Raw genomic sequence first — 137,956 nt, forward strand, 5'->3', positions numbered from 1 at the left:
AACGCACGTTCTAATGAACTCGCACACCGAATCAGCGTATTCGTCAATGTTGTTATCTGACGCAATACGAAACATCTCCCAGTCCACGTGATGGAAGCAGTCTTGGAGTGTGGAGTCAGCTTGGTCGGACCAGCGTTGGACAGACCTCAGCGTGGGAGCCTCTTGTTTTAGTTTCTGTCTGTAGGCAGGGATCAACAAAATGGAGTCGTGGTCAGCTTTTCCGAAAGGGGGGCGGGGCAGGGCCTTATATGCGTCGCGGAAGTTAGAGTAACAATGGTCCAAGGTCTTTCCTCCCCTGGTTGCGCAATCGATATGCTGATAAAATTTGGGGAGTCTTGTTTTCAGATTAGCCTTGTTAAAATCCCCAGCTACAATGAATGCAGCCTCCGGATAAATTGTTTCCAGTTTGCAGAGAGTTAAATAAAGTTCGTTCAGAGCCATCGATGTGTCTGCTTGGGGGGGGATATATACGGCTGTGATTATAATCGAAGAGAATTCTCTTGGTAGATAATGCGGTCTACATTTGATTGTGAGGAATTCTAAATCAGGTGAACAGAAGGATTTGAGTTCCTGTATGTTTCTTTCATCGCACCATGTCACGTTAGTCATAAGGCATACGCCCCCGCCCCTCTTTTTACCAGAAAGATGTTTTTTCCTGTCTGCGCGATGCGTGGAGAAACCTGTTGGCTGCACCGCTTCGGATTGCGTCTCTCCAGTAAGCCACGTTTCCGTGAAGCAAAGAACGTTACAGTCTCTGATGTCCCTCTGGAATGCTACCCTTGCTCGGATTTCATCAACCTTGTTGTCAAGAGACTGGACATTGGCAAGAAGAATGCTAGGGAGTGGTGTGCGCTGTGCCCGTCTCCGGAGTCTGACCAGAAGACCGCCTCGTTTCCCTCTCTTTCGGAGTCGTTTTTTTGGGTCGCTGCATAGGATCCACTCCGTTGTCCTGTTTGTAAGGCAGAACACAGGATCCGCGTCGCGAAAAACATATTCTTGGTCGTACTGATGGTGAGTTGATGCTGATCTTATATTCAGTAGTTCTTCTCGACTGTATGTAATGAAACCTAAGATGACCTGGGGTACTAATGTAAGAAATAACACGTAAAAAAACAAAAAACTGCATAGTTTCCTAGGAACGCGAAGCGAGGCGGCCATCTCTGTCGGCGCCGGAAGTGTGCTCTGACTCTGATGACAAAACACCCACTCCACAGGGCTCTGATGAGAAACACCCACTCCACAGGGCTCTGATGAGAAACATCCACTCCACAGGGCTCTGATGAGAAACACCCACTCCACAGTACTCTGATGACAAAACACCCACTCCACAGTACTCTGATGACAAAACACCCACTCCACAGGGCATGAAAAAACCCCACTCCACAGGGCTCTGATGAAAAACATCCACTCCACAGGGCTCTAATGAAACATTCCCACTCCACAGGGCTCTGATGAAAAACACCCACTCCACAGGGCTCTAATGAAACATACCCACTCCACAGGACTCTAATGAAACATACCCACTCCACAGTACTCTGATGTTAAACACCCACTCCACAGGGCTCTGATGAAAAACACCCACTCCACAGGGCTCTGATGAAAAACACCCACTCCACAGGGCTCTGATGAGAAACACCCACTCCACAGGGCTCTGATGAAAAACACCCACTCCACAGGGCTCTGATGAGAAACATACCCACTCCACAGGGCTCTAATGAAACATACCCACTCCACAGGGCTCTAATGAAACATACCCACTCCACAGGGCTCTAATGAAAAATACCCACTCCACAGGGCTCTAATGAAACATACCCACTCCACAGGGCTCTAATGAAACATACCCACTCCACAGGGCTCTAATGAAAAACACCCACTCCACAGGGCTCTGATGAAACACAGGAGTAGCTTCAGTAGCAGGTTCATCCTACCCAGATGTTCCACAGAGAGGTTTAGACGATCATATTTACCCATAGACAGGAGGCTTTTTAATGAGTGTAATTCATTAACTGTTTTATGAGATCTTTCTATTGGAAAATGTTGTTGCCTGTTTTCCTCAGAGTAGGATAGGAAAAAAAAACACTTGAATCAGACTAATATTTTTAGGGATACTGGGATATTTGTGTCAATGTGTTTAAAAAAATGTTTGTATCAGGTGTTGGTTGTTGCGTGTCCTGTCAGTGTAATAATTGATGATGCATGCTGGGATAAAACAATTTCCCAAGTTGGGATTAATAAAGTAATAGTCTACTCTCTATCCATCTTTACCAAATGAACCTTCCATAGTGGCCTCCAGGAAATGTCTACGTTTGACAAATAACAGCGTCCCTTGTTGAACAGCACTCCGACCAATTAAACTGTCCATACCACTTCCATGATAAACACAACGATTTTCCATTGATCAAAGTACTGGGGGAGCCTGGAGCCCACTGGAGTCCAGGGTGGAACTAACTACCTCACACTGGTCCTGATGAATAAGGGACCCACTTCCTCCCTCCCCAGGAACAGTGACGCCGGCTGTGCATTGGGATCGGATTAGTAATACCCTGGGATGGTGGTGTGTGATGTGTTTTTGACACGGCATGACAGAGCATGTGCACGAACACATACACACACACACACACGTCAAAAAAGTAATTTCCTACCAAATCTGAAAGAAGTTTTACATTAAGTTTACATGAAAAAACAGAATTGGAGCCATAAGCCTAAATACACAGCATCATGTCAGTCACTTTATATGAGCAGCATAGTTCTTGGCAGCTGCAGCAGGTATGGTATAAATATCCACCAGTCCTTGAACTTGGAAGTGTTTATTAGACCGAGCACTGAGGGGGAAGACACGTTGCCATGGGGAGGGGGACGACACATTGCTATGGGGAGGGGGAAGACACGTTGCAATGGGGAGGGGGGGGACACGTTGCCATGAAGAGGGGGAAGACACGTTGCAATGGGGAGGGGGAAGACACGTAGCCATGGGGAGGGGGAAGACACGTTGCCATGGAGAGGGGGAAGACACGTAGCCATGGGGAGGGGGAAGACACGTTGCCATGGAGAGGGAGAAGACACGTTGCCATGGAGAGGGAGAAGACACGTTGCCGTGGAGAGGGGGAAGACACATTGCCATGGGGAGGGGGAGGACACGTTGCCATGGGGAGGGGGAAGACACGTTGCCATGGGGAGGGGGATGACACGTTGCCATGGGGAGGGGGATGACACATTGTCATGGGGAGGGGGATGACACGTTGCCAGGGGGAGGGGGAAAACACATTGTCATGGGGAGGGGGATGACACGTTGCCATGGGGAGGGGGACGACACATTGCCATGGAGAGGGGGAAGACACATTGCCATGGAGAGGGGGAAGACACATTGCCATGAAGAGGGGGAAGACACGTTGCCATGGAGAGGGGGAAGACACGTTGCCATGGAGAGGGGGAAGACACATTGCCATGGAGAGGGGGAAGACACATTGCCATGAAGAGGGGGAAGACACGTTGCCATGGAGAGGGGGAAGACACGTTGCCATGGAGAGGGGGAAGACACATTGCCATGGAGAGGGGGAAGACACATTGCCATGAAGAGGCGGAAGACACGTTGCCATGGAGAGGGGGAAGACACGTTGCCATGAAGAGGGGGAAGACACGTTGCCATGAAGAGGGGGAAGATACGTAGCCATGGGGAGGGGGATGACATGTTGCCATGGGGAGGGGGAAGAGACGTTGCCATGGAGAGGGGGAAGACATGTTGCCATGGGGAGGGGGAAGACACATTGCCATGGGGAGGGGGAAGACACATTGCCATGGGGAGGGGGAAGAGACATTGCCATGGGGAGGGGGAAGAGACAGTGCCATGGAGAGGGGGAAGACACGTTGCCATGGAGAGGGGGAAGACACGTTGCCATGGAGAGGGGGAAGACACGTTGCCATGGAGAGGGGGAAGACATGTTGCCATGGGGAGGGGGAAGACATGTTGCCATGGGGAGGGGGCAGACACGTTGCCATGGGGAGGGGGCAGACACGTTGCCATGGGGAGGGGGCAGACACGTTGCCATGGGGAGCGGGCAGACACGTTGCCATGGGGAGGGGGAAGACACGTTGCCATGGGGAGGGGGATGACACGTTGCCAGGGGGAGGGGAAAGACACGTTGCCATGGGGTGGGGAAAGAGACATTGCCATGGGGAGGGGGAAGAGACATTGCCATGGAGAGGGGGAAGACATGTTGCCATGGGGAGGGGGAAGAGACATTGCCATGGGGAGGGGGAAGAGACATTGCCATGGGGAGGGGGAAGAGACATTGCCATGGGGAGGGGGAAGACACATTGCCATGGGGAGGGGGAAGACACGTTGCCATGGGGAGGGGGAAGACACATTGCCATGGGGAGGGGGAAGACACGTTGCCATGGGGAGGGGGAAGACACGTTGCCATGGGGAGGGAGTCTCAAACATATCACATGCAAATAATGGGATGAAGAGAGTAGAGTAAACAAACAGAGACGAGAGAGGATTTACACCACATTAATAAAGCCAGCCAGCCACCATGAAACACACAGACAGCTTCAGCTTCTTCTAAATAATATCAGGCCAGATGCACGTTCAGATGAAGTAACTGAAAAGAGCCATCAAGTGAAAGTACACAAACTGTGATGAGAGATGAAACAGACATTCCTGTCCAAGCATAAGAGCCTCTCTTTACACTAAACTAGTTCCAGCACACATTTGTTGTTGTTTTTGTTGTGTAAACCTCGTAGGACACTTCTACCACATACTGTACTCCCCTCTGATTGGTCTAGTGTAAAGTACGTGTCAAAATCAATCCACAGAGGGCCGAGCATCTGCGTGTTTTGGCTCCTCCCTTGTACTTGATTGATTAATTAAATTAAATCAATATCAAATTGTATTTGTCACATGCGCCGAATACAACATACCGTGAAATGCTTACTTATAAGTCTTTAACCAACAATGCAGTTCAGAAAATAGAGTTAAGAAAATATTTACTAAATGAACTAAAATAAGATTTAAAAAAAATAAGTAACACAATAAAATAACAATAGTGAGGCTATATAAAGGGGGTATTAGTACTGAGATAATGTAAAAACAAAGGGGGGGGGGGCTTAATGATGGTGTTGGAGTCGTGCTTGGCAACACAGTTCTGGGTGAACAAGGAGTACAGGAGGGGACTATGTATGCACCCCTGAGAGGCCCCCATGTTGAGGATCAGCATGGCAGATGTGTTGATGCTTACCCTTTCCACCTGGGGGCGGCCCATCAGGAAGTCCAGGATCCAGTTGCAGAGGGAGGTGTTTAATCCAAGGGTTCTTAGCTTAGTGATGAGCTTTGTGGGCACTATGGTGTTGAACACTAAGCTGTAGTCAATGAACAGCATTCTCACATAGGTTTTCCTTTTGTTCAGGTGGGAAAGGACAGTGTGGAGTGCGATTGCATTATCTGTGGATCTGTTGGGGCAGTATGCGAATTGGAGTGGGTCTAGGGTTTCCGGGATGATGGTGTTGATGTGAACCATGACCAGCCTTTCAAAGCACTTCATGGCTACCGACGTGAGTGCTACGGGGCGGTTGTCATTTAGGCAGGTTGGTCTTGGGTACAGGGACTATGGTGGTCTGCTTGAAACATGTTGGTATTACAGACTCAGACAGGGAGAGGTTAAAAAATGTCAGTGAAGACACTTGTCAGTTGGTCCGCTCTGAGTACACGTCCTGGTAATCCATCTGGCCCACGGCCTTGTGAATGTTGACCTGTTTAAAGGTTTTGCTCACATCGGCTACCAAGCGCGTGATCACACAGTTGTCTGGAACAGCTGGTGCTCTCATGCATGCTTCAGTTTTGCTTGCCTCGAAGCGAGCATAAAAGGCATTTAGACCATCTGGTTGGCTGGCTTCACTGGGCAGCTCGTGGCTGGGTTTCTCTTTGTAGTCCGTAATAGTTTTCAAGCCCTGCCACATCTGATGAGCGTCAGAGCCGGTGTAGTAGGATTCAATCTTAGTCCTGTATTGCTGGTTTTCCTGTTTAATGGTTAATCTAAGGGCATAGCGAGATTTCTGCCCCCCTGAATTTCCTTATTTTCTTCACTGGTACTTCCTGCTTTAGTTTTTGCTTGTAAACAGGAATCAGGAGGATAGAATTGTGGTCAGATTTGCCAAATGGAGGGTGAGGGAGAGCTTTGTACATGTCTCTGTGTGTGGAGTAAAGGTGGTCTAGAGTTTTTTACTCCTCTAGTTTAACATGCGACACGCTGGTAGAAATTAGGTAAAATAGATTTAACTTTGCCTGCATTAAAGTCCCCGGCCACTAGGAGCATAGCTTCTGGATGAGCATTTTCTTGTTTTCTTATGGCCTTATACAGCTCATTGAGCGCAGTCTTAGTGCAGGTTTGTGGTGGTAAATAGACAACTACGAATAATACACATGAGAATTCTCTTGGTAGATAGTGTGATCTACAGCTTATCATGAGGTATTCTACCTCGGGTGAGCAATACCTTGAAACGACCTTAATATTAGACATCGGCGCACCAGCCGTTATTGACAAGGAGACACACACCCCCACCCCTCGTCTTACCAGACGTAGATGTCCTGTCCTGCCGATGCACGGAAAACCCAGCCAACTGTATATTATCTGTGTCATCGTTCAGCCACGACTCGGTGAAACATAAGATATTACAGTTTTTAGTAGGATAGTCTTGAACGGAGCTCATCCAGTTTATTCTCCAGTGATTGCACGTTGGCCAACAGAATGGATGGTAGAGGCGGGTTACCCACTCGCCAACGAATTCTCATAATGCACCCTGATCTGCCCCCCTGAATTTCCTTATTTTCTTCATGCGAATGACGGGGATTTGGGCCTAGTCCGGGAGTAGCATTATATCCTTTGTGTCAAAGTCATTAGATAAAAAAATCTTTGTCCAGTTTGAGGTGAGTAATCGCTGTTCTGATATCCAGAAGCTCTTTTCGGTCATAAGAGACGGTAGCAGCAACATTAAGTACAAAATACGTTACAAACAATGTGAAAAAACACACAAAAACGGCAGCCATCCCTTCCGACACCATTCTCCACTGATTAGTAAAGAACACCCCTCACTTGGTTCTCTAGGTCTTAATTGAAAGGAAAAAAACAAAAACCAGCAGACGCTAGGTCATCCATGGAATGAGTTTGACACCCCTAGTTTAAAGACAATGGCTCTCTGACACCACATGCCCCCTGCAAGGACGACCTTAATTACACTAATACCGCTGGACAGCATTATTGTTGTTAGCCAAATGGAAAATTATAGGCTTTTCTTAAATGTCCCAACATTAGTGAATTGTTGCATTAATCAAGTATGCAATATTATGTGCAATATGGTTTAGATGAGAAGCTCCTGTATAGTTTGAAAAGCTTTTCTTATTTTGTTTGTGTGTATATACTATGGTATTTACGGTAAGATAATAGCTGTACACAGACAAAGCAGGAATGTGGCTTTGGCCACATCACATCCAAGGCTAATGGAGGACAGTGTAAAACAGAAAAGTTGCAAATCTGAATTATTTTTTTTTAACTAATGGAAAGATGCCCTTTCAGTTGAAGTGCATGTGAATGAAAAGAGTAACGCTTCAGTGAAGTACTTCATGTACTGTACTCACTGTCGTCTCTCTAGTGGAGGCAGAAGTGGCTCCTCTATCATAATGAGCCCCCTTTCTTCAATATAGCGCAATGATCCTTTTCTAAAGACACCATACATTCACTTAGGGTTAATGAAAAGGATGGGGATGGGGGGGGGGGGGGTCTTTGTAGAAGCAACTTTAGATTGTTTTATTTTCTGTTATACTTTTTGTAGTTTGGGGCAACAAAAATAAAAATCACCTGAACTTGCTAATTTAACTTGACAGAATTGACAGCGTAGGAACTATGTTTTGCATTCGTGTTTCTCAGGGGAAAGCTATTAGTGGTGACCAGGGGGAAATGTATAAACACACCATACAGAATAATAGAGGCCTCTAGTGGCCAAAAGGCCATTTAGCATGGGCAGCACCATTGAGGGCTACAACCATTTTAATGTAGTCAACCGGGTGGGACTTACAACTTCATTGGCTGATCCCTCCTGATCACCCTGTTGGAGTCATGTCCAACCAGGTCATCAGGAGGACTCAGCCTATCGTGATGAAGCAAATGGACTACTTCAAAATGGAGATTGCCTCAATGGTGCTAGCCATGCTTCACAGACGCTATAAAGGCGAGTCATCTATCTCTATGAAACACACCCACAAGGCATGTTGATAGAAACCAACGATTATGGATATACTGACAAGATACACATCTCTGCGCCCTAAAAATGGGAGTCATCCACAAAGCGGCACTGCGGTTTGTCTAGCTCCCGCCAATCCTTTCTTTTGATTGGTAGATACATCTCATTATTTTAATATTAGAAGACGGTTGTTGACATCAACCACCTGTATTCAATGGAGATGCTATGCTACTAGCCTCATGCTATGAATATGCATAGCCATCTCAAGACAACTACGATATGAAGTGTTTTTTTCTCAAAGATGTCCTACTTATATCAATACACTCCTAAAAACTTAAGCATTACGAAACTTCTATTCAATCAAATTAACATCAGATAGCAAATAAGACATTCATTTTTTTTTCCTGACAAAATTCGAGGCTCATTGACCTCCATACAAAAAACTCATTGCTTGGTGGGCGAAACAACGGGAAAAACTCCACCTGCTGGAGGGAGACAGATTTTCCACTGAGTCAGGCCTCTCTCTTCCTCTCCTCTATGTAGAGAGCTTCTGCCCACTGAAGAAAAGGTCCATCTCTAGTCTGTTCACCGTGCTGTAATGCAGGTTTGATGTGTGTTTAGGGCGACCATTTTATGCAGTCTGGTTGAAGATAAATATTTGGCGTGGTCAGAAAGAGAAGTAAGTGTATGGAGGGAGATCAGTATTGGGTGTTTTGTTTGATAATTGGAGTTTGTCACAGTTAGCTGGCACAGTCAGAGTGGTCGGCTTCTCTCAAGCTATACCGAGTACAATAGGATACAGGTGCTAACCAACCCTCAGTCATCACACACAATAACCCCCCCCCCCCCACCCCCCCCCCCCCCCACCCCACTTCAAAGTACAAAATGTTTGGAAGTCCGTAAAGCTACACAAACAAGTCGTGGTCTCTGGATGAAACAAGCACTCCAATGTCGATTTTTCCCGTGCCTCTTTCCCGGCAAAGATGTCACTGTCTGTTATCATTCGGTCCCTGTCCAGCGGTGCATTCAAAAGCACTGATTGATTGGTTAAAATGGGCAGTAGTGTGAAGGCTGATGTACAGGTGATTGGAGCAGAAACGAGGATCAAGTTATGTGGAGAAGGCTGGGCCTTTTTAACAATGTTTGACAAAATTCCAAATGTGTGTAAAGTTATGATCAACTACATGATCAACAGTATATGAACACCTGCTTGTCCAACATGTCAGTCCAAAATCACGGGCATTAATATGGAGTTGGTCCCCCCTTTGCTGCGCTAACAGCCTCCACTCTTCTGGGAAGGCTTTCCATCAGGTGTTGGAACATTGCTGCGGGGACTTGCTTCCATTCAGCCACAAAAGTCTTACACGAACCCAAACAGGCTGCGCGCATGTGCCATCGTGCGCCATCGTTTACCATCGTGCATAAATGTATTTTGTTCCCCCACACCAAACGCGATCACCACGCGCAAGTTAAAATTTCAAAACAAACTCTGAACCAATTACATTAGTTCGGGGACAGGTCAAAAAGCAATAAACATTTATGGCAATTTAGCTAGCTAGCTTGCACTTTCTAGCTAATTTGTCCTATTTAGCTAGCTTGCTGTTGCTAGCTAATTTGTCCTGGGATATAAACAAGTTATTTTACCTTAAATGCACAAGGTCCTCTACTCTGACAATTAATCCACACATAAAATAGTAAACCAAATCGTTTCTAGTCATCTCTCCTCCTTCCAGGCTTTTTCTTCTCTGGACTTTATATTGCGATTGGCAACTTACATAAATTAGGTGCCACCTAATTACTGCCACCAACCTCGTTCGTCTTTCAGTAACCCACGTGGGTATAACCAATGAGGACATGGGAGAGGCAGGACTTGCGGCGCAATCTGCGTCACAAATAGAACTAACTTCTATTTTAACCCTTGGCAACGCAGACACTCATTGTGAGCAGTGTAGCGGTGTAGTCAGGGTATTAGTGACATCGGGCGCTGATTAGGCCTGGTTCGAGGTCTGAGTTCCAATTCATCCCAAAGGTGTTCGATGGGGTTGAGGTCAGGGCTCTGTGCAGGCCAGTCAAATTATTACACACCGATCTCGACAAACTATTTCAGTATGGACCTCGCTTTGTGCACGGGGGCATTGTCATGTTGAAACAGGAAAGGGCCTTCCCCAAACTGTTGCCACAAAGTTGGAAGCACAGAATCATCTAGAATGTCATTATATGTAGCGTTAAGATTTCCTTTCACTGGAACAAAGGGGCCTAGCCCGAACAATGAAAAATAGCCTCAGACCATTACTCCTCCTCCACCAAACTTTACAGATGGCACTATGCATATGGGCAGGTGGCGTTTCCAGATTCGTCCGTCGGATTCATCACTCCAGAGAACGTATTTCCCCTGCTCCAGAGTCCAATGGGGGTGAGCTTTACACCATTCCAGCTGACACTTGGCATTGCGCATGGTGATCTTAGGCTTGTGTGCGGCTGCTCGGCCACGGAAACCCATTTCATGAAGCTCCCGACAAATAGTTATGGTGCTGACGTTGCTTCCAGGGGCAGTTTGGAGCTCGGTAGTGAGTGTTGCAACCGAGGACAGATGATTTTACCCTTTATTTGTTTTAGCTGAACTTACTATGCATAGTAATGAGGTTTTTCCATGGTAAATGTTGGCTTATTAAAGATGTTTGTTCTTTAACAAGAAAGTCTATTAAATAATGAGGGCCTAAACAAAATACTGTTTTACTATTGAGAGATTTATCATTGACTGTGTAGCCAGGTTCTCCAGTGTAACTCGTCTTTGTGAAAGCAGAATATTAAGCGCTAATTACAAATCTAAATGAAATAAGTGCACGTGGTTGATTGACTGTGTAGTGGAATTACCTTATCAAACCTGAAGAGAGACATTTGAATGTTTCTCCAGAATAATCACACAAGTCTCAGTTGAGCCTTTCAGTAATGTCCCATTATCCTCTCCTGTGACTTGAGGCAGCCTAGCATATGAAACGTTATGATGGGGGGGGTGATGAGAATAAATAAAAAACAATTGCCTAAAGATGTGGGCCTCCACTCACTACTCGGAGAGGGAATAGAATGTTAAGCTATTTAGTGGTTTTCAAAATGCTAAACTTAATTATGTGCCTTGCACCACAACATAGTAATTGTAGACCAGCCTGAGCACATTAAGTGCAACTGACCTTGGTTGTGTGTCAAATGTATTATCTCTGATTAATGATCTGACCTCTGACCTCTGGGATGTCATTTATCATCGCTCAGTCAGAACATCATAGATCATTCACAGTAGGATTTACAGGTGCACGCGTGTCCGAGTAATACTCAGGCTTAATACCACACTTCATGCTCAGTGTGTGTGTGTGTGGCTACCTTCCAATCAGGTCCTCGGGAGACGGCTCAGGTAGTGATTCATCTTTATCTTCCATGTAACACTCTCTGTTCTCCTCATTATAAAACACCAGATATGACCTTACCTAGTATATTTAATTTTTTTACCTTTATTTAACTAGGCAAGTCAGTTAAGAACAAATTCTTATCTTCAATGACGGCCTAGGAACAGTGGGTTAACTGCCTGTTCAGGGGCAGAACGACAGATTTGTACCTTGTTGGCTCGGGGATTTGAACTTGCAACCATTTCAGTTACTAGTCCAACGCTCTAACCACTAGGCTACCTGCCGCTCCTACACTCTAACCACTAGGCTACCTACCGCCCCTACACTCTAACCACTAGGCTACCTACCGCCCCTACACTCTAACCACTAGGCTACCTACCGCCCCTACACTCTAACCACTAGGCAACCTACCGCCCCTACACTCTAACCACTAGGCAACCCTGCCGCCCCTACACTCTAACCACTAGGCTACCTGCCCCCCCTACACTCTAACCACTAGGCTACCTGCCCCCCCTACACTCTAACCACTAGGCTACCTACCGCCCCTACACTCTAACCACTAGGCTACCCTGCCCCCCCCCCCCCCCCCCCCCCCCCCCCACACTCTAACCACTAGGCTACCTGCCGCCCCTACACTCTAACCACTAGGCTACCCTGCCGCCCCTACACTCTAACCACTAGGCTACCCTGCCGCCCCTACACTCTAACCACTAGGCTACCTGCCCCCCCTACACTCTAACCACTAGGCTACCTACCGCCTCTACACTCTAACCACTAGGCTACCTACCGCCTCTACACTCTAACCACTAGGCTACCCTGCCGCCCCTATATGGGTCCATTGGCTCTTCAAGTGACGAGTCACAGACATCTTCACCGATGGCAAAATGATACAATCCCTCCCTCTACTGGTAAGATTTAATTCAGGCACTATCACTTTGCCGTACACACGTAATATCGAAGAACCAAACTTATACTGAACAGATAGAGTACAGATCTTGTTCGTCTCCCCATGAAATGTTCTTTAAAACAACCAAACTCAACCAACCGCATTCAACATATAGTATTGCAAAAGGAAACAAACCTCTCTAAATAAATAAGATAAATAATCTTTATTTCCATGTATTTGTCACATATAAAATTGTGTCCACATTTAATATTAACAAGGCAATAAAGAAAATCCTTTATTTCTGAGTGGTGCGATTCAGGCTCCAGAGGCTTGTAAATGTTTCCTATTGGTTGACAGGGAGAATGGTCCAATGGGAGCAGAGCCAACTCTAGATTGGTGACTACCTGATTGATAATGCGCACATGGGGTGGCTAATTTATCAGAGCACAAGATGCCAACCGTTAGCCTGACGGTCGCAGATCTGTTTCTATGGTCAAGTCAACTGTTATGGTCGTTGTCAATTGGAAACTTTGCAAGACAGCACAAACAGATCTAGGACCAGGCTATCGAAGCGTACCATGGTTAGAAGAGGACCACCTTCCTAACTGTGACCCAAATGACTAACGGGGGGGGGGGGGTCTCTGGAGCCTGTAGTCACACCAAGCCTTTCAACGCACATAAAGCTTCATTACCCAAGATTCATCCCTGCTCATCACCCTGTGTAAAGACATAATTAATTTAGAAGTGCTCATCACCCTGTGTAAAGACATAATTAACTTAGAAGTGCTCATCAAACATTCTTAAACCAAATTACTATCATTGAAATTAATTATTTAATCATCAAAATTATTATTCTCATGGTCATTATGAAGATTATTTGTTTATTTTAGTAATTTTCTTCTCTCCTAGCAACCGTAAAAAAACAACAGAAATGATAAATAAAACCTTTTTCTAGTCGACAAGAAAATGGAGATCCTTAGATGCGCTGAAAGTAAAACTGAAATAGTTTCTTGCAGTTGGTTCTCTCTTGATGTCATGTAAGTTATCAGAAAAAGTCATAATATACAGTATAGGTTATTAATTACAGTAACAAAGTATCCATGCGATCGTTCTTTCTCGTTTTGCTGTACAAAGTTCAAGGATTCAGTAGTAAATAAACAACAAGATACTGTACAAACCCACATCACTGCTGGACAGCCTGAGTACTATCATGATCTGGGGCTGAGGACCAGCTAGGAAGCACACCAGCGGTCCTGAAGCCTTCTGCCACTGATAAGCCAATAGATACACTAGAAAGCGCTTCTGCATCACCTTGGTATACATTTCCTTGATGAAACCAAGCGTGTCTACAGTGTTCTAGATCTTGACTCTCTACACTAAGCTCAACGCTGTGTTGTGTGTAACGGGCTAACTGGCTAAAGAGTTAACTGGTTGTCGTTAACTGGTTGTCGTTAACTGGTTGTCGTTAACTGGTTGTCGTTAACTGGTTGTCGTTAACTGGTTGTCGTTAACTGGTTGTCGTTAACTGGCTAAAGAGTTAACTGGTTGTCGTTAACTGGTTGTCGTTAACTGGCTAAAGAGTTAACTGGTTGTCGTTAACTGGCTAAAGAGTTAACTGGTTGTCGTTAACTGGCTAAAGAGTTAACTGGTTGTCGTTAACTGGCTAAAAAGTTAACTGGTTGTCGTTAACTGGCTAAAGAGTTAACTGGTTGTCGTTAACTGGTTGTCGTTAACTGGCTAAATAGTTAACTGGTTGTCGTTAACTGGTTGTCGTTAACTGGCTAAAGAGTTAACTGGTTGTCGTTAACTGGCTAAAGAGTTAACTGGTTGTCGTTAACTGGTTGTCGTTAACTGGTTGTCGTTAACTGGTTGTCGTTAACTGGTTGTCGTTAACTGGCTAAAGAGTTAACTGGTTGTCGTTAACTGTCTAAAGAGTTAACTGGTTGTCGTTAACTGGCTAAAGAGTTAACTGGTTGTCGTTAACTGGCTAAAGAGTTAACTGGTTGTTGTTAACTGGTTGTCGTTAACTGGCTAAAGAGTTAACTGGTTGTCGTTAACTGGTTGTCGTTAACTGGTTGTCTCACCTTTAAGAGCCGGTCTTTCTTTGCAACTGTTACAACTGTAGGCTACGCTGTTCTTCGATGAAATCGAAACTGACGTGGTCAGAACTCGTCTGATCTGGAGTGATAGGACTGACCCAAGACCAGTCCATTGGTGCTCTAACCAAGGATGCCCTATAAAAAGGTGTCTCAGTATGGAGGCTCAGTATGGAGGCTTAGTATGGAGGCTTAGTATGGAGGCTTAGTATGGAGGCTCAGTATGGACGAGACACTGATTAGAGTCTTCTTCCCTCCAGCTATCCCACTGGCCTCAGCCCACACAACACGGTTCCACAGCGAACCCCCCCACCAAAAAAAACAAGAGCTAAAAACACAATCCAAAACCTCCTAGATTCATTCAGTCAAATACGCCATTATTACTGGTTTTAAAAACAATACACAAATAGATAACCTGTAAAAGCAAAAAGCATTGGCAGTAGCAGCACAAAGATCAGGCAGATGAGCTGGAGTCAACTTGTCTTACTGGACATTCTTTAAGGATACTGACGGGGTGTTATTCCTATTCATTAATATCAAAACTAAAAAGGGCTAGGATGGGGTTAACAGTGTAAACAAGTGTTTGATTATTTGACCTTAAGTGGAAGTACAGCATGTTGGGAGTGTTAAGAGTCTTGACATGATTGACATGTGTGCATGTTCTTATGTGTGGGAGACAAAGGTCTCTGATATACCTCTATGAAGGCTAGCCAATTCAGCTACCTTGCTTGTAAATTCTCCTCCTCACCCTCCTCTAAGCATCCTTTCCCCAAAGCAGAAGTATTTTTTTGTGCAGCTACAGCCGTACGAGTAGCACTCTACAGCTACAGCCGTACGAGTAGCACTCTACAGCTACAGCCGTACGAGTAGCACTCTACAGCTACAGCCGTACGAGTAGCACTCTACAGCTACAGCCGTACGAGTAGCACTCTACAGCTACAGCCGTACGAGTAGCACTCTACAGCTACAGCCGTACGAGTAGCACTCTACAGCTACAGCCGTACGAGTAGCACTCTACAGCTACAGCCGTACGAGTAGCACTCTACAGCTACAGCCGTACGAGTAGCACTCTTCAGCTACAGCCGTACGAGTAGCACTCTACAGCTACAGCCGTACGAGTAGCACTCTACAGCTACAGCCGTACGAGTAGCACTCTACAGCTACAGCCGTACGAGTAGCACTCTACAGCTACAGCCGTACGAGTAGCACTCTACAGCTACAGCCGTACGAGTAGCACTCTACAGCTACAGCCGTACGAGTAGCACTCTACAGCTACAGCCGTACGAGTAGCACTCTTCAGCTACAGCCGTACGAGTAGCACTCTTCAGCTACAGCCGTACGAGTAGCACTCTTCAGCTACAGCCGTACGAGTAGCACTCTACAGCTACAGCCGTACGAGTAGCACTCTACAGCTACAGCCGTACGAGTAGCACTCTACAGCTACAGCCGTACGAGTAGCACTCTACAGCTACAGTCGTACGAGTAGCACTCTACAGCTACAGCCGTACGAGTAGCACTCTACAGCTACAGTCGTACGAGTAGTACTCTACAGCTACAGCTGTGATTAAGGAACAGAGTTCTTCTGGAATGGACATGGGAAGAGGGCTGAAGGTTGGCTGTGAGGCTGGATGGGCTTGTCACAATAGTCTGGCCAGAGTGGGTTTGAACTCAGTGGGTGGAGAAATCATTTCACCTTGGTTGGCTTGTCTCTGGTCTGACCCCGGCTCCCCCAGTAGCAGCTAAGCAGCAGAAAGCTATTCACACATTCAGGAGATAGAGGCCTACACTACACTGCCCAAAGCTGAATGAGTCACAACTCAGGCCCAAAGATGCCTGCCTGCCTCTTCAACAGAGAGAAGGGAGAAAGGGAGAGAAGAGAGGGAAAGAAGAGAGGGAGAGCGATATAAGAGAGAGGAGAGGACAAAATCAGAGCCAAACAGCAGAAATCAGCTCAATATACAGCAAGCAGATGTCCATGTGAAGAGAAAGAGAGAAGGGAAAGAAAAGGAAGAAGATAAAGAGGGAGGGAAGGAAAAGGAGGAAGAGAAAGAGGGAGGGAAGGAAAAGGAGGAAGAGAAAGAGGGAGGGAAGGAAAAGGAGGAAGAGAAAGAGGGAGGGAAGGAAAAGGAGGAAGAGAAAGAGGGAGGGAAGGATGTAGAGGAAGGAAAAGGAGGAAGAGAAAGAGGGAGGGGAGGAAAATGAGGAAGAGAAAGAGGGAGGGAAGGATGTAGAAGAAGAGAAAGAGGGAGGGAAGGATGTAGAGGAAGAGAAAGGAGGAAGAGAAAGAGGGAGGGAAGGAAAAGGAGGAAGAGAAAGAGGGAGGGAAGGAAAAGGAGGAAGAGAAAGAGGGAGGGAAGGATGTAGAGGAAGGAAAATGAGGAAGAGAAAGAGGGAGGGGAGGAAAATGAGGAAGAGAAAGAGGGAGGGAAGGATGTAGAAGAAGAGAAAGAGGGAGGGAAGGATGTAGAGGAAGAGAAAGGAGGAAGAGAAAGAGGGAGGGAGGAAAAGGAGGAAGAGAAAGAGGGAGGGAAGGAAAAGGAGGAAGAGAAAGAGGGAGGGAAGGAAAAGGAGGAAGAGAAAGAGGGAGGGAAGGATGTAGAGGAAGAGAAAGAGGGAGGGAAGGATGTAGAGGAAGAGAAAGAGGGAGGGAAGGATGTAGAGGAAGAGAAAGAGGGAGGGAAGGATGTAGAGGAAGAGAAAGAGGGAGGAAATGATGTAGAGGAAGAGAAAGAGGGAGGAAAGGAAAAGAGAGTAGTTACAGTGTGATGGTCTGACTACCATGACCCTGGCAGAGCAGCACAGACCACTGATAATACTGTGGATCTGAATGACAGAAACCTTGGCAGACCGAGGGGTTTATATGGGGTGGGATGGACACATGAGTACTGGATACACCCAGAACAGTCTGCCACAGACATCTGGCATGGGGGGTGGGCCGACACCTCAGGCCGAGCAGCGTGGTTCATCTTGGTAGTATCTTCTCCTGCATGTCAGTCTCTGTCTGTTGTTGGTACCATCAAGTCTGTCTGTAGCCTCCAGGTTATGCCCCTCTCTCTCTCTCTCTCTCGGTGTGTAGACATCACAATTCCCCGCTCTCCTCCTACCCATCTCTCGCTCTCTCCATGGTCTACCTATTGCACCACTATGTTACTGTACAGAGTCAAAAGCGATGAGTGGAAAGGTTTTAAGTCCTGGGTGTGTTTTGTAGTTTTCATCACGCTTTCCTGGGCCTACGTGTGTGTGTGTGTGTGTGTGTGTGTGTGTGTGAGAGAGAGAGTCTTAATATTTTAGCTGCCTGTTCCTGTACTTCTTGTCGTCGTTGTCTGTTGGGGAGGAGAAACACAACATCAATAATAATACCACATGAACGTCTACAGTACATGGATGTGTCCATGCATAGTGCTTAACCCGGAGCCAGAAAAACTAATGGAAACTAACAAAAAATATATAGCTAAGTCCAAAACCTAGCAGGTTTTAGCTAAATATGTACATTCCGAGAGGTGGAAGGAGGAAGCAGAGGGGAAGAAAAGACTAAGGAAAGAATACATTTTCTAGAAGAAGAGAGGAGAGTGTTTAGGCTGAATAAAGAATGCAGAAAAAGAGGGGAAAGCAAGAAACCGTCACTTTGGGGAATTTTTCCAGTAAGCCCTAGAAGAGAAGCTATCCTTAACTCTGTTGTCTCACCAAAGCCCCGTTACAGTCTCTATGGAAACCAAACAATCACATTCCTCTACAGGAAGCTCATTTTAGACACTGTGAGTTGTACCGTCTAAGTGGTTGCGGGAGATGTACTTGAGGGCCTCGTCCAATAGGATGACAGGAAATGATATCTTTAGGACCACGATCCACTGGCACCAGGTCAGAGGGATCACCTGGAAGATCAGCTAGATAGAGAGAGGTCAGAGAGAGGGAGAGGTCAGAGAGAGGGAGAGGTCAGAGAGAGGGAGAGGTCATAGAGAGGGAGAGGTCATAGAGAGGGAGGGAGAGAGAGAGAGAGAGAGAGAGAGAGAGAGAGAGAGAGAGAGAGAGAGAGAGAGAGAGAGAGAGAGAGAGAGAGATCAGAGAGAGAGAGCAAGCGATCAGAGAGAGAGAGAGAGGTCAGAGAGAGAGAGAGAGAGAGAAAGAGAGCGACAGAAAGTGAGAGGTATACACAATAAATCATACTCTTGCCGACAGACAGAGACAGCCAACCCGATGGACAGAGACTGTATATATACACACACACACTGTACTCACAGGCAACGGCTCAACGTAGAGGATGAGGAAGTGGAGGGACATGGAGAGGAATATTGCTCCCAGCAGCCAGAAGTTGACCCACGGAGGCATCCTGATCATGGACTGGTTCTCTGACAGACTAGGGTCCAGAGGAGGAGGAGTCACATTACAACAACTACTGATCCCAGACCTGGGCAGCGAAACATGGTCTACAGGACAAAGATTACACTACAGAGGAGGAGGAGTCACATTACAACAACTACTGATCCCAGACCTGGGCAGCGAAACATGGTCTACAGGACAAAGATTACACTACAGAGGAGGAGGAGTCACATTACAACAACTACTGATCCCAGACCTGGGCAGCGAAACATGGTCTACAGGACAAAGATTACACTACAGAGGAGGAGGGGTCACATTACAACAACTACTGATCCCAGACCTGGGCAGCGAAACATGGTCTACAGGACAAAGATTACACTACAGAGGAGGAGGGGTCACATTACAACAACTACTGATCCCAGACCTGGCAAAACATGGTCTACAGGACACTACAGATGTACCAGGTCTGATATGCTGGTCCCGTGTGGCCCAGTTGGTCGAGCATGGCACTAGCAACACCAGGGTTCAATTCCAGGGATCACCCAGGTGTAAAAATGAACGCACTCATTAACTGTCACTTTGAGTAATAGTATCATTAACTGTCACTTTGAGTAATAGTATCATTAACTGTCACTTTGAGTAATAGTATCATTAACTGTCACTTTGAGTAATAGTATCATTAACTGTCACTTTGAGTAATAGTATCATTAACTGTCACTTTGAGTAATAGTATCATTAACTGTCACTGAGTAATAGTATCATTAACTGTCACTTTGAGTAATAGTATCATTAACTGTCACTTTGAGTAATAGTATCATTAACTGTCACTTTGAGTAATAGTATCATTAACTGTCACTTTGAGTAATAGTATCATTAACTGTCACGTTGAGTAATAGTATCATTAACTGTCACTTTGAGTAATAGTATCATTAACTGTCACTTTGAGTAATAGTATCATTAACTGTCACTTTGAGTAATAGTATCATTAACTGTCACTTTGAGTAATAGTATCATTAACTGTCACTTTGAGTAATAGTATCATTAACTGTCACTTTGAGTAATAGTATCATTAACTGTCACTTTGAGTAATAGTATCATTAACTGTCACTTTGAGTAATAGTATCATTAACTGTCACTTTGAGTAATAGTATCATTAACTGTCACTTTGAGTAATAGTATCATTAACTGTCACTTTGAGTAATAGTATCATTAACTGTCACTTTGAGTAATAGTATCTGCTAAATGGCAAATATTAAATAATATTACTGTATCTAGAACAGCAACACATGAATGGACTGACCGCTTAATATATTCCACTTTCAAATGTAAATAGTTATTCTGTACTTTAACCCAAACGTCTCTTCCATGAACGTGTTCCTTCCTCATCTGTTACTATGGTGATATTCATCGTACATCATATGGATGGAGTTCAGGCTTCCCGATCCAACGGCAACTTAATGTGCTCCATCGGTCAATTATACAGTGTCTCGTTTTGGAGAAATGAACCACTATTTACTTTTTTTTACTGACCCTAGAACTGTTAATAATAATATTTCCTTCCCAAAGAAATGTTTCCTACTCATGAGAGAGAGATAGAGAGAGATAGAGAGAGACAGAGAGAGAGAGACAGAGAGACAGAGAGACAGAGAGACAGAGAGACAGAGAGAGAGAGACAGAGAGACAGAGAGACAGAGAGAGAGACAGAGAGAGAGACAGAGAGAGAGACAGAGAGAGAGACAGAGAGAAAGGGAGAGAAAGGGAGAGACAGAGAGAGACAGAGACAGAGAGAGACAGAGAGAGAGAGAGAGAGAGAGAGAGAGAGAGAGAGAGAGAGAGAGAGAGATTAGGCCTATGGGTTTGTGGGTAGCTTCTGACAGGGCTACTCCATAGGAAACCCTGGCAGAGAGAGAGTCAGACTTTTCCCTACCTCCCTCCATCACAAAACACCACGATGATATCTCTCCATGTTCGAGATGTGGAAATAGGCCTGATGCCTTCCAACTACCCAGAAATAACATGCTGACGCTGTGGGAAAACAGTCATAACCATAGTAACATGGATGTGACTGTAGGCTATGCTATCATTAAAGCAAATAGAATACACTGTACTTATAAAAGGCTTATAAAGTTGTTGTCGGAAGTTTACCTACACTTGAGTTTGAAATTACTCCAACCTGTTTCTCAACCACTCCACAATTTTCTTGTTAAAAAACTATAGTTTTGGCAACAAACTAGTTTGTTAACAAGAAATTTGTGGAGTGGTTTAAAAACTAGTTTTAATGACTCCAGCCTAAGTGTAGGTAAACTTCCGACATCAACTGTACATACAATCATATAGCGATGTTCCCTCTAAGTAGTAGAGGCTGCTGATTGACCTGTTGAGGGAGTTGAACATCTCTATGGTGACCAGCACGGACAGGGCCATGGTGGTGGGGAAACGAGACTCGAACACCTCACAGTCGATGCCCTGGAACATGAGGTTGTCCTCCGAGCACTGCATAAAGTGCCTCTGTGTGGAGAGAGAGGACAAAGGTGAGCGGGCTTCACAGCATATAGACAACAGAAACATTACATGACAGCACAGTAGAATGGGCTTTGTGCTGCACCGTTCAACTTCATTCTCTTCAATTCTATATTTAAAAAAAATATATATTTTTACCTTTATTTAACTAGGCAAGTCAGTTAAGAAAAAATTCTTACTTTCAATGACGGCCTAGGAACAGTGGGTTAACTGCCTGTTCAGGAGCAGAACGACAGATTTGTGCCTTGTCAGGTAGGGAGGTTTGAACTTGCAACCTTCCGGTTACTAGTCCAACACTCTAACCACTAGGCTACCCTGCCGCCCCTACACTCTAACCACTAGGCTACCTGCCGCCCCTACACTCTAACCACTAGGCTACCCTGCCACCCCATATACAGTGCATTCGGATAGTATTCAGACCTCTTGATTTCCCCCCCACACATTTTGTCATCCTAAAATGGATTCAATTAAAACATGTTCCTCATCAATATCCCATAATGACAAAGCGAAAATTGTTTTTTTAGAAATTCTTGCAAATGTGTATATATATATATATATATATTTTTTTTTATATATATATATATAATATATATATATATATATATATATATATATATATATATATATATATATATATATATATATAAAAATATATATATATATATAAAATATATATATATATATATAAAATATATATATATATATATATATATATATATATATATATAAAATATATATATATAAAATATATATATATATATATAAAATATATATATATATATAATATATATATATATATATATATATATATATATATATATATATATATATATATATATATATAAAATATATATATATATATATATATATATATATATAAAATATATATATATATATATATATAAAATATATATATATATATATATATATAAAATATATATATATATATATATATATATATATATAAAATATATATATATATATATATATATATATAAAAAAAGCAGACATACCTTATTTACACAAGTATTCAGACCCTTTGCTATGAAACTCGAAATTGAGCTCGGGTGCATCCTGTTTCCACTGATCATCCTTGAGATGTTTCTACAACTCGGAGTCCTCCTGTGGTAAAATGTAATTGATTGGACATGATTTGGAAAGGCAACACACCTGTCTATACAAGGTCCCACAGTTGACAGTGCATGTCAGAGCAAAAACCAAGCCATGAGGTCGAAGGAATTGTCCGTAGAGCTCCGAGACAGGATTGTGTCGAGGCACAGATCTGGGGAAGCTGGCCTCCTGGCCAAACTGGCCAAGAATCTGATGGTCACTCAATGAGCGCTAGAGTACCTCAGTGGAGATGGGAGAACCTTCCAGAAGGACAACCATCTCTGCTGCATTCCACCAATTTAGGCCTTTATGGTAGAGTGGCCAGACAGAAGCCACTCCTCAGTAAAAGGCACATGACAGCCCACTTGGAGTTTGCCGAAAGGCACCTGAAGGACTCTCAGATTATGAGAAACAAGATTCTCAGGTCTGATGAAACCAAGATTGAAGTCTTTGGCCTGAATGCCAAAGTGTCACATCTGGAGGAAACCTGGCACCATCTCTACGGTGAAGCATGGTGGAGGCAGCATCATGCTGTGGGGATGCTTTTCAGTGGCAGAGACTGGGAGACTAGTCAGGATCGAGGGAAAGATGAATGGAGCAAAGTACAGCGAGATCTTTGATGAAAACCTGCTCCAGAGTGCTAAGGACCTCAGACTGGGGCAAAGGTTCACCTTTCAACAGGACAACGACCCTAAGCACACAGCCAAGACAACACAGGAGTGGCTTCTAGACAAGTATATGAATGTCTTTGAGTGGCCCATCTCAAGACATCATTCAGGAAGTTAAAGCTTGTTCGCAAATGGGTCTTCCAAATGGACAATGACCCCAAGCACACTTCTAAAGTTGTGGCAAAATGGCTTAAGGACAACAAAGTCCAGGTATTGGAGTGGTCATCACAAAGCCCTGACCTCAATCCTATAGAAAATGTCTGGGCAGAACTGATAAGGTGTGTGCAAGGAAGGACGTCTACAAACCTGACTCAGTTACACCAGAGCCCGGACTTGAACCCGATCGAACATCTCTGGAGAGACCTGAAAATAGCTGTGCAGCGACATTCTCCACCCAACCTGACAGAGCTTGAGAGGATCTGCAGAGAAGAATGGGATAAACTCCCCAAATACAGGTGTGCCAAGCTTGTAGCATCATACCCAAGAAGACTCGAGGCTGTAATCGCTGCCAAAGGTGCTTCAACAAAGTACTGAGTAAAGGGTCTGAATACTTATGTAAATGTGATATTTCCGCTGATTTTTTTTAATATATATTTTTTAAACATTTGCTAAAATTTCTCAAAAACGGTTTTTGCTTTGTCATTATGGAGTATTGTGTGTAGATTGAGGGGGGGGGGGGACAATGTAATATATTTTAGAATAAGGCTTTAATTGAACAAAATGTGGAAAAAGTCAAGGAGTCAGATGCACTGTAGATACATGAATTATACTCTTGAGTATTATTCCAAAGTTTCTTACATGGTCTTAGATGAACTTGACTGACTTCCCACAAGTAAATGATCAGAACATTCGGAGAACACAGTGTGTGTGAATGTGTGCTGTGTCCACAGGAAGTGACCTAACCCCCCTGAGACAGGCTGTGTTGAGTCCCAGATCAGATCCGAACCCCACAGCAGCTGCAGGAGACCCTTGGACTCAGTTCCTCTCCTCCTCCTCCTCTCCTGTTCTTCCTGTTTCTCTAGCATTCTTCTTCCTGTTTCTCCAACATTCTTCTTCCTGTTTCTCCAACATTCTTCTTCCTGTTTCTCTAACATTCTTTTTCCTGTTTCTCTAACATTCTTCTTCCTGTTTCTCTAACATTCTTCTTCCTGTTTCTCTGAAATTCTTCTTCCTGTTTCTCTGAAATTCTTCTTCCTGTTTCTCTAACATTCTTCTTCCTGTTTCTCTAACATTCTTCTTCCTGTTTCTCTGAAATTATTCTTCCTGTTTCTCTAACATTATTCTTCCTGTTTCTCTGACATTCTTCTTCCTTCTCTCAGACCACATGTCTCATTCTCCTCCAATTCTATTGCTCTGTTTGTATGACCCCTAGAGACCGTCGTCACGGCAAACAGCTGATGGGGTAACCTGGGGCTGACCATAAGAACAGCCAAATCCAGTCCAGATCAGTCCTACGTGATAAAGCACTATGGTCTGAAAACAGACACACACACACACACGAGGTGATTCAAAAGTGACTTTCCACCAGAACTTTTCTAGGGGCGGCAGAGATAAGATATGACCTCATGGAACTCTTCCATATCAATTAACTCAAACTATCAGTAAAATCAGATTTTAAAAAACAACAACAGATAAACGGTATAACGCGGACCGTGAAGAGAGACAATCTCTCTCTCAAACACACACACACACACACACACACACACACACACACACACACACACACACACACACACACACACACACACACACACACACACACACACACACACACACACACACACACACACACACACACACACACACACACACACACACACACACACAGTTATATTGTTACTTTGTAATAGAGTTAAAATGTAATAATGACTTTATAATGTTGTGTTTTTATGTATGTAGGCTGTTGTTTTGTTGAGATGTCATTGTTTTAACCCTGTTTGGACCTTAGGAAGACTAATGGGGATCCTAATACATATTCAATACTAGGTCTTACTGTACTCATTAGGACACACTGTAGCAAACCAGTTTCTCATTGGACAGTCCCTCCCTGTTTCAGTCTGTTTTCTTCCACTTGGTGTCTAATGAATAAGGCCCTAGTGAAGTCTTTGTAATGGTATGTTTGTTTCCACTCACCAGCTGGTAGAAGGACACGTGAGGACCTTCATCATCAAACAAGTACCACCAGGTGGCAGCACCCACCGTGCCCAGACCAACATACCCTGCAAGGACACACAGTCAGACAGAGACCCAGCAACAGTGAGATCCAAGTCCATCATGATTTAATCCCCAATGGATAATCTTTAAGTAGCTAGCATGAAACTAATGATTATAGCTCACAAGAATACATTACGGATACAAGAGAGTCTGAATGAGCTGCCGATGTATTCTAACCAGTGTCCAGTAGACCAGACAGTGTCTCACCTCCGATGGCCAGGTATCTGAAGAACAGCCACCCAGAGATGAGGGGCTCCTTGGGGTTGCGGGGCGGCTTGTCCATGATGTCCAGGTCTGGGGGGTTGAAGCCCAGGGCAGTCGCAGGGAGACCATCTGTCACCAGGTTGACCCACAGCAACTGGACCGGGATCAGAGCCTCAGGAAGACCCAAGATGGCCGTCAAAAAGATGCTTCCAGACAGCGAGGGGGGAAAAACACATCAGAAAGACATAAAGACCAGAGTCAGTATTCCTGAGAACTCTGGTTAGGAGTCTGGACGACGTATGTGTGTCTGTCTGATGTGGTGGGCTTGCATTACTATCGTCATGGATACTGGAAATCCCCCAGACCCAACAAGGAGAGTAAAACAAGGACATTTCCCAGGTCCTCACGAGGACAAACGGCTATTTTAGGGGCTAGGTTCAGGGTAAAATGTTAATTTAATTTGATTTAACTAGGCAAGTCAGTTAAGAACAAATTCTTATTTACAATGACGGCCTACCAAAAGGCCTCCTGCGGGGACGGGGGCCTGGGATAATTCCAAAAAAATAAATAAATTCAATATAAATATAGGACAAAAAAACACACAAGAGACAACACTGCATGGTTAATGTTAGGGGAAATAGCATTTTGAATGGTAATCAATTTTAGGTCCCCACAAGGATAGTAAAACATATGTGTGTGTGTGTGTGTGTGCAGTGCATGCGTCAGTGCTTACCAGACGACCTCTCCCACGTTGGAGGAGATGAGGTATCGTATGAACTGCTTCATGTTGTTGTAGATGGCCCTGCCCTCCTCCACAGCCGCCACGATGGTAGAGAAGTTATCGTCAGACAGAACCATCTCAGATGCTGACTTCGCCACAGCTGTGCCCGAGCCCATGGCAATGCCAATCTCTGCCTTCTTCAGGGCTGGCGCGTCATTCACCCCATCACCAGTCTGTGGAGAGAGGGAGGAATATTGAATCATTTCTTTATTTAATAGGGTTAGACTCTTATGGGTTAATAAGATGTTATACAGACATGAGTTTGGAAAGTTGATCTATCACAGAACTCTTACATTGTCAAGGCAAGTCAGAATTAGATTGGCCCAGAAGTGATTTATCCAAAGAATTAGCTCGAACATATCTATGAATTAATTTATTAATTTGCAAACCAATGAAACAAGATCAATATTAATCTAGATCAAGTCAGGATTATAATTAAATAAAGTCAATATTAATCTAGATCAAGTCAGGATTATTATGAAATAAGGTCAATATTAATCTAGATCAAGTCAGGATTATAATGAAATAAAGTCAATATTAATCTAGATCAAGTCAGGATTATTATAAGGTCAATATTAATCTAGATCAAGTCAGGATTATAATAAAATAAAGTCAATATTAATCTAGATCAAGTCAGGATTATAAGGTAATATTAATCTAGATCAAGTCAATATTAAAATAAAGTCAATATTAATCTAGATCAAGTCAGGATTATAATAAAATAAAGTCAATATTAATCTAGATCAGGATTAATAAAGTCAATATTAATCTAGATCAAGTCAGGATTATAATAAAATAAAGTCAATATTAATCTAGATCAAGTCAGGATTATAATAAAATAAAGTCAATATTAATCTAGATCAAGTCAGGATTATAATAAAATAAAGTCAATATTAATCTAGATCAAGTCAGGATTATAATGAAATGAGGCGCTGAGCTCCCACAGCCATGCAGTTAAAGGACTAGGGTAGGAGCTGTGTGTCAACCCTCTTCTCACCATGGCAGTGATCTCATCAAACGACTGCAGGAAGCCCACAATCTTAGACTTGTGGGCAGGCTCCACGCGGGCAAAGCACCGTGCCCTCTTCACAGCGTCTCTCTGGGAGTCTATGGGCAGGTCATCAAACTCTCGGCCCGTGTAGGCCTTGCCCACTACATCCTCATCCTCGCCGAAGATACCGATGCGTCGGCAGATGGCCACGGCCGTGCCCTTGTTGTCCCCGGTGATCATGATGACACGGATGCCAGCCTCGGCGCACAGCTGGATGGAACCAATCACCTCCTTCCTGGGCGGGTCCAGCATACCCACACAGCCAACGAACGTTAGGCCCGTCTGGGGAGAGAGGTAGAGCGAGAGACAGAGGAGGAGCGAGAGACAGAGGAGGACGAGGAGGAGCGAGAGACAGAGGAGGACGAGGAGGAGCGAGAGACAGAGGAGGACGAGGAGGAGGAGCGAGAGACAGAGGAGGACGAGGAGGAGGAGCGAGAGACAGAGGAGGAGCGAGGAGGAGCGAGAGACAGAGGAGGACGAGGAGGAGCGAGAGAGCAAGAGTGGAGGGAAGGGTAGAGGGGAAAGACAGTAGAATGAACCAGTAAGCACAAGATGGATAAACGTCAAACACCCAGTCAAGCATTCAAATACAACCTGGATGTAGCGAAGGATCGATGACCGGCGTCACCGTAGAACTAAACCATTTCAAATATGATGATCGTTATCCATTCTTTCAATGTGGATGGTCTTTCCCAACAGGAACCAGTTCAACTTTTTTTTTTAAACACAACAACATTCTTTGCTTTTTTGAGTGAGTAATCTCCTTGCCTAGTCTGCCCACGAGTCTGGCATTCACCCAGCTTCTTGTTCGTCTCTGACTGACCTCATACTCAGCAAACTTGGTGGAGTTCTCCAGATCCATGTCCTGTTGTCTAGGTGGCGAGTCCCGTGTAGCCATGCCCAGGCATCTCAGCGTGTCCCTGCCCGTGCCCCAGTCCCTGATCAGGGAGGTGAGCTGCTCTTTCAGGGGCATGGTCAGCGCCACCTTCCCTGTGCCAACACGCAGGTACTGGCAACGCTCCATCACACTCTCTGGGGCACCCTGTGGGAGTGGAGGGGTGGGCGGGATATAGATATATATTTAGTGTGTGTGTGTGTGTGTGCGCGCGTGTGTCAGTATGTGTGTCTGTCTGTATGTGTGTGTCTGTGTTAGAGGGGTCAAAAGGTCACAATGGACATCCAAGCTCCTCTCCCACTCTGGCTTATAGAGAAAATGCATAGTCACATTCGGTTGATCTGTTGATTGAGGTGTCTGTCTGTCTGTCTGTCTGTCTGTCTGTCTGTGTGTCTGTGTGTCTGTGTGTCTGTGTGTGTGTGTGTCTGTCTGTCTGTGTGTGTGTGTGTCTGTCTGTCTGTCTGTCTGTCTGTCTGTGTGTCTGTGTGTCTGTGTGTGTGTGTGTCTGTCTGTCTGTGTGTCTGTGTGTGTGTCTGTGTGTGTGTGTGTGTGTACCTTGATGAACATCTTGCACCCAGAGCCTGTTTTGTTGGTGGGGGTACAGTACACAGACATGGACTTGCGGTCCCGAGAGAACTCCAGAGTAAACTCTTTCTTCATCAGCTGTCTGATCACCTGGTAGGAGAGAGAGAGAGAGAGAGAGAGAGAGAGAGAGAGAGAGAGAGAGAGAGAGAGAGAGAGAGAGAGAGAGAGAGGGAGGTGAGAGAGAGAGAGAGAGAGGAGGTGAGAGAGAGGGAGAGAGAGAGAGAGGTGAGAGAGAGAGAGAGGTGAGAGAGAGGGGGAGGTGAGAGAGAGGGAGGTGAGAGAGAGGGAGGTGAGAGAGAGGGAGGTGAGAGAGAGGGAGGTGAGAGAGAGGTGAGAGAGAGGGACAGAGAGAGGGACAGAGAGAGAGAGAGAGGGAGAGAGAGAGAGAGAGAGAGAGAGAGAGAGAGAGAGAGAGAGAGGGAGAGAGAGAGAGAGAGAGAGAGAGAGAGAGAGAGAGAGAGAGAGAGAGAGAGAGAGGGAGAGAGAGAGGAGGTGAGAGAGAGGGAGAGAGAGAGAGGGAGGAGAGAGAGAGAGAGAGAGAGAGAGAGAGAGAGAGAGAGAGGGAGGTGAGAGAGAGAGAGAGTGAGAGAGAGAGAGAGAGAGAGGGAGGAGAGAGGGAGAGAGGGAGAGAGAGAGGAGAGAGAGAGAGGGACAGAGAGAGAGAGGGAGAGAGAGAGGGACAGAGAGAGAGAGAGGAGAGAGAGAGAGAGAGAGAGAGAGAGAGAGAGAGAGAGAGAGAGGGAGAGAGAGACAGAGAGAGAGAGAGAGAGAGAGAGAGAGAGAGAGGTGAGAGAGAGGGAGGTGAGAGAGAGGGGCAGATGAGATGGAGGGCGAGAGAGAGGGAGGTGAGAGAGAGGGAGGTGAGAGAGAGGGAGGAGAGAGAGAGGGAGGAGAGAGAGAGAGGGGAGGAGAGAGAGAGGGAGGTGAGAGAGATGGAGGTGAGAGAGAGGGAGGTGAGAGAGATGGAGGTGAGAGAGAGGGAGGTGAGAGAGAGGGAGGTGAGAGAGAGGGAGGTGAGAGAGAGGGAGGAGAGAGAGAGGGAGGTGAGAGAGAGGGGGCAGGAGAGAGAGAGGGAGGAGAGAGAGAGGGAGGTGAGAGAGAGGGAGGAGAGAGAGAGGGAGGTGAGAGAGAGGGAGGAGAGAGAGGAGGGCGAGGAGAGAGAGAGGGAGGTGAGAGAGAGGGAGGAGAGAGAGAGGGAGGTGAGGAGAGAGAGAGGGAGGTGAGAGAGAGGGGGAGGAGAGAGAGAGATGGAGGAGAGAGAGAGGGAGGTGAGAGAGAGGGAGGAGAGAGAGAGGGAGGGCGAGAGAGAGAGGGAGGTGAGAGAGAGGGGCAGATGAGAGGAGAGAGAGAGGCAGATGAGATGGAGGGCGAGAGAGAGGGGCAGATGAGAGAGCAGATGAGATGGAGGTGAGAGAGAGGGAGGTGAGAGAGAGGGAGGTGAGATGGAGGGAGGTGAGAGAGAGAGGGAGGTGAGATGGAGGGAGGTGAGAGAGAGGGAGGTGAGAGAGAGGGAGGTGAGAGAGATGGAGGTGAGAGAGAGGGAGGTGAGAGAGAGGCAGATGAGATGGAGGACGAGAGAGAGGGGCAGATGAGATGGAGGATGAGAGAGAGGGGCAGATGAGATGGAGGGATGAGAGAGAGGGGCAGATGAGATGGAGGATGAGAGAGAGGGGCAGATGAGATGGAGGGATGAGAGAGAGGGGCAGATGAGATGGAGGACGAGAGAGAGGGGCAGATGAGATGGAGGATGAGAGAGAGGGGCAGATGAGATGGAGGGATGAGAGAGAGGGGCAGATGAGATGGAGGATGAGAGAGAGGGGCAGATGAGATGGAGGGATGAGAGAGAGGGGCAGATGAGATGGAGGACGAGAGAGAGGGGCAGATGAGATGGAGGTGAGAGAGAGGCAGATGAGATGGAGGACGAGAGAGAGGGGCAGATGAGATGGAGGATGAGAGAGAGGGGCAGATGAGATGGAGGGATGAGAGAGAGGGGCAGATGAGATGGAGGATGAGAGAGAGGGGCAGATGAGATGGAGGGATGAGAGAGAGGGGCAGATGAGATGGAGGACGAGAGAGAGGGGCAGATGAGATGGAGGATGAGAGAGAGGGGCAGATGAGATGGAGGGATGAGAGAGAGGGGCAGATGAGATGGAGGACGAGAGAGAGGGGCAGATGAGATGGAGGACGAGAGAGAGGGGCAGATGAGATGGAGGGCGAGAGAGAGGGGCAGATGAGATGGAGGTGAGAGAGAGGCAGATGAGATGGAGGACGAGAGAGAGGGGCAGATGAGATGGAGGATGAGAGAGAGGGGCAGATGAGATGGAGGGATGAGAGAGAGGGGCAGATGAGATGGAGGACGAGAGAGAGGGGCAGATGAGATGGAGGGCGAGAGAGAGGGGCAGATGAGATGGAGGGCGAGAGAGAGGGGCAGATGAGATGGAGGACGAGAGAGAGGGGCAGATGAGATGGAGGGATGAGAGAGGGGCAGATGAGATGGAGGGATGAGAGAGAGGGGCAGATGAGATGGAGGGTGAGAGAGCGGGGTAGATGAGATGGAGGGCGAGAGAGCAGGACAGATGAGATGGAGGGCGAGAGAGAGGGGCAGATAAGATGGAGGGCGAGAGAGAGGGGCAGATGAGATGGAGGACGAGAGAGCGGGTTAAGTGGGCTTGTTTGTGGACCTGTCAGTGTAAGCCGGTGCCCAAGAAATATATTCCAGACAGGCATGTTAGTGGGCACCTGTGGGGGACTGGGGGGCTTGACTCTGGCTTGGCTGTGTTGTTGTTGTTGTTGTGATAAAGGGGGCTCTTATGGGCCAGGTGGGAGACAGAGTGGGAGGTTTCTCTGGCTGCTGACACCTAATGGATAGGGCTCAATAAGAGGGTGATGTCTGGGGGAGGGAGTCTTGGCTGGGCTGCTGACACCTAATGGATAGGGCTCAATAAGAGGGTGATGTCCGGGAGAGGGAGTCTTGTCTGGGCTGCTGACACCTAATGGATAGGGCTCAATAAGAGGGTCTGGGGGAGGGAGTCTTGGCTGGGCTGCTGACACCTAATGGATAGGGCTCAATAAGAGGGTGATGTCCGGGAGAGGGAGTCTTGGCTGGGCTGCTGACACCTAATGGATAGGGCTCAATAAGAGGGTCCGGGGGAGGGAGTCTTGGCTGGGCTGCTGACACATGAGCTGAGGTTCAGTATGACAGAATGGCGTGCAGCGTTGAATTCAACGGGAAACAGTACTGTACTGAACGACCAGTTGAAAAACTTGATTATGGTGGCACAAGAGGGCAATTACCATATGGCGTGGCTGGACGAGTTTTGCAATTTCAGACAGTCACACCCACATGGATCAGGCCACACCCATATTGCTCAGGCCACACCCACCAAACAGGAGCACATGTACCACAAAGGCTGTTGAAGAACGGTGAACACCATTTTTGGGGGAAACGTCACGCAATGTAGCCAACTGAACCTACCCATAAAGGATGAGACACCAAACACCATGTCTACTCTTGACTGGGAGGTTGGACTGTGTTGTTGTGATGGAGGGAGGGGTCTATCAGACCAGGTGGGGGACTAGGACTGGGAGGTTGGACTGTGTTGTTGTGATGGACTGGGAGGGGTCTATCAGACCAGGTGGGGGGGACTGGGAGGTTGGACTGTGTTGTTGTGATGGAGGGAGGGAGGGGTCTATCAGGGAGGTTGGAGGTTGGACTGTGTTGTTGTGATGGAGGGAGGGAGGGGGTTGGACTCTATCAGACCAGGTGGGGGGACTAGGACTGGGAGGTTGGACTGTGTTGTTGTGATGGAGGGAGGGAGGGGTCTATCAGACCAGGTGGGGGACTAGGACTGGGAGGTTGGACTGTGTTGTTGTGATGGAGGGGTCTATCAGACCAGGTGGGGGACTAGGACTGGGAGGTTGGACTGTGTTGTTGTGATGGAGGGGTCTATCAGACCAGGTGGGGGACTAGGGGGAGGTTGGACTGTGTTGTTGTGATGGAGGGAGGGAGGGGTCTATCAGACCAGGTGGGGGGACTAGGACTGGGAGGTTGGACTGTGTTGTTGTGATGGAGGGAGGGGTCTATCAGACCAGGTGGGGGGACTAGGACTGGGAGGTTGGACTGTGTTGTTGTGATGGAGGGAGGGAGGGGTCTATCAGACCAGGTGGGGGACAAGGACTGGGAGGTTGGACTGTGTTGTTGTGATGGAGGGAGGGGTCTATCAGACCAGGTGGGGGGACTAGGACTGGGAGGTTGGACTGTGTTGTTGTGATGGAGGGAGGGAGGGGTCTATCAGACCAGGTGGGGGACAAGGACTGGGAGGTTTGTTGTTGGGGTATAATCATTATTCTACACCGTAGCTAACTGCCTCGCAACGGAAAACAATTTGCAGCAAATTAAGGCACTTCCCTGTTTGGTTCGTAATGAAAACACCCTGATGGTGCTCTAACATCCTGTCTGAACACTCAGCCAATGGCACCAGACAGACAATTGGGCAAGTTGTGTGTACATATGAATCAATGTGGGCCAGACAGGACCCTCTGTCTGTGAAGCTCCAGTGACAACAGACGATTCAGCGATAAAGGTCCTCTGATGTTACAGAGGACCCTGACACCACTTAGGCTTTACAAAAGTAGCACAATTATTGGCAAAAGAGCTGATCCGATTGGTCAAAAGACCAATTAGTTCAGAAAAATAAATATCAGAATTAGGCTGCCTGTGTAAACACACCCTTGAAAAAGGTACAACTCAACTTGGCTTTAATTAAGCTTGTAGTGAAGTGTATAGTTACCAGGGAACACAGCCCTGCTTTCACACCCTTCAACATCTGCCAAATAACAACTGCTTTAAATACATGAGAATATAGCATGTTAGTCTAAATAGCAAGGATCTTAAATGGCTGTATAGTGTAGTGGCTTCTGATAGAGCATTAACAGTAGGGATCACCCAGGCTCCAGTTACACAGCTATGTGAGTTATCAGGCTGGTAGTCAGGTAGAAACAATATCATCTACTTCTCCTCTCCCAGCATCTCCATCTCCCTGTTTCCCATTCCCTTCCCTTCATCCCATACTGTCACCGCTCTCCCTCCCACCCTTTCCCCACAGCCTCCCTCCCTCCCTCCCTTCTCTCTCTCTCTCTCTCTCCCTCCCACTCCCCCTTCATCCCTACCTTCTCCTAACCCCCTCCCACCCTTCCCCCACAGCCTCCCTCCCAACATCCCTTCTCCCCAGCCTCCCTCTCTTCTCTCTCTCTCTCTCTCTCCCAGCCTCCCTCCCTTCTCTCTCTCTCACCCCTCCCTCCATCCCTACCTTCTCCTCTCCTCTCCCACCCTTCCCCCACAGCCTCCCTCCCAACATCCCTTCTCCCCAGCCTCCCTCCCTTCTCTCTCTCTCTCTCTCTCCCCCTCCCTCCATCCCTACCTTCTCCTCACCCCTCCCCTCCCCCCCAGCCTCCCTCCCTTCTCCTCTCCCACCCTTCCCCCACAGCCTCCCTCCCAACATCCCTTCTCCCCAGCCTCTCCCTCTCCATCCCTCCATCCCTACCTTCTCCTCTCCCCCTCCCACCCTTCCCCCACAGCCTCCCTCCCAACATCCCTTCTCCCTAGCTCCTCTCTCTCCCTCTCCCCTCTCTCTCTCTCTCTCTCCCTCTCTCCCTCCCTCCCTCCCTCCCTCCCTCCATCCCTACCTTCTCCTCTCCCCTCCCTCTGATCCTCCCTCCCAGCTCAGACAGTTATGTCCTGGAGACATGATGCCAGGGGACTCAGACACTTGACAGATGTCCTCACAGAAAGACAGCCACTGGTCCAAAATTCCTCTTCGTCCCATCACAAAAACAAAAGACGTGGAACATGAGTACAAGTCGATCTAGTGACGGCAGAACATAGTTACACACAGTTTCACCTCAAAAATCCTTCACCGTCAACTAGTGCATTAGTAGGAAACCTCTTCCTTTTCCCCCTGTTGAAAGCCCTAACAGAGAGCTGGAAAGTTTAGCTAACCTCTTCATAAACCCCCGGCTTGTCTAAATATTATCCTCTCTAGCCTCTGAGGACTTGTGACAGGGTTTTTTTTTCTTCTCATTGTGGGACTGCTGGGATATGAATGGAGTTCAGTGGAAAAACTTGAAAACGCAGGTCATTGACAAGAACACAGGGAGTTAGTCTCTCTCTCGTGTCTTCCTGTCACAGTGTCATTGGTCATACCCAGAGAGAAGGAAAGACACACCACTTCTCAATGGGGGGGGGGGGGGGGGGGGGGGCTTGTTAAGCTGTTAAGGAGCCTTTTGGACCTAGACTTGGTGCTCCGGTACTGCTTGCTGTGTGGTAGCAGAGAGAACAGTCTATGACTAGACTTGGTGCTCCGATACTGCTTGCTGTGTGGTAGCAGAGAGAACAGTCTATGACTAGACTTGGTGCTCCGGTACTGCTTGCTGTGTGGTAGCAGAGAGAACAGTCTATGACTAGACTTGGAGCTCCGGTGCCGCTAGCCGTGCGGTAGCAGAGAGAACAGTCTAGACTTGGCGCTCCGATACTGCTTGCTGTGTGGTAGCAGAGAGAACAGTCTATGACTAGACTTGGAGCTCCGGTACCGCTTGCCGTGCAGTAGCAGAGAGAACAGTCTATGACTAGACTTGGCGCTCCGGTACTGCTTGCTGTGTGGTAGCAGAGAGAACAGTCTATGACTAGACTTGGCGCTCCGGTACCGCTTGCTGTGCGGTAGCAGAGAGAACAGTCTATGACTAGACTTGGTGCTCCGGTACTGCTTGCTGTGTGGTAGCAGAGAGAACAGTCTATGACTAGACTTGGTGCTCCGGTACTGCTTGCTGTGTGGTAGCAGAGAGAACAGTCTATGACTAGACTTGGTGCTCCGGTACTGCTTGCTGTGTGGTAGCAGAGAGAACAGTCTATGACTAGACTTGGTGCTCCGGTACTGCTTGCCGTGCGGTAGCAGAGAGAACAGTCTATGACTTGGGAGACTGGAGTCTGACCATTTTTTGCGGGGCCTTCCTCTTTATGCATCTATGTGGAAGCAGCAGCACTCTCCATGGTCCATGTCAAACTTCCCCTCGGGGACAATAGTGTATCACACCATAGAGGATTGAGGTAATCTAGGTGGAGATTGTCCCATGCGCTAAAAACCAATAGGTACCAGCTACCATACTTTCTTTGAACTTGTTGTCCAGTTGTTTAAATCACTTGATGACAACATTTAAATAGTGTTTATGAATATGCAAGCAGTATGTTGTATGTCTAATACACCCTGAACATCCATGGACAGATACGTTCCATCCCCTCAGTGTTTCCCCCTCGTTGCTTACTGAGTTGCAGGCGCCGGCGCGCTCCACCTTGCTGAGGCCTGACACGTCAGTCTTGAACACGTTCATCTTCTCCACCAGTGTAGTGAGGGCCGTCTCTGTCGCCTCACCCACCTTCTCATACACTCCTTTGACCTGGGACAGGAGAGAGGATAGGTAAGTCGAAAGCTTTGAAACACACCGTCATTCAGAAAGACAGAGACATAAGAACAAACACCATTGTAAATACAACCCATATTTATGTTTATTTATTTTTCCCTTTTGTACTTAAACTATTTGCACATAATACGACATTTGTAATGTCTATTATTTTGTAACTTTTGTGAGTGTAATGTTTACTGTTCATTTTTATTGTTTATTATATAGTTAACTTGCTTTGGCAATGTTAAAATATGTTTAAAGCCCTTAAATTGAATTGAGAGAGGGAATTATGATGCGAGAAGTCCACTGGGTTTTCATAGGGCATATCTCTGCCCACACCATCTGCCTGTCCACCCAGCTGAACCACACCACGATGTAAAAGTAACGTCCTCTCACTGTCAACTGCGTTTATTTTCAGCAAACTTAACATGTGTAAATATTTGTATGAACATAAGATTCAACAACTGAGACATAAACTGAACAGGTTCCACAGACATGTGTCTAACAGAAATTGAATAATGTGCCATAATGGGACAAATGAAAAGTAACAGTCAGTGTCTGGTGTGGCCACCAGCTGCATTAAGTTCTGCAGTGCATCTCCTCCTCTTGGACTGCACCAGATTTGCCAGTTCTTGCTGTGAGATGTTACCTCACTCTTCCACCAAGGCACCTGCAAGTTCCCGGACATTTCTGGGGGGAATGGCCCTAGCCCTCACCCTCCGATCCAACAGGTCCCATACGTGCTCAATGGGAATGAGATCCAGGCTCTTCGCTGGCCATGGTAGAACACTGACATTCCTGTCTTGCAGGAAATCACACACAAAACGAGCAGTATAGCTGGTGGCATTGTCATGCTGGAGGGTCATGTCAGGAAGAGCCTGCATGAAGGGTACCACATGAGGGAGGTACCACATGTCTTCCCTGTAACGCACAGCGTTGAGATTGCCTGCAATGACAACAAGCTCAGTCCAATGATTATGTGACACGCCGCCCCAGACCATGATGGACTCTCTACCTCCAAATGAATCCCGCTCCAGAATTACAGGTCTTCGGGGTGTAACGCTCATTCCTTCAACGATAAACGCAAATCCGACCATCACCCCTGGGGAGGCAAAACTGCAACTCGTCAATGAAGAGCACTTTTTGCCAGTCCTGTCTGGTCCAGTGACGGTGGGTTTGTGCCCATAGGCGACGTTGTTGCTGGTGATGTCTGGTGAGGACCTGTCTTACAACGGGCCTACAAGCCCCCAGTCCAGCCTCCCTCAGCCTATTGCGGACAGTCTGAGCACTGATGGAGGGATTGTGTATTCCTGGTGTAACTCGGGAAGTTGTTGTTGTCATCCTGTACCTGTCTCGCAGGTGTGATGTTCATATGCACCGATCATGTGCAGGTGTTGTTATACGTGGTCTGCCACTGTGAGGACAATCAGCTGTCTGTCCTGTCTACCTGTAGCTCTGTCTTAGGCGTCTCACAGTACGAACATTGCAATTTATTGCCCTGGCCACATCTGCAGTCCTCATGCCTCCTTGCAGCATGCCTAAGGCACGTTTACGCAGATGAGCAGGGACCCTGGGCATCCTTCTTTTGGTGTTTTTCAAAGTCAGTAGAAGGGCCTCTTTAGTGTCCTAAGTCTTCATAACTGTGACCTTAATTGCCTACCGTCTGTAAGCTGTTAGTGTCTTAACGACCGTTCCACAGGTGCATGTTCATTAATTGTTTATGGTTCATTGAACAAGCATGGGAAACAGTGGTTTAAACCTTTTACAATGAAGATCTGTGAAGTTATTTGGATTTTTACCAACTATCTTTGAAAGACAAGAGTTCTGAAAAAGGGACGTTTCTTTTTTTTGCTGAGTTTATAAAACCCCCAGGCTCCTCCACCTCCGACATCAGGGTCCACCACTCTCCCTCTCCACAGAGCTGCTCTTTCTCCATAATGTCTAGTTGGGAAAGCCAGGGTTTCATTCTACTGCTTAACTGTCACAAAATGGCATTACATACAAATTCCGTTATACTAGGAATCTTCTCAGCGTTTGAGTTTCTTCCAATTAGACCATGCCATATCTTCAGCTTCCCTTTACACGCAGCATGGTTACCATAGCACCATGGTGATGACAGAGAGGTGAGAAAACAGAATCACACATCAGAGTAAAATTGGATTGGCAATTGTAGAAGACTCCCGTGTGTGTGCGTGTGTGTGTGTGTGTGTGCGTGCCTTGGTCATGATTCATGCATTCAGGGCAATGTAATAGGTGGTTTGTATACATAGCTAAGTTCATGAAGACATTTGCCAGCTTGTCTTACTGGCACAAAGACCCGTCTCTAAGAGACGAGTCTGATTTGCTTAGCAACCACACTCATTTGTTAGTCCAACTCCACATTGATGACGACATCAGTCAAACCTAGGAGAAAGGAGGAACAACAGATGTGCAGCCATGTCTCAGTGTGTGTGTGTGTGTGTGTGTGTGTGTGTGTGTGTGTGTGTGTGTGTGTGTGTGTCTGTGTCTGTGTCTGTGTCTGTGTGTGTGTGTGTGTGTGCACGTAAATAGGGGATGCTTATATTTGTCCTGTTTCACTCATCTATAACTGTGTAATCTGTACAATTGTGTATTGGAAATGTGTTTCATTTGCATATCCCACTCCCCCTGAGACACCCTCAGAGAGTGGGGACACGACAAGGGTCACCATATCCCAACTCCCCCTGAGACACCCTCAGAGAGTGGGGACACGACAAGGGTCACCATATCCCAACTCCCCCTGAGACACCCTCAGAGAGTGGGGACACGACAAGGGTCACCATATCCCAACTCCCCCTGAGACCCTCAGAGAGTGGGGCCACCCTGAGACACCCCCAGAGAGTGGGGTCACCATATCCCAACTCCCCCTGAGACCCTCAGAGACTGGGGCCACGACAAGGGTCACCATATCCCAACTCCCAATGAGACACCCTCAGAGAGTGGGGCCACGACCAGGGTCACCATATCCCACTCCCCCTGAGACACCCTCAGAGAGTGGGGACACGACAAGGGTCACCATATCCCAACTCCCCCTGAGACCCTCAGAGAGTGGGGCCACCCTGAGACACCCCCAGAGAGTGGGGTCACCATATCCCAACTCCCCCTGAGACACCCTCAGAGAGTGGGGCCACGACCAGGGTCACCATATCCCACTCCCCCTGAGACACCCTCAGAGAGTGGGGACACGACAAGGGTCACCATATCCCATATCAGAGAGTGGGGACCAACTATCCCCTCCCCTGAGACACCCTCAGAGAGTGGGGACACGACAAGGGTCACCATATCCCAACTCCCCCTGAGACACCCTCAGAGAGTGGGGACACGACAAGGGTCACCATATCCCAACTCCCCCTGAGACCCTCAGAGAGTGGGGCCACCCTGAGACACCCCCAGAGAGTGGGGTCACCATATCCCAACTCCCCCTGAGACCCTCAGAGACTGGGGCCACGACAAGGGTCACCATATCCCAACTCCCCCTGAGACACCCTCAGAGAGTGGGGCCACGACCAGGGTCACCATATCCCACTCCCCCTGAGACACCCTCAGAGAGTGGGGACACGACAAGGGTCACCATATCCCAACTCCCCCTGAGACCCTCAAAGAGTGGGGCCACCCTGAGACACCCCCAGAGAGTGGGGTCACCATATCCCAACTCCCCCTGAGACACCCTCAGAGACTGGGGCCACGACAAGGGTCACCATATCCCAACTCCCCCTGAGACACCCTCAGAGAGTGGGGCCACGACCAGGGTCACCATATCCCAACTCCCCCTGAGACACCCTCAGAGAGTGGGGACACGACAAGGGTCACCATATCCCAACTCCCCCTGAGACCCTCAGAGAGTGGGGCCACCCTGAGACACCCCCAGAGAGTGGGGTCACCATATCCCAACTCCCCCTGAGACACCCTCAGAGAGTGGGGCCACGACCAGGGTCACCATATCCCACTCCCCCTGAGACACCCTCAGAGAGTGGGGCCACGACAAGGGTCACCATATCCCAACTCCCCCTGAGACACCCTCAGAGAGTGGGGCCACGACCAGGGTCACCATATCCCAACTCCCCCTGAGACACCCTCAGAGAGTGGGGCCACGACCAGGGTCACCATATCCCAACTCCCCCTGAGACACCCTCAGAGAGTGGGGTCACATATCCCAACTCCCCCTGAGACCCTCAAGGGTCACCATATCCCAACTCCCCCTGAGACACCCTCAGAGAGTGGGGCCACGACAAGGGTCACCATATCCCAACTCCCCCTGAGACACCCTCAGAGAGTGGGGCCACGACCAGGGTCACCATATCCCAATTCCCGCTGAGACACCCTCAGAGAGTGGGGCCACCCTGAGACACCCTCAGAGAGTGGGGTCACCATATCCCAACTTCCCCCTGAGACACCCTCAGAGAGTGGGGCCACCATCACCATCCCAACTCCCCCTGAGACACCCTCAGAGAGTGGGGCCACGACATCATCCCAACTCCCCCTTAGACACCCTCAGAGAGTGGGGCCACGACCAGGGTCACCATATCCCAACTCCCCCTGAGACACCCTCAGAGAGTGGGGCCACGACAAGGGTCACCATATCCTAACTGCCCCTGAGACACCCTCAGAGAGTGGGGCCACCATATCCCAACTCCCCCTGAGACACCCTCAGTGAGTGGGGCCACCCTGAGACACCCTCAGAGAGTGGGGCCACCATATCCCAACTCCCCCTGAGACACCCTCAGAGAGTGGGGCCACGACAATGGTCACCATATCCCATCCCCCTGAGACACCCTCAGAGAGTGGGGCCACGACCAGGGTCACCATATCCCACTCCCCTGAGACACCCTCAGAGAGTGGGGCCACCACCAACTCCCAACTCCCCCTGAGACCCTCAGAGAGTGGGGCCACCCTGAGCCACCCCCAGAGAGTGGGGTCACCATATCCCAACTCCCCCTGAGACACCCTCAGAGAGTGGGACCACCATATCCCAACTCCCCCTGAGACACCCTCAGAGAGTGGGGCCACCATATCCCAACTCCCCTTGAGACACCCTCAGAGAGTGGGGCCACGACCAGAGTCACCATATCCCAACTCCCCCTGAGACACCCTCAGAGAGCGGGGCCACCACCCTGACACCCCCAGAGAGTGGGGTCACCATATCTCAACTCCCCCTGAGACCCTCAGAGACTGGGGCCACGACAAGGGTCACCATATCCCACTCCCCCTGAGACACCCTCAGAGAGTGGGGACACGACAAGGGTCACCATATCCCAACTCCCCCTGAGACCCTCAAAGAGTGGGGCCACCCTGAGACACCCCCAGAGAGTGGGGTCACCATATCCCAACTCCCCCTGAGACACCCTCAGAGAGTGGGGCCACGACCAGGGTCACCATATCCCACTCCCCCTGAGACACCCTCAGAGACTGGGGCCACGACCAGGGTCACCATATCCCAACTCCCCCTGAGACCCTCAGAGACTGGGGCCACGACAAGGGTCACCATCCTGAGCCACCCTCAGAGAGTGGGGCCACCATATCCCAACTCCCCCTGAGACACCACCATATCCCAACTCCCCTTGAGACACCCTCAGAGAGTGGGGCCACGACCAGAGTCACCATATCCCAACTCCCCCTGAGACACCCTCAGAGAGTGGGGCCACGACAAGGGTCACCATATCCTAACTGCCCCTGAGACACCCTCAGAGAGTGGGGCCACCATATCCCAACTCCCCCTGAGACACCCTCAGTGAGTGGGGCCACCCTGAGACACCCTCAGAGAGTGGGGCCACCCTGAGACACACTCAGAGAGTGGGGCCACGACAAGGGTCACCATATCCCAACTCGCCCTGAAACACCCTCAGAGAGTGGGGCCACCCTGAGACACCCTCAGAGAGTGGGGCCACCCTGAGACACCCTCAGAGAGTGGGGCCACCCTGAGACACCCTCAGAGAGTGGGGCCACCCTGAGACACCCTCAGAGAGTGGGGCCACCCTGAGACACCCTCAGAGAGTGGGGCCACCCTGAGACACCCTCAGAGAGTGGGGCCACCCTGAGACACCCTCAGAGAGTGGGGCCACCCTGAGACACCCTCAGAGAGTGGGGCCACCCTGAGACACCCTCAGAGAGTGGGGCCACCCTGAGACACCCTCAGAGAGTGGGGCCACCCTGAGACACCCTCAGAGAGTGGGGCCACCCTGAGACACCCTCAGAGAGTGGGGCCACCCTGAGACACCCTCAGAGAGTGGGGCCACGACCAGAGATCAGCCATTATTGACGACAACCCTGGAGCAGATTTTTCACTTAGTCAGCTCAGGATTCAAACTTGTTTTCGGTTCATGGCCTCAACACTCTAACCGCTAGACTACCTGCTTAAAAAAAAAGGGAAGGCTTTTTATTGCTAGGAAAACAGGATTAAAAGGATAGGGACAGAGAGGATCAGGCTGAATTGACAGAACAGTCCCTTAATGACTTACAAGACCATAGTGTGTGTGTTGTCAGTACGGACCTCATTGTAGTCCAGTGAAGAATCGTTGCACATGGAACAGACAGTGGCCAGCTCCAGAAGTCCATCATAATCTCCACACTGCACCACCTTGTCCCCTTTCAGCCTGGAAGAGCGAACACAACACACACACACACACACACACACACACACACACACACACACACACACACACACACACACACACACACACACACACACACACACACACACACACACACACACACACACACACACACACACACACACACACACACACACACACATACACACACACACACAATATTTACATGTTGTTTTTTTTAACTAAGCAAGTCAGTTAAGAACACACTCTTTTTAAAATCACGGCCTACCCCGGCCAAACCGGGACGATGCTGGGCCAATTGTGCGCTGCCCTATGGGACTCGTAATCACGGCAGGTTGTGAAACAGCCTGGAATCGAACCACGGACTGTAGTGGCACCTCTTGCACTGAGATGCAGTGCTTTAGACCGCTGAGCCACTCGGGAGACCCTACATGGACTGGACTTTTTTCCTCATCATCTCGAGTGGCGTAATTCACTCTCATAACAAATAATGGAATACTGCCACTGTTTTTCCTGTAAAACACACACACACACAAGTCTATGTGTCACAACTAGTGTCTTAAGATGTCTCATTAACAAATGTTCACAACATTCAATACAGCTGGCAGGTTGGAGAAGTTGCCAGTCAGTGTGTTGTCTGTGGGAGCTCAGTGCTCATGGGGCAGTCGTCGTGTGTGTGGCACTCTTACTCCGAGATGCTTTGTGGATACGAGCCCTGAATAGTGATTAACACAACATCATCACTTGGTATTACATTGGATATAATGATGGGGTTTTCATCAACTTCAGTAGGGAAAATCTATGAGCCTAATCTTGTATGGTACTGAGCTGACTGAAGGGGAACAGTAAGACATCATGAGAGCATTGTAGTTAACAATAAATAACTCAGCCTTTCGATATCACGACACAGGTTGTTATTGACAAGTCAATGGCAATGTAAAGAGACTAGGGCACTTTTCCTCAAAGGAGAACAACACTGTAGTAGATCTGGGTCTGTCCCCAGTCTGGGCAAGTGTACTGTAGTAGATATGGGTCTGCCCCAGTCTGGGCAGGTGTACTGTAATAGATCTGGGTCTGCCCCAGTCTGGGCAAGTGTACTGTAGTAGATCTGGGTTAGCCCCAGACTGGGCAGGTGTACTGTAATAGATCTGGGTCTGCCCCATTCTGGCCAGGTGTACTGTAGTAGATCTGGGTTAGCCCCAGTCTGGGCAAGTGTACTGTAGTAGATCTGGGTTAGCCCCAGACTGGGCAGGTACAGTCAGGTCCATAAATATTTGGACATTGACCAAGTTTGTATTATTATAGCTGTCTAGCACAACATATTAGAGTTGAAATTAAATGATGAATTTGAGCTTAAAGTGCAGACTTGGAGCTTTAATTTGAAGGTATTTACATCCAAATCGGGGGAACGGTGTAAGAATTACAGCACGTTTTACATGCGGCCCCCCTAAACAAACCCATCAGAGAGAGAGGAAAAACATTAGGTGTGGCCAAATCAACTATTTGCTACATTCTTAAAAAGAAAGAACGCACTGGTGAGCTCAGGAACACCAAATTGCCCGGAAGACCACGAAAAACAACTGCGGTGGATGACAGAATAATTCTTTCCCTGGTGAAGAAAAAAACCTTTTCACAACAGTTGGCGAGACCAAGAACGCCCTCCAGGAGGTAGGTGTATCTGCGTCAAAGTCAACATTCAAGAGAAGACTTCACCAGAGTAAATACAGACGGTTTACCACAAGATGTAAACCATTGGTAGCCTCAAAAACAGGAAGACCAGATTAGAGTTTGCCAAAAAACTTGTTTAAAAAAAAGCCTGTCCAGTTCTGGAAAATAATGCGGACAGATGAGACAAAGATCAACTTGTACCAGAATGATGGGAAGAGAAGTGTATGGGGAAGCATACCACCTCATCTGTGAAGCATGGAGGAGGTGGTGTCATGGCGTGGGCATGTATGGCTGCCAATGGAACTGGTTCCCTTGTATTTGCTGACAAAAGCAGCAGGATAGATTCTGAAGCATTTAGGGCTATATTGACTGCTCAGATTCAGCCAAATGTTTCAAAGCTCATTGGACGGCACTTCACAGTGAAAGTTGGTACAATGACCCGAAGCATACTGCGAAAGCAACCCGATACTTTAAGGCAAAGAAGTGGAATGTTATGCAATGGCCAATTAAATCACCTGACCTGAATCCAATTGAGCATGAAGCACTCGAGCACTCAGGATCTGGTGATGTCTATGGGTTCCAGACTTCAGGCAGTCATTGAAGTATTAAAACACACAATTTCAATATATGATCGTTAGTTTGTCCAATTACTTTTGAGCCCCTAAAATTGGAGGGCTATGTATAAATTGTTGTAATTCATACACAGTTCTTACAATATTTGTTGATAAAACACTTTGTTTACACTTTAAGCACATTTTGGTTGTTTTCTTTCAAATTCATTGTGGTGACGTACAGAGCCAAAATGATGCAAATTGTGTCACTGTCTAAATGCTTATGGAACGGACTGTATACTGTAGCACCCTCAAACTCAACTCTGGACCTTGAAGCCAGTTCCACTGCTTTTTAAAAAATGGATCCCCTCTAAATTAGGGACTGATTTAGACCTGGGACACCAGGTGGGTGAAATTAATTATCAGGTAGAACAGAAAACCAGCAGGCCTCGTAGGGTCAGAGTTGAATACCCTTGCTGTAACAGATCTTGATCTGCCTCTGGCTAGGCAGCTATGCTGTAACAGATCTGGGTCTGCTTCTGGCCGAGCAGGTAGTCATTTGAGGCCTTAGACTAGAGTGGGCACTCCAGAGAGCAAGAGATGAGGTCAACCAGGTTATACTGACAGAAAGAACAGCTCTACTGCAGGTCCTATCCACGCTACTATAGGTCCAGAACTGGGACATCAGGACTTTGGCCAAGCTACACTACATGACCAAAAGTATGTGGACACCTGCTTGAACATCTCATTATAAAATCATGGGCATTAAAATGGAGTTGGTCCCCCCTTTGCTGCTATAACAGCCTCCACTCTTCTGGGAAGGCTTTCCACTAGATGTTGGAACATTGCTGCGGGTACTTTCTTCCATTCAGCTACAAGAGCATTAGTGAGCTCGGACACTGATGTTGGGCGATTAGGCCTGGCTCGTAGTCGGTGTTCCAATTCGTCCCAAAGGTGTTAGATTGGGTTTGCGGTCGGGGCTCTGTGCAGTCCAGGTTCTCCCACACCGATCGACAAACCATTTCTGTATGAACCTCACTTTGTGCACGGGGGCATTGTCATGCAGGAAAGGACCTTCCCCAATTTAATCCCACAAAGTTGGAAGCACCGAATCATCTAGAATATCATTGTATCCTGTAGTGTTAAGATTTTGTTTCACTGGAACTATGGGGCCTAGCCCAAACCATGAAAAACAGCCCCAGACCATTATTCCTCCTACACCAAACTTTACAGTTGGCACTATGCATTGGTTGCAGGTATCGTTCTCCTGACATCCGTCAAACCCAGTTTCGTCTGTCGTGGTGCCAGAGGGTGAAGCGTGATTCATCACTCCAGAGAACGCATTTCCACTGTTCCAGAGTCCAATGGGGGCGAGCTTTACACCACACCATCCGACGCTTGGCATTGCCCATGGTGATCTTAGGCTTGTGTGCGGCTCCTCGGCCACGGAAACCCATTTCCTGAAGCTCCTATCGAACAGTTCTGGTGCTGACGTTGCTTCCAGAGGCAGTTTGGAACTCGGTTGTGAGTGTTACAACCGAGGACAGACGATATTTATGTGCTTCAGCACTCAACGGTCCCGTTCTGTGAGCTTGTGTGGCCTACCACTTCGCGGCTGAGCCGTTGTTGAGCCTAGACTTTTCCACTTCACAATAACAGCACTAAAAGTTGACCGGGGCAGCTCTAGCAGGGCAGAAATTTGATGAACTGACTTGTTGGAAAGATGGAATACTATGACGTTGCCACTTTGAAAGTCACTGAACTCTTCAGTAAGGCCATTCTACTGCAAATGTTTATACTATGGAGATTGCATGGCTGTGTGCTCAATTTTATACACCTGTCAGCAACGGGTGTGGCTGAAAAATCAGAATCCACTAATTTGAAGGGGTGTCCACATACTTTTGTTCGCTCGCCCTCTTATTTATTCCATGAAGAATTCTCCACAGTAAGACCATTTTGGTTCTTGTTACATTTGTGTCCTTTCCTCCCTGTCCTCTCTGTGCTATGTGTTATCATGGAAGAAGTTCACATGCTTCAGGAAAACATAATTGCCATTCTTTCTAAACTTCCCAAGAGCCATTAACCACAGTGGAGAACAGAGTAAACCTTTTTTTTGGGTGGGTGGGGGTGGGGTCTGTAGACTTCAAATAAACACTTTGTAACAAATGGGGGGGGGGGGGGGTTAGGGGGCTTTTAACAGCCGGCCGGCCGCTGGAGAGTGGTGGTGTGACCAAGGCTTTTCCACTGCCGCCTGTAAAAATAGTTGTGTCTGTCTGGAGCCAGGGAAGGTTAACACAATGGCTGGCCATTACTTTCCTCTGAAGATGGTCAGTGTGTTAACACTATGGACCACGCTCAACACAACACAAGACTTACAGGGAGGTGGGGGAGATAAACGTAAGTGTGTTTCACACTGTGATTCCACAGTCAGAGAAACTACGAATTGTAACCTGAAATCACACTTAATTTGCACTCTGTAGACCAACCCCCTAGAGTCTAAGGGTCCAGAGCTGGGTTTTTACTAAGCTAACATATGTGATTGTTTTAAGAAGGAACATTTAGCTATTTGATGTAGAATTGTAAGGACCCCTTTAGGTATCGAAAAATATATACAACAATGATTTGATAAAACATTGAATTTGGCCTTACTGCTATAAGCCTATAGAAATGCATTGAATTATTATTATTTATTTATTTATTTATTATTATTATTATTATTATTATTATTATTATTATTATTATTATTATTATTGATTTATACATTGGAAAGAAGAGATAGTCAAAGGGAATGTTTTGAGGCATCTGTACTTTATCCGAGAGATACAAGAATGCAACAAAAAAAAATATGTTTAAAATGTAATATATGTTTTACCGTGGAATTATCCGTATGCCTTTGACGTGGAAATGCTCTATTCACTTTCATTCATTTCTCTCACCCAGTACCAGGTTACCTTCAGATGAGTCCCTAAACTGTTCGGATGCTACAGATGTTTTAGTGAGAATACAGATTTTCGGGATGTCTCATGGTCTGACAAACAGCACTGTAGCTCTGCCACCTTCCACCGCAGATTCGGACGGTCGATGCAGGGCGGGTGTGGTGGCTTGAGACGCAGGCGAGAAGTTTAAACAAAGGGATTTTGATGGGGGTTGTATATATTATGCTAAATTCAATTTCCCGCAGGGGCACTGACATGGAGCTAACAGTAAGGTGGTAGGATCGGACACTCACACTTGTCCTTCAGGGGCGTAGGTTGAGCCAGTTATAGAGAACTCATGGACAGCACAGCTGGAATCCTCCACCTTCTCCACCACAAACATCTGGAGAGGGAAGAGAAAGAGAGTTGGGGTAGTTAAAGCAGGGTTGAGTAGACTAGGCTATCAGCAAAGCAGGGTAGAGTAGACTAGGCTATCAGCAAAGCAGGGTAGAAGTAGACTAGGCTATCAGCAAAGCCCCAGGGTAGAGTAGACTAGGCTATCAGAAAAGCAGGGTAGAGTAGACTAGGCTATCAGCAAAGCAGGGTAGGAGTAGACTAGGCTATCAGCAAAGCCCCAGGGTAGAGTAGGCTAGGCTATCAGCAAAGCCCCAGGGTAGAGTAGGCTAGGCTATCAGCAAAGCCCCAGGGTAGAGTAGGCTAGGCTATCAGCAAAGCAGGGTAGAGTAGAATAGGCTATCAGCAAAGCAGGGTAGAGTAGACTAGGCTATCAGCAAAGCTCTTACAGTGCTTTCAGTGGGAGTCCCAGGGTTCTTTACAGGGCCATGGGAGAGGTGAATGTGGCCAAACGGCCACTGACGCAGAGGGAAACACACACACCCTCCCGCACTGCCTAACCCACAAAACACAGGGATTTCCCACCACATACAGCCAATCACTGGCCTCATATCACAGCTGTTTTTTTTTAATGAGAGATTGTTGATTTTCTATTTAACTTGCTTTGGCAATGTAAATAATGTTAACCATGCCGACAGAGACAGACAGAAAGACTATAAATCATACTCTTGCTGAGACAGACAGACCAACAGACAGATAGACGGAGCTTGTATATATATACACACTGTAGTGGATGAGTATGTGGTCCTAGTTGTTGCCCAAGTCGTGCTGACGTCGGTCTGTCCTTCCCTGTGCTCAGAACTCCTGTGTTGCCAAGAGTTTTGTTTTGTCTGTGCGCCTGGCCCTGTGTTGATGTACTGATTTCCTGCGTGGAGAGGCCGCCCCCAGAACAATTAGAATTTGGTCGCACTGGTAGTTCTTTTAGGCTGACAAGTCTGTTAGGCTGGCAGCCCAGCAGTGGATGGTGAGGGTTCCAGCCATTTCTCTCCTGTGAGTCTGTGTGAGTTTGTCTGATCTGGACCTTCTCTCCTCTGTGTTGTTCATCCTGCATCAGTGATGAAACACGTGGAATGGCTCTGCTCTTGTTAATTTGTGGGAGTGCATTGATTGGTTCACCACAGGAGGGGGTCTGTTCAATTCACACTGAAGTGGAACACTAAGGGAGAGGATAGATGGGGTCTGGAGAAGAACAAGCTGTTCAGAACACTAGGATAATATGGCGAGGATGCAAAGTACTAAGGGTTAATGTAATTGACCTGTTCACCATTTAGGGTATTGAGTAGTCAAAGTCCTACTTCGGTGCAAGATTCTTCAGAACAGAGAACGATAAGAACCCTCCTGCTGTGTTCCGGTCGAATTGGAACGATTTACAAGTTCTCTTTCTGAAATGTAGTTAATTTAATCTGATTGTACATAGATGATTTTCATTACATTTAGTGTGTTTTATTCAACTTTTGTACACTGTTCTAGGTCAAAAATGACCGGTCATTAGAAATTAATGGGTGAGACTACAATTAGTGTATAAAATTGATTTCAGGCACATGCCCATTCATCAGATGGACGCATTCCTCACATGCATGTGTGTTTGAGCACACACACACACACACACACACACACACACACACACACACACACACACACACACACACACACACACACACACACACACACACACACACACACACACACACACACACACACACACACACACACACACACACACACACACACACACACACACACACACACACACACACACACACACACACACACACACACACACACACACACACACACACACACACACACACACACACACACACACACACACACACACACACACACACACACACACACACACACACACACACACACACACACACACACACACACACACACACACACACACACTATTTTGTTTTTATCTTTATTTAATTAGGCAAGTCAGTTAACAAAAAAATTATTATCTTATCTTATTTACAATGACAGCCTAGGAACAGTGGGTTAACCCCCGTTGTTCAGGGGCAGAACAACAGATTTTTACCTTGTCAGCTCGGGGATTCGATCTAGCAACCTTTCGGTTGCTGGCCCAATGCTCTACCTGCCGCCCACTAGGCTACCTGTACTTACTACAAAGTGACAGGAAGCTAAACCAACAATCACACAAACAGAAATTGGATACATTGTAAAAACTGGAGGTCCAAAGAGAAAAGAAACATAACTAACAGATTTATTTTTGCAGAGACTTGTTTTTTTGGGGCGCATCTGATGACCTAACGTGGTGGTGAGTGAGTGAGGAACATGAATCATGAATCCCTCTATGCTGCAGTCATGATGCAAGTGACACTATGCTGTCAAATCCTCCCACATGTTTGTAGTTTGACTGGTAATTTTTTATTCAGTTTTCATATTGGCAGGTTTGCTAGCAACAAACTATTTAGCTAGCTTCTAGCCTAGTGTTTGAAATGCAATGTGATCTCCTCCTAATGAAAAGTGTTGGGTCCTGACAAAGCAAACATTTCTAGCTATGCCAGGCAAAATCGGGCATCATCAGCTCATTTTTATGGATCTATGTAAATGAATGTCAATAGAAACAACAAATGCATATGCAGCTACTTCGCTATTATTCTGGCTGAGGAGGTTGTGACTGTGTTAGCTGTAACTAGTTGGCTAGCTAGCAAGCAAAGGACAAGAACATTGGCAGCCAGCAGCAGTCATGGCAACGGAACATATACTGTAGAACAAATGGGTCGCGTCCATAAATATCGAACTAATGGAAGAAACAGCTCGCGTCTCTAGCAACCAACAGATGAGAAAGTATGAATTCTCTTATAAAAAAAATTATATATGTAAATGTGTGCATTAGTATTGTTTTCTTTGGCAACTGTGGTATATGCGGGATAAACACCTCCTTTGTGTACATTACCTAGGAAAAATGAACTCTGAAAATGGACTTGTCCTGTTGCATCGTCCATTATTTACAAGGTAATGTACAGAACGTCTGCATTTAGTTATTACATAACCAAACAACATTAATAGATGCTCAATATTCACAAAATATCCAGGTCAAACAGGGGAGAGGCATTGTGTCGTGAGGTGTTTCTTTATCGTTGAATTTTTTGACCAATCTGAGATAGAGGTCCATGTAGTCATGACGCTATATAATACTGTACATTTTCTTGAATTTGGGGTTCTGTGAAAAGACTCCTGGATGACACATCTGGTAAGTGTGTGTCCAGGGCTGTGTAAATTGACTATGCCAATACATTTGGAATTATCAACATATGTTTCTTATAAGAAGAAGAAGAAGAAGAAGTGATGCAGTCAGTCTCTCCTCTACTTTTAGTGTTTATATCAGCCCTCTGGTTACAGTGAAGAGCAAGACGTGCCACTCTGTTCTGGGACAGCTGCACTTTTTCTAGGTCCTTCTTTGTAGCACCTGACCATACGACTGGGCAATAATCAAGATGAGATAAACCCAGAGCCTGCAGGACTTTGGCTTTGTGGAGTATGGTGTTAAAAACAGCAGAGCATCTCTTTATCAAGTACAGCCCTCCACCCATCTATACAACCATTGAATCAATATGACAACTGCCCTGTGGTACACCACACATGTTTAACGTTATTAACTCAGCAAAAAAATTAACATCCCTTTTTCAGGACCCTGTCTTTCAAAGATAATTCGAAAAATCCAAATAACTTCACAGATCTTCATTGTAAAGGGTTTAACACTGTTTCCCATGCTTGTTCAATGAACCATAAACAATTAATGAACATGCACCTGTGAAACGGTCGTTAAGACACTAACAGCTTACAGACGGTAGACAATTAAGGTCATAGTTCATAGGAAGATGTAGGAAGACGTAGGACACTAAAGAGGCCTTTCTACTGATTCTGAAAATAACCAAAAGAAAGATGCCCAGGGTCCCTGCTCATCTGTGTGAACGTGCCTTAGGCATGCTGCAAGGAGGCATGAGGACTGCAGATGTGGCCAGGGCAATACATTGAAATGTCCGAACTGTGAGACCCCTAAGACAACGCTACAGGGAGACAGGACGGACAGCTGATCGTCCTCGCAGTGGCAGACCACGTGTAACACCTGCACAGGATTGGTACATCCGAACATCACACCTGCGGGACAGGTACAGGATGGCAACAGCAATTGCCCGAGTTACACCAGGAATGCACAATCCCTCCATCAGTGCTCAGACTGTCCGCAATAGGCTGAGAAAGGCTGGACTGAGGACTTGTAGGCCTGTTGTAAGGTAGGTCCTCACCAGACATCACCGGCAACAACGTCACCTATGGGCACAAACCCACCGACGCTGGACCAGACAGGACTGGCAAAAAAGTGCTCTTCACTGACGAGTTGCGGTTTTGTCTCACCAGGGGTGATTGTCGGATTCGCGTTTATCGTCGAAGGAATGAGCGCTACACCTGTACTCTGGAGCGGGATTCATTTGGGGTGGAGGGTCCATCATGGTCTGGGGTGGTGTGTCACAGCAGGCAATCTCAATGCTGTGCTTTACAGTGAAGACAAGACATCCTCCTCCCTCATGTGGTACCCTTCCTGCAGGCTCATCTTGACATGACCCTCCAGCATGGCAATGCCACCAGCCATACTGCTCGTTCTGTGCATGATTTCTTGCAAGACAGGAATGTCAGTGTTCTGCCATGGCCAGTGAAGAGCCCGGATCTCAATCCGACTGAGCACGTCTGGGACCTGTTGGATCGGAGGGTGAGGGCTAGGGCCATTGTCCCCAGAAATGTCCGGGAACTTGCAGGTGCCTTGATGGAAGAGTGGGGTAACATCTCAGCAAGAACTGGCAAATCCGGTGCAGTCCATGAGGAGGAGATGCACTGCAGAACTTAATGCAGCTGGTGGCCACACCAGATACTGACTGTTACTTTTGATTTTGACCCCCCCCCCCCCCCCCTTTGTTCAGGGACACATTATTCCATTTCTGTTAGTCACATGTCTGTGGAACTTGTTCAGTTTATGTCTCAGTTGTTGAATCTTATGTTCATACAAATATTTACTCATGTTTAGTTTGCTGAAAATAAACGCAGTTGACAGTGAGAGGACGTTTCTTTTTTTGCTGAGTTTCGATGGATAGCTCTGCATCCAAGATATGGCAGATGTTGAAAAGCCATAACACATGTTTTTTTCAACAGGTTATGGCCAATAATATCAAAGGCTGCACTGAAATCTAACAGTATAGATCCCACAATATTCATATTATCCATTTATTTCAACCAGTCATCAGACATTTGTGTCAGTGCAGAACATATTGAGTGCCCTTCTCTATAAGCATGCTGAAAGTATGTTGTTCATTTGTTTACAGAGAAATGGATTCTGGTTAAACACAATCCCCCCCCCCATCTTGTCAATACCAGGTCTAAGTTGTCAATACCAGGTCTAAGTTGTCAATACCAGGTCTAAGTTGTCAATACCAGGTCTAAATTGCCAATACCAGGTCTAAGTTGTCAATACCAGGTCTAAGTTGTCAATACCAGGTCTAAGTTGTCAATACCAGGTCTAAGTTGTCAATACCAGGTCTAAGTTGTCAATACCAGGTGGTTTCTCATTTGAGGGACAACAATGTTTCCACCTCACCCACACTAACGTCACAGAATTCAAAATTACAATGCTTTTAATTCATTATTAGGTATTTTATGCACAAATATGATAGCTCACAGTTTGTTGTTGGCATTTCATGCCTAAGTTTGCCAATTCAATATTTATTAAAAGGAATTGGCAACATCAAAAGGTTGCGTGATAAATGAACCATCTAATTCAATGAAAGATGGTTGAATTCGTCGTTCATTTAGTGTATTCCAAAGCTTTTTTCAATCATACCTTGTAATTTATCTTCATAATACAATCTCGTCTTATTTTTCTTCATTTTAGTCACATCATTTCTCAAATTTACAATCAGATGTGCAGCCAGACTTACTCATTTTGCCTCGTCACTCTCAACCATACAGCTTTTCAATTCCTCATCAATCCACAGGGCCTTAACAGTTCTAACAGTAAGAAGTGTTGACATGTTGATTGCACCAAGCTGTCGGTTTAAACAACTAGCACACAGCTAGGACATCCATGCCCCACAAGACATGTCACCAGAGGTCTGTTTAAACTACTAGCACACAGCTAGGACATCCATCCATACCCTACAAGACATGTCACCAGAGGTCTGTTTAAACTACTAGCACACAGCTAGGACATCCATCCATACCCTACAAGACATGTCACCAGAGGTCTGTTTAAACAACTAACACACAGCTAGGACATCCATGCCTACCCCACAAGACAAGCCACCAGAGGTCTGTTTAAACAACTAGCACACAGCTAGGACATCCATGCCTACCCCACAAGACAAGCCACCAGAGGTCTCTTCACAGTCCCCAAGTCCAGAACAGACTATGGGAGGCACACAGTACTACATAGAGCCACAACTACATGGAACTCTATTCCACATCAGGTAACTCACGCAAGCAGTAAAATCAGATAGTTAGCTAATATGGTGCTAGATTTGTGCATAAGTAAAATCAGATAGTTAGCTAATATGGTGCTAGCTTTGTGCATAAGTAAAATCAGGAGCAGGAGCCTCTGATATTTCTGAAGCGTCGTCCATAACAAATAAGCTAACAACATAGATACAATATTCTTCACTAATATACCAAGATAGTGGTTTACTACATGACCCATTAGCTAATATATATCTATATTAGAGGTCGACCGATTAATCGGAATGGTCGAATGGCGTTCATAACAGTCGGAAATCTGTATTTTTGGACACCGATTTGGGCGATATTTTTTGTTTTTGTTACACCTTTATGTAACCTTTATTTAACGAGGCAAGTCAGTTAAGAACACATTCTTATTTTCAATGATGGCCTAGGAACGGTGGGTTAACTGCCTCGTTCAGGGGCAGAACGACAGATTTTCACCTTGTCAGCTCGGGGGATTCAAACTTGCAACCTTACAGTTAACTAGTCCAACGCTCTAACCACCTGCTTCTCATTGCACTTCACGAGGAGACTGCCTGTTACGTGAATGCAGTAAGCCAAGGTAAGTTGCTAGCTAGCATTAAACTTATCTTATAAAAAAACAATCATAATCACTAGTTGGTTGATGATATTACTAGTTTATCTAGCGTGTCCTGCGTTGCATATAATCGATGCGGTGCGTATCGTTGCTCCAATGTGTACCTACCATAAACATCAATGCCTTTCTTAAAATCAATTCACAGAAGTATATATTTTTAAACCTGCATATTTAGCTAAAAGAAATCCAGGTTAGCAGGCAATATTAACCAGGTGAAATTGTGTCACATCTCTTGCGTTCATTGCACGCAGAGTCAGTGTATATGCAACAGTTTGGGCCGCCTAATTTGCCAGAATTTTACGTAATTATGACATAACATTGAAGGTTGTGCAATGAGATGGTCTCCATGGAAGCAAGCCACTGCATAATTCATATGAACCAAAAGGTGCATGGCTGTAGTAGTTGAAACTCAATCGGACACGGTCCGTACTGTGGCTATTATGATGTGATGGCAGCAGTAACATAGTGAGGGTGTGCCTCCGCACTGTGTGTAATGGAAGTGCCATGGTATGACGTCAGAGGGGAATTCCCTCCTCTGTGCGTGTTTGACCGCACCCTGGGATATCCCCTAGGCTGGGAAAGCAGGATATGACTGGGCTAGTGGACATGGATGTTCTTATCAGAACCATATGGAGTAGCTAGACCTCATCTCGAGGTTAAGACATAGGGACAGATCGCTGTCACAGAAACACGTTTACAAGCATTGCGATACACTTACATTTACATATGCTAACAATGTGTATGTGACCAATACAATTTGACACTCATACACATAACGAAGAAGCAAAAGGAAAACTGTGAGTATGACTAAAACTTATGTAACAAAATGTCTAACATATTGCAAATTAATGCTCCCTGCCCGTGGTTTCAGCAAACAAAGCCCAATCCCTCCCCCGGCTGAGGGATTAGCATGGAGAATTAATGTAACCACTCCAATTCATAGACAGAGATATTTGAATATGGACTAACCATCCATGGTATCAGAACTACAGTTCTAACCATGTTAAAGATATATAGTGTTCGTTTACATTTACTTGGTTAACAAACATTGGAGTAAAACAAGTTTATATGTTGGATTCTGATTGGGTATGACAGCTAAACTAAGCTCATGAGGTATTTCAAGAATCAATGGGTATATATAGATACACACACACAAAGTCAGAAGTTTACATACACTTGAGCCAAAAACATTTAAACTCCGTTTTCACTATTCCTGACATTTAATCCTAGTAAAAATTCCCTGTCTTGGGTCAGTTAGGATCACCACTTTATTTTAAGAATGTGAAATGTCAGAACAATAGTATAGAGAATTATTTATTTCAGCTTTTATTTATTTCATCACATTCCCAGTGGGTCAGAAGTTTGCATACACTCAATTAATATTTGGTAGCATTGCCTTTAAATGGTTTAACTTAGGCTACCCAAAACATTTGACCCTCCACAAGCTTCCCCACAATAAGTTGGGTGAATTTTGGCCTATTCCTCCTGACAGAGCTGGTGTAACTGAGTCAGGTTTGTAGGCCTCCTTGCTAGCACACACATTTTCAGTTCTGCCCACAATTTTTTCTATAGGATTGAGGTCAGGGCTTAGTAATGGTCACTCCAATACCTTGACTTTGTTGTCTTTAAGCCATTTTGCCACAACTTTGGAAGCATGTTTGGGGTCATTGTCCATTTGGAAGACCCATTTGCGACCAAGCTTTAACTTCCTGACTAATGTCTTGAGATGTTGCTTCAATATATCCACACCATTTTCTGTCCTCCTGATGCCATCTATTTTGTGAAGTGCACCAGTCCATCCTGCAGCAAAGCTGATGCTGCCACCCCCGTGCTTCACGGTTGGGATGGTGTTCGGCTTTTCCCCCAAACATAACGATGGTCATTATGGCCAAACATTTCTATTTTTGTTTCATCAGACCAGAGGACATTTCTCCAAAAAGTATTATCTTTGTCCCCATGTGCAGTTGCAAACTGTAGTCTGGCTTTTTTCTGCCGGTTTGGAGAAGTGGCTTCTACCTTGCTGGGTGGCCTTTCAGGTTATGTCGATATAGGACAGGTTTCCAACGGATATAGATAGTTTTGTACCTGTTTCCTCCAGCATCTTCACAAGGTCCTTTGCTGTTGTTCTGGGATTGATTTGCACTTTTCGCACCAACATACGTTCATCTCAAGGAGACAGAATGCATCTCCTTCCTGAGCAGTTTGATGGCTGCGTGGTCCCATGGTGTTTATACTTGGGTACTAATTGTTTGTCCAGATGAACGTGGTACCTTCAGACATTTGGAAATTGCTCCCAAGGATGAACCAGACTTGTGGAGGTCTATAATTTTTTTTCTGAGGTCTTGGCTGATTTCTTTTGATTTTCCCATGATGTCAAGCAAAGAGGCACTGAGTTTGAAGGTAGGCCTTGAAATACATACACAGGTTCACCTCCAATTGACTCAAATGATGTCAATTATCCTATCAGAAGCTTCTAAAGCCATGACATCCTTTTCTGGAACGTTCCAAGCTGTTTAAAGGCACAGTCAACTTAGTGTATGTAAACTTCTGACCCAACTGGAATTGTGATACAGTGAATTGTAAATGAAATAATCTGTCTGTAAACAATTGTTGGAAAAATTAATTGTGTCATGCGCAAAGTAGATGTCCTAACCGACTTGCCAAAACTATAGTTTGTTAACAAGAAATTAGTGGAGTGGTTGAAAACGAGTTTTAATGACTCCAACGTAAGTGTATGTAAACTTCTGACTTCGACTGCACACACACACACACACACACACACACACACACACACACACACACACACACACACACACACACACACACACACACACACACACACACACACACACACACACACACACACACACACACACACACACACACACACACACACACATTTAAAAGTCCAAAAATGGATGTAACAACTGCAGATTGCCCCTTTAAAGAATGCAGTCATCCAATAAAATACTACTTCTCCGTTCAGTTCATCTGCTGCGTCTAGAGGACCATGCCTCAGGACTACCTGGCCTGATGACTCCTTACTCTCCCCAGTCCACCTGGCCGTGCTGCTGCTCCAGTTTCAACTGTTCTGCCTGCGGCTATGGAACCCTGACCGGTTTATCGAACATGCTACCTTGTTCCAGACCTGCTGTTTTCGACTCTCTAGAGACAGCAGGAGCGGTAGAGATACTCTTAATGATCGGCTATGAAAAGCCAACTGACATTTACTCCTGAGGAGCTGACCTGTTGCACCCTCTACAACCACAGTGATTATTATTATTTGACCCTGCTGGTCATCTATGAATGTTTGAACATCTTGGCCATGTTCTGTTATAATCTCCACCCGGCACAGGCAGAAGAGGACTGGCCACCCCTCATAGTCTGGTTCCTCTCTATTTCTTCCTAGGTTCTGGTCTTTCTAGATAGTTTTTCCTAGCCACCGTGCTTCCACATCTGCATTACTTGGTGTTTGGGGTTTTAGGCTGGGTTTCTGAATATTACTTTGTGACATCGGCTGATGTAAAAAGGGCTTTATACATACATTTTATTGATTGTGCTGTTTATACACAGAATGATTTACAACACTGTATATGTGTGTTCTCTTTCCAAGGTAGAGATTACGGCTTTCTGGAGCTGGCCACTGTCTGTTACATGTGCAACGACCCCTCACTGGACTACAATGAGGTCCGTACTGACAACACAAATGGGGCGGCAGGGTAGCCTAGTGGTTAGAGCGTTGGACTAATAACCGGAAGGTTGCAAGTTCAAATCCCCGAACTGACAAGGTACAAATCTGTCGTTCTGCCCCTGAACAGGCAGTTGACCCACTAGGCCATCATTGAAAATAAGAATTTGTTCTTAACTGACTTGCCTTGTTAAATAAAGGTCAAATAAAAAATTAAATGGGACAATACTTTCATGTTCTTCTGTTTTCTAATGAAATGCTTTCAATATTTGTTTATGAAATATAATTTATAGTTGGTTTGAGGTGAAGTCATAGAAATTGGGAGCCATTAACATTTTAGAATATTGTCCCATGTTCATTGATGGTCAGCTAGCCTAATAGGGATATCCAAAGTCAAACCAATTTTACCATGGGCATTAACGATCAGTTGCATAAAGCTGTGCTCTGAATTGATGATTACATGTGTGCTGCCACACACAGATAACTAACAAGCCAAGGAAAATGGGATGATTAAGTAGACTGAAATAGAAAAGGCAAACATTTTGCAAACTAAAGCAATTCCATGTCTGATCCCACTCGGACTGCAGTAAACCCTGAAAATGACCTTATAAGGTCCCATCACTCCAAAACACAATGGAAAATCCCCCCTGGCCAACTGCTAGAACTGAGGAGAGAGAATGGCTTTCATTTATTTCAGATACAACTTCATTTATACAGGTCAGTCTCACCGAGATCAAATCAATTTCGCAAGAGAGACTTGTACAGAATGGCAGCAGTAAGTCAGGGTCCGTTTCCCCTGGTGTTTCCTATCATTCCAAAACTACAATGGGAAAACACTGCCCCACGGTGAGGCCTGAGGAGGTAGAGCGGCTCTTTGTTAGAGGTCTTCACAGATCCAACTCTACACTAATACCCAAGACCCAATCTGAGCGGGTCCAGATCCAGAATTCTAAATTAAGTCACAAGTCTGGGTCAGATCTGATTGTCACGGGTCTTGGGTATGTGTGATTTTAACGGACTTATCCAGAAGGGCCGTACAGACTGGCCCGTACAGAGTGAGAAAAATATTATGTATGCTGCTGCGCTTGCTTTTCATGAGAGTGGAGCGTGGCTTGTTGTTGATGTTGGCCAATCATAGAGTACCAGTCAAAAGTTTGGACACACCTACTCATTCCAGGGTTTTTCTTTATTTTTACTATTTTCTACATAGTAGAATAATAGTGAAGACATTAAAACTATGAAATAACACATATGGAATCATGTAGTAACCAAAAATAAAGTGTTAAACAAATCAAAATATAATTTGAGATTCTTCAAAATAGCCACCCTTTGTCTTGATGACAGCTTTGCACACTCTTGGCATTCTCTCAACCAGCTTCATGAGGTAGTCACCTGGAATGCATTTCAATTAACAGGTGTGCCTTGTTAAATGGTGTAATTTATTTCCTTCTTAATGCATTTGAGCCAATCAGTTGTGTTGTGACAAGGTAGGGGTGGTATACAGAAGATAGCCCTACTAGGTAAAAGACCAAATCCATATTATGGCAAGAACAGCTCAGATAAGCAAAGAGAAATGACAGTCCATCATTGATTTAAGGAACATTTCAAGAACTTTGAAAGTTTCTTCATATTCAGTTGCAAAAACCATCAAGCGCTATGATGAAACTGGCTCTCATGTGGACCGCCACAAGAAAAGAAGAACCAGAGTTACCTCTGCTGCAGAGGATAAGTTCATTAGAGTTACCAGCCTCAGAAATTGCGGCCCAAAGAAATGCTTCACAGAGTTCAAGTAACAGACACAAATCAACTGTTCAGCGACTGTGTGAATCAACCCTTTATGGACGAATTGCTACAAAAAAAACACTACCAAAAGACACCGTGACGGTCTACTAGGTTTTGCTGTGCTTACTTCCTGCAGGAGATTGGTGGGCGGAGTAGGAGAGGTGGGCGGAGCTGGGAGGTTTGTCAGTGCTGATGGGGCACACCTGTGAAAGCTCAGCTGCTTGGGTCAAGACTTGCTTGGGCCAAGAAACGAGCAATGGACATTACGCAGGTGGAAATCTGTCCTTTGGTCTGAGGAGTCCAAATTTGAGATGTTTGGTTTCAACTGCCGTGTCTTTGTGAAAGGAAAATCTATGCATGTGTGATTACCACCATGAAGCATGGAGGAGGTGGTGTGATGGTGTGGCTATGCTTTGCTGGTGATTTATCTAGAATTCAAGGCACACTTAACCAGCATGGCTACCACAGCATTCTGCAACGATACACCATCCCATCTAGTTTGTGCTTATTGGGACTATCATTTGTTTTCAACAGAACAATGACCCAAAACACACCTCCAAGCTATGTAAGGGGGTTTTTTTGACAAAGAAGGAGAGTGAAGGTGCTGCATCAGATGACCTGGCCTCCACAATCATCTGTGACCTCAACCCAATTAAGATGGTTTGGGATGAGTTGGACCACAGAGTGAAGGAAAAGCAGCCAACAAGTGCTCAGGATACGTGGGATCTCCTTCAAGGCTGTTGGAAAAGCATTCCAAGGAAAGCTGGTTGAGAGAAAGCCAAGAGTGTGCAAAGCTGTCATTGTGACTAAGGGTGGGTACTTTGAAGAATCTAAAATATATTTTGATATTTTTAACACTTCAATGTATTATTTCATAGTTTTGATGACTTTTATTCTACAATGTAGAAAATGATCAGCTTAATAAAGTACATTAACTTAAAATTCCTTTTGTGCCGCCTCCCTCACTCGGAAAAGCTCTAGTTGTCCCCAGGTCCGTTCGGAACAGGTCTCTATATTTAAAAAAAAATATGCATATCGGGTCCGGGTGGGAAAGCCCAAGGTCCATTTCGAAACGGGTCCTTTTTGGACCCGTGAGGAGCTCTACTCTGTGTTTCCCTTGGTGTTTCCCTGTATCTCCCAGCTGCACTAAGCAAATATAGCCTGGGCCCAGAGAGTAAATATTTACCAGAGAGAGCAGAATAGGGTTGAGTCCCAAATGGATCGATATATAGTGCACTGCTTTTGATAAGAGCCAATAGGGTCAAAACAAAAGTAGTGCACTATATAGGGAGCCATTTGGGATCCAACCCAGGTCTCTCCAGCATCCAGGCAGCCATGTTCCGAGGCAGGCAGGGAGGGACCAGGGATAGCTGTTAGCTCAGCTCAAGGAGATTATCCTGTTCTGATATACTCTCACAGGACATTAGGGAACTCCCTCTCTCGTTCCATGCTGCTGATGATGACAGTTGGTACACTATGTCAACAGCATGTCAACACTTCTATCAAAAACAAGTAGTGATGAGGTCAATCTCTCCTCTACTTTGAGCCATGAGCGATTTACAAATCAAATTTTATTTGTCACTTGCGCCAAATATAACCTGTGTAGACCTTACCGTGAAATGCTTACTTACAAGCTTACTTGCACCAACAATGCATTTTAAAGAAACTATAAGTAAAAAATAAAAAAATAACGAGGCTATATACAAGTGGTACCAAGTCAATGTGTGGGGGTACAGGTTAGTCGAGGTACATGCATATTATTAATGTTAGCTGTGTGTATATTTAAGGGCCAGCCGTGCTGCCCTGTTCTGAGCCAATTGTAATTTTCCAAGGTCCCTCTTTGTGGCACCTGACCACAAGACTGAACAGTAGTCCAGGTGCGACACAACTGAACAGTAGTCCAGGTGCGACAAAACTAGGCTCTGTAGAACCTGCCTTGTTGATAGTGTTGTTGAGAAGGCAGACCAGCGCTTTATTATAGACAGACTTCTCCCCATCTTAGTTACTGTTGTATCAATATGTTTTGACCATGACAGTTTACAATCCAGGGTTACTCCAAGTAGTTTAGTCTCCTAAACTTACTAAATAACCACATTATTCATTACAATATTTAGTTGAGGTTTAGTGAATGATTTGTGCCAAATACAATGCATTTAGTTTTTCAAATATTTAGGACTAACTTATTCCTTGCCACCCATTCTGAAACTAACTGTAGCTCTTTGTTAAGTGTTGCAGTGATATCACTCGCTGTAGTAGCTGATGTGTATAGTGTTGAGTCATCCACATACATAGACACACTGGTTTTACTCAAGGCCAGTGGTAGGTAAAGATTGAAGAAAGGGGCCTGGACAGCTGCCCTGGGGAATTCCTGATTCTACCTGGATTATGTTGGAGAGGCTTCCATTAAAGAACACCCTCTGGGTTATGTTAGACTCTTTATCCACAATATAGCAAGGAGTGTAAAGCCATAACACATGTTTTTCCATCAGATCAATAATGATCAATAATCAATAATGTCAAAAGCCGCACTGAAGTCTAGCAAAACAGCTCCCACAATCTTTTCATCATCAATTTCTCTCAGCCAATCAGTAATTTGTGTAAGTGCCGTGCTTGTTGAATGTCCTTCCCTAAAAGCGTGCTTAAAGTCTTGTCAATTTGTTTAACAGTAAAATATTTTTTTCCAAAAGTTTGGTTGATTGGTCAGCTATTTGAGCCAGTAAAGGGGGCTTTACTATTCTTGGGTGGCGGAATGACTTTGCTTCCCTTAGTTCTGGGGGCAGACACAGTAGGCTTAGATTGGAGATATGGCAAATAGGAGTGGTAATATCATCTGCTATTATTATCCTCAGTAATTTTCCTTCCAAGTAATTTTCCACCCAAGTAGTCAGTCCCCGGTGGCTTGTCAATGTTGATAGACAACACATTTTTTCACCTCTTCCACACTCACTTTATGGAAATCAAAATTACAATACTCGTCTTTCATAATTTGATCAGTTCCATTTGTATGTGCAGTGTCAGCGTTTGTTTCTGGCATGTCATGCCTAAATTTGCTAATCTTGCCAATGACCTCTGGCCAGCATGTACAGTTGATGTTCAAAAAGGTTAAATGAGAAACACAGTTTGGCCCTTCTCAGAGTTGAAAGGTCAGGTGTGAGCGTAAGAGTGTGTGTGTGTTAGGTAGGTAGGGTGTCAGCCAGATCCTGCTCCAGAGGCTAAATGGAAGCCAATACAAACATTGATCCTGGCATTTCCTCTATGGTGGAGCACACACACACACACACAGAGAGAGACCCACACACACACACACAGACACAGAGACAGTGTGGAGGGGAGCGCGATGGGCTGGAGGATTCCAAAAGAGTGGCAATATGGGTGTCAGAGTGTGTGGTCTTAGTTTCTGTACGTAAAGGTGTCTAAGGGGTATTCAGCAGCAGCTTCCTGCCTGCCGGCTGTCTGTCTGTGCCTGGCTCTCTCAGGGTGAGCGAGAGGGCCATGTACAACTGTTGTCTACAGCTCAGAGTGGTGCTGCCAACCTGCCCTGGCTAGCTCTCAAAAGGCTGGCTGAGGACTGGAAACAGTACAACACCACAGGGATTTTCCATTACGACTAACCCCCACCTGTTCTCCGTCCAAAATCTCTGTCAGTGTGTGTCTCTGTGTGTGTGACTGGAGGCTTTCCAAGGAAACTCCCAGTATGAAGGAAGTGTCAATCCTGTATGATGATATGAAGGTACAGTACAATGCTTTGGGTTCTTTCTGGACTGGAACTAAATATACTGGGCCGACACAACAACAAAAACAGACACAACATCCACTACAACGACGTGTAGCCTAGAGGTTAGATATGTCTGCAACCGAAGGGTTGTTGGCTCGAATCCAAAGACCGATGGGTATCCCATGTGCCATCTCCTGCTTTTGTGCCCTTGAGAAAGACACTTAACCCTTCACCTTCTTATTGATGTACGTGCATAGCCGTCAGTCACACTAACATTACAGTCCACAGGAAACCATTCCCAGACATTCCCAGGTTACCTTGCAGACAGACATCTGGTTAGTGGTGAGGGTGCCGGTCTTGTCGGAGCAGATGACGGAGGTGCAGCCCAGGGTCTCCACCGAGGGCAGGCTGCGGACGATGGCGTTCTTCTTGGCCATGCGGCGGGTTCCCAGCGCCAGGCAAGTGGTGATCACAGCAGGTAGACCTGAGGACAACAGTTGTAGTAAAGAGGCAGGATTGGATCAGGTGGAGAGACATGAACAGCATAGGATAATTCATTATATTGTTTATATGGAATTTGGAGTGAGTGAGAGAGTGGCAGAGGGATGGATAAAACTGCTCCCACATACCCTCAGGGATGGCAGCCACAGCCAGGGCCACAGCAATCTTGAAGTAGTAGATGGCCCCACGCATCCAGGACCCCCCGTGGACCGGGTCACTAAAATGGCCGATGTTAATGATCCAGACGGCCACGCAGATCAGGGAGATGACCTTGGAATGTTCAAAGTTCAAAACCTTTTTGTTCGTTTTTTGGGCTAAAAAAAATTTGACTTTTGTTTTGGGCTTGCAGACATATGGCTCATTCACAGCACAGAACACACAGACCAAAAACAGAAAACAGACAGAAAAAAAACTAACAGAAAACAGTGTAGATATGATAGCACAAAGCATAAATAAATACATTTCAATTATCATCATCCTAAAACCCACCTTGGAGAGCTGCTCCCCGAACTCGTCCAGTTTCTGCTGCAGGGGGGTCTTCTCCTGCTCCGTGGCTGCCATCTGGTTCCTGATCTTACCGATCTCTGTGGATACACCAGTGGAGACCACGATGCCGATGGCTCGCCCCGCAGCGATGTTGGTGCCCTGAGGAGGAGGAGCAAGAGTATGAGGGAGAGGTCAGTGCAGGGTTAATATTGAATTAAAACCATGCATTTTGCATCCATATAGGACCAGCAATTGCTACTTTCAACTAACTATTTTAGTGTAAGAGCTTCCCCCCCCCCCCCCCCCCGAGGAATGCAGCAGGCTGAGACCAGAACAGAGCCATGTGTTTATTTGTGTGAGAGTGAGAAGTGCAAGCAGAGCTGGCGCCAAACAGGAAGTATAGTTCTTACAGAAAACAGCATGTTCTTCTTGTCTTGATTGACAGCTCTGGGGTCAGGGACGGGGTCGGTGTGTTTGATCACTGACACAGATTCGCCTGTAGAGACGGATTAGTACACACTTATATAAGATCCTACAAGCCATTAACACTACGAGGATGTTGTAGGTCTTCATAGCAGATTTTGAAAAGGCGTTTGATTAAAGTACGATTATAATTTAGATTTATTGCCTGGATTACTCTAATTTTGGTGAATCTCTTACACAATGGGTTAAAGATATGTACAGCAACCCCAGATGTAAAATAGTAAATATTGGGTACTTCTCAAAGTGTGGCAGGGTAGCCTAGTGGTTAGAGCGTTGGACTAGTAACCGAAGGTTGCAAGTTCAAACCCCCGTGCTGACAAGGTACAAATCTGTCGTTCTGCCCCTGAACAGGCAGTTAACCCACTAGGCCGTTATTGAAAATAAGAATTTGTTCTTAACTGACTTGCCTAGTCAAATAAAAAGTATTGAGGTTTTAAAATGAGTAAAACAAGGTTGTCCGTTGTCTCCATATCTATTTATTATGGCCATGGAAATGCAAGCTATTAAAATTAGATCCAACAAGAATATCAAGGAGTTAGAAATCCAGGGGAAAAAAACAGTAATTCCGCAATCTGGATCCCTGCAGGGAAGATACTGATCACTTTTCTAGGCTCTCTGGATTAAAACCGAATTATGAGTGTACCATATAAAAATGGGTGACTGTTGAAGTAGACGTATTCACATCTCAAAAAATATAAATCAATTTACCACAATTAATTTCAATAAAGTTGTAATAGACAATCTTCTGCAACCCTGGAGAGATGCTTGTCTATTTATGGAAGAAAAAATCACATTGATTAACTCTTTGGTTTAATTACTAATGACAAATTTCTTAAAATCATGAGCAATTTACATTATTTTTTATTTATTTGGAATGCTAAGCCAGACAAAATTAAAACGTGCCTATTTATATAATGAATATGAGTTTGGGGGGCTAAAATGATGAAATATTAAAGCTTTAAACCACTCACTAAAAGCTTCACTCATACATAAGTTATACTTGAACCCAAAATTAAGAATGGCTCATCCTTTGTTCAAAAATTGCCTTTTTGCCTTTATACAGATTTCAACTTCTCATTTCTGAGTAATTGAAAATAAAATTTTGTTTAAAGTATCGCCCTTTCTTAAACAAGCCATACAAAGCTACAATTTTAGTTTTATCCTCCAGAAAAGACAGAACAAATATTATGTTTATTAAATTAAACTCAAATTACACTGATTAATAAAAAAACATTTATGGAAAAAATATTATTTTTTTTAAATTATATTTACAGTTGAAGTCAGAAGTTTACATACACTTAGGTTGGAGTCAACTTGTTTTCAACAACTCCACTAATTTCTTGTTAACAAACTATAGTTTTGGCAAGTCGGTTAGGACATCTACTTTGTGCATGACACAAGTAATTTTTCCAACAATTCTCTACAGACAAATTATTTCACTTATTCAATGCATCACAATTCCAGTGGGTCAGAAGGTTACATACACTAAGTTGACTGTGCCTTTAAACAGCTTGGACAATTTCAGAAAATTATGTATTGGCTTTAGAAGCTTCTGATAGAATAATTGAGGTAATTTGAGTCAATTGGAGGTGTACCTGTGGATGTATTTCAAGGCCTACCTTCAAACTCAGTGCCTCAGTGCTTGAAATCATGGGAAAATCAAAATAAATCAACCAAGACCTCAGAAACAAAAATTGTAGACCTCCACAAGTCTGGTTCATCCTTGGGAGCAATTTGCAAACGCCTGACGGTACCACGTTCACCTGTACAAACAATAGTACGCAAGTATAAACACCATGGGACCACGCAGCCGTCATACTGCTCAGGAAGAAGAACCGTTCTGTCTCCGAGAGATGAACGTACTTTCGTGTGAAACTGAAATCAATCCCAAAATAACAGTTAAGGACCTTGTGTAGATGCTGGAGTAAACGGGTATAAAAGTATCTATATTCACAGTAAAACAAGTCCTATATTGACATATCCTGAAAGGCTTCTCAGCAAGGAAGAAGCCACTGCTCCAAAACCGCCATAAAAAAGCCAGACTACAGTTTGCAACTGCACATGGTGACCAAGGTCATACTTTTTGGAGAAATGTCCTCTGGTCTGATGAAACAAAAATAGAACTGATTGGCCATAAAGACCATTGTTATGTTTGGAGGAAAACGGGGGAGGCTTGCAAGCCCGAAGAACACCATCCTCACCGTGAAGCACGGGAGTGGCAGCATCATTTTGTAGGGGGTGCTTTGTTGCAGGAGGGACTGGTGCACTTCACAAAATAGATGGCATCATGAGGACAGAAAATTATGTGGATATATTACGAAGCAACATCTCAAGACATCAGTCAGGAAGTTAAAGCTTGGTCACAAATGCGTCTTCCAAATGGACAATGACCCCAAACATACTTCCAAAGTTGTGGCAAAATGGCTTAAGGACAACAAAATCAAGGTATTGGAGTGGCCATCAAAGCCCTGACCTCAATCCTATAGAAAATGTGTGGGTAGACCTGAAAAAGTGGGTGGAGCACGGAGGCCTACAAACCTGACTCAGTTACACCAGCTCTGTCAGGAGGAATGGGACAAAATTCACCCAACTTATTGTGGGAAGCTTGTGGAAGGCAACCCGAAATGTTTGACGCAAGTTAAACAATTTAAAGGCAGTGCTACCAAATGCTAATTGAGTGTATGTAAACTTGTGACCCACTGGGAATGTGATGAAAGAAATACAAGCTGAAATAAATAATTCTCTCCTATTATTCTGACATTTCATATTCTTAAAACAACTGACCTAAAACAGGGAATTTTTAGTAGGATTAAATGTCAGGAATTTAAATGTATTTGGCTAAGGTTTATGTAAACTTCTGACTTCAACTGTATGAATGATATTATGAATAGAAACGGAGGATTTGTCACTTGCAGTTATCGAAAATATCTGGGAATATCTGCTCAATCCAAATTTACAACCTACTGATTGCAGCACAACCACAATAACGGAGGAGGCAAGTGGAAAAGAGAAGGTAGGGAACTTGTTTGCAGTTAGAAATTGGCTGAAAGGAACTGGCATAGACAGAAAAATATACCAGTTTCATCTGAAGACAAAAATGTTGACAGCTACGCCATACAGGTTGCAAAATCAATGGGAGATTTGCGATGTACCAATTTCATAGCATATGTTTTGCGTGGTACAAAACAAACCTACACTTGATTCAACACAGAGTTTTCCAATTTAAATTATTATATAAAGTTCTTGCCACCAACAGAATGCTATATACTGTATATGGGGCGGGGCATACAACAATCTCAGCTCTGTAGATTGTGCTACGAAGAGACAGAATCAATAGATCATTTATTCTGGCATTGCACCTATGTAGCTGGTTTCTGGTCACAGGTTCAGGAATGTTTAAAAAAAATTAGAACACGCACTTAAAATGAACCTTACAAATAACAGTGTTGGGCAATTTGGAAAGCCATAGTCAGCCAAAAATGTAATAATCAAATTACTTGTCGGAAAGGTTTTCATCCATTTCACAATCTGTGGATAATATACGATTAGAAAGGTAAAAAAAAGTTGTAAAACATCCCAGCACAATTGAAAAATATATGGCACATGGAAACCAAACGAGGCTGGTCTCTGGTGATAGATGGGATGGGCTGAGTGGCTGAGGGTGGGATTAAAGAGCTGAGGTCTGTGGTGATAGGTGGGATGGGCTGAGAGTGGCTGAGGGGTGGGATTAAAGAGCTGAGGTCTATGGTGATAGGTGGGATGGGCTGAGGGGCGGGATTAAAGAGCTGAGGTCTATGGTGATAGGTGGGATGGGCTGAGAGTGGCTGAGGGGCGTGATTAAAGAGCTGAGGTCTATGGTGATAGATGGGAGGGGCTGAGAGTGGCTGAGGGGCGGGATTAAGGAGCTGAGGTCTATGGTGATAGGTGGGATGGGCTGAGAGGTGGGATTAAAGAGCTGAGGTCTATGGTGATAGGTGGGAGGGGCTGAGAGGTGGGATTAAAGAGCTGAGGTCTATGGTGATAGGTGGGAGGGGCTGAGAGTGGCTGAGGGGCGTGATTAAGGAGCTGAGGTCTATGGTGATAGGTGGGAGGGGCTGAGAGGTGGGATTAAAGAGTTTATGTTGGGTAATGTATTATGGTTATGTGACTGCTTTATATAAAAGTACCATGTATGTATATATGTATGTATGGTACGTATGTATGTACGTACGTACGTACGTACGTACGTACGAATGTATGTATGTATGTATGTATGTATGTATGTATGTAGCAAAAAAGCTATAAAAAACAAAGATATTTGTCCTCCAAAGAGGGGGTGGGGGAGGGGTAAAAAAAAAGGATGTTGAAGGTAACAGTACGAGCATGTTGTCGGTAACAGTACGAGCATGTTGTCGGTAACAATACGAGCATGTTGTAGGTAACAGTACGAGCATGTTGTAGGTAACAGTACGAGCATGTTGTAGGTAACAGTACGAGCATGTTGTAGGTAACAGTACGCGCATGTTGTCGGTAACAATACGAGCATGTTGTAGGTAACAGTACGAGCATGTTGTCGGTAACAGTACGAGCATGTTGTCAGTAACAATATGAGCGTGTTGTCGGGAACAATACGAGCATGTTGTCGGTAACAATACGAGCATGTTGTCGGTAACAGTACGAGCATATTGTAGGTAACAGTACGAGCATATTGTCGGTAACATTAAGAGCATGTTGTCGGTAACAATACGAGCATGTTGTCGGTAACAATACGAGCATGTTGTCGGTAACAATACGAGCATGTTGTCGGTAACAATACGAGCATGTTGTCGGTAACAGTACGAGCATGTTGTAGGTAACAATACGAGCATGTTGTCGGTAACAATACGAGCATGTTTTTAGGTAACAATACAAGCATGTTGTAGGTAACAGTACGAGCATGTTGTAGGTAACAATACGAGCATGTTGTCGGTAACAGTACGAGCATATTGTAGGTAACAGTACGAGCATGTTGTCGGTAACAATACGAGCATGTTGTCGGTACGAGCATGTTGTAGGTAACAGTACGATCATGTTGTAGGTAACAATATGAGCATGTTGTAGGTAACGGTACAAGCATGTTGTCGGTAACAGTATGAGCATGTTGTAGGTAACAGTACGAGCATGTTGTCGGTAACAGTACGAGCATGTTGACGGTAACAATATGAGCATGTTGTAGGTAACAGTATGAGCATGTTGTCGGTAACCGTACGAGCATGTTGTCGGTAACCGTACGAGCATGTTGTAGGTAACCGTACGAGCATGTTGTCGGTAACCGTACGAGCATGTTGTAGGTAACAGTACGAGCATGTTGTCGGTAACAATACGAGCATGTTGTAGGTAACAGTACGAGCATGTTGTCGGTAACAGTACGAGCATGTTGTCGGTAACAATACGAGCATGTTGTCGGTAACAGTACGAGCATGTTGTCGGTAACAGTACGAGCATGTTGTAGGTAACAGTATGAGCATGTTGTAGGTAATAATACGAGCATGTTGTAGGTAACAGTACGAGCATGTTGTAGGTAACAGTACGAGCATGTTGTAGGTAACAATACAAGCATGTTGTAGGTAACAATACAAGCATGTTGTTGGTAACAATACGAGCATGTTGTAGGTAACAATACGAGCATGTTGTAGGTAACAGTATGAGCATGTTGTCGGTGACAATACGAGCATGTTGTCAGTGACAATACGAGCATGTTGTAGGTAACAATACGAGCATGTTGTAGGTAACAATACGAGCATGTTGTAGGTTACAGTACGAGCATGTTGTCGGTGACAATACGAGCATGTTGTCAGTGACAATACAAGCATGTTGTCGGTGACAATACGAGCATGTTGTAGGTAACAATACGAGCATGTTGTCGGTAAAGGTAAGAGGCTGTTGTAGGTACGAGTATGTTGTAGGTAACACTACGAGCATGTTGTAGATAACATTAAGAGGAACAGAGGTTTAATCTCAGCCAGCCAACCAACCAACCCAGCCAAGTCAACCAGCTAACCAACCAACCCAGCCAAGTCAACCAGCTAACCAACCAACCCAGCCAAGTCAACCAGCTAACCAGTCAGTATGTAGCGTTGTAGCCTACCTGTTAGAATAGACTGGTCCACTCTTAGGGTGGTAGATTTAATGGAGGTGATCCTGATGTCAGCAGGGACCTTGTCACCAACTAGACAAAAACAAAAACAGGTTAGAAGAGCAGACAGAGGGTTTGTTTAAAACTGTCATTTGATGAAAGTATTGGGTTAACATTCTACAGAGGGAGAAATAAGAAGAGAGAGGGAGGAAGAGAGACCATGTCTACTGTTTGCTGATGATCTGGTGCTTCTGTCACCAACCAAGGAGGGCCTACAGCAGCACCTAGATCTTCTGCACAGATTATGTCAGACCTGGGCACTGACAGTAAATAGCAGTAAGACTAAAATAATGGTGTTTCAAAAAAAGGTCCAGTCGCCAGGACCACAAATACAAATTCCATCTAGACATTGGATGGAATTTGTTGTCCTACAGCAGTGGTTCCCAAACATGCCAGCAGCATACCACCCTGAATCCCACTGCTGGCTTGCTTCTGAAGCTAAGCAGGGTTGGTCCTGGTCAGTCCCTGGATGGGAGACTAGATGCTGCTGGCTTGCTTCTGAAGCTAAACAGGGTTGGTCCTGGTCGGTCCCTGGATGGGAGACTAGATGCTGCTGGCTTGCTTCTGAAGCTAAGCAGGGATGGTCCTGGTCGGTCCCTGGATGGGAGACTAGATGCTGCTGGCTTGCTTCTGAAGCTAAGCAGGGTTGGTCCTGGTCAGTCCCTGGATGGGAGACTAGATGCTGCTGGCTTGCTTCTGAAGCTAAGCAGGGATGGTCCTGGTCGGTCCCTGGATGAGAGACTAGATGCTGCTGGAAGTGGTGTTGGAGGGCCAGTAGGAGGCACTCTTTCCTCTGCTCTAAAAAAAAATCCCTTTAACTATTTGCACATCGTCACAACACTGTATATAGAAATAATGACATTTGAAATGTCTTTATTCTTTTGCAACTTCTGTGAGTGTAATGTATACTGTACATTATTGTTTATTTCACTTTTGTTAATCATCTACTTCACTTGCTTTGGCAATGTTAACATGTGTTTCCCATGCCAATAAAGCCTTTAAATTGAATTTGAGACGAGATAATAGTGAAGAGAGACAAGAGAAAGGTGAGTGAGATTTTAAAATGAAGATCTCTGTAGTGACCTGTGATGATGTGAGTCCAGCGGGCCAGGAGGTGTAATCACGAAGGAAATGAGAAGATGGAAGACTAGCTGTGAAACTGCCGGCAACCACCCACGTTCCCCAGGTGAACACTCAATTGCAACCTATCGAATCGCAGCATAAAAAAAAAAAAAAAAAGCCTTTAGCAAAGTAACTTCAGCCAGCGAGCCCTGGCGTAGCCTTGCAAGTCAACAACATTCAGCCAACCGTATACCAAAAAAAATAAAGAAATAAAAACTACCTTGATGCAACTCTGATCGAGTCACGATTGCCATCCCTATAAAATGGATTCCACACTCGCGCTCGGGCATCTGAGAAAGCACTCAGCTCCCTCATCACAGAGGGATGAACCCATAAACAAGCAGCTTGGATTAATACCTCTAATCTATTTCTCTCCTCTCCGGCTGTATATTAAAGTCATCTTTCATGACAGGGTTTAGGAGTCGTGGGCATGTGGCACTTAATGTGCTTTGAACCATGCTCCAATGCACACATTTATCACAGCTTCACATTCAACCGTTTTTGGGGCACGTTGGTGGGTCACACCAGGACAGTGATGCTGGAATTGCTTCATCCAAGCACTTTTTTTTTAAGTAAAAACTTCTAGAATATGAAGATATCATTACAGTAAGAGGTTTACAAGTCATAAGACATGAAGCAGACATCCTCATAACTGAAAGCTATGATGCAACTGATGTTGACGACCACACAACCAATACGCTATTCTGTAATGGTTTGAAGTTGCATGGTTTACAGAGGTAAATACACACATCAACACAGTTCTGTGCTACATGTTATCCAGATTGGTCAACCCTGTCCTCAGACATCAGCCTACATAATTCACTGCTATTCAGACGGGTCCAACCCTGTCCTCAGACATCAGCCTACATAATTCACTGCTATTCAGACGGGTCCAACCCTGTCCTCAGACATCAGCCTACATAATTCACTGCTATTCAGACGGGTCCAACCCTGTCCTCAGATATCAGCCTAATCCACTGCTATTCACTAAAACAAGGCTAGTAACAGAATGCACCAATTAGGATCCCTCATGAAAAGTCTGTCTTGTCTATTGCTTTATCTGGTGGTGCTGAATGATCATTATTACGCAAGGCAAACTGACAGTGATTAGCTATGTTCCACGACCTAGTGTGTGTGGGAGCATTATTTGGCCTCCCCTCCAACTCTAATCAGGAAGTGAACCACTGACCAAACCTAAGGTATTGATTAAAAACCTTTCATCACATTCATTGGTAGGACTATGGCAAACTGCTAGTTTGATGATTTCAGAAAACTTCCTGTGTCCCCCCCCCCCCCCCCCCCCCATCATGGCATTTTCCTGCATTGCCCTTGGAGTTCTCATTTTCCTACTTTATCACGAGTACTCAATCTCTCACATTATATCTGACAATCCACTCCTCCTCTCTTCTGCAACAAGAAAGAGATGAAGCGAGGAAAGAAAGAGAGGTGTATGTGTGGGAACTGCAAAAAAGAGGCTTTTGAAACTCCCACTCCCAGCATCCTCCTCACCTACTGTAGCCCTCTCCTCCAACTCAACCATCACTCGTCTCCAATCACCTCCCACAGACTGAGTCTCGCTCGCTCCTCTCCCATCTAAATGCTAATACTAGGTGCTTGGGATCAGTAAGTTCTATTTGACAGTGAATACTTACCTTAACATAATGCAGCCTACGCCATTACTGAGTGCAAACGGTCAACTGTCTGGAGGGAACCTTTGGAGAATCAACCAGTAGTGTGTGCCTAACTTAACGTTCACCCCTGGCTGGAACTTAGTATCCATCAGACCAAACTCTAGTTGATGTGATGGTCTGATATTCATTCCTGGAACTTAGGATCTATCAGACCAAACTCTAGTTGATGTGATTTGTGATGGTCTGAGATTGCTGATTTAATTGAATCATGACACAGCAAGTACCACACTGACAGAGCTGCTTGTGCTCTTAAGGTCATACTACTGCTAGGTTCACAGTCCCAGTTCTCCTGAAGATAGACAGCAGACAAAATACACTACTGCATAGCTTCTTCAACTCTGATCTTATTACCACCTAAATCCATCTCTAGTTCCCTAACCGAGGAGGTTAGGCATTGGATATTCATGAGAATGGAACCCAAACATCATGTTTATTAGTGATCTGGCTACATGGCACCCATTCCTGTATGGGACAATCTTCACTCCCTTCCTGTTCCACTAGGAGGTCTTCCCAGGTTTCAATTTCTTCAGGCCGTCTAAGCCTGTATGTGTTCGTAGTTCCAACAACCTTGTCTGTCTCAAGTGTACAGCCAGTTTCTATCTGTGAAGAAAATCTTTTTTTTTTTTTTTTTTTTTAACAGGGAAAGTTCCACACCCATAACTGTGGCGTAACGCTGGCACTGGGGACAATGTGAAACCAGCCAGGCAGGCAGCAGAGAGGAGGGTGGAAACTTGTGTAAATATACTGCATTTATGTTTTTTTAGCTCTCCTCAAAAAAGGCACTGTAGTTGAGTGTCCATTTCCATTCCTTTCAGATCGCTAGTTCCCATGGAAACAACTTGAACCGACACTAGTCCAACATACAGGAGAGAAAAGACTCTTGACACAAACAAATGTTTTTGGAGAAGAAATGGTAAGTAAAAAAATAAATAATAACAATTAAAAAGGAGTGTTTGCCTCTGAACATGCTCTTAGACACTTTCTGAGAGAGAGAAAAAAATAACTGTAGTTTTACCTACTGAGTGTTTACTAGTGTAAAATAGCACTAAGCAACCAGATTAAGTCACAGAGAGATATTCCTCTGCTCAGGCAATACTGTACATACAGAACACTATGCCAAGCTGGAAGCCTCTCTACCCAGTATCTGCTATGGTAGGAAATGGCATCTTTCCTCTGTGGGCCACTCACATACTGACAGACTTGCATCTTTCCTCTGTGGGCCACTCACATCCTGACAGGCTTGCATCTTTCCTCTGTGGGCCACTCACATCCTGACAGACTTGCATCTTTCCTCTGTGGGCCACTCACATCCTGACAGGCTTGCATCTTTCCTCTGTCTGTGTGCCCTCTGTCTGTGTGCTCTGCCCTCCACTCAGCAGATACTAGGTGGGCTAGACTAATAAAACCCCATCATTCATTTATATAGAGCTGCTGACAGAGAGGAGTGATACTCGGACTCACCGTCCACAGAGGAGACCCTGATTACAGAGACAGATGGGAGGGCGCGGGGGGGGGGGGGGGGGGTCACATCCCATTTCAACAGAAAACACTTCCCTCTCCACCTCAGCTCAAAGATGCCAGATCGCCATAGAGACAATAAAGAGGATTGGAGTGGCTAGATCTCATTGGTTCCTCATATACAGTAGTGTCAGGCTGGGGTTGTATTATATGTCCCAGATAGTGTTAGGTTCTAATTATCAGAGGAAGAACTCAACGGACACTGTGAAAGCTTTAAACCAAGTTTATTCTTCCCTAAAGGATCGAACAGCTGAACAGACTGGAAGACATGGTTACCATAGTGGTGGTATATGTACCCCACTTTGGGTGGAGTCTCCTCCTTCTCGCTAACTATTGCATCTTTATTGCTAGGTAGGAAACTAAGTGATACGTGCAAAATAAACGGTCCATTTTCCCTTAACGTGACCTGACCTCCACCCACTTCATCACTAATCCATGACTCTATCCCCCCTTATCAATGCCTGCCACATATGATCATTTTCCCTACACTCAGTACATTCCAAGCTTAATTGACCCCCACCATATACCTTCCTCCTACAGACACCCATTAACTTCTGGTGTAGACCCTCAACCTTAACACTCCACAGGATACCTGATAGTGCTGCTTCTTCTCAGTGTTCTAAGAGGTGCTGTTGAACCTCAACATTTCTGTTGAGGCAGGTCCTACAGGCTCTAGTTTTGTCACACCTGGACTACTGTTCAGTCTTGTGGTCAGTGGTCACAAAGAGGGACCTTGGAAAATTGCAATTGGCTCAGAACAGGGCAGCAGGGCTGGCTCAGAACAGGGCAGCACGCCTGGCTCAGAACAGGGCAGCACGCCTGGCTCAGAATACCCAGCAGCAGTAACCAGGTGGTGAGACTGAGAGCAAGGGAAACGCTTTGGAAATGTAAAGTCCCCTAAATACAGGGACGACCGCAGCCACTTCTCTCACACACACACGTGGTCCTGGCTGGCACCTGTGGGCCCAGTGGAAAGGCTTTTACAGTGCCTTCACAAGGTATTCATTCCCCTTACGACTTACGACTTATTCCACGTTTTGTTGTGTTACAGCCTAAATTCAAAACGTGTTACATTTCTCACCCATCTACACACTATACCCCATAATGACAAAGTGAAAACATGTTTTGAGAATTTGTTTTCACATTTATTGAAAATTAACTACAAAAATATCTAATTTACATAATTATTCACACTTGTGAGTCAATACTTTGTCGAAGCAATCTTTGGCAGTCTTTCCACAGCTGGATTGTGCAACATCTGCCCATGATTAGTTTCAAAATGATGTTAAATTGGTTGTTGATCATTGCTAGACAACCATTTTCAGGTCTTGCCATAGATTTAAGTAGATTTAATTAAAAACTGTACTTCGGCAACTCAGGAACATTCAAAGTCTTCTTGGTAAGCAACTCCAGTGTAGATTTTGCCAAACGTTTTAAGTTATTGTCCTGTGGAAAGATGAATTAATCTCCCAGTGTCTCGTGGAAAGCAGACTGAACCAGGTTTTCCTCTAGGATTTTGCCTGTGCTTGGCTCCATTCCATTTCTTTTTTGTCCTGAAAACCTCCCCAGTCCTTAATGATTACAAGCATACCCATAACATGATGCAGCCACCACTGCTTGAAAATATGGAGAGTGGTACTCAGTGATGTATTGGATTTGCCCCAAACATAACACTTTCGATTCAGGACAAAAAGTGAATTGCTTTGCCAATTTTTTTGCAGTATTACTTTAGAGCCTTGTTGCTAACAGGATGCATGTTTTGGAATATTTTTGCTCTGTACTTCCTTCTTTTCACTCTGTCATTTAGGTTAGTATTGTGGAGTAACTACAATGTTGTAGATCCATCCTCAGTTTTCTCCTATCACAGCCATTAAACTCTGTTTTAAAAAAAAGTTATGGTGAAATCCCTGAGCGGTTTCCTTCCTTTCCGGCAACTGAGTTAGGAAAGATCTTTGTAGTTACTGGGTGTATTGATACACCATCCAAAGCATAATTGATAACTTCACAATGCTCAAAGGGACGAGTTCAGGTGGGCCTACGTTCTTCAGCATACAAAGAAAAAGGGGTGCTCAACAACAAAATGACAAATCGACATGAATGACTTACCGAGGAAAAAACTTCCAAAAGGACTAATTCAAGGTACAATGGAGTTGGGGCACCCAAAACAAGTCAGAGATTGATTTCTTACTGCTCACTTTAATTACCAGGATGCAGACAGGTGACTGACGATTCTACGTCAAACTAACGTCAGTGTCCTGACCATTGCACTTAGCTCTTATTTATAGCCTAGTGGCTCATTGAGACAATAATATAAACAAATTATAATATGTTTCAAGGTAAATGGCAAATTACAGCACAAAAATAAATATAACATTTGCATCTCATTAATCAATAGAGACCCCCCCCCCCCCCCAAAAAAAATGAAGGTAACAACATTATAGAAACAAGGGGGAAAAAATCATCATATAGCCCCTTAGTGCCTACGAGTGTTACCAGAATGCCTGTTTTAGTTTATGTACGATATCATAAACGCAACAAATTCAAAGATTTTGCTGAGTTACAGTTCATATAAAGAACATCTGTAAATTGAAATAAATTCATTAGGCCCTAATCTATGGGTTTCACATGACTAGGCAGGGGTGCAGCCATAGGTGGGCCTGGGAGCCAGGCCCAGCCAATCAAAAAGAGTCCCCACAAAAGTGCTTTATTACAGACAGAAATACTCCTCAGCCGCCAGAACGAGGCTCTCTCAAGAACCTGTTGTTCTTGCAGTAATGATTCTTCAGAATGTTTTCAAAATGTATCTGTAGATAGTAGCCAAATAGCCTAGGTCTAGAAATTAACATTCAATTATCGGGCAACAGCTCTGGTGGACATTCCTGCAGTCAGCATTCTATAGGCTTTTCCAACTGATTGGCTCAAAAAATATTAAGAAGGAAATAAATTCCACAAATTAACTTTTAACAAGGCACACCTGTTAATTGAAATGCATTCCAGGTGACTACCTCATGAAGCTGGTTGAGAGAATGCCAAGAGTGTGTAAAGCCATCTTCAAGGCAAAGGATGGCTACTTTGAAGAATCTAAAATATATTTTGATTTGTTTAACACTTTTTTGGTTACTACATGATTCCATATGTGTTATTTTGATGTCCTCATTATTATTCTACAATGTAGAAAATAATACAAATAAAGAAAAAGCCTTGAATGAGTAGGTGTGTCCAAGCTTTTGACTGGTACTGTATATGAGTGGGGTACAGAGATGAGGTAGTCATGTTAAACACTATTATTGTACACAGAGTGAGTCCATGCAACGTTATTATGTGACTTGTTCAGCAGTTTTACTCCTGAACTTATTTAAGTTTGTCATAACAAAAGGGGTTGATCAGTTACTTATGGACTCAAGATATTACGGAGTATTGTGTGTAGGTCAGTGACAAAAACAACATTTAATCAATTTCAAATTCAGGCTGTAATACAACAAAATGTGGGGAAAAGGGGTGTGAACACTTTCTGAAGGCACTGTGTGTGTGTGTGTGTGTGTGTGTGTGTGTGTGTGTGTGTGTGTGTGTGTGTGTGTGTGTGTGTGTGTGTGTGTGTGTGTGTGTGTGTGTGTGTGTGTGTGTGTGTGTGTGGTATGGGCCAGAATGCAGGGTGAACAAAGAAAAATAATTTCACACTGAAAAATAATCTGTCTGTCCCTCACCCTGTACTCACCCGCAATCTCTACAACATCCCCAGGCACGATTTCCCGGGCTTTGACCCTCTGGACAGCCTTGCGGTTCATGCGGTACACTTTGGCTATCTCTGGCTCGTACTCCTTCAGCGCCTCGATGGCGTTCTCCGCATTCCTCTCCTGGACCACACAGAAAGACAGAGGCAGGTTCAGTACCAACAGCCCCATTTTGTACCACGCTAAAGTGTTGGTGCCTTTCTGTCACTTTGGAATGAACACCTACTAGAAAGGCAATGGCTATAAACTGAACATTCAACCCATAGACTGACCGTACACAGTGCTTGCTCACTCAGCTGTCAATGTGTCCTCCAAACCCCATGTGCTCTATCTATCCCTCCTCCTCATTCTACCCATCCCTCCTCCTCATTCTACCCATCCCTCCTCCTCATTCTACCCATCCCTCCTCCTCATTCTACCCATCCCTCCTCCTCATTCTACCCATCCCTCCTCCTCATTCTACCCATCCCTCCACCTCATTCTACCCATCCTACCCATCCCTCCTCATTCTACCCATCCCTCCTCATTCTACCCATCCCTCCTCATTCTACCCATCTCTCCTCATTCTACCCATCCCTCCTCATTCTACCCATCCCTCCTCATTCTACCCATCCCTCCTCATTCTACCCATCCCCCCTCATTCTACCCATCCCCCCTCATTCTACCCATCCCCCCTCATTCTACCCATCCCCCCTCATTCTACCCATCCCCCCTCATTCTACCCATCCCCCCTCATTCTACCCATCCCTCCTCATTCTACCCATCTCTCCTCATTCTACCCATCTCTCCTCATTCTACCCATCTCTCCTCATTCTACCCATCTCTCCTCATTCTACCCATCTCTCCTCATTCTACCCATCTCTCCTCATTCTACCCATCTCTCCTCATTCTACCCATCTCTCCTCATTCTACCCATCCCTCCTCATTCTACCCATCCCTCCTAATTCTACCCATCCCCCCCAAGGACAAAGTGCTCTATTCAGAGACCAATTCTGATTAGGCTGCAGTTAATGGTCTTCAATTAACACTGACCCGTTTCTGTCTGCAGGTCTACAGAGTGAAATGAACAAAGACAGTAAGTGATCGCTTTGAGTGAAATACCTACAGAACTAGCATTTACATCATCAAAGGCTTGTTTTACTGGCGCCTCTAGAAGCACCATGTACATTGCCATGTGTATATACACTGGGCAATTTAAAAAGGTTGGCCTTGGCTCCATGGTTTCCATGTTTCAATTGAATGCGGCTTTACTATCCTACCCATCAATAAAAGCCCTGCTGGCACGTATGAAGGTCGAAAGCAGAACACAAGTTAGGGTTCTGTATCGATGACTCGTTACATAATGTCTTCGCCCTAAGGTGACACACCATATAATATCCTGCATGTCAGCACCGTCTCCTGACCCATGATCAGGTGAACACACACACAAGATAGAGACACTCACCTGCCAGACTCCGATCACAGCGTTAGCGATGAGGATAAGCAGGATGACGATAGGTTCCACGAAGGCTGTGATGGTCTCCTCCCCCTCCTCAAACAGAGCTAGCACCTGGAGGGAGAGGGCACATAATACAGAGTTAATATAACAGATTCTAGTAAAAGTGTTTTTCTTCTCCACAGTGAGTATTGAGCAGTGAAGAGGATCGGAGCAGATCAGCGGCTCAAGCCCCGGTCGATAGCTCATCCTTCACGACCGTTTGAGTCCCGCAAATCTACCCTTCACTCCACTCCGCTCTGTGTAGAGAATATTGAAGGAGAGCAACTCGTTCTGATCTGTCCCTTCCTTTCATTCAGCCTAGCCAGTTGACACTGCATTCCATTAGCGCCGTCTGTCGGCTAATCGGCCGGTTACAGACTAATTTTCAGCCGGCTACTTCTTCCACTTCATATAAAAAAAAAATATATATATGTTTTTTTTACATTTAAAAACACGACTACTTTTCATGTAAATGTATCAATTAGTCCATCGAGCTCTCTCCCACTAGAATGAATGATATGCATCCTCTAGCGATCTATTGATAGGATAGGCGCCCGTCAGTCACAAAGCCAGCGATGACAGGGAACCCCTATGGTATGGCCATCTGTCGGCACTATTTGGTCGATACAACATGTGTGCGCTGCGGTTGGGTGCAGTCAAATTTCACAGTAGGCTATTTACTGCGCTTTAATTGACAACTGAACAGCAAGTTTATAAAATGTGTTTGAAGTGACTGAATAAAGTCAATCAATCATAAGTCATGCAACGTTGTTATATGACCATGGAATCGCATCGGGACAAATAAACCAAAGGATTTTCTAGGTATCCCTTCCCTAGGATGTCGGGGCTTGCCAGACGGTGAGTAACTCACCTCGTCAGTCAGTGTAACCCAATCGCATCAGTGAGAGCCCTTCATTTGGCTCCCTAATTTGCAAAGACTACTGGTAGACCTAGGCTTTTTGCCAATTATCTACCAATAAATTATTAAAATATCATTACTGCAGGAACAGGTAGTGGAGAGCCTCATTCTGGTCAAAGTTTGATCATTTGGGCCCTCACCGAATCCAGACACTAAAATGGATGTCATGCCCTGGCCATAGAGAGGTTTTTATTCTCTATTTTGGTTAGGCCAGGGTGTGACTAGGGTGGGCATTCTATGTTCATTTTCTATGTGAATTGAGTGTATTGTTTTGGATATGGCGGGGCCTAAGGATGGGCAACTCCAGCCCTCGAGGGCCTGATTGTTGTCACACTTTCTCCATCCCTAAAAAAAACACAGCGGATTAATCAAATTGCATTCTAAACCAAAGATGTGTTAGCTGGGGCAAAACTGTGACACCAATCAGGCCCTCGAGGACTGGAGTTGCCCACCCTTAGGCCCCGCCATATCCAAAACAATACACTCAATTCATACATGCTCAGTAATTTTAGTTGCAAAGTCATATCTTTCTGCACAATACCACAACAACGAAAATTTCAGAGGTAAACTTGATAAAATATTCCATAATTTTGCTGCATATTTCAGATGAAGTGAAGGCGTTACCGGAGGCCACCAAAATCGAGCTCCTTCGGCAAGACATTCTAACCCATGGGTGCTTCCGACACCTGGCTGGCTACTCTGTACTTGTGACTGACACACACTTCCGTGGTATTTCTGACAATTAGCGAGTGTTCTTAGTTTTAGCAGACGGGAATTAGAGCAGGGATTTCCAACAGGTCGATCGCGAGCTACCAGTAGCTCGCAGACCACCTGAGTAGCTCGCAGACCACCTATGAGTAGCTACGAGACCACCTATGAGTAGCTACCAGATCACATATGAGTAGCTACCAGACCACCTATGAGTAGCTCGCCAAACAATTCTGAAAGTACATGGAATTTTCACGTGTTCCACTGCAAACCGTCATAAAATAAATCTCACAGGTATCAAGACGCCGCAAGTTCCCAGCTATTATCTAGTCAACCTGATTTGCATACTTTTACTATAGCTTGCTGAGCGCCAGACACATTTATTTATTTTTTTTACTATGAAGATGGCAATACCACAGAGCAGGAATGATGTATAGTTTTATTTTAGCTTTATTTAACTAGGCAGTTAAGAACAAATTCTTATTTTCAATGACGGCCTAGGAACAGTGGGTTAACTGCATTGTTCAGGGGCAGAACGGCAGATTTGTACCTTGTCAGCTCGGGGATTTGAACTTGCAACCTTCCGGTTACTAGTCCAACACTCTAACCACTAGGCTACCCTGCCATGTGAGGAGGGGGCCTCATTCTGGTCCACGCTAATTTTTTTCCCAGTGTATTACATTTGGTCTTCATTAAAAAAAAATTGCAGGTCATGTAATCATTTGATCAGGTAAAAATGTATACATTTCACAATCTGACATAATGGTAAGCAATGTTTTAGGATTTTAAATGAGAGACGTATAATATCGTCATGGTTTTAAGTCCATTTCTAAGGCATTACTGAACGAAGAGCCATTTGGGAGCCAAATGAACGTCTCTTTTAGGTGGACGTCGCCAAATGGTCCGGCTCACAGAAAATAATGCACATCACTAGAAGTCAGTTGATGTTGACAGAGGCCAGTTGATGTTGACAGAGGCCAGTTGATGTTGACAGAGGCCAGTTGATGTTGACAGAGGCCAGTTGATGTTGACAGTACCTAGTTGATGTTGACAGAGGCCAGTTGATGTTGACAGAGGCCAGTTGATGTGACAGAGGCCAGTTGATGTGACAGAGGCCAGTTGATGTTGACAGAGGCCAGTTGATGTTGACAGAGGCCAGTTGATGTTGACAGAGGCCAGTTGATGTTGACAGAGGCCAGTTGATGTTGACAGAGGCCAGTTGATGTTGACAGAGGCCAGTTGATGTGACAGAGGCCAGTTGATGTTGACAGAGGCCAGTTGATGTTGACAGAGGCCAGTTGATGTTGACAGAGGCCAGTTGATGTTGACAGAGGCCAGTTGATGTTGACAGAGGCCAGTTGATGTTGACAGAGGCCAGTTGATGTTGACAGAGGCCAGTTGATGTTGACAGAGGCCAGTTGATGTTGACAGAGGCCAGTTGATGTTGACAGAGGCCAGTTGATGTTGGGTTGACAGAGGCCAGTTGATGTTGGGTTGACAGAGGCCAGTTGATGTTGACAGAGGCCAGTTGATGTTGACAGAGGCCAGTTGATGTTGGGTTGACAGAGGCCAGTTGATGTTGACAGAGGCCAGTTGATGTTGTGTTGACAGAGGCCAGTTGATGTTGTGTTGACAGAGGCCAGTTGATGTTGACAGAGGCCAGTTGATGTTGACAGAGGCCAGTTGATGTTGACAGAGGCCAGTTGATGTTGACAGAGGCCAGTTGATGTTGACAGAGGCCAGTTGATGTTGACAGAGGCCAGTTGATGTTGACAGAGGCCAGTTGATGTGACAGAGGCCAGTTGATGTTGACAGAGGCCAGTTGATGTTGACAGAGGCCAGTTGATGTTGACAGAGGCCAGTTGATGTTGACAGAGGCCAGTTGATGTTGACAGAGGCCAGTTGATGTTGACAGAGGCCAGTTGATGTGACAGAGGCCAGTTGATGTTGACAGAGGCCAGTTGATGTGACAGAGGCCAGTTGATGTTGACAGAGGCCAGTTGATGTTGACAGAGACCAGTTGATGTTGACAGAGGCCAGTTGATGTGACAGAGGCCAGTTGATGTTGACAGAGGCCAGTTGATGTTGACAGAGGCCAGTTGATGTTGACAGAGGCCAGTTGATGTGACAGAGGCCAGTTGATGTTGACAGAGGCCAGTTGATGTGACAGAGGCCAGTTGATGTGACAGAGGCCAGTTGATGTGACAGAGGCCAGTTGATGTGACAGAAGCCAGTTGATGTTGACAGAGGCCAGTTGATGTTGACAGAGGCCAGTTGATGTTGACAGAGGCCAGTTGATGTGACAGAGGCCAGTTGATGTTGACAGAGGCCAGTTGATGTTGACAGAGGCCAGTTGATGTTGACAGAGGCCAGTTGATGTTGACAGAGGCCAGTTGATGTTGACAGAGGCCAGTTGATGTTGACAGAGGCCAGTTGATGTTGACAGTACCTAGTTGATGTTGGGTTGACAGAACTACTTTCTTCAAAAGCGTCTCAATTAAATGTTTACTCTAAAGTAGGCTTACCTGGCAGAAGTATATCATGAGTAAGTGTATCTATTATTTGCTGACTTTGCCATGATTGTAAGCAGTAGAAGTACAGCACAATCGCTAGACTGACACATTAGCTGCGCAATTAAAAGGGGAATTACACAAAAAAATATGTTTTAAAATGATTTCTTCCAGACTCCCCCCCCCCCTGATACGATTTAAACATTGACATCGACTCAGAACATCCAATTTCGTTGTTTCTCCATGAACAATTGTAATTGTAATTGTAATTTTCACAATTGTAATTTGTGAAAACCAGGAATATCTCAAACAGAATTTGGGAAACAAAATTGATTTTGTAGGGTCCCCCCCCCCCCCTCAGAGTTTTTATGAAACATTATTTTACCAGGAATATTGACAGAATACAAAGTGTACAAGAGAAAGTAGTGCACGAAGGACCTGGGGAAGAGTTGCAGAGAAGAGAATGTGCCTTTTTGAAAGCCATAAAAAGAGTAGCTCACGACATTTCTTTTAAAAAGTTGTTCTCATGCTAGAAAAGTTTGGAGGCCCTTGAGAGGAGACAGGAGTTACGCTTCACTTCCAGACAGATGGCTTATTGGGACTGAATGGCCACAGTTCCAACATCACGTTAAAACCAAAACACAGCTTTAACAAATGGAAGGAAAAAAATTATAATAATAATTAAAAAACGTATTAAAATAATGTTTACGAAGACATGCACGACAACAAGCAAAGCATCAGGGCCCAATTCAATGGCCACTTGACTTTTTCACTCCCTTCCTGCACAAAGCAAAACCCTGACCTATTGTCCCTCTCTCACATTATGCTGTGGAGAATGAAATAAAGTCAAACCAACCTTTCCTCCTTCCTCAGAATAAAATGGAGGAAGTGTTAATTTCATAATTAGGAAGTGTATTCATTGTTTCAGGTGATCGATGTTGCCGGTTGTCATCGGTTGGTGTCATGGGTCAGCCTGACTTGGTATGGCCCGGTCTATAACCCCTATTCTCATAGATGGATGGGAGTGATCAAGTTGTCTCAACTACACAACAAATCTTAGTAAAAAGATGATCGAGTTAAAATAGTAAAAAAAAGTTGCCTACAATATGATAAATGACAGTAAGCATTGTGTCCAGTAACAGTTATTGAGGCTGTAGTGGTAGACCTGAGCATTCCTTATCCTCTACGACATCCATCCATAAATAGTCATGTGTAATGATTATATCGGAGACCGCTTTAAAAACAACAGCTTTGTCCCGTGTTCCTCTCTTGTTGCCTGGTTACAAGGCTCTATTCTCATGTCATGCAGAGTCAGAGCAGCTCAATGTCTTCATTTACATATTATTCAAATAGGCACACAAATGAGTAATTCCCCCATTGAGGTTTGGCCCTTATAGGTTAGGATTGCCTTTCTTTCGGATACTTCTGAAAGGTCACCTTCGCCACCTCTTCCAGCATCAGTAGGCTGAGCACATGTTGCTGTAATTCATTAAAGCAGCAACGTTGGTCACTAAAACTGAATTGTTTTCATAAAAATTATAAAAACGTGTTTATTTAACTAACTAAATCCATTTGATGTCACTTTTTTTATTTTACCTTTGTTTAACAAGGCAAGTCAAGTCAAGAACAAATTATTATTTACAATGACTTCCTACACAGGCCAAACCCGGACAACGCTGGGCCAATTGTGCGCCGCCCTATGGGACTCACAATCATGTCTGTGGTGACGCCTCAAGCACTGAGATGCAGTGTCTTAGACCACTGCCCCACTCGGGAGCACAAATTGCACAGTAGCACCGACTGACCCATAAGGAATACATCAGCATCAAGTCTCAAAGGATGTGCGGGAGGTTAAACCAGCCTAGGTAGCTCAGTCTGCTGGGTGTCTAGTAAAGGATGTGGGGGAGGTTAAACCAGCATAGGTAGCTCAGTCTGCTGGGTGTCTAGTAAAGGATGTGGGGGAGGTTAAACCAGCCTAGGTAGCTCAGTCTGCTGGGTGTCTAGTAAAGGATGTGGGGGAGGTTAAACCAGCCTAGGTAGCTCAGTCTGCTGGGTGTATAGTAAAGGATGTGGGGGAGGTTAAACCAGCCTAGGTAGCTCAGTCTGCTGGGTGTATAGTAAAGGATGTGGGGGAGGTTAAACCAGCATAGGTAGCTCAGTCTGCTGGGTGTCTAGTAAAGGATGTGGGGGAGGTTAAACCAGCCTAGGTAGCTCAGTCTGCTGGGTGTATAGTAAAGGATGTGGGGGAGGTTAAACCAGCCTAGGTAGATCAGTCTGCTGGGTGTATAGTAAAGGATGTGGATGCTGTAAATCAGTGGAACAGAACAGGGTCTTGTTACAGTGCTAACACAAGTACGGGCAGCCTAATTTACATTAGGAAAAACAAACAGCGTCCCACTTAGAAACACCAGGATCAACACAAAGGCAATTAGTGTAGATGTATTTGTATCGTATACATTTTAATACTTATTTTCCACTGCCCAGAATAGCCCTGTAATAGATGGAAATACAATCGTTATCCAGACAGGGTTCTCCTGGCCGTGCCACATACTCCACCCTACCACCTGGCCCAAAATACAGGGTCACTATTTAAGGAATTGTATGCGTCAGAGTATTGGTAATACTGAAGTAAAGAGAAATGCTTTGAGTGGAAAATCTAGGGAGTCAAGGGTCTGAACCTTCCATCATCGGCAGGCCAGTATTATTGGAAATACGGAGGTGGTATGCAAAGCAATGCCTGCAGACAGAGTATTACAGACACATTCTGTCCACTGTCAGGGCAGGGTATTACAGACACATTCTGTCCACTGTCAGGGCAGAGTATTACAGACACATTCTGTCCACTGTCAGGGCAGAGTATTACAGACACATTCTGTCCACTGTCAGGGCAGAGTATTACAGACACATTCTGTCTCTGTCAGGGCAGGGTATTACAGACACATTCTGTCCACTGTCAGGGCAGGGTATTACAGACACATTCTGTCCACTGTCAGGGCAGGGTATTACAGACACATTCTGTCCACTGTCAGGGCAGAGTATTACAGACACATTCTGTCCACTGTCAGGGCAGAGTATTACAGACACATTCTGTCCACTGTCAGGGCAGAGTATTACAGACACATTCTGTCCACTGTCAGGGAAGAGTATTACAGACACATTCTGTCCACTGTCAGGGCAGAGTATTACAGACACATTCTGTCCACTGTCAGGGCAGAGTATTACAGACACATTCTGTCCACTGTCAGGGCAGGGTATTACAGACACATTCTGTCCACTGTCAGGGCAGAGTATTACAGACACATGATGTCCACTGTCAGGGCAGAGTATTACAGACACATGATGTCCACTGTCAGGGCAGAGTATTACAGACACATGATGTCCACTGTCAGGGCAGAGTATTACAGAAACATTCTGTCCACTGTCAGGGCAGAGTATTACAGACACATTCTGTCCACTGTCAGGGCAGAGTATTACAGACACATTCTGTCCACTGTCAGGGCAGAGTATTACAGACACATGATGTCCACTGTCAGGGCAGAGTATTACAGACACATGATGTCCACTGTCAGGGCAGAGTATTACAGACACATGATGTCCACTGTCAGGGCAGAGTATTACAGAAACATTCTGTCCACTGTCAGGGCAGAGTATTACAGACACATTCTGTCCACTGTCAGGGCAGAGTATTACAGACACATTCTGTCCACTGTCAGGGCAGGGTATTACAGACATATTCTGTCCACTGTCAGGGCAGGATATTACAGACACATTCTGTCCACTGTCAGGGCAGAGTATTACAGACACATGATGTCCACGGTCAGGGCAGGGTATTACAGACACATTCTGTCCACTGTCAGGGCAGAGTATTACAGACACATTCTGTCCACTGTCAGGGCAGGGTATTACAGACACATTCTGTCCACTGTCAGGGCAGAGTATTACAGACACATGATGTCCACTGTCAGGGCAGAGTATTACAGACACATGATGTCCACTGTCAGGGCAGAGTATTACAGACACATGATGTCCACTGTCAGGGCAGAGTATTACAGAAACATTCTGTCCACTGTCAGGGCAGAGTATTACAGACACATTCTGTCCACTGTCAGGGCAGAGTATTACAGACACATTCTGTCCACTGTCAGGGCAGAGTATTACAGACACATGATGTCCACTGTCAGGGCAGAGTATTACAGACACATGATGTCCACTGTCAGGGCAGAGTATTACAGACACATGATGTCCACTGTCAGGGCAGAGTATTACAGAAACATTCTGTCCACTGTCAGGGCAGAGTATTACAGACACATTCTGTCCACTGTCAAGGCAGAGTATTACAGACACATTCTGTCCACTGTCAGGGCAGGGTATTACAGACATATTCTGTCCACTGTCAGGGCAGGATATTACAGACACATTCTGTCCACTGTCAGGGCAGAGTATTACAGACACATGATGTCCACGGTCAGGGCAGGGTATTACAGACACATTCTGTCCACTGTCAGGGCAGAGTATTACAGACACATGATGTCCACTGTCAGGGCAGAGTATTACAGACACATTCTGTCCACTGTCAGGGCAGAGTATTACAGACACATGATGTCCACGGTCAGGGCAGGGTACTACAGACACATGATGTCCACTGTCAGGGAAGAGTATTACAGACACATTCTGTCCACTGTCAGGGCAGTGTATTACAGAAACATTCTGTCCACTGTCAGGGCAGGGTATTACAGACACATTCTGTCCACTGTCAGGGCAGAGTATTACAGACACATTCTGTCCACTGTCAGGGCAGAGTATTACAGACACATTCTGTCCACTGTCAGGGCAGAGTATTACAGACACATTCTGTCCACTGTCAGGGCAGGGTATTACAGACACATTCTGTCCACTGTCAGGGAAGGGTATTACAGACACATTCTGTCCACTGTCAGGGCAGGGTATTACAGACACATTTTGTCCACTGTCAGGGCAGAGTATTACAGACACATTCTGTCCACTGTCAGGGCAGAGTATTACAGACACATTCTGTCCACTGTCAGGGCAGAGTATTACAGACACATTCTGTCTCTGTCAGGGCAGGGTATTACAGACACATTCTGTCCACTGTCAGGGCAGGGTATTACAGACACATTCTGTCCACTGTCAGGGCAGGGTATTACAGACACATTCTGTCCACTGTCAGGGCAGAGTATTACAGACACATTCTGTCCACTGTCAGGGCAGAGTATTACAGACACATTCTGTCCACTGTCAGGGCAGGGTATTACAGACACATTCTGTCCACTGTCAGGGAAGAGTATTACAGACACATGATGTCCACTGTCAGGGCAGAGTATTACAGACGCATGATGTCCACTGTCAGGGCAGAGTATTACAGACACATGATGTCCACTGTCAGGGCAGAGTATTACAGAAACATTCTGTCCACTGTCAGGGCAGAGTATTACAGACACATTCTGTCCACTGTCAGGGCAGAGTATTACAGACACATTCTGTCCACTGTCAGGGCAGGGTATTACAGACATATTCTGTCCACTGTCAGGGCAGGATATTACAGACACATTCTGTCCACTGTCAGGGCAGAGTATTACAGACACATGATGTCCACGGTCAGGGCAGGGTATTACAGACACATTCTGTCCACTGTCAGGGCAGAGTATTACAGACACATGATGTCCACTGTCAGGGCAGAGTATTACAGACACATTCTGTCCACTGTCAGGGCAGAGTATTACAGACACATGATGTCCACGGTCAGGGCAGGGTACTACAGACACATGATGTCCACTGTCAGGGAAGAGTATTACAGACACATTCTGTCCACTGTCAGGGCAGTGTATTACAGAAACATTCTGTCCACTGTCAGGGCAGAGTATTACAGACACATTCTGTCCACTGTCAGGGCAGAGTATTACAGACACATTCTGTCCACTGTCAGGGCAGGGTATTACAGACACATTCTGTCCACTGTCAGGGAAGGGTATTACAGACACATTCTGTCCACTGTCAGGGCAGGGTATTACAGACACATTCTGTCCACTGTCAGGGCAGAGTATTACAGACACATTCTGTCCACTGTCAGGGCATAGTATTAAAGACACATTCTGTCCACTGTCAGGGCAGAGTATTACAGACACATTCTGTCCACTGTCAGGGCAGGGTATTACAGACACATTCTGTCCACTGTCAGGGCAGAGTATTACAGACACATTCTGTCCACTGTCAGGGCAGAGTATTACAGACACATTCTGTCCACTGTCAGGGCAGAGTATTACAGACACATTCTGTCCACTGTCAGGGCAGAGTATTACAGACACATTCTGTCCACTGTCAGGGCAGAGTATTACAGACACATTCTTTCCACTGTCAGGGCAGGGTATTACAGACACATTCTGTCCACTGTCAGGGCAGAGTATTACAGACCATGATGTCCACTGTCAGGGCAGAGTATTACAGACACATGATGTCCACTGTCAGGGCAGAGTATTACAGACACATGATGTCCACTGTCAGGGCAGAGTATTACAGACACATGATGTCCACGGTCAGGGCAGGGTACTACAGACACATGATGTCCACTGTCAGGGAAGAGTATTACAGACACATTCTGTCCACTGTCAGGGCAGTGTATTACAGAAACATTCTGTCCACTGTCAGGGCAGGGTATTACAGAGACATTCTGTCCACTGTCAGGGCAGAGTATTACAGACACATTCTGTCCACTGTCAGGGCAGAGTATTACAGACACATTCTGTCCACGGTCAGGGCAGGGTACTACAGACACATGATGTCCACTGTCAGGGCAGAGTATTACAGACACATGATGTCCACTGTCAGGGCAGAGTATTACAGACACATGATGTCCACTGTCAGGGCAGAGTATTCCACTCTGTCAGGGCAGAGTATTTCAGACACATTCTGTCCACTGTCAGGGCAGGGTATTACAGACACATTCTGTCCACTGTCAGGGCAGGGTATTACAGACACATTCTGTCCACTGTCAGGGCAGGGTATTACAGACACATTCTGTCCACTGTCAGGGCAGAGTATTACAGACACATTCTGTCCACTGTCAGGGCAGAGTATTACAGACACATTCTGTCCACTGTCAGGGCAGGGTATTACAGACACATTCTGTCCACTGTCAGGGCAGAGTATTACAGACACATGATGTCCACGGTCAGGGCAGGGTATTACAGACACATTCTGTCCAATGTCAGGGCAGAGTATTACAGACACATGATGTCCACGGTCAGGGCAGGGTATTACAGACACATTCTGTCCACTGTCAGGGCAGAGTATTACAGACACATGATGTCCACTGTCAGGGCAGAGTATTACAGACACATTCTGTCCACTGTCAGGGCAGAGTATTACAGACACATTCTGTCCACGGTCAGGGCAGGGTACTACAGACACATGATGTCCACTGTCAGGGCAGAGTATTACAGACACATGATGTCCACTGTCAGGGCAGAGTATTACAGACACATTCTGTCCACTGTCAGGGCAGAGTATTACAGACACATGATGTCCACTGTCAGGGCAGAGTATTACAGAAACATTCTGTCCACTGTCAGGGCAGAGTATTACAGACACATTCTGTCCACTGTCAGGGCAGAGTATTACAGACACATTCTGTCCACTGTCAGGGCAGGGTATTACAGACATATTCTGTCCACTGTCAGGGCAGGATATTACAGACACATTCTGTCCACTGTCAGGGCAGAGTATTACAGACACATGATGTCCACTGTCAGGGCAGGGTATTACAGACACATTCTGTCCACTGTCAGGGCAGAGTATTACAGACACATGATGTCCACTGTCAGGGCAGAGTATTACAGACACATTCTGTCCACTGTCAGGGCAGAGTATTACAGACACATGATGTCCACGGTCAGGGCAGGGTACTACAGACACATGATGTCCACTGTCAGGGAAGAGTATTACAGACACATGATGTCCACTGTCAGGGCAGAGTATTACAGACACATTCTGTCCACTGTCAGGGCAGAGTATTACAGAAACATTCTGTCCACTGTCAGGGCAGGGTATTACAGACACATTCTGTCCACTGACAGGGCAGAGTATTACAGACACATGATGTCCACTGTCAGGGCAGAGTATTACAGACACATGATGTCCACTGTCAGGGCAGAGTATTACAGACACATGATGTCCACTGTCAGGGCAGAGTATTACAGACACATGATGTCCACTGTCAGGGCAGAGTATTACAGACACATGATGTCCACTGTCAGGGCAGAGTATTACAGACACATTCTGTCCACTGTCAGGGCAGAGTATTACAGACACATCCTGTCCACTGTCAGGGCAGAGTATTACAGACACATTCTGTCCACTGTCAGGGCAGGGTATTACAGACACATGATGTCCAATGTCAGGGCAGGGTATTACAGACACATTCTGTCCACTGTCAGGGCAGAGTATTACAGACACATTCTGTCCACTGTCAGGGCAGAGTATTACAGACACATCCAGTCCACTGTCAGGGCAGAGTATTACAGACACATGATGTCCACGGTCAGGGCAGGGTATTACAGACACATTCTGTCCACGGTCAGGGCAGGGTACTACAGACACATGATGTCCACTGTCAGGGCAGGGTATTACAGACACATTCTGTCCACGGTCAGGGCAGGGTATTACAGACACATTCTGTCCACTGTCAGGGCAGAGTACTACAGACACATTCTGTCCACTGTCAGGGCAGAGTATTACAGACACATTCTGTCCACTGTCAGGGCAGAGTATTACAGACACATTCTGTCCACTGTCAGGGCAGGGTATTACAGACACATTCTGTCCACTGTCAGGGCAGAGTATTACAGACACATTCTGTCCACTGTCAGGGCAGGGTATTACAGACACATGATGTCCAATGTCAGGGCAGGGTATTACAGACACATTCTGTCCACTGTCAGGGCAGAGTATTACAGACACATTCTGTCCACGGTCAGGGCAGGGTATTACAGACACATTCTGTCCACTGTCAGGGCAGAGTATTACAGACACATTCTGTCCACTGTCAGGGCAGAGTATTACAGACAAATCCTGTCCACTGTCAGGGCAGAGTATTACAGACACATGATGTCCACGGTCAGGGCAGGGTATTACAGACACATTCTGTCCACGGTCAGGGCAGGGTACTACAGACACATGATGTCCACTGTCAGGGCAGGGTATTACAGACACATGATGTCCACGGTCAGGGCAGGGTATTACAGACACATTCTGTCCACGGTCAGGGCAGAGTATTACAGACACATGATGTCCACTGTCAGGGCAGAGTATTACAGACACATTCTGTCCACTGTCAGGGCAGAGTATTACAGACACATGATGTCCACTGTCAGGGCAGAGTATTACAGACACATGATGTCCACTGTCAGGGCAGAGTATTACAGACACATTCTGTCCACTGTCAGGGCAGAGTATTACAGACACATCCTGTCCACTGTCAGGGCAGAGTATTACAGACACATTCTGTCCACTGTCAGGGCAGGGAATTACAGACACATGATGTCCAATGTCAGGGCAGGGTATTACAGACACATTCTGTCCACTGTCAGGGCAGAGTATTACAGACACATTCTGTCCACGGTCAGGGCAGGGTATTACAGACACATTCTGTCCACTGTCAGGGCAGAGTATTACAGACACATTCTGTCCACTGTCAGGGCAGAGTATTACAGACACATCCAGTCCACTGTCAGGGCAGAGTATTACAGACACATGATGTCCACGGTCAGGGCAGGGTATTACAGACACATTCTGTGCACGGTCAGGGCAGGGTACTACAGACACATGATGTCCACTGTCAGGGCAGGGTATTACAGACACATTCTGTCCACGGTCAGGGCAGGGTATTACAGACACATTCTGTCCACTGTCAGGGCAGAGTACTACAGACACATTCTGTCCACTGTCAGGGCAGAGTATTACAGACACATTCTGTCCACTGTCAGGGCAGAGTATTACAGACACATTCTGTCCACTGTCAGGGCAGGGTATTACAGACACATTCTGTCCACGGTCAGGGCAGGGTATTACAGACACATTCTGTGCACGGTCAGGGCAGGGTACTACAGACACATGATGTCCACTGTCAGGGCAGGGTATTACAGACACATTCTGTCCACGGTCAGGGCAGGGTATTACAGACACATTCTGTCCACTGTCAGGGCAGAGTACTACAGACACATTCTGTCCACTGTCAGGGCAGAGTATTACAGACACATTCTGTCCACTGTCAGGGCAGAGTATTACAGACACATTCTGTCCACTGTCAGGGCAGGGTATTACAGACACATTCTGTCCACTGTCAGGGCAGAGTATTACAGACACATTCTGTCCACTGTCAGGGCAGAGTATTACAGACACATTCTGTCCACTGTCAGGGCAGAGTATTACAGACACATTCTGTCCACTGTCAGGGCAGGGTATTACAGACACATTCTGTCCACTGTCAGGGCAGAGTATTACAGACACATTCTGTCCACTGTCAGGGCAGGGTATTACAGACACATGATGTCCAATGTCAGGGCAGGGTTTTACAGAAACATTCTGTCCACTGTCAGGGCAGAGTATTACAGACACATTCTGTCCACGGTCAGGGCAGGGTATTACAGACACATTCTGTCCAATGTCAGGGCAGGGTATTACAGACACATTCTGTCCACTGTCAGGGCAGAGTATTACAGACACATCCTGTCCACTGTCAGGGCAGAGTATTACAGACACATGATGTCCACGGTCAGGGCAGGGTATTACAGACACATTCTGTCCACGGTCAGGGCAGGGTACTACAGACACATGATGTCCACTGTCAGGGCAGAGTATTACAGACACATTCTGTCCACTGTCAGGGCAGAGTATTACAGACACATGAAGTCCACGGTCAGGGCAGGGTATTACAGACACATTCTGTCCACTGTCAGGGCAGAGTATTACAGACACATGATGTCCACTGTCAGGGCAGAGTATTACAGACACATTCTGTCCACTGTCAGGGCAGAGTATTACAGACACATGATGTCCACGGTCAGGGCAAGGTACTACAGACACATGATGTCCACTGTCAGGGCAGAGTATTACAGACACATGATGTCCACTGTCAGGGCAGAGTATTACAGACACATTCTGTCCACTGTCAGGGCAGAGTATTACAGACACATTCTGTCCACTGTCAGGGCAGAGTATTACAGACACATGATGTCCACTGTCAGGGCAGAGTATTACAGACACATGATGTCCACTATCAGGGCAGGGTATTACAGACACATTCTGTCCACTGTCAGGGCAGAGTATTACAGATACATTCTGTCCACTGTCAGGGCAGGGTATTACAGACACATGATGTCCACGGTCAGGGCAGGGTATTACAGACACATTCTGTCCACTGTCAGGGCAGGGTATTACAGACACATGATGTCCACTGTCAGGGCAGAGTATTACAGACACATTCTGTCCACTGTCAGGGCAGAGTATTACAGACACATGATGTCCACTGTCAGGGCAGGGTATTACAGACACATTCTGTCCACTGTCAGGGCAGAGTATTACAGACACATTCTGTCCACTGTCAGGGCAGGGTATTACAGACACATGATGTCCACGGTCAGGGCAGGGTATTACAGACACATTCTGTCCACTGTCAGGGCAGGGTATTACAGACACATGATGTCCACTGTCAGGGCAGAGTACTACAGACACATTCTGTCCACTGTCAGGGCAGAGTATTACAGACACATTCTGTCCACTGTCAGGGCAGAGTATTACAGACACATTCTGTCCACTGTCAGGGCAGGGTATTACAGACACATTCTGTCCACTGTCAGGGCAGAGTATTACAGACACATTCTGTCCACTGTCAGGGCAGGGTATTACAGACACATGATGTCCAATGTCAGGGCAGGGTTTTACAGACACATTCTGTCCACTGTCAGGGCAGAGTATTACAGACACATTCTGTCCACGGTCAGGGCAGGGTATTACAGACACATTCTGTCCAATGTCAGGGCAGGGTATTACAGACACATTCTGTCCACTGTCAGGGCAGAGTATTACAGACACATCCTGTCCACTGTCAGGGCAGAGTATTACAGACACATGATGTCCACGGTCAGGGCAGGGTGTTACAGACACATTATGTCCACGGTCAGGGCAGGGTACTACAGACACATGATGTCCACTGTCAGGGCAGGGTATTACAGACAAATGATGTCCACGGTCAGGGCAGGGTATTACAGACACATTCTGTCCACGGTCAGGGCAGGGTACTACAGACACATGATGTCCACTGTCAGGGCAGAGTATTACAGACACATTCTGTCCACTGTCAGGGCAGAGTATTACAGACACATGAAGTCCACTGTCAGGGCAGAGTATTACAGACACATTCTGTCCACTGTCAGGGCAGAGTATTACAGACACATGATGTCCACGGTCAGGGCAAGGTACTACAGACACATGATGTCCACTGTCAGGGCAGAGTATTACAGACACATGATGTCCACTGTCAGGGCAGAGTATTACAGACACATTCTGTCCACTGTCAGGGCAGAGTATTACAGACACATTCTGTCCACTGTCAGGGCAGAGTATTACAGACACATGATGTCCACTGTCAGGGCAGAGTATTACAGACACATGATGTCCACTATCAGGGCAGGGTATTACAGACACATTCTGTCCACTGTCAGGGCAGAGTATTACAGATACATTCTGTCCACTGTCAGGGCAGGGTATTACAGACACATGATGTCCACGGTCAGGGCAGGGTATTACAGACACATTCTGTCCACTGTCAGGGCAGGGTATTACAGACACATGATGTCCACTGTCAGGGCAGAGTATTACAGACACATTCTGTCCACTGTCAGGGCAGAGTATTACAGACACATGATGTCCACTGTCAGGGCAGGGTATTACAGACACATTCTGTCCACTGTCAGGGCAGAGTATTACAGACACATTCTGTCCACTGTCAGGGCAGGGTATTACAGACACATGATGTCCACGGTCAGGGCAGGGTATTACAGACACATTCTGTCCACTGTCAGGGCAGGGTATTACAGACACATGATGTCCACTGTCAGGGCAGAGTACTACAGACACATTCTGTCCACTGTCAGGGCAGAGTATTACAGACACATTCTGTCCACTGTCAGGGCAGGGTATTACAGACACATGATGTCCACTGTCAGGGCAGAGTACTACAGACACATTCTGTCCACTGTCAGGACAGAGTATTACAGACACATTCTGTCCACTGTCAGGGCAGAGTATTACAGACACATTCTGTCCACTGTCAGGGCAGAGTATTACAGACACATGATGTCCACTGTCAGGGCAGAGTATTACAGACACATTCTGTCCACTGTCAGGGCAGAGTATTACAGACACATGATGTCCACGGTCAGGGCAAGGTACTACAGACACATGATGTCCACTGTCAGGGCAGAGTATTACAGACACATGATGTCCACTGTCAGGGCAGAGTATTACAGACACATTCTGTCCACTGTCAGGGCAGAGTATTACAGACACATTCTGTCCACTGTCAGGGCAGAGTATTACAGACACATGATGTCCACTGTCAGGGCAGAGTATTACAGACACATGATGTCCACTATCAGGGCAGGGTATTACAGACACATTCTGTCCACTGTCAGGGCAGAGTATTACAGATACATTCTGTCCACTGTCAGGGCAGGGTATTACAGACACATGATGTCCACGGTCAGGGCAGGGTATTACAGACACATTCTGTCCACTGTCAGGGCAGGGTATTACAGACACATGATGTCCACTGTCAGGGCAGAGTATTACAGACACATTCTGTCCACTGTCAGGGCAGAGTATTACAGACACATGATGTCCACTGTCAGGGCAGGGTATTACAGACACATTCTGTCCACTGTCAGGGCAGAGTATTACAGACACATTCTGTCCACTGTCAGGGCAGGGTATTACAGACACATGATGTCCACTGTCAGGGCAGGGTATTACAGACACATTCTGTCCACTGTCAGGGCAGGGTATTACAGACACATGATGTCCACTGTCAGGGCAGAATATTACAGACACATTCTGTCCACTGTCAGGGCAGAGTATTACAGACACATCCTGTCCACTGTCAGGGCAGAGTATTACAGACACATGATGTCCACTGTCAGGGCAGAGTACTACAGACACATTCTGTCCACTGTCAGGGCAGAGTATTACAGACACATTCTGTCCACTGTCAGGGCAGGGTATTACAGACACATGATGTCCACTGTCAGGGCAGAGTATTACAGACACATTCTGTCCACTGTCAGGGCAGAGTATTACAGACACATGATGTCCACTGTCAGGGCAGAGTATTACAGACACATTCTGTCCACTGTCAGGGCAGAGTATTACAGACACATTCTGTCCACTGTCAGGGCAGAGTATTACAGACACATGATGTCCACTGTCAGGGCAGAGTATTACAGACACATGATGTCCACTATCAGGGCAGGGTATTACAGACACATTCTGTCCACTGTCAGGGCAGAGTATTACAGATACATTCTGTCCACTGTCAGGGCAGGGTATTACAGACACATGATGTCCACGGTCAGGGCAGGGTATTACAGACACATTCTGTCCACTGTCAGGGCAGGGTATTACAGACACATGATGTCCACTGTCAGGGCAGGGTATTACAGACACATGATGTCCACGGTCAGGGCAGGGTATTACAGACACATTCTGTCCACTGTCAGGGCAGGGTATTACAGACACATGATGTCCACTGTCAGGGCAGAGTATTACAGACACATTCTGTCCACTGTCAGGGCAGAGTATTACAGACACATGATGTCCACTGTCAGGGCAGGGTATTACAGACACATTCTGTCCACTGTCAGGGCAGAGTATTACAGACACATTCTGTCCACTGTCAGGGCAGGGTATTACAGACACATGATGTCCACTGTCAGGGCAGAGTATTACAGACACATTCTGTCCACTGTCAGGGCAGAGTATTACAGACACATCCTGTCCACTGTCAGGGCAGAGTATTACAGACACATTCTGTCCACTGTCAGGGCAGGGTATTACAGACACATGATGTCCACTGTCAGGGCAGGGTATTACAGACACATTCTGTCCACTGTCAGGGCAGAGTATTACAGACACATTCTGTCCACTGTCAGGGCAGAGTATTACAGACACATTCTGTCCACTGTCAGGGCAGAGTACTACAGACACATTCTGTCCACTGTCAGGGCAGGGTATTACAGACACATGATGTCCACTGTCAGGGCAGAGTACTACAGACACATTCTGTCCACTGTCAGGGCAGAGTACTACAGACACATTCTGTCCACTGTCAGGGCAGGGTATTACAGACACATGATGTCCACTGTCAGGGCAGAGTACTACAGACACATTCTGTCCACTGTCAGGACAGAGTATTACAGACACATTCTGTCCACTGTCAGGGCAGAGTATTACAGACACATTCTGTCCACTGTCAGGGGAGAGTATTACAGACACATGATGTCCACTGTCAGGGCAGAGTATTACAGACACATGATGTCCACTGTCAGGGCAGAGTACTACAGACACATTCTGTCCACTGTCAGGGCAGAGTATTACAGACACATTCTGTCCACTGTCAGGGCAGAGTATTACAGACACATTCTGTCCACTGTCAGGGCAGGGTATTACAGACACATGATGTCCACTGTCAGGGCAGAGTACTACAGACACATTCTGTCCACTGTCAGGACAGAGTATTACAGACACATTCTGTCCACTGTCAGGACAGAGTATTACAGACACATTCTGTCCACTGTCAGGGCAGAGTATTACAGACACATGATGTCCACTGTCAGGGCAGAGAAGCCTGGTTGTCAGTGGGCTAAACTGCAAATAGACGTAAAACTTTCAAGCCACTGTAGAAAAAGGCCAAAACATAGGACTCGTATGAATGAGTGGAGAGAAGTGAACAAAGGAGAATGTGATGAGCAGCAGGGTATTGGGTTCAATAGTTACTTACTAAGGAGAATGTGATGAGCAGCAGGGTATTGGGTTCAATAGTTACTTACTAAGGAGAATGTGATGAGCAGCAGGGTATTGGGTTCAATAGTTACTAAGGAGAATGTGATGAGCAGCAGGGTATTGGGTTCAATAGTTACTAAGGAGAATGTGATGAGCAGCAGGGTATTGGGTTCAATAGTTACTAAGGAAAATGTGATGAGCATCAGGGTATTGGGTATTGGGTTCAACAGTTACTTACAAAGGAGACGCAGGCAGCTAACAACAGGATTCTGACCAGGAGGTCTTCAAACTGCTCCACCACCAGCTCCCATAGGGACTTGCCTACAACACACACACACATACACACTGCCTTCAGAAAGTATTCACACCCTTTGACTTATTCCACATTTTGTGGTGTTACAGCCTTGTTCTAAAATTGATTACATTTAGGTTCTCACCCACCTACACACACCTACACCCACCTACACACAACACCCCATAATAACAAAACTGAAAACATGTTTAGAACTTCTGCCAAATTTACTGAAAAATAAATACATAAATATCTAACTTGCATAAGTATTTACACCCTAGAGTGAATACATGTTAGAATCACCGTTGGTAGTGATTACAGCTGTTGGTCTTTCTGTGTAAGCCGCTAAGTGCTTTCCACACCTGAATTCTTCAAGCTCTGTCAAGTTGATGACAGTAGTTGATCATTGCTAGAAAGCCATTTAAGGCTTGCCATAGATTTTCAAGAAGAGTTAAGTCAAAACTGTAACTAGGCCACTCAGGAACATACAATGTTGTCTCGTTAATCAACTCCAGTGTAAATTTGGCTTTGCGTTTTAGCTTATTGTCCTACTGAAAGGTGAATGTCAGGTTTTCCTCTTGGATTTTTCCTGTGCTTGGCTCTATTCAGTTTCTTTTTATCCTGAAAACTCCCCAGTCCTTACCGATGAGAAGCATCCCCATAACATGATGCAGCCACCACCATGCTTGAAAATATGAGAAGTGGTACTCGGTGATGTGTCGTGTTTGCCCCAAATATAACCCTTTATAAATCAGACATGTTCATTTCAGTTTTACTTTAGTGCCTTAATGCAAACAGGATGCATGTTTTTATTCTGTACAGGCTCCCTTCTTTTCACTCTGTCATTTAGGTTAGTATTGTGGAGTAACTACAATGTTGTAGATCCATCCTCAGGAGGAAACTATCACAGCCATTCAACTCTGTAACTGTTTTAAAGTCACCATCGGGCCTCATGGTGATATCCCTGAGCGGTTTCCTTCCTCTCTGGCAACTGAGTCAGGAAGGACGCCTGTTTCTTTGTAGTGCCTGGGTAAGTATAACTATAAAGTATAACTAATAACTTCACCCTGCTCAAAGGGATATTCAATGTCTGCTTTTTAATATTTTTTACCCATCTACCAATGGGTGCCCTTCTTTGTGAGGCGTTGGAAAACCTCCCCTGGCCTTTGTGGTTGAAATTCACTGCTCGACTGGGTGACCTTACGGATAATTGTATGCGTGGGGTACAGAGATGAGGTAGTCATTCAAAAATCATGTTAAACACTATTATTGTAAAATTATTGCAACTTACGTGACTTAAGCAAATTCTTACTTCTGGACTTATTTAGGCTTGCCATAACAAAGGGGTTGCATACTTAATGACGCAAGACATTAACTTTTCATTTTGTATTAATTTGTAATTTATTTATTTTTTACAAAATTATAATAAAAAGTCTAAACAAAATTCCACTTTGACATTATGGGGTATTGTGTGTAGGGCCGTGACACAACATCTAAATGTAATACATTTTAAATTCTGGCTGTAACAACAAATATGTGGAGAAAGTCAGGATGTGTGACTACTTTCTGAAGGCCCTGTACATATAGTCAAGTCATAAGGCTGTCCGGCTATACATCATCTTGTGACAGATACTGTACCTATAAAAACTCTTAGTCCAGGCCTGAAAGTACATCGTGAGAATTGGAACCACAGAAAAACAGCACTACCCAGCCGTTGATAATATGGGACTTCTATAGGTCTATAGTTCTGTTCAGCCAGTCATTAATCCCTCTTCTACTGACAGTGTATCTACATGGGTGGTGCTTCAAGTCAGTGTGTACTCTGAGGACACACACACAAACACACACACACACACACACACACACACACAATCCTAGGCTAAAGGGCTAATCATCAGCTTGTAAAGGAGGGGGCACTAGAATCTCACTGGACATATCAGTATTTACCTTCTTCAGCCGGAAGCTCTGTCAGTGTCACACCACCATCACACCATCCGTGGAGGAATGGAACGGGGAGATGGATGAAGAACAGCGAGAGAGGGAAGGGGGACAGCGAGAGGGAGGGGGGACAATGAGAGAGAGGAGGAACAGCACAAAGACATGTTAATGATTAACAGATTCATTTAGAACAGGCTTTGAGAAGCTTTTGACGTGTGTAAACATTTCCACTTCATCCCGGAGCAGTTGAGTTTAAATGTATGATCACATATGAAATAAAGGAGGGCTTCTCATGACAGTGTTTCTAAACTAAAGGATTAGTGTGTTGTAACAACTCTGATGATTTAAAACAAATGTTATCCTTCAGCTCTCACCATTATCAGATCTGTGTATGGGGGAGGTGTGGAGGGAGGGGGAGGCGTGGAGGGAGGGGGAGGTGTGGAGGGAGGGGGAGGTGTGGAGGGAGGGGGAGGCGTGGAGGGAGGGGGAGGTGTGGAGGGAGGGGGAGGCGCGGAGGGAGGGGGAGGCGCGGAGGGAGGGGGAGGCGTGGAGGGAGGGGGAGGCGTGGAGGGAGGGGGAGGCGCGGAGGGAGGGGGAGGGGGAGGCGCGGAGGGAGGGGGAGGCGTGGAGGGAGGGGGAGGCGTGGAGGGAGGGGGAGGCGTGGAGGGAGGGGGAGGTGTGGAGGGAGGGGGAGGCGTGGAGGGAGGGGGAGGCGTGGAGGGAGGGGGAGGTGTGGAGGGAGGGGGAGGCGTGGAGGGAGGGGGAGGCGTGGAGGGAGGGGGAGGCGCGGAGGGAGGGGGAGGTGTGGAGGGAGGGGGAGGTGCGGAGGGAGGGGGAGGCGTGGAGGGAGGGGGAGGTGTGGAGGGAGGGGGAGGCGTGGAGGGAGGGGGAGGCGCGGAGGGAGGGGGAGGCGTGGAGGGAGGGGGAGGCGTGGAGGGAGGGGGAGGCGCGGAGGGAGGGGGAGGCGCGGAGGGAGGGGGAGGTGTGGAGGGAGGGGGAGGTGTGGAGGGAGGGGGAGGCGTGGAGGGAGGGGGAGGCGTGGAGGGAGGGGGAGGCGCGGAGGGAGGGGGAGGCGCGGAGGGAGGGGGAGGCGCGGAGGGAGGGGGAGGCGTGGAGGGAGGGGGAGGCGTGGAGGGAGGGGGAGGTGTGGAGGGAGGGGGAGGCGTGGAGGGAGGGGGAGGTGTGGAGGGAGGGGGAGGCGTGGAGGGAGGGGGAGGCGTGGAGGGAGGGGGAGGCGTGGAGGGAGGGGGAGGTGTGGAGGGAGGGGGAGGTGTGGAGGGAGGGGGAGGCGTGGAGGGAGGGGGAGGTGTGGAGGGAGGGGGAGGTGTGGAGTGAGGGGGAGGCGTGGAGGGAGGGGGAGGCGTGGAGGGAGGGGGAGGTGTGGAGGGAGGGGGAGGCGTGGTGGGAGGGGGAGGCGCGGAGGGAGGGTTAGGCGCGGAGGGAGGGGGAGGTGCGGAGGGAGGGGGAGGCGTGGAGAGAGGGGGAGGCGTGGAGGGAGGGGGAGGCGTGGAGGGAGGGGGAGGTGTGGAGGGAGGGAGGGACAGGCAGTACAACACCCACCACAGTGATGAGAACCTCTTTACAGCACATGTCCATCTATACTGGTCAGCATAACACTAAGTCACAGCTCAGGTAATGTGATGTTCTGTGTAGCTTGGTTGGTAAAGCATGGGCCTTACAGGATAGTGTGTTCAATTCCCGGGACCACCCGTACGTAAAATGTATGAACGCATGACTAAGTCACATTGGATAAAAGCACCTGCTAAATTGTATGTATATATATATATATATAATTATATAATGAAGTGCTGAACATGCTATAGCAATACACTCCCCTGTCAAGCTAAGACCTCCTGTAAGACTGGTCTATATAACCCTACTGAGATCAGGGCAAAACATTGATATTTGCTAACACAGAAAGCTCTCAATGGCTATAATTTCCAGTCTTACTCTGAAGTCATGATTGAAATACTGAAATATAAAAGCAGGATGGACCTGTTTGGAAACAAACTACAGTATGACTAAGGCATTGAAGGTTTTACATGGTCATCAAACGTGATCCCACTCAGAGGGCCGAAAAGTAGAGGAACCATGACGTGACTCGCCCGGAGGAGAGCCCTTCCAAAAACAGACACACACCCGCACGCCGGGAAATGAAATGTATTTTTATTTCAGGACCACTAGAATTACACAGAGTTAAGGGCAAGATGAAGCAGGAGAGTAAGGGCAAGAAGAAGCAGGAAGTGGGAGAGTAAGGGCAGGATGAAGCAGGAGAGTAAGGGCAAGAAGAAGCAGGAAGTAAGAGAGTAAGGGCAAGAAGAAGCAGGAAGTGGGAGAGTAAGGGCAAGAAGAAGCAGGAAGTGGGAAAGTAAGGGCGAGATGAAGCAGGATAGTAAGGGCAAGAAGAAGCAGGAAGTGGGAGAGTAAGAGCAAGATGAAGCAGGAAGTGGGAGAGTAAGGGCAGGATGAAGCAGGAGAGTAAGGGCAAGAAGAAGCAGGAAGTGGGAGAGTAGTTGAACAGGCAGTTAACCCACTGCTCCTAGGCCGTCATTGAAAATAAGAATTTGTTCTTAACTGACTTGCCTAGTTAAATAAAGGTAAAATAACATTTAAAAAAAGGGCAAGATGAAGCAGGAATATAACTGTTGTTGTAAAACTGGCCTATAAATAACTAGTGAATGCATTTCAGTCATAGCCCTACTGCTTTCTATTCCCTCTTAGTTCTTAACCAATTATCTCATCATCATCATTCTTGCCTCATCCTCACACACAGTGATCTGTATTATTCATTGTTTAATGAGAATAAAGTATTTCAGCAACATGCATATGGAGGTGCTGGTTCCTGTAGGAGCTCTGAGCTGAACATGGGGGAAACCCCCTTTGAGGACTGTGTACTGTGTCCGAAGTTCCAGAAAACTTTTCCCTGCTCTGCCAGTCTGACATAAGCCCTTTTCCCGGTTAGACAAGTGGGGAGGCAGACTATTGTTTTTATGGCAGACAGGCTGCCTGCAGTTCCTAGTTCTGCTGGTCTGAGCTGGGAAGAGAGCCTTGCTAGCTGGAAGGGAAAGAGGGAGGGAGGACTGGAGGGGTTGAACGGGGTTCCCCAGCCCTCTCTGTGCCAAGGATTTCCTCCTCACTGTAGTCATCTGGGTTCCGTCAGCCTCAGCCTGTTCTGGAACATTCCAACTGACTTCACCATGCCTCTATTCTTCTCCACTCTCTCTCTCTCCGGCTCTCAGCTTCTCATTTTCTGCCCTCCTACCAATCATGTGCTCTCCCCCCTGGCTATGAGACAATGAAAACAAAAGCCAGCCTGTTTATACACTACCAGTCCAACCAGAGAGGAATCACTTCCTGGTTACAGTAGCCAACAGAACATAGAGGTTCCATGTCCAAGTACATGGCCAGCAAACCTGAGCTTAGGTAGCATTTGAAATACGTTAGCTGGGCTTGATCAAGCCTGGCACAATGGAATAGTTGCAAAAGTGGAAACCCTGAAAATGCTTCAAGTATTTGAAAGACTTCAAATAGTATTTGAACCCAGGTCTGATGGCCGGTAACAGACAGCCAGGAGAAGCACCAGGAAACGTAACATCCGTCACCACTAGGACATGGGATGTGCTGAGTCAGTAGCTTTCACTACAACGTCCTACCACACACACACACACACACACACACACACACACACACACACACACATACACACACACTTAAAAATTTCTCCTCTGCCTAATGATTAGAGCTGTAACGGTTTCAGACTAAAACTACAGGTCATCATATGGAAAGCACAGCAATAGGGCTAGATTATTGAGGTCCTCTCAGTCTCAACTGCAAATAGGTGGACGTTTTCAAAACAGTTGCCATGACTACTTGGCTTGTGGAAACTACTGGAAAACAGTGTTTCATTGGGTAACGTCGCCAACGCCTGCCGAAAATAACACAAAATAACTGTTAAGCAATGCATTTTAGGACCTTGATACATTCCGACACTACACACTAGGTCTGCATCAAAATTGCACCCTATTCTCAATATAGTGCACTTTTGACCAGCAGAGTAACCCCATAGACTAAATAGCTAAAAAGTTACATTTGACCAGAGCACCATTAAGGGAATAGGTCAAAATGTGGTTCACAAATTAATTATAGATTTTTTTAACCAGGCAAGTCAGTTAAGAACAAATTCTTACTTTACAACGACTGCCTACCCCGGGCCAAACCCGAACCCGGGCGACGCTGAGCCAATTGTGCGCCGCTCTATGGGACTCTCCAATCACTGCCGGTTGTGATACAGCCTGGAATCGAACCATGCCTTAGATCGCCACTCGGAAGCCCTAATAGGGGGTCACGCACTGGCTCTCTAGGCATCTAACAGCAAGTGCAGCATAGTAACCCCATAGACTAAATAGTTAAAAAGCTAATCTCTGAAACCGAGGGAACTGGTACTGGCTTTTATAGTGGGGTAATAAGCAGGTGGTCAGGAGATGCCCTCCGTTGGCATACTGCTGCATTTAAGAAAACAGCCAGAGTTAGTCAAAGAAATAGCAGCCAGTCAGCGGCTGTGGCAAAAGGCCATAGAGAGCAGAGCAGTCAGCAAGCACTCCAACTCTCTCTCTCGGTCGGTCTCATAGTTAAAGACCTGCAGGACCAGCAGGACTGACTGTGGCTAAGGTCTGTGAAAACAGGTCAGGTCTAGAAATTACACAAAGGTGAACTCTGGTGACCTTCCTCTACCCCCACTGTAAATCTACATACATTAACCAGATGACGTATTAGATGTGAATGGTAAGTGTCAGACGTATCATTGACTGGCAGTCTATGATCGTGTCTACTCAGTGGATGTCACTCATTTAATATAAATGGAGAGTGCACCTTCCTTCCCAGGAGAGGCTGGAGGCTGACTTAGTGTTTAAGGGTAGTTGGGTCTGTCTCCCTCCCCGTCTTTGTGTGTGTGTGTGTGAATGCCTGTCTCTCCGGTTTTGTGCGTGAGAGACAGAGATACGGCAGAGGATTTGGCAGAGAGCTCACCCGTGGCCTGGAGCGATGTAACGTTACTAGAGTTGTGGTGAGTGGACTGGGAGAGCCTACCTGGTCCAACTGTGGCTCGCACTACTCACTACTACTCTTGGCATGAGAAGCGGCCATTTTGGGTTGTTAAACTCAAGATGTAGATGTATTTCTCTATTAATAGTATCTAAAGTAATTAACCAAATATAGCATCAGTACCTCAGACATGGGGGGGTTCTCTAGGGCTGGGCGGTGTGTGTAGTAAAATACGGTACACACACACACAGAGAGTTGAGCTGCTTCAACGGAGCCAACCAACTACCACCTGGGATACCATCAGGCCCCTCAACAAGACAGCAGTAAGAACCAACCACATGATCAAGTCTAATTCAGTGAAGACTGAGCAGCACTGACAGATAGTAGAAGGGTCTGTGTGTAGCTCAATGCTGCCTCTGCTTAGCTCAGTGACTCAACATCCAGAAGGCCTCTGAGTGTGACTGACTTATTTAATCTTTATTTTACCAGGTAAGCCAGTTGAGAACAAGTTCTCATTCACAACCGTGACCTGGCTAAGATAAAGCAAAGCGACAAAAACAGAGTTACACATGGAATAAACAAGCATATAGTCAAGAACAGAATAGGAAGAAAAAAAAGTCTATATACAGTGTGTGCAAATGAGGTGAGATAAGGGAGATAAGGCAATAAATAGGCCATAGTGGCAAAGTAATTACAATTTAGTAATTAAATACTGGAGTGATAGATGTGCAGAAGATGAATGTGCAAGTAGAGCTACTGAGGTGCAAAGGAGCAACAACAAAAAATAACAATATGGGGATGAGGTAGTTGGATTGGCTATTTACAGATGGGCTATGTACAGGTGCAGTGAACTGTGAGCTGCTCTGACAGCTGGAGCTTAAAGTTAGTGAGGGAGATATGAGTCTCCAGCTTCAGTGATTTTTGCAGTTCGTTCCAGTCATTGGCAGCAGGGAACTGGAAGGAGAGGCGGCCAAAGGAGGTATTGACTTTGAGGGTGACCAGAAAAATATACCTGTTGGAGCGCCTGCTACGGGTGGGTGCAGCTATGGTGACCAGTGAGCTGCGATAAGGTGGGGTTTTACCTAGCAAAGACTTTTAGATGACATGGAGCCAGTGGGTTTGGCGAAGAATATGAAGAGAGGGCTAGCCAACGAGAGCATGCAGGTCACAGTGGTGGGAAGTATATGGGGCTTTGGTGACAAAACAGATGGCACTGTGATAGACTGCATCCAATTTGCTGAGTAGAGTGTCGAGGCTATTTTGTAAATGACGTCACCAAAGTCAAGGATCAGTAGGATAGTTTTACCAGGGTATGTTTGGTGACTGAAGGAGACTTTGTTGCAAAATAGGAATTTGATTTTGGATTGGAGATGCTTAATGTGAGTCTGGAAGGAGAGACACCTAGGTATTTGTAGATGTCCACAAATTCAAAGTTTGAACCATCCAGAGTAGGGATGCTGGACCGACAGGCAGGTGCTGGTATTGATCGGTTGAAGAGCATGCATTTAGCTTTACTTGGATTTAAGAGCAGTTGGAGGCCACAGAAGGAGAGTTGTATGGCATTGAAGCTCATCTGGAGGTTAGTTAACACAGTGTCCAAAGAAGGGCCAGAAGTACGCAGAATGGTGTCGTCTGCGTAGAGGTGGATCAGAGAATCACCAGCAGCAAGAGCGACATCATTGATATATACAGAGAAAAGAGTCGGCCCGAGAAATGAACCCTGTGGCACCCCCATAGAGACTGCCAGAGGTCCGGACAACAGACCCTCCGGTTTGACACACTGATCTCCATCTGAAAATTAATTGATGAACCAGGCTAGGCAGTCATTTGAGAAACCAAGGCTGTTGAGTCTGCCGATAAGAATGTGGTGATTGACAGTGTCGAAATCCTTGGCCAGGTCTATGAATGCACAGTATTGCCCCTTATCGATGGAGGTTATGATATCGTTTAGGACCTTGAGCGTGGCTGAGGTGCACCCATGACCAGCTCGGAAACCAGATTTCATAGCGGAGAAGGTATGGTGGGATTCGAAATGGTTGGTGATCTGTTTGTTAACTTGGCATTTCGAATATTTTAGAAAGGCAGGGCAGGATATATATAGGTCTGTAGCAGTTTGGGTCTAGAGAGTGTCTCCCCCTTTGAATAGGGGGGGATGACTGTGGCAGCTTTCCAATCTTTAGGGATCTCAGACGATACGAAAGAGAGGTTGAACAGGCTAGAAATAGTGGTTGCAACAATTGCGGCAGATCATTTTAGAAAGAGAGGGTCCAGATTGTCTAGCCCTGCTGATTTGTAGGGGTCCAGATTTTGCAGCTCTTTCAGAACATCAGCTATCTGGATTTGGGTGAAGGAGAAATGGGAGAGGCTTGGGCACGTTGCTGTGGGGGGAGCAGGGTTGTTGACCGGGGTAGGGGTAGCAAAGTGGAAAGCATGGCCAGCCGTAGAAAAATGCTTATTGAATTTCTCAATTGTAGTGGATTTATCGGTGGTGACAGTGTTTCCTAGCCTCAGTGAGGTGGGAGGAGGTGTTCTTATACTCCATGGACTTTACAGTGTCTCAGAACATTTTGGAGTTTGTGCTGCAGGATGCAAATTTCTGTTTGAAAAAGCTAGCCTTTGCTTTCCTAACTGCCTGTGTATATTGGTTCCTAACTTCCCTGAAAAGTTGCATATCATGGGGGCTATTCGATGCTAATGTAGTACACCACAGGATGTTTTTGTGCTGGTCAAGGGCAGTCAGGTCTGGAGTGAACCACGGGCTATATCTGTTCCTGGTTCTACATTTTTTGAATGGGGCATGCTTATTTAATATTGTGAGAAAATCACTTTAAAAAAAATACCCAGACATCCTCTACTGACAGAATGAGGTCAATATCATTCCAGGATACCCAGGCCAGGTCGTTTAGAAATGCCTGCTCACTGAAGTGTTTTAGGGAGCGTTTTGACAGTGATGAGGGGTGGTCGTTTAAACGCAGACCCATTACGGACGCAACCAATGAGGCAGTGATCGCTGAGATCCTGGTTGAAGACAGCAGAGGTGTATTTGGAGGGCAAGTTGGTCAGGATGCTATCTAAGAGGGTGCCCATGGTTACGGATTTGGGGTTGTACCTGGTAGGTTCATTGATAATTTGTGTGAGATTGAGTGCATCAAACTTAAATTGTAGGATGGCCGGGGTGTTAAGCATGTCCCAGTTTAGGTCACCTAACAGCAAAAGCTCTGAAGATAGATGGGGGGCAATCTATTCACATATGGTGTCCGGGGCACAGCTGGGGGCAGAAGGTGGTTTATAGCAAGCGGCAACGGTGAGAGACTTGTTTCTGGAAAGGTGGATTTTTAAAAGTAGAAGCTCAAATGGTTTGGGCACAGACCTGGATAGCATGACAGAACGCTGCAGTAGATTGCAGTAGATTGTGACTCCAATTTGTAAAAATCCAAAGAACTTCACAGATCTTCATTGTAAAGTGTTTAAACCACTGTTTCCCATGCTTGTGCAATGAACCATAAACAATTAATGAACATATAGACCTCCCTATAGACTAGTGTGTAGACCTCCCTATAGACTAGTGTGTAGACTTCCCTATAGACTAGTGTGTAGACTTCCCTATAGACTAGTGTGGAACGGTCGTTAAGACACTAACAGCTTACAGACGGTAGGCAATTAAGGTCACAGTAATGAAAACTTAGGACACTAAATAGGCATTTCTACTGACTCTGAAAAACACTAAAAGAAGGATGCCCAGGGTCCCTGCTCATCTGCGTGAACAGGCCTTAGGTATGCTGCAAGGAGGCATGAGGACTGCAGATGTGGCCAGGGCAATACATTGCAATGTTCATATCAAGAGACGCCTAAGACAGCGTTACAGGGAGACAGGACGGACAGCTGATCGTCCTCGCAGTGGCAGACCACGTGTAACAACACCGGCACAGGATTGGTACATCTGAATATCACACCTGCGGGACAGGTACAGGATGACAATAACAATTGCCCAAGTTACACCAGGAACACAAAATTCCTCCATCAGTCCTCAGACTGTCCACAATAGGCTGAGAGAGGCTGGACTGAGGGCTTGTAGGCCTGTTGTAAGGCAGGTCCTTATCAGACACCACCGGCAACAACGTCGCCTATGGGCACAAACCCACAGTCGCTGGACCAGACAGGGCTGGCAAAAAGTGCTCTTCACTGACGAGTCGCAGTTTTGTCTCACCAGGGGTGATGGTCGAATTTGCGTTTATGGTCGAAGGAATGAGCGTTACACCGAGGCCTGTACTCTGGAGCGGGATCGATTTGGAGGTGGAGGGTCCGTCATGGTCTGGGGCGGTGTGTCACAGCATCATCGGACTCAGCTTGTTCTCATTGCAGGCAATCTCAACGCTGTGCGTTACAGGGAAGACATCCTCCTCCCTCATGTGATACCCTTCCTGCAGGCTCATCCTGACATGACCCTCCAGCATGACAATGCCATCACCCATAGTTTTGGGTCGTAAATCTTGGTAACCAGGTTTCCGCCATTCAACCCTAGTCTGTTTTACGTAGGGTAGGGTCTGTGTTTTACCTAGGGTAGGGTTAGTGTTTTACCTAGGGTAGGGTTAGGGTCTGTGTTTAACGTAGGGTAGGGTTAGGGTCTGTGTTTAACGTAGGGTTAGGGTCTGTGTTTTACCTAGGGTAGGGTTAGGGTCTGTGTTTTACCTAGGGTAGGGTTAGGGTCTGTGTTTTACCTAGGGTAGGGTCTGTGTTTTACCTAGGGTAGGGTTAGGGTCTGTGTTTTACCTAGGGTAGGGTCTGTGTTTTACCTAGGGTAGGGTTAGGGTCTGTGTTTTACCTAGGGTAGGGTTAGTGTTTTACCTAGGGTAGGGTTAGGGTCTGTGTTTTACCTAGGGTAGGGTTAGGGTCTGTGTTTAACGTAGGGTAGGGTTAGGGTCTGTGCTTTACCTAGGGTAGGGTTAGGGTCTGTGTTTAACGTAGGGTAGGGTTAGGGTCTGTGCTTTACCTAGGGTAGGGTTAGGGTCTGTGCTCTACAAACATTAAGTCAGCAGCCCCAGCCAGACGACAGAGTCAGCGTGCTGGCCCATTTCTCTTACACAAACACAGGGGTACAAAAAAAAAGGCTTTTTTAAACCACCTCCCATGTGGTTGGGGGTGCGAGCTGCAAATACACGTCACCACTCACACACGTTCTCAAAGCAACATCTTTTGTCATAGACGGGCCCCTCTGCACGCTGAACGTACTGTCTTCTTTCACTACACACACGCTCAGAGTCGCGGTCTTCACAAGTAACACCAGCAGACAAAAAGAGAAGTTGTAATTATTCTTGTGAATGACACACTACATATTACCGGATGGGTGTGGGTGTGTGTGGCCTGAAGTAGCAAGGACACTAAGCGCGAGTCCCACTGGTCTGTGTGGACAGAAGGTCCTCTTAACATGAAGAAAAGAACTGAAATATACTCTGCTTGCTAGTGTTTGTCACCGTTTGTAACAATTGAAACCAACTCATTAAGTGACAACCAATGTTTTTGACCATGTTAATGTCATCAACCCACCCAAATGTTTCAGCTTTGAGTATGTAAAACACAGGGTTAAAACTTGCGGTCACAAAACAAAATGTCCCCCCCCATACAGTTTCAGAATAAAAGGAGACATGGCTTCCATAATGACACCACAGGTTTTGACTAGGGGTAAGACAGGCCTTACTGAATGTGTGTGCTATGCTAGGATAACAGTAACACCAAGGCACAACGCACCTCTGACACTACCAACGGTGACAATGTATCATCTAAAACGGAGGAGTCTCCCCTACATAGCCCATGGTCGTGATCTGAGAATACTGTAGAAAAAAATATTTTCCAATAGAAAACAACTATAAATCCAGATAGTCCACTTTAGTTTCCATTCAGTGCCTAACGAACCCTCCATCCAGGAGTTCCAGAGCCAGACAAAGTTTGAAACAGGCCTCGCGTCCTGTACTGGCGTAGGAATGTTATGTCTGTGTCTAAGAAACTGGCCGATATATCTTCCCCTGGAGTGTTGCCAGTACCTGCTACAGCAGAGCAGATCGCTTGAAGGAACAAGGGGCTTCCCTAGTTCATAACCTTTTTTTTATTTTATTTTTTAGTTACTCCTAAATTACATTATAAATATTCAGAAATATTATATTCAGCCCTCATGCACAGCGGACTATTTATTTACCCTTTTTTTTACCAGGTAAACTGACTGAGAACTCTCTTTGATAATTAGGCTTATGGCCTTACGAGTTCCCCAAGCCCAAAAGCACTGCCATACAGCAATAGCCTACCTAATCCTGTTTGTGTTCACCAGTAAGAGATTAGTTTGCAGGACTTGTTTGTTTGTGGTCATGTTGTCTACAGGTGTAATAATAAACGAACTACAGAACAGCTCCTGTATTCTCCCTATGAAAACAATCCATCTCGGTGTCAGAGAGCGAGAAGTAATCATGGAGGGTTTGTAGTAGAGGTCGACCGATTATGATTTTTCAACGCCGATACCGATTATTGGAGGACAAAAAAAGGGCCCTACCGATTAATCGGCCGATTTTTTTATTTTTTTTTATTTGTAATAATGACAATTACAACAATACTGAATGAACAATTATTTTAACTTAATATAATACATCAATAAAATCAATTTAGCCTCAAATAAATAATGAAACATGTTCAATTTGGTTTAAATAATGCAAAAACAAAGTGTTGGAGAAGAAAGGAAAAGTGCAATATGTGCCATGTAAGAAAGCTAACGTTTAAGTTCCTTGCTCAGAACATGAGAACATATGAAAGTTGGTGGTTCCTTTTAACATGAGACTTCAATATTCCCAGGTAAGAAGTTTTAGGTTGTAGTTATTATAGGAATATTTCCCACTATATAATTTGTATTTCATTAACCTTTGACTATTGGATGTTCTTATAGGCACTTTAGTATTGCCAGTGTAACAGTATAACTTCCATCCCTCTCCTCGCTCCTCCCTGGGCTCGAACCAGCAACACAATGACAACAGCCACCATCGAAGCAGCGTTACCCATGCAGAGCAAGGGGAACAACTACTAGAAGGCTCAGAGCGAGTGACGTTTGAAATGCAATTAGCGCGCGCTAACTAGCTAGCCATTTCACTTCGGTCACACCAGCCTCATCTCGGGAGTTAACAGGCTTGAAGTCATAAACAGCACAATGCTTGATGCACAACGAAGAGCTGCTGGCAAAACGCCCGAAAGTGCTGTTTGAATGAATGTTCACGCGCCTGCTTCTGCCTACCACCGCCCAGTCAGATGCTTAGATACTTGTATGCTTGTATGCTCAGTCAGATTATATGCAACGCAGGACACGCTAGATAATATCTAGTAATATCATCAACCATGTGTAGTTAACTAGTGATTATGATTGATTGTTTTTTATAAGATAAGTTTAATGCTAGCTAGCAACTTACCTTGGCTTACTGCATTCGCGTAACAGGCAGTCTCTTTGTGGAGTGCAACGAGAGAGAGGCAGGTCGTTATTGCGTTGGACTAGTTAACTGTAAGGTTGCAAGATTGGTTCCCCCGAGCTGACAAGGTGAAAATCTGTTGTTCTGCCCCTGAACGAGGCAGTTAACCCACCGTTCCTAGGCCGTCATTGAAAATAAGAATGTGTTCTCAACTGACTTGCCTCGTTAAATAAAAGGTATCATTTTTTTTTTAATAATAAAATACTACAACAACAAAAAAAGTCGGCGCCCAAAAATACCGATTTCTGATTGTTATGAAAACTTGAAATCGGCCCTAATTAAATCGGCCATTCCGATTAATCGGTCGACCTCTAGTTTGTAACAGAAAAGCATGCCACCCACACACTTTGAACAGCGGCTCCCTCCCTGCAACCATCACCAAACTCATTGGCGTGAGTCGCTGTAACCAACTTGGTAATCCAAGTACAGTGAGTCGTTGCTGTCAACTACAAAAGGCAGGCTGTGGTGGGTTTGTCGGCAGAGGGGAACGAGCCGTTCAGTGTGCCACATACATATCTCAGCTGAGTGGTGTAGCTATTAAAACTTAAATTAACACTTCCTTTTCCTTGTCTTGTTGGCTGTGAGGGATTAGAGAGCGGGACATTGGTCACGTTCAGCAGGAAATACACAGTTGAACTTTGCAGATAGACATTTCATGAATAGAACTGACAAGATTGCTTCTTCTACATGTTCGAGAGGCATGTTTGTTCCACAGAATATATTTATATCTGAACGTTCCACAACGTTGTGCCCTACTGAACGCAACCCTGGTTTACAGCCAAGAGAGGAAAGGGTATTCCCTTAAGCAAACATATCTACGAGCACACACACACACACACACACACGGGAAGTCAGTTCACAACTAGCAACGAAAGATGTGTAACCAGATGTTTATTTTTCCATGAAGTCGTCACAGCAACACACAGATCTCTGGGTAGGTTTCGCTCCATGCAACAAAGGACTGCTGGTTCTCTCTAATGATACAGCACAGCACAGCTCCTCTATAGCGAAAAGGCTCCAGCCACCATGCAAAAAATAATCAGGCCAAAGACTCAGGACCATTGTAAAGGTGCCAAGTTCAGTAACACATCCATTAAGCAGCACCACATCTACATCTGATTAAGGATTTAGCGGAAGGCTTTGATCCAATAAATCCACAGAGGAAAAGACGTGAACCATTATACTGCATCATCAACAGGTTGTAGCCTATAGAAACACCCCTTTGAGCACATTGAGGGATGGTCCTGGATATTTGTTTTCAGTGCAGATTTCACACAAGTCAGCGCTGTTGTTCCGCGCTGTTGTTCCCCTTCCTCCCAGAAGAAGATGAAAAGAGTTTCCTCAACTTATGAATGTTATCATTCCACTATGGCGCCACTATGGTGGTGCCATAGTAGAATCCAGAATTAATGGTGGTGCCATAGTGGAATTAATGGTGGTGCCATAGTGGCATCCAGAATTAATGGCGGTGCCAAAGTGGAATAAATGGTGGTGCCATAGTAGAATCCAGAATTAATGGTGGTGCCATAGTGGAATTAATGGTGGTGCAATAGTGGCATCCAGAATTAATGGTGGTGCCATAGTGGCATCCAGAATTAATGGTGGTGCCATAGTAGAATCCAGAATTAAAGGTGGTGCCATAGTGGAATCCAGAATTAATGGTGGTGCCATAGTGGAATAAATGGTGGTGCCATAGTAGAATCCAGAATTAATGGTGGTGCCATAGTGGAATAAATGGTGGTGCCATAGTGGAATTAATGGTGGTGCCATAGTGGAATCCAGAATTAATGGTGGTGCCATAGTGGAATCCAGAATTAATGGTGGTGCCATAGTGGAATCCAGAATTAATGGTGGTGCCATAGTGGAATTAATGGTGGTGCCATAGTGGCATTTATGGTGGTGCCATAGTGGCATCCAGAATTAATGGTGGTGCCATAGTGAAATCCAGAATTAATGGTGGTGCCATAGTGGAATTAATGTTGGTGCCATAGTGGAAGCCAGAATTAATGGTGGTGCCATAGTGGAATTAATGGTGGTGCCATAGTGGCATTTATGGTGGTGCCATAGTGGCATCCAGAATTAATGGTGCCATAGTGAAATCCAGAATTAATGGTGGTGCCATAGTGGAATAAATGGTGGTGCCATAGTGGCATTCAGAATTAATGGTGGTGCCATAGTGGAATCCAGAATTAATGGTGGTGCAATAGTGGAATTTATGTTGGTTCCATAGTGGAATCCAGAATTAATGGTGGTGCCATAGTGGCATCCAGAATTAATGGTGGTGCCATAGTGGCATCCAGAATTATCACTAAATGCCAGTATCTTCCCCTTGATACAGTAGCCTACCATGGCATGAGTGTGTAACTTCAAACCTAGAGTATTAACCATGCGTATTACAACTAATGGGGTTGAAATGGAAACAGGTAAATCAAGTTCTCTCTATCAGTTGTGTATTTTACAGAATTATCCCACAGAAACACTTCCTCCTTATCAACTTGATTGACTGCCTCTCGTGTGAAATATCCATTCACATGAAATAGTAGACTGTCTATAGCAGGAATGACATGTAATAAATAATATGTTACCTATTTATATTTAAATTAAAGGGTGAATAGTTGTTCTCCAATTAGCTCAAGACTAAAGTTACTCCTTAGTCCAATGACCTTACATGTTCTGTTTAAAGAGCGAATTGGCTCTGGAAGTGAAAACATCCAAATACTCCCTCCTCTATAAACGGGAATCGATTACCAAATGAGGTACGGGTCTAGACACATAAATCCCTGTACTTTAAATATCACATTAAAATGATTTTTTTTTTTAATGGAAAAACGCACACTTACTGTATGTACACTGTTTTAACGTAGTTGCAGCCGACAGTATTTTTCAGTGACAACACGTTTGTGGCGTCCATCTTTCGTTTACACACAGGTGTTCGGAAGAGCCAGAAAGCTCATTTGCACAGGTAGTCCACGGTCTTCTGTCTGTTTTCCGTAGAAAAGCGCTGTAACATGGACATATGGCTACGTGGGACCCTAACCCTATAGAAAAGGTATGTATCACTTTTACCTTTTAAAAATATATATAATTATGGATCGCTGATATGAAAATATAAGGTAATTTTGCTTCTATTGCAAGCGATGCATGTTAATGTCCAGACCCGAGCATCCAATAAACCCCCCGTATAGAATGTGCCTTAGTCCAATGACTATGTGTAATGTAATGGAACAGAGTCATGATCAAAAAGCTAGATGGTACCATAATGTGTAAAGGCTATTCCTATTGTTGACTATAGCCCCAAATGAAATTGTTACAGTATTGCACTTATTCTTAATTAATAATTGTCGTTGATAAACGTGCCATAATACTAGTCTACCCCACCCCCCCCAAAAAAAATACATGCATGCATGAATGCATTACAAAACCGATGCGATAGACGTCCAGCCTAAATACAGGTGTTACAATAATAGCATATTCTATTAATCTGGTTGAAGGTTGTAATAGTTCTCCGTGATAAGGAGCGATCGGGTTCAGTGCGTTGTTTCCCCACTTACACACAACTTTGTTTAAAGCGAGAAACTCAATGTAGCTCAGTGAAGTGTGATAAAAAAATTAAACAACGGACAGTAGCGTCAAGCATAAGATCAGTCAAAAGATGTCGGGTGGAAGAAACATTGTATGCGACAGATATTCGTGTTTTTCAATAAGGCGCGGGGAAATCATTTAACCAATTTCCCTAAACTGTTCAATGATATCCGTGACTGTGGAAATCGGCATTTAACACTCAACCAGGTAAACTGAATAACAGTAAACAGCAACAATGTTACTCACCGTTCGGTCCATATTTTTCAAAATTAGATTTCACTTGTTCAAGTGTGAGTCCAGTGTTTTCGTTCACACTGAAGTTCTCTAAAACTTCAGATGCGGATTTCGTGTGCGCGCTATCCATCTCGGGGGGAGAACAGACTAACTAAACAATTAAATTAAAAGGCATGTAGTTAAATATGGAACATCTATTACGACAATAAAGGTCTAATATACAGTCGTTTTCCACCGATGTGCCTTGCGTTCAGACTGCCAAGCGGAGGTGGCTCTGCCTGCTAGACGGTCACCTGCCTCCTCTTCTGCGAGCCGACAATTGGAGCTGTACCGCCGGATTCCTTTTCAAGACAACTCTATTGCCCAATAGATCCTACTGCAGTCAGCACTTCATCAAACCACAAGGTGTGATATGTTGGGACGGCGTAGGGACCGCCTCTCTCGTGAGTGAGCGTGTTCGAACACTCGCTTGCCTTCCTATTGGTTGTCATTACCTGAGTGTAAAGCTCTGCTAAACTCCCATCGTTTTGATAAGCCAAATACGGTTTAGGCCTATAGTTCTTATGAAAAGTCACAGGAGGTAATACTATGTCATTCTCAAGATACAAATGTTTCATATGTCATCAGTTCATGCTTGGGGTTATGGATCTCTTCCCTTTTGGCACATCATCTTGTGCAAAGAAAGTCTCACTTTTAAAAGCTCATAATATGTTACTCATAACACCAAAAACGTGGTTGACTCGTCCTATACTTGTATTTATGACAAAAGCATAAATGAGAGGGGGGAAAAAACACTTCAAAAATCCCACCTCAAACTTGCTTTCTATTTCCTCATAGCGGATGACGTCATGTTTTTGTGTGAGACGTCTCATTGGCCCAATCAGCTGTTTACTTGTCAGTAATACTTTTACTGACCAGTATATGCCCAGACCATTCTGTTGTTGTGATATGGCCATACCATTCAAACACAGAAAAGCTGTTTTAAAACATATTTAATTACATTTTTTTTTAAGGAGAACTATTTCACTCATATTGTAATTTATTATATATAATATTTCTGGAAACACTGGACAGCTTATTTAAAAGTCTCCTAAACACAATTGCAGAAAATGAGACTTTCTTAAATGTTGTACTTCTTGGAATAGCTGTAGTCTACATCTCTGGAAATAGTTTGCCAATTGAGTGTAATCAAATGTTGACTAATCTAATGCCCACACGCAACTCCTACATAGCCCTTCACTTCACACTATGAGCTAGTTAGGTAAGTGAGTTACTGTCCTTGAACAGTGTGCACCTGGGTCATCCTTGAATCCAGGGCCGGCTCTAGCGTTTTGGGGTCCCTAAGCAATATTTGGATGGGCCCCTCCACCTTGCGGCAACCCCCCCCCCCCCCCCCCCCTTAACAGCAGAGAGAAAAAACAACATTTTAAAGTTCATTTCCATCAATTCTACACATTTTAACATGGGGTGCAGAGAAAATGTTGCCATTTTAAAGCAAGTTTTATGCAATTCTACACATTTTGCCATTGGGCAGAGAGAAAATGTAGCAATTTTATAACAAATTTCATGAAATTCTATAAATTCTGCCTTGGGTCAGAGAAAATAAATGTGCAGTTTTACAAGTATTTTCCTGTAATTCAATCCATTTTGCCATGACTTATGCCATGTTAATATGACATCTAAGTAAGAAAGACTAACACAATCAATAGCGTCCCCCTTGAGGTCAGGGCCCTGGGCATGAGGTCAGGGCCCTGGGCATGTGGTCAGGGCCCTGGGCATGTGGTCAGGGCCCTGGGCATGAGGTCAGGGCCCTGGGCATGTGGTCAGGGCCCTGGGCATGAGGTCAGGGCCCTGGGCATGAGGTCAGGGCCCTGGGCATGAGGTCAGGGCCCTGGGCATGAGGTCAGGGCCCTGGGCATGTGGTCAGGGCCCTGTGCATGTGGTCAGGGCCCTGGGCATGAGGTCAGGGCCCTGGGCATGAGGTCAGGGCCCTGGGCATGTGGTCAGGGCCCTGGGCATGAGGTCAGGGCCCTGGGCATGTGGTCAGGGCCCTGGGCATGAGGTCAGGGCCCTGGGCATGTGGTCAGGGCCCTGGGCATGAGGTCAGGGCCCTGGGCATGTGGTCAGGGCCCTGGGCATGAGGTCAGGGCCCTGGGCATGAGGTCAGGGCCCTGGGCATGTGGTCAGGGCCCTGGGCATGTGGTCAGGGCCCTGGGCATGTGGTCAGGGCCCTGGGCATGAGGTCAGGGCCCTGGGCATGAGGTCAGGGCCCTGGGCATGTGGTCAGGGCCCTGGGCATGTGGTCAGGGCCCTGGGCATGTGGTCAGGGCCCTGGGCATGTGGTCAGGGCCCTGGGCATGAGGTCAGGGCCCTGGGCATGAGGTCAGGGCCCTGGGCATGAGGTCAGGGCCCTGGGCATGTGGTCAGGGCCCTGGGCATGAGGTCAGGGCCCTGGGCATGTGGTCAGGGCCCTGGGCATGTGGTCAGGGCCCTGGGCATGTGCCCAGCATGCCCAATCGTTATGCAGCCATGATTATTGTTTGATGGCATGGCGAAATGGGCGACTTTTCAGTGACTGAATGATGCACAACCACATTTTCTAAATTGTACCTGGTGTAATTCTACTATTCTTACTCTCAATAGTAAGTTGAGTTAAGAACAATGAAAAAGGATATATATTGCGTGGCCCTAAACAGATGTTACGTTGCTTTTGCCTGGAAGCTGCTTGAATTATTCTGATACTTTCTCAGTTCTGCACAACTCACAACTGTGGTGAAACTGCAGTAGGAGTAGCCTACAAAAAGGAAGGGTATAGGTGTACAAGTTGAATCTTATCTGAGACTGAGACTCAACCATGTGACATTGATGCAGTAAGATCTTCTTCGTGGCTATGCAGAAGATTTAAAGGCCCAGTACTGTACTGCAGACAGTAGACAGTGGGCTGGAAGGAGAAAGGGAACAAGGTGTTCTAGTTCTGTCCTATCTCTCACAGCTCAACTTATTTATAACTTAAAGAGCTTACATAACTTTCAGAACTATACTATACAATGCCTTCGGACAGTATTCAGACCCCTTGACATTTTCCACATTTTGTTACTTTACAGCCTTATTATAAAATTGATTAAATAGTTGTTTTTCCTCATCAATCTACACACAATACCCCATAATGACATCACAATACCCCATAATGACATCACAATACCCCATAATGACATCACAATACCCCATAATGACAAAGCAAAAATAGTTTTTTTAAAACTGAAATATCACATTTACATAAGTATTCAGACCCTTTACTTGTTGAAGCACCTTTGGCAGTGATTACAGCCTTGAGTCTTCTTGGGTATGACGCTACAAGCTTAGCACACCTGTATTTGGTAAGTTTCTCCCATTCTTCTCTATACAGATTTTCTCAAGCTCTGTCAGGTTGGATGGGTAGTGTCGCTGCACAGGTCTCTCCAGAGATGTTAGATCGTTTTCAAGTCCAGAAGCTAGCATGGCCACTCAAGGACATCCAGAGACTTGTCCCGAAGTCACCCCTGCGTTGTCTTGGCTGTGTGTTTAGGGTCGTTGTCCTGTTGGAAGGTGAACCTTCGCCCCCATTCTGAGGTCCAAAGCGTTCTGGAGCAGGTTTTCATCAAGGATCACTCTGTACTTTGCTCCGTTCATCTTTCCATTAATCCTGACTAGTCTCCCAGTCCCTGCCGCTGAAAAACATCCCCACAGCATGATGGTGCCACTACCATGCTTCACCGTAGAGATGGTGCTAGGTTTCCTCCAGATGTGACGCTTGGTATTCAGGCCAAAGAGTTCAATCTTGGTTTCATCAGACCAGACAATTCTATACTATAACATTGTAGCCTGTTTGTTCAGTACTCCTGCCTGTCTGTCTGTCTGTCTGTCTGTCTGTCTGTCTGTCTGTCTGGTGACATTTGTTTGGGGCAAATCTAAAACAACACATTACTGAGTACCACTCCCCATATTTTCAAGCATAGTGGTGGCTGCATGTTATGGGTATGCTTGTAATAGTTAAGGACTGGGGAGTTTTTCAGGATAAAAAAGAAACAGAATGGCACTAAGCACAGGCAAAATCCTAGAGGAAAACCTGGTTCAGTCTGCTTTCCACCAGACTCTGGGAGATTATTTCACCTTTCAGCAGGACAACAACCTAAAACACAAGGCCAAATCTACACTGAGGTACAGTTTTGACTTAAATCTACTTAAATCTATGGCAATATCTGAAAATGGTTGTCTACCAATTTTGACAGAGCTTGAAGAATTTTGAAAAGAAAAATGGGCAATTGTTGCACAATCCAGGTGTGTCAAGCTCTTAGAGACTTACCCAGAAAGACTCAAAGCTGTACTTGCTGCCAGTGGTGCTTCCACAAAGTGTTGACTCGGGTGTAAATACTTATGTAAATTAGATATTAATTTTCAATAAATTTGCCATAATATCTGAAAACATGTTTTCACTTTGTCGTTATTGGCTATTGTGTATAGATGGGTGAGAGAAAAAACAAACAATTTAATCAATTTCGAATTCAGTAACACAACAAAATGTGAAATAAGTCAAGGGGTAAGAATAGTGTCTGAAGGCACTGTAAAGAGAGCCCTTTTGGCTCCACACATTTCAAGGGAACCCCTTGAGCGCCAAAGTTATTACGAAAGAGAAATCCTCCACCTCTCCCTGTACTCTCTATCTCTCCCTTTCGCCCTCTCTTTCTCTCTCTATGTCTCCGTCCTAGCCACCACTCCAGTCACACAACATTTAGTTTGCCTGCCTGCCTGCCTGCCTGCCTGCCTGCCTGCCTGCCTGCCTGCCTGCCTGCCTGCCTGCCTGCCTGCCTGACTGACTGCCTGACTGCCTGACTGACTGATATGCCACACGATTACCACGTTCAGAGAGAGAGTCTCCTGCACTGTCTGGATGTCTGTAAAGGTCAGCTTGTCTTTGTACTTTTATGGGAATCCTTTCTGATTTATTTAGATGCCTTAAATCTCCACAGTTCATTTTGGAATAGTCACTGTTCATACAAAAGTATGTGGACACCCCTTCAAGTTTGTGGATTCTACTATTTCAGCCATACCCTTTGCTGACAGATGTATAAAATCGAACACACAGCCATGCAATCTCCATAGACGAACATTGGCTGTAGAATGACCTCAGTGACTTCAACGTGGCACCTTTCCAACAAGTCGGTTCGTCAAATCTCTACCCTGCTTGAGCTGCCCCGGTCAACTGTAAGTGCTCTTATTGTGAAGTGGAAACATCTAGGAGCAACAACGGCTCAGCCACGAAGTGGTAGGCCACACAAGCTCACAGAACAGGACCGTGTGGCCGCGTGCAGGCCGTGTGCTGAAGCGCGTAGTGCGTGAAAATCGTCTGTCCTCGGTTGCAACATTCACTACTGAGTTCCAAACTGCCTCTGGAAGCAACTTCAGCACAATAACTGTTAATTGGGAGCTTCATGAAATGGGTTTCCATGGCTGAGCAGCCGCACATAAGCCTAAGATCCCCATGTGCAATGCTAAGCATCGGCTGGAGTGACGTAAAGCTTGCCGACATTGGACAATGGCCTGGGGATGTTTTTCATTGTTCAGGCTCCTTAGTTCCAGTGAAGGGTAATCTTAACACTACAGCATACACTAGACGATTCTGTGTTTCCAGCTTCGAGGCAACAGTTTGGGGAAGGCCCTTTCCTGTTTCAGCATGACAATGCCCCCCGTGCACAAAGCGAGGTCCATACAGAAATGGTTTGTCGAGATTGGTGTGGAAGAACTTGATTGGCCTGCACAGAGCCTTGACCTAAACCCCATATAACACCTTTGGGATGAATTGGAACGCCGACTGCGAGCCAGGTCTAATCGCCCAACATCAGTGCCTTACTTCACTAATATTCTTATGGCTGAATGGAAGCAAGTCCCCCGGAGAAATGTTCCAACATCTAGTGGAAGGCCTTCCCAGAAGAGTGGAGGCTGTTATAGCAGCAATGTTCCAACATCTAGTGGAAAGCCTTCCCAGAAGAGTGGAGGCTGTTATAGCAGCAATGTTCCAACATCTAGTGGAAAGCCTTCCCAGAAGAGTGGAGGCTGTTATAGCAGCAATGTTCCAACATCTAGTGGAAAGCCTTCCCAGAAGAGTGGAGGCTGTTATAGCAGCAAAGGGGGACCAACTCCATATCAATGTCCATGATTTTGGAATGTGATGTTTGACGAGGAGGTGTCCACATACTTTTGGTCAGGTAGTGTATGTTTCTGTGCTTATCATTGTTGTATTTGTGTTTATTATTATAAATCCCCATTAGCTGCTGCCAAGGCAGCTACTCTTCCTGGGGTTTATTATGGATCCCCATTAGTTCCTGTCAAGGCAGCAGCTACTCTTCCTGGGGTTTATTATGGATCCCCATTAGCTGCTGCCAAGGCAGCTACTCTTCCTGGGGTTTATTATGGATCCCCATTAGCTGCTGCCAAGGCAGCTACTCTTCCTGGGGTCCAGCTAAAATGAAGACAGTAATATATATTGTAATACTATTTTTAAACATTAAAATACATTTTACAACAGATTTCACAATACATTGTGTTTCCTCCATCCACTACTCTACTACAACACTATCCAAGTGTATGTGTATGTGTATAGTGTGTATGTTATGTGTGTTTGTACCTGTGTGTGTCTCTTCACAGTTCTCACTGTTACATAAAGTGTATTTTTATCTGTTTTTTAAAATCTGACTCTACTGCTTGCGTGAGTTACTTGATGTGGAATAGAGTTCCATGTAGTCACGGCTCTATGTAGTACTGTGTGCCTCCCATATTCTGTTCTGGGCTTGGAAGAGACATCTGGTGGCATGTCTTGCGGGGTATGTATGGGTGTCTGAGCTGTGTGCCAGTAGTTTAAACAGACCTCTGGTGGCATGTCTTGTAGGGTATGGATGGGTATCTGAGCTGTGTGCTAGTAGTTTAAACAGACAGTTCAGTGCATTCAACATGTCAACCAACACCTCTTACAAAAACAAGTAGTGATGAAGTCAATCTCTACTCTATTTTGAGCCATGAGAGATTGACATGCACGTTATTAATATTAGCTCTCTGTGTACATTTAAGGGTCAGCCGTGCTGCCCTGTTCTGGGCCAGTTGTACTTTACCCAAGTCCCTCTTTGTGGCACCTGACCACACGACTGAACAGTAGTCAAGGTGCGACAAAACTAGGGCCTGTAGGACTTGGCTTGTTGATATTGTTGTTAAAAGGCAGAGTAATACTTTATTATGGACAGACTTCTCCCCCATCTTAGCCACTGTTGCATCAATATGTTTTGACCATAACAGTTTGCGATCCAGGTTTACTCCAAGCAGTTTAGTCTCCTCAACTTGCACAATTTCCACATTATTCCTTACAAGATTTAGCTGAGGTCAAGGGTTTAGTGAATGATTTGTCCCAAATACAATTATTTTAGTTTTTGAAATATTTAGGACTAATTTATTTATTGCCGCCCATTCTGAAACTGACTACAGACCTGTTGTAAGTGTTGCAGGGATTTTACTTGCTGTGGTAGTTGACGTGTATAGTATTGAGTCATCCGCATACATAGACACACTGGATTTACTCAGAGCCAGGTCATTAGTAAAGATTGAAGAAAGTAAGGGGCCTAGACAGCTGCCCTGGGTAATGCCTGATTCTACCTGGATTATGTTGTAGAGGCTACCATTAAAGAACACACTTGGTGTTCTTTTAGACAGGTAATTCTCAATCCCCTTTTCACACCAAAGTATGTTCATCTCTAGGAGACAGAACACGTCTCCTTCCTGAGCGGTATGACGGATGCGTGGTCCATGGTGTTTATACTATTGTTTGTACAGATGAACGTGGTTCATTCAGGCATTTGGAAATTGCTCCTAAAGATGAACCAGTCTTGTGGAGGTCTACAATTTGTTTTCTGAGGTGGCTGATTGGCTGATTTCTTTTGATTTTCCCATGATGTCAAGCAAAGAGGCACTAAAGTTTGAAGGTAGGCCTTGAAATACATCCACAGGTACACCTCCAATTTACTTAATGATGTCAATTAGCCTATCAGAAGCTTCTAAAGCCATGACATCCTTTTTTGGAATTTTCCAAGCTGTTTAAAGGCACAGTCAACTCAGTGTATGTAAACTTCTGACCCACTGGAATTGTGATACAGTGAATTATAAGTGAAATAATGTGTCTTGTAAACAATTGTTGGAAAAATTACTTGCGTCATGCACAAAGTAGATGTCCTAACCGACTTGACAAAACTATAGTTTGTTGACAAGAAATTAGTGGAGTGGTTGAAAAACGAGTTTGAATGACTTCAACCTAAGTGTATGTAAACCTCCAACTTCAACTGTACATGCCATTCCTTTTTCCTCATCCCTCTCAATCATAAACCCTTTTAATTCCTAATAAATCCACTGGGATTGAATAGTTTTTACAGTCATTTTTTAATGCTTATTAGTAACTGGGGTAAACAATTTCATAAATGTGTCAAGTGCAGCGTCTGGTTAGTCCTCATTACACACCACAGACCAGCAAATATTCTTTACATCAACAACATAGGAATCACTACAAAACCTCTTATTGGAGCTGTTATATACCATGTAAGATCCATTCTTTGAAACGTTGGTTTTCCTAGATACAATATATAATAATATATAATATATATAATTAGGAACTAGAAAAAATAATTGACTGTAATTTAATAGGATCTTGATGTCCTGAATAGTCACTTCATGGTAACATCAAATATAGTAGATATCCCTTACAGTTTCTTAAAACCTTTAGTCCCTCGGTAATGTTTTCATCGTGAGTGTTTGTCCCTGACAGATCCACAGTGCTTCCTGTGAGGACAAACTGCTGTTGCTGCCATTGACTTTGAATTCAAGGAGGCTTGAAGTGAGACTCAATCACAGTCTTCACTCTGCAGCAGCTGTACCTGACAAGCACGCTGAGCAGTCAACACCCACCTCTTTCCTCTTAATAGACCCCCCACCCACCCACCCATAACTCTCCCACTTCCCTGCACGAAGCTCTGGGGAACTGTCTGTGACGCAGTTGTCAATTCACAGAGGAATCTCTGCCTCACAGACCTATGAAGATAAATGTTTCATCTAGAAGCAGGGGGGCTAATTTATACAACATCTTAATACCAGCTTATCTATCATTAACAACTGACCCTATCCCCCCTTCACCCTGCCAATAATGGTGTGGTCCAATAACATCTCGTTGATAGCAGCGTGCTCCGATTGAACAAAGATTACATTCACAAACAAAGATAAGAAAACTGATTGGAAACACAGAGATTAAAAGATGGAGAGAGAGAAAGAGAAAGACAGAGAGAGACAGAGAGAGAGACCGAGATATCAATCTAGCTGGGTACAAAACAGCTGACACAACATTAACACCACCCAGATGATGATGTCTGTTAAATGACACTCGGGTGTGTGTGTGTGAGGTGATGTCCTAGACAAATTGATAGGGGGACGGAGATCATCTCTGTATGGATGAACCATAGCGATGGACAGACAGTTGTATCTCTTCAGATGAATAGCCATTGACATGGGCTAATGGTTAATAAATATCCCCACATTTCTGGATCACATCACCGGGCTCTAAGCTTCTTTTCTTTTCTAAATTTAAATTTGACCTTTATTTAACTAGGCAAGTCAGTTAAGAACAAATTCTGATTTTCAATGACGGCCTAGGAACAGTGGGTTAACTGCCTTGTTCAGGGGCAGAACGACAGATTTGTACCTTGACAGCTCGGGGATTTGAACTTGCAACCTTCCGGTTACTAGTCCAACGCTCTAACCACTAGGCTACCCTGCCGCCCCTACACTCTAACCACTAGTATGGAATGTTAGTCTGCCCAGACAAAGCAAATTTAATTTTTGACATTTGCCAAACACAACAGGTGTAGACTTTATCGTGTAATGCTTGCTTACGAGCACTTCCCAGCGATGCTGAGGTAAAAAAAATATATATAAAAATACAAAGCATAAATAAAATACACAAGAATACAGCTATATACAGGGAGTAGCAGCACCAGATCATTGTGGAGCTATAAACAGGGAGTACCAGTACCAGATCAGAAGGTAGAGACAACAATACATCACACAAAGCAGCCACAACTGTCAGTAAGTGGCCATGATCGAGTCTTTGAATGAAGAGATTGAGATAAAACTGTCCAGTTTGAGCGTTTTTTGCAGCTCGTTCCAGGCGCTAGCTGAACTGAAAAGAGGAGAGACCCAGGGATGCGTGTGCTTTGGGGACTTTTAACAGAATGTGACTGGCAGAACGGGTGGAGGATGAGGGCTGCAGTAGATATCTCAGATAGGGGAGAGTGAGGCCTAAGAGGGTTTTATAAATAAGCATCAACCAGTGGGTCTTGCGACAGGTATACAGAGATGACCAGTTTACAGAGGAGTATAGAGTGCCGTGATGTGTCCTATAAGGAGCATTGGTGGCAAATCTGATGGCCGAATGGTAAAGACCATCTAGCCCCGGACCACAAAATCCGGGGAAAGGCCAGCTGAGTATAAGACTGTATCATCTGCATATAAATGAATAAGAGAGCATCCCACTGCCTGAGCTATGTTGTTGATGTAAATTGAGAAGAGCGTGGGGCCTAGGATTGAGCCTTGGGGTACTTCCTTGGTGACAGGCAGTGGCTGAGACAGCATATTTTCTGACTATACACTGTACTCTTTGAGAGAGGTAGTTAGAAAACCAGGCCAAAGACCCCTCAGAGACACCAATACTCCTTAGCCGGGTCACAATAATGGAATAGTGTACTGTATAAAAAGCTTTGGCCAAGTCAATGAAAATAGCAGCACAACATTGCTTTGAATCAAGGGAAATGGTGACATCATTGAAGACCTTTAAGGTTGCAGTGACACATCCATAACCTGAGTGGAAACCAGATTGCATACCAGAGAGAATACTATAGACATCAAGAAAGCCAGTCAGTTGATTATTGACAAGTTTTTCCAACACTTTTGATAAACAGGGCAAAATAGAAATAGGCCTATAACAGTTAGGATCAGCTTGATCTCTCCCTTTAAGTAAGGATGAACCGTGGCTGCCTTCCAAGCAATGGGAACCTCCCCAGAAAGGAGAGACAGGCTTGGCGATGATAGGGGAAGCAACCTTAAAGAAGAAGGGGTTTAAACCATCTGACCCAGATGGTTCTTTGGGGTCAAGTTTCAGGAGCTCCTTTAGCATTGACTGCCTGCAGGGAGACATTTTGTAGTGGGACAGGGGGAAAAGAGGGAGAAGCATCAGGGTTGGGAGATGAAGAAATGTTGGATGGGCAATGAGGCATGACTGAGTCAAATAGGAATTCTGACTTGATTAAGTGGTGATTAAAGAGTTCAGCCATGTGCTTCTTGTCAGTAACAACCACATCAGCAACTTTAAGGGACATGGGCAGCTGTGAGGAGGAGTGTTTATTCTCCAGGTCTTTAACCATTTTCCAGAACTTCTTGGGGTTATACCCACAGAGAGAGAACTGCTCCTTAATGTAACTAACTTTGGCTTTCCGGATAGCCTGAGTGCACTTATTTCTCATTTGCCTGAACGAGAGCCAGTCAGCCTGAGTATGCGTGTGCCGAGCCTTTCACCAAATGCAATTCTTGCGGTGGAGTAACTCTGCCAGATCACGGTCGAACCAGGGGCTGAACCTGTTTTTAATCCTCATTTTCTTTATGGGGCGTGTTTGTTAACAATACCACTGAAAATATCCAAAAAGAAGGTCCAAGCATCTTCGACAGAGGGGATCAAGCTGATTCTATACCATTTTACAGAGGCCAGTTCATGAAGGAAGGCTTGATCATTAAAGTTTTTTAGCAAGCGTCTATGACCTATCAGGATTATTTGTGAGGATAACATCAAGAAGATTAGCCATTAGTGGGTGTTTGGAGTCAACCTGTACCTTGTGGGATTGGTGATTAAAGAGTTCAGCCATGTGCAATCTGAGAAAGATTTAGGGAGTCCCATGTCCCAGTTTAGGTCACCTATCAGGACAAATTCAGACTTAGTGTAAGGGGCCAGGATAGAGTTTAGGGCAGGTAGGGTACAGGCCGGTGTTGATGGAGGACGAGAGCACCTAGCAACAGTCAACAAATATCTATTTGAAAGTTTAATACTTAAAACCATATAATCAAATGTTTTGGGGACATATTTGGTGGAGACAACCGAACACTGAAGGTAATCCTTGGTAAAGATTGCCACTCCCCAACCTTTGGAAGATCTGTCTTGCAGAAAAAGGTTATAACCAGAAAGGTTAACATCAGTATTCAAAACACTCTTCCTGAACCACGTCTCAGTAATGACCAACAGTAAACAGTAATGACCAACAGTAAACAGTAATGACCAACACTACACTCTTCTAAGTGATCAGAATAGATACTAATAAGAGTAAGATTAAAGAACAGAATAGCAGCAGCATATGATGTGTGTGTGTGTGTGTGTGTGTGTGTGTGTGTGTGTGTGTGTGTGTGTGTGTGTGTGTGTGTGTGTGTGTGTGTGTGTGTGTGTGTGTAGTGTATGTATTGTATGTGTATTGGTTTTGTGTGAGTTTCAGTGTAGTGTGTGTGTATAGTGTGTGTATCTATAGTCTTGTAAGTGTGCATAGAGTCAGTGCAAGTGTCAATGCAGATAGTCTGTGTAACAATTTAATGAACTATTTAGCTGTCTTATGGCTATTTAGCAGTCTTATGGCTATTTAGCAGTATTATGGCTATTTAGCAGTCTTATGGCTACTTAGCAGTCTTATGGCTATTTAGCAGTCTTATGGCTATTTAGCAGTCTTATGGCTACTTAGCAGTCTTATGGCTTGGCGGTAAAAGCTGTCTCGGAGCCTGTTCATCCAATATCCGATGCTCTGGTACCGTTTTCCGGGATGGTAGCAGAGTGAACAGTCTATGGTTTGGATGACTGATCTTTGGAAATGCTTCAGGCCTTCCTCTGTCACCGCTTGGTACAGGGGTCCTAGTCAGGGAGCTCAGTCACGTACTGGGCTGTCCGCACCTCTCTCTCTCTCTCTCTCTCTCTCTCTCTCTCACTTTGCAGTCGAGTGCGGTGCATTTGTCATACCAAGTGGTGATGCAGCCAGTCAAGATGCTCTCGATGGTGCAGCTGTAGAACTTTTTTGAGAAACCGAGTGCCCATGCCAAATCTTTTCAACCTATTGAGGGGGAAGATGGGCTTTCATGCCCTCTTCACGACTGTGCGTGTATGAGTGGACCATGTTAGGTCCTTAGTGATGTGGACACCAAGGAACTTCAAGCTCACGATTCGCTCCACTACAGCCCCGTTCGACGTGGATGGGAGAATGATCTCCCCTCTTTCTACTGTAGCCCACGATCAAGATCCTTATGCTATCTGTGTCAGGTTCTTTCAAAATCAAACCCAGAAGCAGACCAGGACAAGGAGAGTAGGAAGAAGGTGAGTATTTATTTACAAGTGAATGTGAATGGGTAGATATATCCAGGTGGCGTAGCGGGCAGCGGTGGTGAGTTGATGGGAGTAAATAGCTGGATCCAATGGGGTAGCGGAATCCTCCGACGACCAGGCGGGAATGGGGTAAATGATCCGGGTGAGTAACTGAAGACAGAACAAACAGAGGTAAGTTCAAGGCAAGCAATACGTAACAAACAACAAAACAAATTCTATCCAACTTGAGGCTGATACTATGGCACAACATACTGTTCATGGCTAACGATCCGGCAGGGAATGGATGTCAGGTCAGAGCTTTTGAAGGGGAGAGGTGATGATCAGGACAGGTGTGCAGATTACTGATGGGATACAGGTGCGGGTGAACATCGATCTCCCAACAAGCTAATTCGCCCGGCAACCAGACAGGGTGCGTTCCAGGACACAGGAGACACACTCCAGGACAGAAACACAGGCAAACACAGACTCAGGAAGCGGGATTCGTGACAATCTGAAGTCGAAGGAGAGGTTGTTGACCTGGCAACGCCAAGTCTCTGACCTCCTCCCAGTAGGATGTCTAATCGCTGTCTGTGATCAGGCCTACCATTGTCGTGTCATCAACAAACTTAATGATGGTGTTGAAATCATGGCATGCAGTCATGGGTGAACAGGATTACAGGAGTGGACTAAGCACGCACCCCTGGGGAGCACCCGTGTTGAAACTCAGTATGGTAGAGGTGTTGTTGCCTACCCTCACCACCTGGGGCCGACCTGTCAGGAAGTCCAGGATCCAGTTGCAGAGGGAGGTGTTCAGTCCCAGGGTCCTTAGCTTGGTGATGAGCTTGGAGGGGACTATGGTGTTGAACGCTGAGCTATAGTCTATGAACAGTATTCTCACATAATTATTTCCCCTCTTGTCCAGGTGGGAGAGGGTAGTGTTAAGTGCAATTGAGGATCTGTGGGTCTGTTGGGGCAGTATGCAAATTGAAGTGTGTTCAGGGTGTCTGGGATGATGGTGTTGATGTGTGTCTTGACCAGCCTTTCAAAGCACTTCATAATTACAGATTGGAGTGCTACAGGATGATAATCATTCAGACAGGCTACTGTTCTTGGGAACAGGGAAAATGGTGGTCAGCTTCAAACATGTTGGGATTACCGACTGGGACAATTAGAGATTGAAAATGTCCGTGAAGACACTTGCCAGCTGGTCTGTGCATACTCTGAGAACGTGCCCTGGTATTCTGTCTGGCCTGACAGCCTTGGGAGTGTTAACATGTTTTAAACATTTTACTCACATTGGTCTTTGAGAGCGAGATCACAGAGTCATACGGAACAACAGGGGCTTTCATGCAGGATTTTGTGTTGTTTTCGTCGAAGCGAGCATAATAGGCATTTAGCTCTTTTGGAGTTCTGCGTCGCTGGGCATCTCATGGCTCGGTTTCCCTTCGTAATCCGTTCTTGTCTGCAAGCCCTGCCACATCCGACGAGCGTCGGAGGCGGTGTAATAGGCTTCCACTCTCTGTCAATATTGTCCTTTAGCATGTTTTTTTGTAAGCGGTAGCTCTAGACTTTAGCCCAGCACAAATGTTGCCTGTAATCCATGTAATTTTGGTTTGGATATGTTTGTATAGTCACTATGGGGACGACATTGTCTGTTCACTTCTTGATTAACCACTTATTGATGAATGCTATCGGATGAATCCTGAAACATATATCAGTTTGTCCTTGCAAAACAGTCTTGTAGCCTTGTGTCTAATTCATTGGACCACTTCCTGTTTGAGCTTTTTGTTTGTAAACAGGAAGCAAGAAGATAGAGTCACGGTATGATTTGCTGAAGAAAGTGCGAAGGAGGGCCTTGTATGTGTTTCTGTGGGTAAACTAAAAGTGGTCTCTGAATTGTAGCCGTGTTGGTAAAAGTGAGGTAGAACGGTTTTAAGTCTCCCACCGTTAAAGACTATGCCCACCAAAAATGCTGCCTGCGGGTGTACCTTGTCATTTTTTTTATGTGTATGCAATTTTACCCCATTTTTCTTTCTCCCCAATTTCATGATATCCAATAGATATTTACGACCTTGTCTCATCTCTACAACTCCCCAACGGGCTCAGGGAAGGCGGAGGTCAAGACCCACGAAATATGTCCCGCCAAGCCGCGCTGCTTCTTAAAGATGCACTATGCAGAAATCCCTCCGCCATTTCCTGCTTGCTAAAATTATAATCGGTTGGAGAATTTCAGTTTATGTGACAAAATCATTGTACCATCTAAAGCGCTGTGAAATATATTTCCATAATCACAAATATTGTATTTTCAGCTGTTTGAAGCTGGTGTATAAAACCCAAAAGTAAAAGTGTATAAAACCCAAAATGCAAAAACTTAAAAACAAGAATCATAGAAATATTATTTATTATTTATTGTCAGCGAACTTAACATGTGTAAATATTTATATGAACATAAGATTCAACAACTGAGACATAAACTGAACTAGTTCCACAGACATGTGACTAACAGAAATTTAATAATATGTCCCTGAACAAAGGGGGGGTGGTCAAAATCAAAAGTAACTGTCAGTATCTGGTGTGGCCACCAGCTGCATTAAGTACTGCAGTACATCTCCTCATAGACTGCACCAGATTTGGCAGTTCTTGCTGTGAGATGTTACCCCACTCTTCCACCAAGGCGGTTTCTTATTTGTTTATGAACCCATACATTTCTTTGACTGCCATGATAATTATGGATGAGAACTCTGTTGGTAGATAAAAATGTCTGGAGCTTAACATGAGGGATTCCATATCAGGTGAGCAAAAGCTTGAGAATACCTTCACACTGGAAGCAGCGTATCAGTTGTTGTTTTTGAAGAGGAACACCCCTCTCCCTTTGGACTTTCCCGAGGCTGCTGTCATCCGATCGTGTTGCTCCATGGAGAAATCACTGAGTTCTATGTTCATAGATTGAGCCAATAGCAGATGAAAAAACATGAGCTGGCGCACACCCAGAAAAATGTGTTTGTGTGGAGGGACTGACTAACAGTGAATAAACTATAAACTATCAAAATAAAGTCACACTCTCCATGTATAAACTCCCAACAATTTAAGCCAGCCAAGTTTCTGCAAGGTATACTAAACGCAACATGCAACAATTTCATTGATTTTACTGAGTTACAGTTCCTATGAGGAAATCCGCAATTGAAATCAATTCATTAGGCCCTAATCTATGGATTTCACATGAATGGGAATACAGATATGCATCTGTTGGTCACAGAGACCTTAAAAAAAATGGGCCTCTGGACTCGTTACGATATTTTTGTGCATTCAAATTGCCATTGATAAAATGCAATTGTGTGCGTTGTCTGTGGCTTATTCCTGCCCATACTATAACCCCACAGCCACCATGGGGCACGTTCACAATGTTGACATGTTCACAATGTTGACATCAGCAAACCTCTCACCCACACAATGCCATACACGTGGTCTGCGGTTGTGAGGCAGGTTGATGCACTGCAATTCTCTAAAACAATGTTGGAGGCGGCTTATGACAGAGAAATTAACATTCAATCATTTGGCAACAACTCTGGTGGACATTCCTGTAGTAAACATGCCAATTGCACGCTCCCTCAAACTTGAGACATCTGTGACGTTGTGTTATGTGACAAACTGCACATTTTAGAGTGGCCTTTTATTGATACCAGCTCAAGGTGCACCTGTGTAATAATCATGCTGTATAA

General features: G+C 45.5%; 2 protein-coding genes across 2 annotated transcripts in view; both read right to left on the bottom strand.

The window, feature by feature from the left end:
• Window positions 1-17,666: 17,666 nt before the first annotated feature.
• On the bottom strand, window positions 17,667-121,100 carry LOC139417966 (sarcoplasmic/endoplasmic reticulum calcium ATPase 1-like). Its single transcript, XM_071166995.1, has 23 exons — window positions 120,806-121,100; window positions 104,451-104,468; window positions 102,450-102,532; window positions 81,974-82,078; window positions 80,514-80,652; window positions 72,420-72,500; window positions 66,241-66,326; window positions 65,834-65,989; window positions 65,473-65,614; window positions 65,161-65,327; window positions 48,448-48,536; window positions 42,918-43,020; window positions 36,275-36,406; window positions 28,928-29,047; window positions 28,301-28,519; window positions 27,424-27,759; window positions 26,379-26,599; window positions 25,649-25,851; window positions 25,361-25,446; window positions 21,304-21,437; window positions 18,849-18,966; window positions 18,379-18,496; window positions 17,667-17,935 (listed from the first exon to the last, which is right to left on the bottom strand). Exons 1-23 carry the CDS (start codon window positions 120,921-120,923, stop codon window positions 17,892-17,894), a joined length of 3,018 nt encoding a protein of 1,005 aa, XP_071023096.1. The 5' UTR covers window positions 120,924-121,100; the 3' UTR covers window positions 17,667-17,891.
• Window positions 121,101-137,072: 15,972 nt separating this feature from the next.
• The window catches only part of LOC139419810 (sarcoplasmic/endoplasmic reticulum calcium ATPase 1-like), a gene marked incomplete at its 5' end in the record, with an annotated part of 46,236 nt that continues 45,352 nt past the window's right edge, over window positions 137,073-137,956 (bottom strand). The window contains one exon of the mRNA XM_071169795.1: window positions 137,073-137,170. Within this exon, the coding sequence (XP_071025896.1) occupies window positions 137,073-137,170 (98 nt within the window). The remainder of the gene's footprint in view (window positions 137,171-137,956) is intronic.

Source organism: Oncorhynchus clarkii, chromosome 10 (assembly GCF_045791955.1).
Source record: "Oncorhynchus clarkii lewisi isolate Uvic-CL-2024 chromosome 10, UVic_Ocla_1.0, whole genome shotgun sequence".
In the NCBI taxonomy this organism is placed as follows: domain Eukaryota; kingdom Metazoa; phylum Chordata; class Actinopteri; order Salmoniformes; family Salmonidae; genus Oncorhynchus; species Oncorhynchus clarkii.

What these genes read in the sequence shown, in the direction of transcription:
- LOC139417966 (XM_071166995.1), bottom strand. Translation starts at nt 120,923, where the DNA reads ATGGATAGCGCGCACACGAAATCCGCATCTGAAGTTTTAGAGAACTTC. An exon ending in TAGCTGCCTGCGTCTCCTTT is followed by an intron (nt 82,079 to 102,449) that starts GTAAGTAACTGT and finishes CTCTCCCTCCAG; the next exon opens with GTGCTAGCTCTGTTTGAGGA. An exon ending in CTGTGATCGGAGTCTGGCAG is followed by an intron (nt 80,653 to 81,973) that starts GTGAGTGTCTCT and finishes TGTGTGGTCCAG; the next exon opens with GAGAGGAATGCGGAGAACGC.